The sequence below is a fragment of the Falco biarmicus genome, chromosome 1 (genome assembly GCF_023638135.1).
Source record: "Falco biarmicus isolate bFalBia1 chromosome 1, bFalBia1.pri, whole genome shotgun sequence".
Lineage (NCBI taxonomy): Eukaryota > Metazoa > Chordata > Aves > Falconiformes > Falconidae > Falco > Falco biarmicus.
In genome coordinates, this window is record NC_079288.1 from 74578096 (window position 1) to 74722274 (window position 144179).

At 39.1% G+C, this 144179-nt stretch overlaps 2 protein-coding genes across 7 annotated transcripts; one reads left to right on the forward strand and one right to left on the reverse strand.

Moving 5' to 3' along the window:
- Positions 1–21274: 21274 nt before the first annotated feature.
- On the forward strand, positions 21275–85306 carry CLNK (cytokine dependent hematopoietic cell linker). 3 transcript variants are annotated; one of them, XM_056336983.1, is made up of 19 exons: positions 21275–21414; positions 26036–26084; positions 48801–48872; positions 49883–49932; positions 53804–53841; positions 56265–56427; positions 58165–58244; positions 58548–58593; positions 61390–61418; positions 61752–61771; positions 63494–63622; positions 66754–66781; positions 70254–70272; positions 71359–71434; positions 72612–72652; positions 77257–77390; positions 77797–77874; positions 77999–78154; positions 84197–85306. In XM_056336983.1, exons 2-19 carry the CDS (start codon positions 26074–26076, stop codon positions 84341–84343), a joined length of 1317 nt encoding a protein of 438 aa, XP_056192958.1. In that variant the 5' UTR covers positions 21275–21414; positions 26036–26073; the 3' UTR covers positions 84344–85306. The 3 variants fall into 3 exon arrangements, with proteins under 3 accessions (XP_056192958.1, XP_056192947.1, XP_056192969.1); XM_056336972.1 differs by lacking the exons at positions 21275–21414; positions 26036–26084; positions 48801–48872; positions 49883–49932 and having other exon boundaries at positions 50446–53841; positions 84197–85304; XM_056336994.1 differs by lacking the exons at positions 21275–21414; positions 26036–26084; positions 48801–48872; positions 49883–49932; positions 63494–63622 and having other exon boundaries at positions 50446–53841; positions 84197–85304.
- A 1222-nt stretch (positions 85307–86528) lies between these two features.
- ZNF518B (zinc finger protein 518B) lies at positions 86529–98414 on the reverse strand. Of its 4 annotated transcripts, XM_056336950.1 has the most exons (3): positions 98244–98414; positions 94242–94445; positions 86529–91466 (listed from the first exon to the last, which is right to left on the reverse strand). In XM_056336950.1, the coding sequence occupies exon 3, from the start codon at positions 91261–91263 to the stop codon at positions 88042–88044; it is 3222 nt and encodes a 1073-aa protein (XP_056192925.1). In that variant the 5' UTR covers positions 91264–91466; positions 94242–94445; positions 98244–98414; the 3' UTR covers positions 86529–88041. The 4 variants fall into 4 exon arrangements, with proteins under 4 accessions (XP_056192925.1, XP_056192906.1, XP_056192915.1 ...); XM_056336931.1 differs by lacking the exon at positions 94242–94445; XM_056336940.1 differs by lacking the exons at positions 94242–94445; positions 98244–98414 and adding an exon at positions 97560–97847.
- Positions 98415–144179: the final 45765 nt, after the last annotated feature.

Genomic DNA, 144179 nt, shown 5'->3' on the forward strand with positions numbered 1-144179 from the left:
GGGCCTGAGCTGGTTTGTCAAATGACACTGTGCTGCATTTCCACCTCATGCTCACTTAGTCTGGACTAGATTTAATCAGGACTGCTTTCATACTGTGGGATGGCAGGGTGCGGGGGGACCACTGTGGGACAGGCCAGGCTTGGGTCACTGCTGAGTGCCACAGCCTGGAGCCTGTGAGCAGGGGTGGCCACGGGGGGCACAGTTTGAACGGGGTGGCCATTGGCAGGGCAGGGTGCCAGGCCGCTGCCTGTGGTCAGTTCTGGCAGTGTGTGCAGCAGCTCAGGACTGAGCTGGACAGGGCTTGGAGCAACCCGATCGGTCTAGCCCTGTCTGAGCAGGGGGGTGGATTAAGATGGCCTCTGGGGGTCCTTTTCTACCCAAATTATGATTCTGTAACATTACTGAGTGCTGAGAATCTGTGGTGCCGCTCAGCCATAAGGAAGAAAAAGTTGAGCTACAGTGTTAGCATGATCCTTAGACACTAGTGCAGGCAAAGCTTGTGGCGGTGATGGCTAGCTATGCATTCAATACCCGTTATCTTATTGTTGTCAACATGAATTGATTCTCTTCTTCTGGTGAAGTTAGGTTAGTCGTATATCTGTAACTTTATATTAATGACTGTGTCCTTGAGGGAGAACTACAAGCCTGAGAATGTGAACATCCTACCTCAGGAGGTGCCAACAGCCGGTTAATTGCGACAAAAACAAGAAGTCAGCAGAATGAGACTGTAACTAGGGGAAAGATGAAGGCAGCAGTGGGAGATCGCAACCACCAATTGAATTCAGGATTAAGAGATTCACACACACACACACACACCCCGCCTCCCTCAGACATGCATAGTAAATTAAAAATACACTAACTTTAAGAAGTAAGAGATATACAGACCAATAGAAAACTACTATGCATAATTAATTACCAATAGTATATTTTAGGAAGAGTTTGGGAAATACATATGTGTAACTAGACTGTATAAATATTATTCTTGTTCTGAGTTTTGAGTTTGCTTTGTGGAATACCACCTAGCCCCCAGCTTTGTATTGTAATGTAGTGTAATGAAAAAATACCTTGACTCTGTGTGTCCATTGGCTCTTACACACTGGGCACCCAATTCCACTTTTTGGACAACAGCAGGGCGTGATGAGGTGGGATGGAGCATAATAATATACACTTGATAAATGTTAGTAATTAGGTGCAAGTCTAAGGGAGCCTAATGTTAAGATGCTTAGGAAAGTCTCCTTAAGCTTATACCTGAATGTGGGTCACTACAGAGACTAAGTAGGCTAGAGCCACTACCTTTACATTTAAAATTCTTGTCAGTACTTGGTGACACTTCTACATGGGCAAGGAATTAGACAAGAAAGGTAAACGAGAAGCAGTGTGAATGGGAAAGGCAAAGGACAGATAAAAGACGAAAGTATTTGATACTTTAAAGAAAAATTCAATGCTTTATAATAATTTTTAATATCTTCAAACATAAACCTGTTAATTTGATAATCCGTGGAACTTCTGTAAATATGGTCATTACTTCACTAGATAAGATTTGAAAGACATTTCTTTGAGTTTAAATGACTGTATTTTTTATTGTTGAGAATTTGCCAAAGATAGTAGAAATAAATGGTCTTTGGAATAAGGTGCCTGCCTTTCACTGTATGCAGGGTTCTGCTAGAACCTCTCAGAATGGTCATCACGTTCCTGCTAGCTAGCTCACATTGGGGACTACCTAGCATGTGTATGAACAGAGAGCTGCAAGGCCTTTCATACCACACATTTTTCTAACCGAACCCTGCAAACTAGGTCAGGCCCCAGGTGCTTTCACAGGAAGCTGTCAGATACACATATGTGAGGTGCATGAGAGGGCAGAGAAGATCTTTGACTTCCTGTGGGCTGCTTCAGCAGTTAAAAAATGTTAATACTGGTGTTTTGGGTTAACATCTTCCCCATAATTCTGGTAAACGCTGCGCTAACAGTCTCACTAGCTCATGCCCACTGTTTTCTTTCTTTTTTCCTTATAGAAACAGCACAACTGCCTATAAGTTTTATAGTATTATGGCTGGTTCTACAGTGGTTTTTATCTAGAAACCACCCTTTCAGGGGCTCAGCTGACATCAGTGATGAAGCAGGTGCACTACATGAGCAAATATGCTTTGGCAGGATAAAGTGCCATTTCAGCTAAAGTTGTGATTCTGCAACAAAATCAGCAATGTTAATTCCAGTTTCAGGGGAGGAAATCAACAAGGTTTGTCAAACCAATGATAATATTCAGTCCTCTTTAATGAGTGTTGCAGATGAGAAAAATACCTTACTTCAGTCTGTACTCTGGTTTTATTTAACCAGTGGAATGCCAGTCTTCCTCATAATGGATTTTAGGACTAAAAAGGCCTTAAAACTTTGACCTGAAAACATTGCTCTATTGTATCATTTTTTTACGAATTTTGTGCATTACAGCTACCAAAGAACTGGCTTCACCTTCTAGTTTGGTAAGTTCTTAACAAAAGAAAAAGGGTAATTCTGTCATTCAAAATCTTTTATGTGTAACTCCTAAAACAGAATGTTTTGATCACAAAAGAGACTTGGCAATGATAGCTACACAACCTAGTGAATGGGTCTTTGTTTTGCCCTGACCTCAGAATGGAAGAGTTTTACTTGTTCCTTCAGTCCTGCTTGTCAACAATTGACACAAATTTCACAGGTTTCTGTTAGCACTAATTAGAATTCATTTGCTTTGTAGTACATGACAGTTTTTGTAACCCCTTTACATTTTCCAGAATTTTACAAAGTTGTCAGATTGAAAAATTTGAAACTATGTGACCTTAAAAGTTCAACAATTATTTGATGCCAGCAAATGTCTATTCTACATGTCATCTATTTGCCTTTGAAATTAAAATGGAAGTATCTCTTCCAAGAATATTTTTTTATTTACATTTGCCATTCCATCCTGGCATAAAAGTCTAAAGACAAACTATTATAACACAGAAGTCAATCAGATGACATTTAGATGTGCCTGTACTTTCATAACTAATAATTAAATCTGAAAATTTTGCGTGATTCCCATTGCTGTATTAACTCAACTTTGTGTCACTAGAAATGGATTGAATTAGATTAAATCAATAGTCTGCCTTTCATTTTGATGTATTGCAGAGACAAAACACCAAACAATGAGCTTACAGTGATTCCATTAAAAAAGTAGTTCTGTTCTGATGGGTTTGCAATAACAATTGACTCAAAGTCTTTCAAATATGCTCAAATCTCCTACCGGTGGAAATGAAGAGTAGAGTGCTCTTGCATGGCTAAAAGGCAATTTTAAGTATTATAAAAATGGAAGATATGAATGAATGAATACTCAATTGGGACAGCATTTAAATATCCAAGTGCTCCTGACATGCATTAAAAGCCTGGGTCTTCACAGTCCATTACTTGATTCAACTAAATTACCTATAAAATGTTTTAATTAATTTTCAAAGGGGTTTCCAATGCTATTCCTTATACCCTGGACAAATACTCATCTATTCTGAAATTATTATTATTCTAAAGTAGCTGAATAGATAGAAATACCTTTAATCCTGCATGAATAGCTGAATTTCAGATTCTCTTTTCTGAAGAATGATTGAACACAATGAAATCCTACTGCTAATTAAAATCAGCATACAATTAAAAATAGGAATAAATTAATATACATTTTAGAAAGTGGTGACGTTGCCTCCATAGACATACTTGTCCCAGAATCTATCCATATGGCTGTTCAAGGAACTTCTTGAATAGAATTATCCAGTGCAAAGACCGCAGGTAAGTGAGGACCCTTTGGTAAATAATGAAGATGATTTTAAAGTTATTTGTAGCACCATGATGAATCAGCAACATAACAGAAGTAAGTAATGGAGAAGGAAGAGAACGAAATGAGAGATTTTGAGATGCCAGGCAGTAACTAAAGCCAGAATATCAAACGTATCAGGTGACAGAGCTCAAATATTTTATTGTCCTTTGCTTGTCAGAAAACCATCCTTAGAACTGAACTTTTCATGTGATAGCATCAGAATTTTTAATTCAGTTTTTCTTATTAAAATATAGCTTTCAATTTTCCAGTTTGTTCTATTGTACCCTCTTCAGTAAAAAAATTTATCTTCTAAGACTTCCTTTTGCCATTCTAAAACAGTTGTAATGTTGATATAGCACATTTATATGACTATAATGTAGTTAAATCATAGAATCATAGGATCATTCAGGTTAGAAAAGACCCTTAGGATCATCAAGTCCAGCTGTAAACCCAACACTGCTAAGTCCATTGCTAAACCATGTTCCAGAGCACCACACTTGTGCATTTTTTAAACAATTCTAGGGATGATGATTCAACTGCTTCCCTGGGCAGCCTGTTCCAATGCTTCAGAACAGATTGAGATTTACTGTGTAACTCCAGGGCACATTGCTTTAGCGTTTAGCATACTATAAGCACAGTTATTATGTATATACTTCTGTTCATACCTGTGCATAATTTCAAACTCCCACAAGCATACTGTAAGCGGGAAGAAGTGGTCCCTCTTTCCCTCACCTCCCACCTCTGATTGCCTTGATAAACAGGTTGATTTAATTCACTGTTAATTCAGGTCTATTATTGATACACAGCTCTTACTAAATATGTTTCCTACATCACATTTTTCGTTTTTGCAGTTTCACCACAAGCTGTGGTGGGAACATGCTGTCACTTATTTGAAGAGGCTTGGTATTTTTGTTTTGAAAAATGATCATGCTTTTTTTGATTATTAAATTCAACTATGAGATGAACCAATCTCCTATCAAGCATTAATAGCTAGGACAGAATAATTTATGAACTACATGGTCAAATATGGCATTGAACATTGGATTGCTACAAACCTTGTCAAAAAATACTGTCAGTCATTTTGTTGGATTCTTGGAAAAATTCCTTTCTGATCAATCTCCAAAGGTGAGGCATTTTAGAAGGGGTTATAACAGATCGACTGGTGTTTTCCATATGAATCCTTCAGCACTTTTAAATGTTTACCAGCAGTGAATTTGAGATACGGATTTTTCAGAGAGAGAGTTAAAATTCTGCCCAAAAACCCCACTATCCAATGCCATATGATAACCTAATCTTGGGATTATGCAGCCCCTGTTATCCCTCTAACATAGGTCTAGCCTATATCTGCACCTGGATCAAGATCAGTTTATTTTTATCAATCATTAAAACTGGTATTTCCAGTATTTTTATAGTTCTGTTTACTGTGCCAGTGTTTGTTTTCCACTAATACCTGCTTTCTAATGGAAATAATTTAAGCTTTAAGCTTTTTGCCAGTCTGCTGTTAAGCACATGAAAGCACTGCCAATTGTCAGTTTTCTTAACACAGATTTTAAAATAGAAAATAGCAATACCAGTGCAATATTTCCTTGTAAATAATGGGGAGGTTACATCTAAGTCTGCCTTGCTTCCTTTGCAAATCCAATCCATCAGTTTTAGCAAAGATCACTCAAAGTAACGCAGCAGGATCAAAGTGTCCTACACAGGTGGAGCCAGGGATGTGCACTTCAAGAAACCACTCTTCTAACACTAAAGTCAGTGATTAAGTAGCAAATATAGTTTCTGGTAAACGGGAATCAATAATATAAGGTAAGTTTTCTGAAGAAAAGTGGTGGTAGGAAGGAATGTCCTCACAAGAACATTGTGTCACCTGGGTGTAAAGAGCATAAAAATCCTTTTCTTCCCAGATATGAAAGCCAAAGTAAAACAACAACCTTCAGGAATTTTATGATCTCCTAATTGCTCAGAATAAGAGAAGGCTTTCTTCCTTCTGGATTTACAGTTTCTAGTTGTTTCAAGATTATAATGCCAGCCTAACTTCTAGTTTGACATCAGAAGGGAAAAAAGGGAAGAAAGGGACCAAACCTGTTTGTTGGAAATATTATTAAAATAAATTATTATTTTAAAATGCCACACAGATCTCCCTGCAAAAGTAACCTCTCCCAAAGCACTGATATTTCATACTCACAGATTAGACCCTGAGCAAATCACTCAGCTGTTTTATGTCTCCATTTACCCAGATACAATGCTTAGGAAGGATAAGAGGTTTTCCAACCTCACACTCTTTCTGTTACAGACTGTGTAATTCTTTAATTTGTTTATTCACAGTTACTACAAGTTTACATGATTTTGGTCCTTTACGTAGTTATAGGTGGGCAGGAGGTAGAAAAGCTGCTTCATCTTCTTTGGCCCAGCATGTACACTCTGAGTCGAGGAAACCTGGAAAATGTGAAAGGTTACTTCTTCCTTGAGGACAACTGAGGTGAAGCCAGTGGGAAGAAAGTGATACTCAGCACTCTGGTGTTATCAGATCCAAGAGAGCTTTCTTGAAAGAAAAGCACCCCGAGCAATTCATCAATATCTAAACAAGCTGGGCATAAGCTAAAACTTTTTTAAAAAAATAGATTTGGATAAATAAACAATTTTTTTATTATTATTTAATCCAATATTACCCTTTTTTACTTGAATAACTAGTTTGGATTCTGACAACAGTAAATGAATTCAGGATCTTTGGTACAATCCTGTTTTATTACTATACCTTTCAGAGATAAAGAAATAGACATGGGTTTGTGTCTTACAGCTACAAGGCACTTTTAGTCAGTTCTCTGCCACAAACTCTCTCCAGGCTTGTGTCTTTGTAGTTGTAGCAAGTTTTGGCATCTTCAGTTTTTCCCTCTGTGCTCTGTTTTGCTTCTGCCTCTCTCCAAATACCTCTCTGGAGTAAATACACCAAATGAAAAACATCCCACCTAAATAGCTCTAATATTTAAGTGATTATACATGTGCCTTTTTTTCCAATTTGGAAAATTTTATCTCATAAGTTTCTGCAGTTATAAATTCACAGCAGTGCTATATCCACACTCAGCTAAGCTTTTCTAAGCTTTATTAGGTTTATACTAATCATGAATTTATTTCCCGTACTTTAAAATAGGCTATTCTCACTTTGAGTTTCCCATTAAGATACTGGATTTTTGACACCTTTTTTACCTCAGCATCTTTACTGTCTTGGTAAAACTTACATATTTCAAAATTACTTAGTATTACAAAAACAAAAATGGTATTTATCAGAGGTATTTATTGGCATTGAGAGATATTTATTGTATTGCCAACAAAACCCTCATATACTTTAATTCCTCTGCTGTTAAGCAGACCTTAGGGAAGTTTAGAGAGTAAGAAAATTGTAAAGGCTGGTGGCCTCTCTCCTATGAAATGCAATATATGGCATTGCCTCTTCTGCACTAGAGGATGGATTTGGGTCTGCCACCTCTGTGTATCCCCAGCTCCTAGGTACGTCATAGCACTACACTGGGGGGTTTTCCCCCTCTAAAGCAGCTAACTGATTCTTGTGAAACACCATTCTTTCTTCATCTTAAAAGACAGCTTCTCCCTCTGGCTGGTCTCTCCTTTGAAAAAGTTACACAAATTCTTTTCATTGATTGAGGTTACCTTCTAACTTTAGTCCAATATATATACTCATACACACTTGTTCCTGTGACAGTTTTGTTTAGTTTAAATAACTCTTCCCTCCCTGTTGCTTTCCCTTCTAATACAGAGAATCTCTTCCCAGACTTTGTTATACAAGCTGTTCCTGTTTATTTTCATCATATGCATCTTGTATACTTGGTATATCTTTGGTATATCTTCTCCTTACATGCTGTGTTTCAATTTCTTATTTCCAGGTAAGATGCTAAGAATCATTCTTTTTCCCCACCAACCTACAATATTCACTTAAGGGTCCGTGTTTGGAAACGATTTCATGAGAAAGCAGAAGTTGAGCACTGTAATTCTCTTCTTCTTTTTAATTCCCAAGGAAACCCAGACTTGAAATTACTCAAAAAGCAAGTGTCTAATGGCAACACAAACACACCCAAATCCTTCCTGGGCCAAACTTTAGCAAAGTACTATCAATGATCAGGAAGAGTTATGAAAAGTTAAATCCTGTGGACATTCTGATAAAAAAATCACAGTGAAAGTGAGGGTTCTTTAGAATAAGAAAGTAACTAACCTCTGTTTTCCATAGGAAGGTGAGATTTTTTTTTAAATCCTCTAACCATAACCATGTTATCTGTTGTAGAGAAACTCTCCAGATTTTTATTCCAAATGAAGACAAACAGACGTCTCCTACCAGACCTTTTTATGCCCAGTTTCACATCTGTCTTCCTGTTTCACAAGCAACAAGTTATCTGCTTCACATTAGCAGTTAAACAGGTAGTTAACTTTGCTGCTGAATGAGTAGCTGTCAGAAAAAAAATAAATTATTACAATATAGCCCACAGTCTGGAGGATAAAATAATATGCTTAAATTTTTTCAGTCATGGTACAGCATTGGGACTCAAAGCCAATGAAATTTCATGCAAGCACAAAGAAGTGTCTTTGTTAGAGTGATCGGAGACTAGGACCACAAACTGCAGGACTCTGAATCTATTATAGAATGATGTTCAGAAGTTAATTTTTCCTGTGATGTACACATAGGCTGAATGTTCAAATAAACCTTACTCAGTGTAAGCCCCATTCACATATGACTAACAAGAATGTTAAAGCTGAATGTCTTGTTTCTATGTATTCCTCCTAGATGCTTCCCACTTTCCTGATTGTAGTATATGGGTTATTTCTACCCCTACTGTTCACTTCATATAAATTTGAGTAATATGGCAGCTTTTTGGGTGAAGGTATATCATGGTATTTAAGACATTAGCTGTTTCGATTTGTAGCTCTATGAATTTGTTTTCTATCCATTCTTCAATTAGTTGTCCTCCTAAAGTCAGCTTCCCAACAAGTTATGATTCCAGGGAGAATTTAGTACAGAAGTTTCAACCACAGGAATGCAAGACTACTTCTTGTAGCTGGCTCAACAGAACCTTATTATTTTCTGACAACTCCTTAGGTACACTTGAAAACACTGTGAAATAGGTTTCATTTAAATATATAAAAGCAACAAAATGTCAAGGCTGGCTAATTTTAGTAGAGGTAAAACAACATCTTATCTTCCCAATGCCAGTTTTTCAGCTTCCAGCTCAGCCTAGATCCATTCTTCATCCTCTTTTTCCCTCTCCAAACCTTTACTCCTGATTATCCCTACCCTTTTATTTAAAAAACACTGACAGAAAACCCACACCAACCTCAGCTTCTCAGCTTTAGCACTGAAATCAACCACCCACACCTTGCCTCACTTTCTTGACAAACATGAAGCCCAGTAAGGGAGTATGCAGTACATGACTCTAGATAGCCTCACTGATCTTCATACTTGGACATCTAAAGCAATGTTGCTAAATGAGGCCATTCAAGAACTGAAGCATTTGGAAGATTGATTTTGGATGGAGAGAAAAAAAATCACTGAATGTTCAAGGTTGCTGGAGTAGTTTGTAATTCACTTAGAGAAAATAGTTTGCTGAGGGTTTTTAAACAGATTTTTAATTCATGCCTCTCTGAGATAGTACACCATCCCTTTAACAACCAGTAGCCTGATTCTCTGCTCTACCCATCTGCATACAGCATTTTACTACCCTTTTGCACAGCTGGAAATTATTTAAGAGAAATAAAGTAGCAGAAAATCAAGCTACATATCCCAGATTTCTTCACCTATCTAGACTAAGAAAACCTTAAAGATTAAGTTGAAAGAGTATTATTTCTGCTGTGAGTTTATTTTCCAGATTTCTCTGTAGTTAGGCAAATCAATCTTTTCCATTTTTTTCCCCACTTTTAGGTTCTCTCTGTTTCTAGCCTCATGACTTTAATTATGTCTAAACAACACTAAAACTGTATTCCATTGCCTTTAAAATAATAATAATAAAAAAAATCTATCTTTTCTTTATTTAAAACCCTTCATTATTTATTTTGGGGAGTGTTTGTGGTTTTTTTAATAGTATAGGCTTTATATAGTCAAGCTTTCCTCTGAGGGTTAGAAACATAATTCCCTTTTAAAGGAAAGCTGAACCTCACATAACCACTTGACTTTGGGGCTATGACCTGTTAGAGAAAAATAATGTGTATTGCGAGACTCGTACATGAGAATTGGCAGCAGTGAGTGCAATGCTGATCTTACAATCATCATAACAGAATTTTTGGAATCAAATCTATAAAATCAGAATAAAATGTGATAAATATTTCTATCAGTTTAGTTCTATAAAAGTCTGTTTATATGCAGTGTACAAGCCAAATTCAAGTTGGCATAGTCCCTGTAAACCAGAACGAGGAAAAAAGTTGTAGACAAATAGGAATAATACTTGCTTAAGCACAAGCTTCTCTGAATCTCAATAAAAGTAATTCTGTTGGGGACAAGATAAATAATATTTCTTTTTTTATTTTCCTCATGTCATCTATCTCTGGTGATTATTTAGTAAGCTGTAGAAATGGATTTTTAAAGACAGCAGCATTAGCATGTTAAAACAAATAAGAAATGTGAGGCTTTGCTATGCTTCTTTTCATAATATAAAACATTGTCACACCACAAAATAATAATTGTAAGCCATAACTTTGAAGAAATTGAGCCACACTGTATCTATATGTCAATAAGATGATGATGTTTTTCTTACAGCACTTAACACTATGATGCCTTATTGTGGCACACATCTAAGGAGTTTACTTTTCAGTGATTTCAGTGTGCTTTGAACTAGGTTATACTTGAGAATCTCAATAAAATATATTACTTTATCTGAAACAGATGTATCTGTTGTTTCAGGAATTCCAGACACTTATGAAAGTGATCGTTTGAGTGCCCAGCAACAATAAACATTGTTTAGGAAAAATATACTGGAAAAATTGGTATTATCCAAACCAGTCTCCTGCATACATGCAGCAGTAGTGGAATGAAATATTTACCGGAAGTCAGCTTCCTCCGGTGATGCTGATTGCTTTAAATCAGTTCTCCTGCTGCAAACTATTTCAGAGAAGTCTTCATAGAGTCATCTACTTAAAACACCTGCCCTTTTCTATCACTATTTCATTCCATGCACTTTTAAAAATCATTCCTTGGGCTATTTGAAGTAACCATATGCATTTACACTATATATGTAGTGGCAAAGTACACTACTGTTCATTGTTGTGCATTCCTGACACGCATATACATAAAAACACTGACCAATTAACTAGTTGACACAATCATTCAATTCAAAGCATCAGACATCAAAGTCCTAGAAAACATTTTCAATAATTTTGACTTCTCAGCAGCCTTGTGAGGTTCAGAAATTGCTTGGTTTTTGGGAAGGCTTCACTTTCGGTGGAGGATACTGCTGAATTTCACACAGGCAGCAGGATTGACCATGTATACACTGAGCAGCATGTGCCAAGATGAAAACAGCTGTAGTAACTGCATAGAAGCAGTCTTATGTGATTAGTAGTGATAAGCAGTCCTTCAGTGTCTTGAATGACTAAACTTATAAAACAACAAAATATAAAGCTGAAACCACATACGTGACATGAGCACAAGATGACATCGACACACTCAGTATTCTGGTTTATACTGAAGAGCTCATTCTCCTATGGATTGCTAAATGCTTTTGTTCTCATTTAGTATGATAGTAGGCATTTTTAGCTTTTGTACTACCATGTTAGAAAAATGACCTTTCCTGTAGTATACAGGATGAAATGATATACTGGAGATTAAAATAATTTACAGATTCATTTTAACATATTAAATATGTAAAGTTTTTATGTAAATATTCATATGCAAAGCAATAATAAATACATAAAGCTAACCTGTAGCTTTGCTTGCAAAATAGTGAATACATTCTATATAGCTAGACCCCTAGAATGGTATTTCCTCTATATTTTAAAAGAGGAATATTATAGAAAAAGTTAACTTGGAAATTATTGTAGGTGACAACACTAAGCACATAAGAGACTCTGTCGACAGTGACAGGCTAATTAGAGGCACTGTCAACAAGCAGTTATGGACTAACAGTCAGTGTTAGTAAGACCACTGCTAGCAATGTTGTACCTTCTCGGCTGTCCGCAAGTGAAGGATATGAAAATTCAAAGGCAGTTCAAAGGATGGTGAAAATAATGAACTAAGTGATAGGAAAAATAAGCCCCATGATATGAGACTTAAAGAGCTCAACTTATAAAATAAGTGCTTGATCATCAATACATGAAATAGCTTCTTGATAGTGGGAGGTCTTTGAACCTTGCTGACAATGACATAACAAGATCCAATGACTGGAAATGGAAATTAGTCAACTTGATTTCAAAGTAGCTGAAATTTCACAAAAGATGAAATTTCAGAGAAATGACAGCAATTGAATACTTCAACAACTTAGCTTTACTAACACCTTTAGCCTGTAAAGTGAGATTAGATGTATTTCTCCCAAACAGAATTAATTTCTCCTTTGGAAAAAATTCCTTGGCTTGTGATCACGGTAAGAAAGGAATAGTAAGGCTGGAGAATCTGGGTCTGAACTCTTCGAACTGAATTAATATCAGTCATGTCTTTTATTTCAAGCCCCAGGGAGGCCAAGACTTGCATGCGCATACCCCATATGCTCTGTAGTTCTGCATTGATAAGGATTACAGATTTTGTGCTTTGGGATTTGTGAAAATGCCTGTAAAGAATTGAAAATAACAGGTTTTCCTCGGCACCTTGTCTAGTGCCAAAGGGGCAAGGGTTCTTACCCCCTTCAGAAGCAACAAGAGTTTAGCTATGGGCAAGGATAAGACATGAAGAAGTATGAAGCTCTGAGCCTATACAGTATACTTTATAATTAAATAAACAAAAATATTTGAATCTGATGTAGGGAAATAAATATCCTCTCCAGTGAGAATGGCAGAAACATTCATTTTTCACAATTTCTGACTTAAAAGGAGTAACTCTACTCTCTTCATGTCCTTATCACTGCAGAAAACTCACTATATTGTTAGATGTGGTAAACTTATTTTCCAAGTAATGAAATACATGGTCTTACCTGATGATCTGTAATATCAACAAGATCAAAAAAGATGTCATAGACTACTGGTCTTTGACCTCATTAATTAATTTAAAGTAAATTAATTAAAAGTAATTTTAAAATTTAGAAAACACATTTACCATCTGGCCAGTGTAAACAAAGGTGAGATTTATATATAAAATATCTACATAAATATATACTTATGCAAAGATTATTAATATGCCTAAATTAAGCAATTTTACTAACATAGCCTTCATTTTCCTTGTGCTATTAAAATATGATCAGATTTCCGTATGTACTATTATTAATCCATTTCTTATCAATTTTTATGTTCCTACTGTATCTAGAAACTCAGAACCCAAACCAAGAAAAACATTTTTGTAATTTCCTGCCTTGGTCCAAATTACTCAGTTATTTCTAAGATGTATTCTAATGATTATTATAATAATTTACCCATGTAAAAATGCCTTTAAATATAATTTAGCTGTGTAAAACCAGTTTTCACCACTTTACGTACAACTCTAGTATTCCAGCACCCAGTCTTTAAAGAAAGTCTGGGACACAGAAATAATATTTGTGTACAGAATTTTTTTTCTACTGTGAAAAAACACCTATACTTCAAAATTTTGTGCCATCTAAGTAGTCCCAGAAATCTATAGTTGCTTAGATAAACTGAGATGCAAGTTTTCTGAGTGACTTGTAGGGGCACCTTGCCTGCTGTGACTGTGAGAAATCCCCTCCTTGCAGACTACTCTACAGTCCTCCAAAGTCCCAACTTCACAGCAAAGAATCACAGAGAAATGTGACTTGGACTGAGTTTCTCAGTGTTCCCAGGCTCACGTTTGTGAAGGTGAGAACTGAGTTGTGTGGCTAGAGCCTGAGATCCTCAGTCAGAGAAGCTCTGTTTAAATGGTACTGCCTAAGGTTGTGGCCTCTGGAGTCACATTAGCCAGATTGCCCGAGAGCTGGGTCACCAGAGTTCCCAGGCTGCCTGCTTCTGAGATCTCTTTCAGGCAGAATGGACCAGTGTTTCCAGAATGCAGTGTTTCCCTTGGAAAATTAGGTACCCAAGGATTTCAGATTCAGAGCTGCCAGTTTTCTTGTGTCAGAGCATCCAGTGTGGGTCTCTCCCACAGCGGCAGAACCACTGTGTAATCCATTGTAATTGCAGTGGAGATTTTGTCTACCTTCTGTTGTATTCACTGATATTTTCTCAAAAGTGAGAGGTTTCAAATGAAACCTTTACCTTAGGGTAACAGGGTTTTTTGATTAAAAAAAAAAAACTAAAAAATTAAAATGTGACTGTTAGTTAACTGAATTCAGAGAGACCAGTGCTTTGGATAAACAGAACGCTATAGAAGGATAAGCACTCTGAAAAATTAGATTTTTGTCACCTTAGAGTGGACTCCCAAAATTAATGGAAGCTTTTTACCTGAATCCATCAGTTGCTCATCACTCATGTTTAGATAATATCATGCCATCACCTCCCAAGGGTGCTGTGAAGATTTATTAGTTAATGTTTATGAAGTACTCAGATACCACAGTGATGATGCCATAAGAAAGTCTGTCAAGACTGCAAAGAAAGTAATTACTTTGTCTTCAAAGCAGGTTTCCAACAACATACAGTAAAACAGTGAAAAAAGAATAAACTGTTTCTGAGCAGATCCCACTAACTAAATGTATTTAGCAAGGCACCTTGATGCTTTTCTTCAATATAAACAAGAAATTACACTGGGAAAAAGGAAATCAGAATAGGTTTGCCTACACAGAAATTACAGCATTACTTAAATTCTGAGGGCTGCCTATTCAGCCTCCACAAAGATCTTGTAGTGCTGAACCCTTGTATAATCTCTCAGAGATTAAAGCACATTGTTAGATGTGTTTTACTATATATATTTATTCAATGTATCACACATCCAGTCATGTGTTTTAATCTCTGTTTACCTAAATGAGAATCTCGCTGCTGTGCTCTACATCAAATGCTCATTCAGCAAGTAGTTTTATAATAACTGAGAGCTTAGTTCTAATAACCTGTTCCAGGATACATGACCAACCACAAAAAATGTAAACTGAAAGAAAAGTACCTATGAAAATCATGAACATATGCAGAGGTCTTCAAGGTTTTTTAACTACAGTGTGAATTTTTACCGAGTTCTGTCTTTCTAAAATTGGTCAACTCCCATTCTGACTGCTTAAATTTATCACCAGTAAAATTTTTAAGTACTTGGTCTTGGGTCAGACTCAAGCACAAGATATGTAAATTTTGTTTAAAATACTCTGCAATTATATTGCAATCATATATCACAGAAGCAGTGCTCAGAATTCAGTTTCAGCCAGACTTATCCTTGCTGAGCAGAACATCAGCTAAGAGTTACTTCTGGTGGAAAACACCTGAACTGGGAATGTGTGCAGGAACCCAACAAGAGGTACTGAATTCTCATAAGACAGGCCAGCTCAGTCCATCAAGCCTTATATTTCACAAAGGAAAAGATAAGTGATCACCTGGTCAATGTTATCCTGTTCTTGGTTCCTGGCTTGTGCTTCCTGCTGAGCTTTGAGCTTAGCATCAACAGAAAATCTGTTACACTGAGGGAGGACACTGCCTTTTGGACAGGCAGCAAGTCCTGCGTAATTCTTTTTTCTCAACTGCATACCAGGCCAGAAGCCCGTGCTCCTCAGGGTGGCAAAAAGTCATTAGCCAGCTACTGTCAGTTCATCCTCTGAGCTGCACAGGTATAATGCCTAATGAGAGCTGTATGTCTATGCTGGACAACATTAAATCCGTGCTATATTGGTGGAAAGTTGTATTTATGTCTTCAGTATTTGCTACTGAGGTACACAATGTACTGGTGTGCTGATTTTAACTGCTTGAAAACCCTTCATATGAAACCATTTCAGAGCTTGAATAGAAAGTACAAATTTTTAAAAAGAAGGGGGGGGGGGTAGAAACCATGCTTCTCATCTCTAAAATTTGGAGTCTAGGTCGACTTTGTTTTAGAAAAAAATGAAAAGACAGAATATGACATGTTACTTTAATGCCTGGGGAGTGTGATAGTGACACTGAAACATAGATGAGTGAAAAGATACAGAACAGCAACTGCCCCAATTGCTCAGTTACTCCTTCATGCCCGAATTAGACATAAGGCACTGAATAAGTTATCTTGTCATATCAGCTGAACTGGAAGAGACAGAAATAAAGTAGGGTTGTTTTTTTTAACAGCAGATAAATCAGTAATGCTTTGCTGATCCTTCTGGCAGTCCCACATTAACACCAGGCAGCCATGTGACAGGGTGCATCCTGCTCCCAAAAGCATGTTTACATTGATAGGGAATTTCAAAATATTTCACAAAGGTATCTCTGGGTTTACTTGAAATTTAAAATTAAACCCCTTTTCCCCAAACTCAGGTTTGACCAGAGAGAGATTTATTGTGATGTACATGGACTAACCCAAACACCCTTCTTTCCACAAAGGAATTGATTTCAGCAACTTTTACCCAAGCCCACATTTGACAGCTGTGTTATATAAAAGACACATATATTAGTATATTCTAGAGGTAGCTGAATTAGAATAAAATATGAATGGAGACTATTTTCATTGTTCAGCAGGCCTGATAAATTTTTATTTCTTAAGCAGTGTTAAAACTTCCATGTGATCTAAGTCAGGCTTCCTGGCGGCACAGTGTGCAGATATTAAATACTGTCTCTCTGGAAAAACAAAACAAAACAAAACCCACACAAATGAGTTAATCAGCTTAATATCAAGGAAAACTTAATTTATTACCACTCAAATCTTTTATTGCTTGTTTCAGTAAATTTTTGTACCTGACAGACATTTTTGCTATATGCAAATACCACACTTCTAGTCATCTTGGAGGAAAGTGGATGACTGTAATGAAAAGGAGACCAAAAATATTCATAAATTTGATGAAAGTATGATGTCCTGGTCCAAAAATGGCAAAATTTATTTTGCCATTAAAAAAAAAAATGTACACAATAAAGTGAAACATTTCAGCACTCTAGGGGGATGAGTAGGAAGGATTCATATAGACCTACACTGGAAATTCACATTCTCTCCAGGTTCCCTATACAGAGAATGGAAATCGAGCACTTCAGAGGGCATAAAAAGATGCTGCTCTGAATCATTAAGAAAATCTCAGTTTCTTTGCATTGACCATAGAGCGAGCAGTTGCCTACTTTGATCATCAAGCTTGGGATCTAAAGCTTAGACTGCACAAATGAAAAAGGTTCAACAGAGTTATCAACTGAAACAAATCTAACACTTCTTTGTACACCAAAATTTCAGCTTTTTCACTTTTCCAGAAATAAGTTACATTTTGACCTGAACCGATGCAAGATTTGTCCTGTTTATTTCCAGTTATCATTCAATCCACCAAAGCAAAACCCAGTGGTTTTCCATGTCTATTGACATAAATTCCTTAACAAACTATATGAAACTACAGTAGCAGTAGTGTACTGCATCCTCACCTGATCAGTAATTAAGCAAAGGTTTCCATAAGCTTTTCCTGGCATTGTGATCTTTTAATTTAGCTTGGAAGAAGAATAAATTTAGATTATAAAGATATGTTCTTTCCTCATTTATATTGGCAGAGTTGATCTATTACTGCAGACTTTGTGACCTTGATAACACATAAGCATTTTAATATAGAGATGGCCTCCATTCAAAAAGTAGCAAAGGCACACTGTACACAGAGCTTCCCAGCCAGATAGGCCAGCCTTATTTATATTAGCATAAAATAAAGGATTTACTGCTGTTTAGTTTGGCCTTGTAAGTGACACTGAGAAATAGATAAGGAAAAAAACCCCAGGAAGTCAGCAAAATGCATTGTAAATAGAGGGAAGTACTTTACTTTTCAAAGTGGTATTATGAGAAACACCGGGGGAAAAAAATCTATAAGTGAATGAAAAATAACCTTCCTAGAAAGGTTTAAATAGAATTCTGTCATGCTACAGGCAACTTATTATCAATTCAGGGAAGTGAGCCACAATATACACATTCTACATATACTAGAAATTCCATTATTATGAATAGAATTTATCCTTTAAAATATCCATCATCACAACATAAACTAGGAAAAAAAGGGATGGGTAAATGTTGTGGGAGGCTTTTTAAGACATAGACAATGTCTGCCCTACAGGATCTCCCCTGTAGCCTGCAAACAAACTATGTATAAATAATAGATCTTGCCCTACCATTTACTCTTTCCAGCTTCCCTCAGTGCAGGGTTTGGATGTACCCAGGTAAGATGGAAGATTCCTCCTAAGCATCCCTACTCTTCAACGCTTTTTTTAGCCCTTTCACTGACACAGCAAAGGCAACAAGTTTTTATCCCATGTAACTCAAAGCTGAGTTTATTCTCAATTCTAATTTCTCTAGATCCCTCTAAATTTTGTCATAAAAGTTGTCTATTTGTGTTTACTTTCCCATCACAATTCATCAGCACTCACACACAAAAATAATTATGTTGTTAGAAACTGAGTTTGGCAATTCTGGCATTTCACATGTTGATGGCTACCTGTAGCATTTCACAATGTGAGGAATGTCCCCATGTTGTCATGACTAACAAAATTATTGGTTAAAAAGGAAAATAAATGGTGCAGAAATGAAAGGTAAGTAAAATGCATATCCAAATGTAGGGCTTTTAGTTGTACATCCAAGAACTACAGGGAATGAACAGAAAAGATATTGTCCTGCAAAACAGAAAAGGCAATGTCCTCCAAAACAGGAAAGGTAACAACATACAATCTATTCTTCTCTACCTTGTTGAGAAAAATGCTCCATAGTTCAGTAGAGGGCACTTCTACTGGCCCTGTTAAGTCTCAGCTCTTCAGTACTGTAGACCTGCAAAAGCAGCTTTACATGGGACAGGAGAGCATCCTCCACAATCCACGAGAACTTGCAGGTCCAAGGAAGCCCAGCATGTGTGTGTGCATTAAGCCTACCCTGCAGGCAGTCTACCGGCTGTGTACCAAGGCAGCCATGCAGATGGAAAGCTTGTGGGGGATGAATCATGCTGTGTTTACATCTGTCCTGGGATGTTGCTTTTTCACAGGCATGATACTGCCATTGAGTCCCTCCACTGTAAATGAGACATTTTCTTACAGTGAACAGCTTGGACATTAAAGTAGTAATGTACCATTTACTAAAGGCAAAGTAATATTGATGTCAATAATAATGTTAAAAGAACTTTTTCTGAAGAAGAGAGGTTTTGAGGGAACTTAGCAGCTAACCACTTTAAGATGCTGAGAAATTTTCTGAGGAAGTGAGATTTTTCAACTTCCCCTGATTGAAATAGGAGCTCAGTCCTTACAGATTTAAGCTTTTGTCAATGTCCGTTGCTCTGGGATGACACTTACACAAAGAAATTTTGAGACTTTTCACTCCATGGCAGTAACATGTACCTTGCTGTTCAGCCTTAAAAAAGATATACATTTGTCAGAAATACTTTTGTGTGATCCACAAAGTCATAAAGGAAGGTTTGTTTCCTTGGAATGAAATGGTGCTTTTTAAAATGGTACCTATGTGAACTATAGTTTGAAAAAGACAAATGTTTACTTTCAGAAATATCAAAATAAACTATTTTAAATGGCACTTTTTTTTTTTTTCACTTTTTCTTTAGCTGAACTATTCATGGGACCCAGTGGTATACTGAGTCTGGAAGCAGACATGACTGAAATTATTTTTATCAGTGACTAAAAGAAATAAATCTAGGCAAAGAAAATGCTCTTGTCATAGAGTCATAAGCACAGCACAAGACACAGTCCCACCAGAAACTGCCTCACAGCTCCAGAACTTTCTGTTCCATAAAACATGAGCAAGGACAGACTACTGGAACAAAACCAAAAGTCATGTTAGCATTGCTTCCATTAATTAAACCCTGCTCTGAACAGAAAGCAAGAAGAAAGGATGAGCAGCTGTGGAGGCACTCCTGCAATATGCAGCCAGAAAGGTGTGTCCTGCAATGGACAGTACTAGTGCCATCACACCATTGTTCTTCCTCCACTAAATCTCTTCCAAGGAATTCCTGTAGTCTCTCCCCCACAGCAGGATACCTAGGACTGCCTGTAGCACAGTAAGAAAGAAGAAAACTGAACGTGCAGGTTGTTTTAGAAAGCAATCCATAGGATTCATCTTCGTTCTCTAAAAGAACAATGAAAGAGATCAGTAGGACTCCTGTTGACTCTACTTGATGCTAAATAAAGACAGTGTAGTTTTGCAACATATAATTTTAAATTTGTCCATCTGCCATAATGATGGTTCCATACAACACATGGAATTTTTTTATACACACAGTGTCATAAATGCTATGGCTTCAAATGTTTGCATTAAAAATCCCAAATAAAAACATAACATGCTTTCCAAATACAGCCAAAATACATATTGGGTTTGAGGCCATATGCTGAACTAATTGAGAATTGGGACTACTTCATTTTTAACTGACTTCTTGCATGAAGAGCAGATTTTCAGAAAAAATACTGTTTTTTCCTGAGAAATACAACAAGCCTGTAGCAAGCTATTGTAGGGGGAGTCAGCTTACAACAGAAGACTTTGTTTTGGAAATCCCATTACAAAGATTTATTGGGGCTCTACTGTGAGTGCCCCACGCATGTGAATTTCTAAACTCTCTGAAATGGTGCCATGCTCTTATGCTGGACACCATTCCTCATTGTATACTATGGACAGATGTTTTCAGGATGTACAGCTTTCTCCCATAGCAACTTTTTTTTTATATAAAATTTTATTTTTAATAGAAAAAATCATATTTGGGAATGTATATCTTTTCAGAAATCACATACATATTTTGGTTTTGCATACAGGTCTTCTGTTTTAAGACAAGGAAAAACATTCTTCATGTTCTACACAGTAGTCCTATACATAGGTACAAAAATCTACTGAAATCCCTTGAAACCATAGTGTAAGAATAAGCACATTGTTCCAGAAATATTAATTTCTTTTGAGAAAGAGATAATGAAAATAGTTAAACATAACTTAAAATAATTTATAAGCTCTTGGAAAAGCTTGAGAAGATGAGAAAATTTAAAATCAGGAGTAGTAATTATTTTCCTCCATCAAAATTAAGCAGCAGCCTAACAAAAGAAATTAATTTTCTCTATGCCAACATTTGAAACACCTATTTCTACAGAGACAAGAGTCATTGAATATGGGTTAAGGTACACAAGAGTGAGTATGTTCTCTATCTTATCTTGCTTTGAGGCAGATTCATAGAGAGGAAACGCTGGGTATCCACTGGTCAGGGCTAATAGTGCTGATTGGTGCCTGGGCACGTGGTAGCTGTCCACAGGAAACCATCAAAAACCTGCAGAATATTCTTCCACTTGCCCTGTTTCAACTTATCTGACCATCTGACTACCACTGACCTGATAGCTTCGCACAGAATTTAGCAAAAGCACACAAAAATTGCTTTACAGAGGAAACCAACTTGGCGTTGTGCTAGTGCTGAACCCACATGCCCTGAAGGAAAGCATCTGTGAGTTGCCCTTGTTTCTTCCTGTGCTTTTCTGCTTTTAAAAGGTTTCTGCTGAAGAAAAGAGTTTTAACCAAGGGGTTATTTTGTGTTCCACAGTCTGCTTTAATTCCAGCAGGTATCTACTATGACTTGAAATGCGGATTGGTGGGAGGCAGGTCTGAGAAATACCCTGTCCCCCCGGGCAGTCTCATGGCATACAGCAAAAGCTCGTGTCTGCCTTTTTAAACCATTTACTTCCCTTCTCCTTTAAGCAAATCAATAGACCCTCTACCAAGCAACTGGCCTTTTTTGCCCAATTCCACTGTATGTGTTTTCTGCATTACTAATTCAAGTTTCCAGGTAGAAGTAATGTATTAGAACTGCATTGTAAAGTTACGCTTAATAAACCAATGCAAATCATTTCCTAAATAACTGCCTTTACAGAAAACTTTGGCAGCTCCTATTAGAGATATATTTTGTTATTATGAAGCTTTTGGTTGCATTACTGGCAAGAGATGGAATCAAATTAGTGTGCTATTAAAATAAATTGAGCAACATGCTAATTATTGCCAGAAACAAATTAGTGAAACCAGATTGTATTCATTTCAATCAGATAAATAAGTGCTTCCTCCTACATGTGACTATTTGCTGTTGTTGTGAAGACAGACTTTGAAAATAATCTTGACAGTGCCATTTGACAACTGCTTTATACTTGCTGGTAAAATAATTGTTTCAGTTTCTACCACTGTTCCCTCTTGTACTAAATAAAATTGGCCTGGTACTACAAAGCACTTCAAAAGGAGATAGAGCAAGACACTGGCAGCATAAAAATTAAGCTGCCCAACTTAAGCAACCTGCAGCTTAACTGTAGTCTTACAACTGATTTTCTGAACCAGGAATGTAGTCGTGTCTGCAGCAACTTTTATCCATTTCCATTAAACTTTATTGTGAGAATACAGACGGCCAAATGAGCAAGGATAATTAGTGTGAAGTTTACACCATGCCTCTGTAGTGTTGCAGTCTCTGCATGAAGATCTGACTTTCGGTAGACATTTTTAGCTATTTATAGGAATTGATATGAGAGACAGATTAATTATTTACAGAACTGAAACCCAAATTCTTCAGTTCTTCCTCCAGTGGTGCCTGACAAGGAAACTGGCTATGCTGTTGGCTGGATTTTCATATCCGGTTTTCAAAGGTGTCTAAATGATTTAGAAGCTTATCTCCTATTTTCAGAAGCACTTAAGTGCTTGATAACTCACTTTTGATTAGGGAAAAAAGTCATTTTTTTCCGCACTAATGCCATGTAGGTTTTGTTTTGGTTTTCTGTTGGGTTTGGGTTTTGGGGCTTTTTTAGAAAAAATTAAATGCCCTGCAGAACCTGTAGCTTTTCTTCTTACTCAAATAATAATGGCATAAAACCTTAAAGTACTAACTAGAACATGTTGTCTAGCAAGTTCTTCATAGAACAAACTAGCACTAACTATCCACATGAACAGACAGTGACAACAGTGACCTTCTCAGTTCTAAAATGAAACATCTCTGCTCAGCATTTTAAGACACCGGGTCACCCCAAGGATACTGCAGGTTGCTGTGGTTTGCTCCATTGTAAGGTTTGGACAAACAACTCATGAAATTTCCTGCAGAGGCCTGGAATCTGTTTGCATTGCACATCCTTCTTCTGAAAGTAAAAGCCCCAGGAAATGTGCTGCATTTTGTGCAACACAGCTAAAACAAAAGCAAGGATACACGTATTCAAATTCTTTTCCCCTTTCATCTTGAAATTCCATGCAAGTAGCAATATTTGAAAGTTTTTTGTTCTCAGCAAATAGTACTTGGCTGGCTTTTTAACTGTGCTTCATATGTTGAACGTAGTTATTTTTTTCAGACAGTACATAAAAGCTAATTCTCGATTTCTCATTATGCTTAGTTATGCTTTTTGCAAACTGTTGGTGGCTGGGGTCTTTTATTTTCCTTGCTTCTTTTTAAATGGAATGGAAGTACCTCATCAGAGCTTAGCTTCTAGGAGAGTAGATTTTTTTTGTTTATTTTGAGTAAGATGGTGGTCTTAGGACAAGGACGTGACTGGCAAATGCCTCTAAATCAGTTTGCCTGGCAAGGGTCCTCTGCACTGCAGGGTTTTAGCCAAAAGAAACAGATGCTCTCCTTGACTCCTGCACAATGTGCTTCATGTCTCTGTGTCCCTGTGTTTGATGGACAAAGGGAGAAAGGCACTGTAAAACACATTGTTTTGTAAAACGTAAAAACCAAAGCATTTTGGTTGCCTGCAAACCACTTTTGTGGTCCTGCTGAAAGGCAGACACACGGCTACAGTTTGTTGATTGTCTCTTTTAATCCATGGAACTTCTACATTTATGATTTGGGCCAAATTACTAGTCTAAATCATAGCAAAACTTTCTCAATCAATAGCTGACATGTCTGGTAGCTTGACTAACTGCATTTATTACAAGAATTTTATTTCCAAAGGCCACCACATCCACAATAAAGGCAGCCACCCAAATTCAGTAGGTGTAGACTGCTAAAAAAGTGGTTTATCACTACAGTTGTATAGCGGAACTTTGTGTAGTCTTATTTCTGTGCTGTGAGTGATTTCCAGCTAGGTTTAGGTACAAGTAATAAAGAGTTATTTTTGTGAATTGGCTGAATAGGATTTGGATGATACATCAGCCAAGTTCTACTTGGTGCTCCCTAGCATATTTCTCAGTTGAATTTGCTAATTGTTTGGAGCTCTCGCCCTACTTCATCTTACATTCCCTCTACTTACAACTTCAATGTCAATACTCTCCAAGCAAGCCTTGGAAAAATTGTATGGTTTGATTTTTGTTGATGTGAGTTTTCTCTTTTTTCCTCCAATGTAGACCTTATACTTTTGAGCTCCATTCTACACCAAAATGCTTGGAAATGTTCAAAAAGAGAGGTTATTACATAATTCTATGTAATTTTTAAATTCCTAATAATCCCCTCATTTGTAATAGTGCAAGTTACTGGTAATCATTGAAATGATTATAAATCTACAGTTTAGATCATGTTATCTTTGAATATTTTGAAACAAGTTTAACAAGTGCAAATGCCCTGACAGAGAAAATGCGGGCCAAACTTTTTCATAAATGATCTTTTGATCCTATATCTCACATTCAATAGCCAATTTTCAGGTTGCTTTCTTCAGAATATCAAGCTCTTTTCAGGTATCTGAAGCATAACATCCAATATTTAAGGCAGGAAAAACAGTTTTTATTCTCTTGTTCCGTGGTAAAAGAAGTCAACACCTTCTGATGAGCTTTTTAAAAAGCAGTCATTCAGACAAAAGCACGGTTTCTTGTGCATCTTTCAGAATTTTAATCCTGTCTTAATTTTAAAAAGTAATTAAGGAACCCATTTTCTCAGTCAGATGTCCATCTGTTTCTGCTGTGACCATTTACTGTAAACCACAAGCCATCGTTGGCTATTTCTGCTGTCACAAACACACTATTGTGATTTCAGATAGAGAGCAATCTGCCATAGAAATCTACCAAGAATTCCACAAACACTGTATAAATATAATCAGTACACAAAAAAAGCAGGAGAAAATTAACTGTAGAGAAACAAAACATTTTGGTTCACAACCAATATCACTCAGCTATAGCTAAAATTGGGTTAAGACATTTTAAACTGAACTAAATGTGCACACTCCCCTGTAAATAGAAAGCATAAGAAATTTTTTTCTGTGAATTTAAGGCCAATTTAAAATGAAAATGTGAAATAGGGTGAGGATAGTAGAAAGCTCAGAAACAATTGGTATACACACAGTTGCAAGGCCCTGCCATTTAACAAGTACCTGTACTTTAGAAGACAAGAAGGCTATTTTTCACTCTCACCATGGCTGTTAAGCTGAAAGCAATGGCAGTGGACAGTGATACAGAGTAAATGCAAAAGTTATAAATTCCATTTTTATGTCCAAATTATGCAACTGCTGCGGCTTCTATTAGGAAATATCAGGCAGAGACAAGCAGACAATTGGAAAATTGATGGAATAACCAGCTTAAAAGCCTTGGCAATACAATAGCTGACAACTCAGAAACAGCTTTTAGAATTTTAGATTTCTCCAACTGCAAAACTGAAGTTTTAACAAGTGTGTGTGTGTGTATATATATATATACATACATCTATCTTAATTCCCGCATTTGTGACCAAGGAGTTTCACAGACCCATATTGTTTAGATTTTTCAGAGATCCTTTCCAAAAATTTAAGCTTGTTTGTAAAACTTAAATCTCACTTCACAAATTCTTACATAAATACAAGTCTATATGTACAAATTCCATTACTGACTGCACAGATTGTAATGGTAGAACAATGTATGCATAAATGAAAATTTGTTCATGTACAAATGGAGATATCATTAAGGCCACCTTTAAAAACATGACTATGGTATACACTTTCTGGTGCTGGTCATAGTCATTGTCACATCTTCAGACTGAATAACTCCTGTCAAAATTGAAGCATTTTCTCCTCAGAATAGATACCTCAAATTAAGTTCTTTTCTATTTCGCAAAAAGTACTCAGAAAATAATAAAGGGACTACAAAGGCATACATCTAGATTTTTAAGACTCTAAATAAACAATATATTTACTTTTTCATCACAGACTCTTTTGAAGATTTGCATTTTCATGAGTCAGGAATCATGAACAAGGAGTAAGTATTGTATCTGCATGTTTGCCAACCTCTCTTTGGCATGCTATACTCTGCTGTATACTCTGCATTTGATTATTGATGCTAATATTATGCCACACTTGTGCTAAAGGTTACATGGCAGTCTCACAACCTTTCCACATCTTTGGTAATCTGTTATTGCCTTCTACTTTTTTCCTTTCTGAAACCACCTCTCCTGCTTCTCCTAGTTCTCAAATCACTCCTCCAGGATGGTTTCTGAAAGGTGTCCTTAATTCCACTACACTTACCTCTAGTATTCAGTATATAAACCTCATCTGTCTTTCTATCAGAGCATTTCAGATATTTTAAAGAAGACTAAAGACCCATCATCCTGATGCTAGCCATACAATGCTACTGCCAGGGTTGATGGGATGCAGGGAGGCAGTGAAGGCATGAAAAAATTACACATATGCAACCTCGAGAAGACCTCAAGAGAAAATGAAACCTAAGGATCTCTGATATTTGGGAAAAACAGCTGCAGCACTCTGGATTTAGCTTGTAGGAGCCTTTAGTAGTAACATTGTGGATAAGCAACAATGTCTAGGCTTGATTTTGAAGCCAGCTAAAATACACTCAATGCATGGCAAGATCATATAGAGATTTAGTAGCACATCCTTGCAAGGAATGCAAGCTTTCTGAATCTCGTTCTGATGTCCTTCACTGAGAAACACTGCCTCCTGTGTTTTGTTTCAACAGAGATATTTGAAGATAAGTTTTTTCAAAGCAGCTCCAGAGTCATATATTAGTGGCTAGTTCTAATATGTTTTAAATAAACTGGAGCCTACGGGTTCTTCCATGGGTAATAAACAGACTTTAAACAGACTTTAAAGTTATTATTGTGCCATAAATTATCCCTAAAAATATTTATCTTGTGTAAGCATCCAAAGTGAACAACTCGTCTGGGAGATGAAGTCAATAACTCTTCACTTTTTTATGCGGGTTTTTTTTTTCCCTTGCTTACTTTTCCGAATGTTTTTCTGCCTGTTGCAAAAAATATTAAGACAGAACTGAGAGGCAAAGACTGAAAGGAGCTTCTGTGTTTGTTGAGATATTTTCCCCATAGGAAATCTAGTTCTCTAATAAGGAGACCCATCTTTCTTCTACTATGAGACATCTTGCCTCTTACCCATAGTGAGTATCTGAACTTCTGCTCAGGTTACCTCACTTAAAACACTTACACTGATGTTGCAGCATTGTACCACTGCAATCTATCTTCATTTTAGGGTGACTTTGCTTCTGGGTAGCATCACAAAATCACTGTCCGTTTACTACTCTTACCAATCCCACCGTCTTCTCTTCTGTAGCGAACACCTAACAGCATACAGGCTTCCTGGAAGTGCTATGTGCTGCATCAGGATCCACAGCACACAGAAAGGAAATACTTAGCACTGAAAATTAACTGAGAAACAAAACATTTTGGTTCACAACTAAATTTAACTCAATTTATTCCCTTTGTTGCAGACCAATTAAGTTATAAGGAACGGAGCAACTCAAATGCTGCCAGGAATGTATTTTTTATTTCAAAACATGCCTTAAGGCAATTGAGAGTAATTACTAAAATTGTCAGTGTGAAACATCTCCCCAAACTAGTCTTTAGTTTTAGATCTTTGTGTTTCAGACTTTTCATAGTTTTACCTTCCTTCTCCTGTACATTTCTCCTGCTCTACCCTTTGTCTCTCTTCCCACATTGCCTCTTCTCCATTGGTTTTTCCATGTTTCCTACAGTGTTCCCAAATGATGGAGGCCACCATATAGGGCCTTCCTTTAAAGACAATTCCATTCCTTTAACAGATCCTCTCATTACTAACATGAAAATGTATTTTCAACAGTTGGAAAGCTTTAATTTGCTGCAATATATAAGTGGACAAATCACAGAATGGTTGAGGCTGGAAGGAACCTCTGGAGATCAACTAGTCCAACCCCCGGGCTCAAGCAGGATCAGCTAGAACAGGTAGCTCAGGGCTGTGTCCTGTTGAGTTCTGAATATCTCCAAGGACAGAGACCCCACATCTCTGGGAAAACTGTGTCAGTGTTTGACCACACTCAGAGTAAAGAAGTTTCTTCTTGTATTTAAATGGAATTTCCTGTATTTTGGTGTGTACTTTTTTCCTGTCTGCATACACTGAGAAGAGCCTGGCTTCCTCTTTACTCTCTCCCATCAGGTATGCATAAACATGTACAAGACACACCCCCAAGCCTTGTGTTTTCTGGACTGAGCAGTCCCAAATCTCTCAGGCTGTCCTGTATAAAAGATGCTTCAGTCCCTTCATCATTTTCATGCCCCTTTACTGAATTCACTCCAACAAGTCCATGTCTGTCTTTTACTAGTAAGCCTGAAGTTCCCTACTCAAGGTGTGGCCTCACCTGTGGTGAGGAGTCACCTTCCTTAATCTTTCTGGCAACACTCCTCCTAAAGCAGCTCAGGATGCAGTTGGCCTTTGTTGCGAGGGCATACTGCTGGCTCATGTTCAACTTGATGTCCACCAGGGCACCCAAGCCTTTCTCTGTCAAGCTGCTTTCCAGCTCCAGAACAGACTGGTGCATGGAGTTGTTCCTCCCCAGGTGCAAGACTCTGCATTTCCCTTTCTTGAGCTTCGTCAGGTTCCTCTCTGCCCATTTCTCCAACCTATTGAAGTCACTCTGAATGGCAGCACACCCAGCTGCTGTAATCAGCCACTCCTCCCAGGCCTGTACCTTCTGAGAATTTGCTGAGGCTGTACTCTACTACATTGTGTGGATCATTAATGAAGATATTAAACAGTATTGGCCCCAATATCGGCCCCTGGGGTATACCACTAATGAATGGCCTCCAGCTGGAGTTTGTGCCACTGATCACAACCCTCTTGGCCTGGCTATTCAGCCTGCTTTCAGTCTTCTTCACTGTCTGCTTATCTAATCCAGATACAGCTCCTCTATGAGGATGAATCATACACACATATGCAAATCCTATTATGCTGCAGCTCTTTTTTCCTATTGTTTTCCCACTCTTTTAACAGCATATTAGAAGGGATGTCATCACACCCCATACATACTTTAACCCCTGCTATTCCCAGAGTTGGGCTGGGTGGGTATGTGTGGATGGCGGAATCCACCCTGTGACTAGTGTAGGAGCTGTGCAGTTCAGAGGGCAGTAATAGTTGAGTGTCTAATTTTGCTTCAGGTTTTGAGTTTTGCTAATCAGTAGTTTTCTCCCAGGGACACAACCACATTTTACTTTTTTCATCTGTTGGCAGGGTAGAACTGAAATTCACAGGGAACATAAGAAAGGCCATGCATTTTCTTAGTTACAGGCTCTAGTTTTGCATGTCACAGAGGCTGCAACAGAAGCCATATTTCAGAAGACATTTTCAGCAGCAGCAAGAGGTTATGGTTTGAAAGGGGCAGCAGATGGGGGGTGTGTGTGTGGATTTTTTATTAAGCCATGGCACTCCTTTGTTCAGGCTTAGATCCATCAGTCAGAATCACCTCCCAATGTTTGCACAAAGAGCAGGGGGCCTGCAGCTTCTGCTTACCACCTCAGTAGAAATCATAAGCATCTATGAAAAAGTATTTTCTCTCCATAGAAAATTTCAGTGTCTACTTCATTTTCTGTTGTGGTTATTTTTAGGTACTCCAGCCACCAGAAAAGAGTTACTGCAGAAACATCCTGTGGCTATTAGATCTTGTAAAGAAATAGCTAACTTAGCTTAAACTAGTTAGCTCACTGCTGATAGTAACATACTGATAGCAGCTCACTGCTCAATAAAACGAACTACCGGAGTATTTACCCCCATGTGCAGGCAAGGCTTGCAGCTCTTAGTTTAAAACTAGCTTTAGTAGATTCACCTTGGCTGGAATACCTCTAGTAACTAAATTAAAGATATGCAGTTAGGTTTTACGCATGGGGTATGGGGTTGAATTTGTGGGTGTGTAGGAGCACTAACATAATAACCTAGCACAAATTCATGTTCTGGCAGGTAACTCTGGTCAACTTTACAGTAAAAGAAAAGTTGTATGTATAATAGTTAGTATCAGGTCATCCTGTCTGAAGAATGATACCTGTGTTCCACTTCCAGAATTTGTTCTTATTCAGATGGGGAAAGGGAGACTTCTTCAATTATCAGTGCTCAAGCTTAGCTTAATGAGAAGACATCATAAATATCTATTTTCTGAGCTATCACAAAACACACAATGCATGTTTTAAGGGGGTTAGACTTTCATGAAGCACTGGACCTAGGAGCAAGAAAGGGTAAATTTGATTTAAAAAATTAAGAATAGTTCCTGAGGTCTTCCCAGGTTTATCAGATATATACTTCGCTATAGCTTTTAAAAATGTCAAGTACATAGCTAATCAGCTCTCCATCCTAGCTTAACTACCTTTTTGAGACTGACTGATTAGTGGCAGGAATCATCCAATGTGGGTCTATCATTCTGAAGGTGTTTAAAAAAGCAAAAATTCAAAAATTATGATAATGTATGAATTTGGAACATGACGCACAGCATTCTGTACATACAGAAATTCAGTAATCACTGAATGAACTACTGCAGTCCCTAGATCTGCTGGCACTAAAGCACATGTCTGTGGACCTGACCAGTATATTTGTGGAAAAACCCCATGTGTATAAAGACACTTAGCACTTGTTTTATCAGAGTTATAGTCAGTAAAACTATATAAAACACATGAGATGCACATGCTTTTCTTTCTTATCATAAGGAAAACAATGCCATTTATTCTAACTTAGAAATCAATGTGAAATAAACACCTGCAAATCCATGAGCTTAAAATGTGTTAAAGTCAACAGTTTCTTTCATCCTTAAACAAAGGCATTCCCTAAATCTCTCAAAACCTTGCCACAGTCAGTCCGCTAGCCCAAAAAGCAAAGGCATAACCCAGTATTCCTGATAATTTTAACTAAGACCATGGAGGAGAATAATGTCTGATATGGTACTGTCTTTGTACATCATAAAATAACATCAAAGAAACAACCTTTGTGGTTCACCCTTTGACATACTGTCACCCAGCAAGTGCAGTATAGAAATCGGGTTAACACAGAGTTTGTGGAACAGTGCACTCATCTTCTTTTCTGTTTATTTCATTTTCTTACAAAGCTGACCAGAGGGAAAGAACTATTAAGTACTACTATTATCCTCTTCAAGGTCTTATAACAGCCGTGCAATGTATCTCTTTAAAAAAAGTATTTTTTAAATGAACAAGTTGCCCTCGAGGATGAAGACTTGTGAAAACTCCTGTGCTAGACAAAACTACCACTTTCGGTTTCAGCTATGTCCCCTGCTGCGACTGCTCTTTTGAAGTGCTCGCAGGTAGGGGCAGCTCAGCAGGGAAAGTCCTGCTGTTTTAAACCAAGAAGCCTGAACCTGGAGAGCTTACTTTCTGTTTGTTCTGGAAAAATTCATGCTGAGCTGCAGGCAAAGTCAGTCAAATAGGAGCGTGACAGGTACATTAGAAATATTGCAGTTGATTAAATGACATTTTGCATAGGAAAAAGGTTCACATTTTTGCATCTAGCCGTAACATAGCTATAAACTGAATTTTAACCTGTTTTAAGGCCAATGGCTTACCTTTGCTATGAGAGTGGGTTCCTAACCACACCTGAGACTGCAGATGCTGTAGTATCACCTCTGAAGCAGATACAGAGATGCGTCTCTATGTTGAGAAGCAAGTCTTTAAGTCAAGTTCCAACTAAGCTATAGCAAATTTAAAACCAGTGTTTTAAGACAGTGCGTTTCTTTGTCTGCAGAGAGGAGCTTCAACCCCAGCTGTGAGGGCTTCAAAGGCATAGAGCCACAGCTCAAACTAGAGCTAGAAATAAGATGCTAGCTTCAACACCCACTAGGTTTTATGATTCAAAGTTTTCCAGCACTGGTTTTATGAATGTACACATTTTAATAAATTAGAAGTCATCAGTAACACTAATATGCAATTTTAAGTATAGCTACACTCTAAAGTATTATTTAGATGAAGTAGATGTTTTAGCACTTGTGAATTATTTACATTTGTCAGAGGCTTTCCTTTCCAAAGGACTACAAATATACCTCCTGTAGTTTTGTAAGGTGCTGAAAGTAGCATTTGCCTTTATTAGCATGTCAGGTAGAACTGTTCCTGTGATCAATCAAGGCCTCTGAGATATTTATACAATATACTGAGGAATGACTTCACAACCTAGCCAAGTACAGTGTTCATTGCAAAAAAGGCCAGTGCTACTATATGGAGAGACAGCATTATTCCCCAGATGTTGTTCAGAAATAAGCAAAACACTTTAAGCACACAGCTTGGCATTTGAAGGGAGAACTTAGAGCAAGACTGAAGCTTTTGCTACTCTTTAAAGGTGGCAAGGTGGATGAGAACAAGCTCCTAACAACAGAGACACTGCATCCAGGGGAAGCTCGGTTCATGCTGGGAAAAAGCATAGATTTTACAATATTGGTTTTTTCTTAAAAAAAGATCTCTATGATATATTTTTAAATAGTATGCCCTAGATTAATCCACAAACCCACCTATCTTATCCCTGATCCACAGATATGCAGTTCTGCCATTCTTTCTCTCCTGAGTTTGGAGTCTAAAGAGAGGATCTAGATGTGGGCAAGAGACACAAAAGGAAAACTACCTGCTGGTCCATTGTCTACAGGGGGTATTGAGCCAGTAGGAGGAATCGAAAAGTATCTTAAGAACAGGCTTCTTGGGGGCTGTCAGTTCCACGTTTTAGGCATGGGGTTTATTTCCTCTGAAATGAAACTCTACATTTAAGAGTTTGCCCTTTTATTTTTAATGAAAAAGCTAAGTGAAAAATTTACAGCCTTACTGACAGAAAAAGTCTTAAAAAACCTCTTAAGATTTTCTTAGTGAAGTAACTTTACTTTGTCTTAGTTATTTGACGAACAAAGCATTATAATTTATTTGGTTTTATTTATATGTTTCCTCTCCTTCAGAAATAAAACTGAAAAAGGACAAAAATGTAGAGAATGGGGTGAAATCAGGATGAAAAACTAAATCAAACTTGAGACAGCTCGATGTTTCCTGAGAGTCCTTTGTATGTACTTATTACACCTCCCATTTCCTTCCTTCCTCCTCTGGGCTTGAAGCAATACTGCATTTCACCAGCCTGGATGAGAAGCAATACAATGTTTGCTATCTGGCCAGTCTGGAATTACTGTGAATTAAGCTGCTCTGTGCAAGAGACATTAAAGAGCCTCTCTTGTTCCATGCTGGGGTTTACATTTTGTCTACAGCTATGAAGCTTTTTCAGTCATTTTAACAAGGGCAGTACAATGTCTTTGGAGGGGTTTTATGCTTACCCTTAACTTACTGCAACTTAAAGCATAATAGAGAGCTATGGAGTAAATATAATGCTGTAATTAACTGGAGTGGCTCTGCTGATGTTATTAACCATAAGCGTGTAACTCAAGTGGCTTCTGAATAGCCACAAAGCCCCAGGAGTGAAATACAGCTCTGTATTCACTTCATAGCCATCTGTTATTATTAAAATATGTTGGATTTTCCAGTTAGTGTTGAAATTTTTAAAGTAAGGCATCGCTATGAGATGTTGGAAAATGCTCTTCTAGATGGTACATGATTGGGAGAGCCAGCAAAAAATGTAATACATTGGTACTAAACATTAGTTTTGTTTTATTTTGTCACAGCAAAGACATGCTTGTTACCCATTTTTTCCCAATGCAATATTCTTTTCCATTGTAAATCTTCATTCTGAGCATTTTATGTACATCTAACACAACTATAGCCTGCATTAGGGAGGAGTGGAAAACACAGTTCGAAGCCATTTTGGCTCTCCCTGCTCTGTGGTACAGAGCCCAGCTTGTGAGAGTTGTTGTAGCTTTATTAAGGTCAATGTTCCAGCAACTGGTAGAGCATCTCATGCTCCTGTGGTTTTGAACTGAACACACTCATGATTTCCCTCTCATCTGCTTTCCCTTGCATACTAAACATATTTCAAAAATTGTATGCTTAAAATTTCACCTTTCAATTCACATGGAAGCACTTAAAAGTTTTTATTTTTAAGGTGCTTATACCATCTCTGGCCCCTGGGAAAGTAAAACAGGAACCCTGGCTGGGAGAGCAAAGCTTTAGCAAGATTCAATCCTTATGCTTTTAGCACAGAATTGGAATTTCCTGTTTTGTTTTTTTTTTATTCTGCTTTCCTTATTTCATGCAATATAACTCTAGTTCCATTTTTAGAAATTGAAGCTATTTCAGGACAAATTATTAAAAACATGGAATTAGTCACAACAGGGACCTAATCACTCCAAGGAATCCAATAAACTGGGCAAGGTGGACCTCACCGTTTTCCTTTGCAGTTCCTCTGGACAAATGTCTCAAATAGAGCCAAGTATCCACAAGTCTCTGTCAAGCCACTGTAGCTGCGTGGAAAGAACTGGGTGATGAGATGAAAACAGTCAGTAGAAGTGTGAATCCTGTTGCTGATGGGTTGGGGGTGGAGATGGGATTGTGGAGCTTTGTTTAAATTTGGGACACAATCAGATCTAGGACTGGGGTTTGAGACTAAAGCAGCCAGAGCTTATTATGGGACTCTGCAAGGCATTTGGGGTTAGATGAAGGCTGCTGCTGCTGTTACTGAAAAAGAGCTGATGTTTGTTTGAGGCTATATTAAAATTAGTACTAGAACTAGTTAGTGTAAAGTTCTCAGAGAGTAAGAACTGAAAAGATGGTCATGTTGCTAAATGCCAGTAAGACCCACAGGGCCAGCAAAAGCATATTATTGAAGGTGACAGATGGATATAGTTTGTTGAGGTACAGTAACATCTGGGGCAAAGATGAGGGAATTAGATGAGCATGACCTGAATTTAACATGCCTGTGGATTTGACCGGACTAGAGGAGTTAGGACAAGAACTGCCCCAAGGGGTGCAAAGCTAGGAGCTAAGGGGGATGATAGAACCATTGGGGCAGGGGATCCATCACACCACCCCAATGGGACAAGCAGGGCACACACAGGGATGGTAGCCAGGTTCAGCCAAGGGTCCAGATCAGACAAGTTCATGGCAGTGAGGCAAGGCCAAGACAAAGCTGGGAAGTCATTTAGTTAGCTGGTCAGGATTATGATCATGCCTGATTAGGGTAATCAGGTTCAGACACAGCCCAGTCATTGCTGGACAGGTTCAAAGTCGAGCTGGGAAGTTCTTTTGTGTGTTGAGGTCTGAATCAACAGGGTCCACGGCCAGACATAACCATGGCTATGGCTGAGCTGGGGTCTAAAACTTCTATGATATTGTTCATTGGGTAGGGTCTGACGGTCCCCAGCTGAGCTGAAATGGGGCTCCTGGGCCATGGGCAGGATGGGGAGAGGCCACAGGTGAGGCCTATTAGTGCCATTAAAGCCTATTAGTGCCCTCAAGGCCCTACCGTAGGTGATGACGGGTAAGTTAACAGGAGTCCCTGAGCTACCTTTAAGGTTGAGAATTGGGACTGAGGCTCAAGACCTAGACTGGGGAGACAGCTTTAAACTGTGTCAGACAAACTTCACAGAATTAGGATATGGGTCTGACAGCAGTAGCATGGTTAGGTCTATGGAAGCTTTCACTCAAGTGTAGTTAAGGCTAAGTTCCACTCATGGGATAGGTAAGTGGTATAGTAAAAGGCACGGTTTACTGCTGGATCGGTCAAGACTAGGATAAGAGCTGTGGCTGGCTGAGTGAATGAGTTGTGTTTGGTTTCAGGATAAGAATAGATTGTTTTGCAGTGACTCTTTATGGGGCTGACACATTTTTTTGCCAACTTGGAATGAAAATCCAGGTATTGGTTGAGCTTACTGAGACACCTGTCCTGTTTTTGGCTGGGATAGAGTTAACTTTCTTCTGGGTAACTGGCATGGTACTGTGTTTTGAATTTAGGATGAGTATAATAATAATGTTTTAGTGTAAACACTGCTTAGCAACAAGTCAAGGACTTAGCTTCTTATGCTGCCCTGCCAGCAAGAGGGCTTGGGGTGTACAAGAAGCTGGGAGGGGACACAGTCAGGGCAGCTGACCCAAACTGACCAAAGGGATACCCCATACCATGGGATGTCATGCTGAACAATAAAACTGGCAGGAGTTGGCCAGGGGGTGGCAGCCAGCTGCTCAGGGACTGGCTGGATGTCAGCAGGTGGTGAGCAATTGCATTGTACGTCACTTGTTTTGTATATCCTTTATAATTTATTTTTCCTTCCTGTTCTGTCCTATTATACATAAATGTCTTTATGTCAACCCACAAGTTTTACCTTTATTCTGATTCTTTCCCACATCCCACTGCAGGGTGTGGAGTGAGCAAGCTGCTGTGTGCTGTTTAACTGCCTGCTGGGTTAAACCATAGCAATGGCAAAAAAATCCTGAAAATGGTTTTTGGTGGGTTTTTTTCTGAGTGTGAACAGGAATAACTTGCAGATAACTGAAAACATGGATGACAGTCTTGGCTAAATTTATTCCTTCAGAAAAACAAACGATTTTGTGTGTATGTCAGTTGTTAATTTACCATGGACAAATACTGAATGTGGATCCCTCTTCTGAAGAGGTTTTTGTTGTAATTGAAATTGTTGAATTTTAGGTCTTACTAATAGTATGTTTGAATCTGAAACGAAAGCATCTGAGTTTTAACAGTTCTAGTGATCTGTTGACCTAGATGGAAAATTGGCCAGTCTTTTGCAGGACTTTTCTTAGGTCCACCACTTTGGGCACACCATCATAGTAAAGCTGCCTGGGCACAGCTACTAACCTTATCCTTGAAAGTAATTTTACTGGTAACATTTTGAAAGTCAGCAAGGGCAAGCAGCAAAGCCTGCACTAATACTGTGGCAGTGGGTTAACTGAAAGTATGAGAGCCCTATATAGCCAGTGAAGAACCTTTGAGTCTTCTGTCACAACAAGAAAAATTGATCAAATTATGCAAAGCCTTCCATTTTTAAAAAACATGGTTTAAAGCAAATAATGTACTGTCCAGTAGGGAAGGAAGGAGTAGCTCCTCAGACTAATCTAGCTTTCCTATGGGGGCATCATGAAAATCCAATTTGTTCATTTTTTACTGTAATAGATATTATAGAAACAGGACAACTGTATTACAGGACTGTTACAGGATTAATAGTGCAAAAATGCATTATTATAAACTGGGGTTCAGTATGTTAATTCATGTTAATAAAATAATCTCTCCTTCTTCCAGCACATGCTCACATTTGACAGCCTTTAAGCTGCCAAATCATTCCTTCTCCTTTCAGTAGCATCCCGATGCTGCTACTGGTGACATCCACAGAAAAAAAGTATAAGACTTCTGCAGCCCTCTGTCTCCAACATCAAATTTCTATTGCTGTCAAAAAAAGAATATCTCTGTGGCTATCACTGACACCTTGACAGCAAGAAGGAAAAAAAAAAATATTGATGCACATGAATACAAATGCAAAATCAAACAACCTGAGAATAGATGTTTTTATTAACAGAAAGTAATTCCTTTGAAAAAGTGTGTTGTGCATACTGAGCAAGGTACGGAGTTTGTAGAACAATTTTGCAGTGATGGCCAAGACAGACTAGGATAAATGTTGCTTTCCTTTTGATTCTCCTGGACCTCTTTCTCTAGGTTCTGTTCCATATTCTAACGGAGGTATGAATACCAAAAATGGTCATTTTGGATGTATATATGTTATTGAATGAAACTTTAATTTATGGTAAATGGATTAAGCTTTACTTTAAAACCTAGCATAACTCTTTTCAGCTTTCACTAAAGATACTGCTGAAGTATCCTTTTCCCTGCAGTGGAGCCTACCATTTCTCATTTGACTGCCTTTCCCAGCATAAGATTTATTTGCAGATATGATTCCTTGACCTTTAAACTTGTTTTGTTTAATTTGGGCATGGAGGTCAGTTTGGTTTCAGTAGGCACAGTATCTGAACATTAGACACTTTGGATAGCGTTGTTTTAAGTGTCACGTTATGGCTGTATGGTGAATCTCCAGTTCCTTTTGCTATATTCCTTCATTTAGCCAGAATGTATGTATATCTATGCAATAGCATGTGCATACAACAATATTCTGCAGTATGCAAGAATAAAGGCAAGCAGTAATGGTACCACTATTGAAAATGGAAAAGTTGGAAAAGCAGTATATTTACAATCCTGGTTTTTGACAGACCTGTATTGCAAAGAAAGGCATTGTAGGAATCTGATCAAGACCTTTTTGAAATCAATGGGAATTTTCCCATAAGCTTATTTGACTCTAGGTCATTCATTAGATTATGAATGAGCTTGCTGATGAAATTATGTAATATCAATGATTCTGCCATTAACTGCAGAAATAGTAGAGGTTAAGAAGGTGTTTTGAAAGGTTATGCCATTGTTAGCACTATTGATTTTTAGCAAGTAGCCTAACCGCTGTCCTCTTCCCAGATATGAAAACACTATGTTTAGTCTCTGCTCCTCTAAGTAAATGACAACAACTAAAGTTGTTACATGCCAGAAATAAACACAGAAATAAAATAAACAATTGAGCATAACTGGAAGACATTAACTAGCCCAGTGTGGAGCCAAGCCCCATACCTGGTCTGATTCCAAGACCACTTCATGCACCAAGGATGGAAAACTTGGGGATTGTTGACGTTTTATCACCTTCAAATCCCCATGCAACACAAAGTTGACCTAACAAGTTTGTGCTAATGCATTATGAAAATCCAGAGTGCCCAGTTATTCACAGAATAGTTTGTTTACTTGTGGTAACTGGACTTGGCTTCTGTTTAACAGCCTTCAAGAAGAGAACTAGGACAAGGATTAAATATGAGGCTCACTTGAAAATGGTGATTTAAGAAATCTTTTCTAAAAGGAACATTGTGCTGCTTGTGAAATGTGTCTGATTTTCATCTTTGCCAGCTACCAGAATCAGGCACTTATTCACAAAGGCATCAACAGCCAGGTCTACTCTGCCCCAGTTCCTCTCCCTTAGTAAGCTTTTCATGTAGACATCCACCAGCATTTCACCTATGTACATGTCTGTAGCTGTCAGGCAGTGTGAACTGAAATCCCAGGAAGCCCTAGGATTGGGTAGCTGGCAGTGCTGAGCTAATAGCCAGCCATGACTTCTGTAGAGCTTATACCCTCCAGAGCTGGGTACAACTGTAGAAGAGTGGTCAAAAGCAAGAAAAGGGTTAATCTGGGATTAGTCAGTCTCAGACCAGATGGCAATCTAGGACTGTCAAGAACATGAGTTTTTGCATCAGGTTGGGTAAGTGAAAGGGAGAGAGAAAAAGAGGGAAAAAAAATATCTCTTAAGTGGAGGGGTTTTTTAATTCTTAGGGGCACTTAGCTACAGCCAGAGAAAAGCCAGTCTTTTCAAACATGAATACCTACACTGAGTCAACAGCAGATTAATTCAAACATGTAATTTATACTTCAGGACCCCAATCGGAGTAATAGAAATGTTTAAATAAGCAAATGTAACCTACTCAGCAAAGCCCCTTCTCTTTCTCCCATATTGTAGCATTTCTTACATTAGATTTTTCAGTGTGAGTTCTACAGATTGCTAAATCAAAACACCAAAATATTCTGTGAAATTTTCAGGTAATTAATAGATACTGTTTTCTAGTCAGATCCCTGCAGACACCACTGGTTTACTACTTGCTATCCTCCATGAAGAACTTTGTGTTTGGGAAATGTTGAGATGGTTTTCTAACAAAACACAAATAGGTAATTAAAAAAAAATAACTCATCACAATAATTATTTTTGTTTGTTATTTGCTGATGATTCAAAACCTCAAACACTATGCACACAAATATGAAGGTACTTGCTTGCTTTCATTTTTACTTGGAAGAATGGCTACTGTGCTTACCTCTAATACAGCATGGAAATCACTCCTGTGAGAATACTTGGAGCAATCATTTTCATCCATCTATAAACTGGATTTCATTGGCAACCTGTAACTACAGGGTAATGCTGTTGGGTTCACAGATAAGGATATAGGTTTACACTGCAGCAGCTGTAAACTGGAGTGCTTCAGTGTACACTGTTCTCTAGGTGCATAATTTCTCAGCTACCTTGGGCAGGGTAATTTTATTCTCCCTGGATACTAAGAGCTATATTTCAGGTTAGACTCTATGTCAGTGAGGGAGGGATCTAGCACTTACATTATTATATTTATATGCAGATTACTCCACCTTGACTAGACTGAGTGAAATTCAATTAAAAGCTGCTTACCTGTTAGCTCCTTCCTGACAGCAAATAGCAAGGAAGGACAGAAATGGCATTTTCTTCGAGTTCTGTCTTGTTACTTGCCTGTCATGTGCAATAGGTCTGCTCAAGTTGTTTTATGATTTGCTGTTGTAGAGAAGCAGCAAACCATCAGCATAACAGGAATAAGGAGGGAATTTTGATTCAGGCACTTAAGTCTGAATTAAATGTCTGCTGAAACAGCAGGCTTGCCTAGGGATATGGGGAAGATTGCCAGACTCTGGTATATGCTAGGAAGACCTATATGCATAATGACAACACCCTGGGCAGTGCTGGGTCACACAGCACCTTCCCAGATTCTCTGGCAAGTAGCTGTAGCCAGCACCACATCCTCCGAGACAAGATACCATCTGCCTGGCTTCTTGTCTGCTCCCAGGATATTGCTCATCTGTGGAGGAGAAGGTAGATAATAAACCTTCAGCTCCTCTGGCCATTGAGACTGGGATACCTAGGCATTTGGTAGGCAAGCGGAAAGCTAGAAGTCTTTAGCTTCCTTTTTCACACCAAGCAGTCCCCAAAAGGTCTGACAGATGGCAACCCCAAGATTTCAAGCACTAGTCAGAGAATCAAGAACTTAATTTTTTTTCCTCACTGACTTCCCCAGGTGAATAAGGATTTGCACTCTTCATTACAAGATGCAAGGGCAGAGATAAGCAACGTATCCTGATGTATAGAATTAAATTGCCAGTAAAAATCACTTGGTAGGTAACAACACAGAACAAGTCTGAAAACTGTACTGCTTTTAAGAGAGAGGCAGAGGAGAGAATAACTTAAAATATGTATATATGAACATTCTGAAAGACAGATATTGCAGGCAGAATTATCTTTAGATGGAACGTTTTCAAATTTTGCATGTCCTCTGAGAGTGTCTGTGTTACCAGGGTTTTCATGAAAAAGTAAACCACATTCATTTTGCATTCGCATCTTTGCTTTTTATTCCAGTAGAAACTCTCTACCATTTTAGATGTAAAAAAACCCAAGGGCTTGCACAGAAGCTAAGAAATGTAAAAATTAAAATTGTCACGGTGATGCAGCCCTAAACCTCTACAAAGTGTTACTCTCATCCCAGGACCAAATTCAGATGAGGTGTTGTAATTGAATGACTCCCATTTCTACGCTTACAAACCACAGTGCTTCAAGAGCATCTTTTTTTTATTATTATGTTACTATAAACCATTTTACATGCATTAAAGACTTCCCTCAGTCATGCCCACTCACTTTAGTATTTAGCTGCTTGGACTGAAAAATGTAAAAAGCCTATCCACGTGACAGACTTGGTTCATTCCTGGTTTTTCTCATCTTCTCATAAAATATACGATTTCAGGTGAGTTTAGCAAAACTTATGGAGAGACCATTTTTATTTGCACTTAATAAGCATTTCTATTTCAACCCACTGTTTGCCTGATCTTCCCCCTCTATACTGTGCCATGGCAGAGCTGCTGTTGTAGACAAGAAAGTTCTTGGCATAAACATGCCCAGTAATACAAACAGTAACCATGGGTACCAAAGCCTCCCACTAGCATTCTTCTAAAAGTCAAATGCCTGTGGTTACCTTTCAGGTACTCACAGACTCTGTCTCTCGTGATAGTATCTCTTCAGCCAGCGAGTCACTGCCTGACAATTTATTAGTAGTTCAAAGTACACAAACATGACTAAATGCATGCTGGTCTCAAGTGTGTGGACTGAGGTGGCAGATGCTACACTTATATAAGTACATATTATTAATGAAGCTGCGTTGTACTGTCTTGTGCAATGTATCCCATTAAGGGGATATACAAGAAAGGTAACGCAAGGACTAGGCAGGCTCAAGGTTCATGCTATTTGATTCAGGGGCAAAATTTTTATGCCGCACCTCCCCGAGGAATCTTTGCAATGTGGTTCAGGTTATATTGCAGCATTTGGCTTGAAGTGTCCCAAACCACTCTCTTGCTGTGTGAATATGTTTTCTCTGATTCCATACAAGAGTTATGGGAAGAAAACCATGCCAAACACCAAATCTTTTCCAGGCATTTCTCTGTACAGCATAGCGTCACACGCAACAACAAAAACTAAATCTCAGTTTTGCAACAGTAATGGCTTAAAAGGGCTGGTTTCTGTGAGTATTTGCTGTTCAGGTTGAGTAAAATTTTTTTTTTCTCCTGCAAGATCACATTTGACTTGAAAGATGCCTTCATGTAGGGCCATCCTTTTCTTCAACTACAATGGTTTATCATTTTATCTCCTCTTAATCTGTCCCATCCAGTGCCAAGTCACCTGGCTTGGATTCATTACAACAATTCCTAAGGAGATAAGGCTGTAATACAAATAACAGTGCATTCTGTATATCCTAATTGTCAGCCTGGATACCTGTATTAACCAGTACTAGAGAAGTGGAATTCATAACACATTTGCCAGGGGGCCTGTTTTCCTGAAAAAGCTAATTTTAATATCTTCTAATAATTTGTATGTGGACTTGCAAAAAGCTGGCATTTTGCAGCTTGTTAATGCAGTTTAGCACTAAGAAAATGTCTCTATTTGACATTTCTAAAACCTGCATTTAACCAGTACAATAATTAGTTAACATTCATTGTATTTGTGTTTCTGTGGGGTTATTTGAACTGATACTATGTAGAATGGTTGGTGTGTTTATACATATCGTTTTAAAGGTTGCCAGGGAAACCTAGAACATTCTTTTTTGAAGAAAATAATTCAAATTAATTGTGCCAGCCATAATTTTAAACAGTTTTTTCAAGTTTTCTTATTTATGCTAAGAGAATATAGCCTTTAATATTTATTATTATGTTCCTAACATTTACTTTAGGTAAAAAAAACCAAGAGCAAGTCCCCTTCTACATGATGCACTTGAAGGACCACAGCTCTAGTAGTTTGAATATGTTAATCATTTGAGCATCTGTTTTATAGAGGTTTCTTGTAATGTCATGACACCAAGTACTAAACTGATTTTAGTCAGTTAGACTTTAGTTAAGTACTGAACTGACCTCTGATCACTAGATTACTCGATAGAAAAGATGATGGATAGCTATCCTTCACTTTTCCTTGGGAAGAGTCTGCCCTACGCTCCCAGCTGCATACTACAAGTACAGGGATGCACATCCCCTGCAGTTCAGTCATAAACTGACCTTCAAAAATTAAAAGGAAAAAAAAAAAAAAAGCTCTGTTTTAGGGCAGTATCTGGAACATTTCAGAAAAGTGGTTAGGCCTTTGCCTCAGACCTGGACAATGTTTATATGCCCCCATCAAAACTGTGATTCTGAAACCTCTGTGACAGCTGAAAGGTCAAATGACTCTTCCTTGCCTTGCCTTCCCTCCAGCTCTGCCTGCCTGTGTGCACATGGTGGGCAGGCCCTGGCCAGCAGCAAAGCCTCGTGGAGCCACTCGCTCCCTCCAACCCATGGGACAGGGAAAGATGTGAGAGCAAAAACAAGAAAAATTGTGGGTTGAGGTAAAGGCAGTTTAGTAAACAAAGGAAAGAGAAAGAAAAAATTTAAACCAAACAAGTGGTCCGAAGGCAATCACTGCGCAGTAGCTGCCTCCAAAAAAACACTCCCTTGGTTTTTATTGCTGAGCAATGTCATATGGTGCAGGATATCCCTTTGGTCAGCTGGTGTCAGCTGTCAAGCTGTGTCCCCTGCCAACCCCTCACCCAACCCTAGCCTGCTCACTGGGAGGAAAGAACAGGAAAAAGAGAAACCCTTGATGCTGTGCAAGCACTGCTCAGCAACAGCCAGAACTGGTGCATTGTCAACGCTGTTCTGCTCACAGATCCAAAGCACAATGCCATATGGGCTGCTCTAAAGAAAATTAACTCTACCCCAGCCAGAGCCCGTACAGCATCCTGCAAATTATCTCACATACACAGAAAGGCAACTCTGTGCCAGTCCAAAACTACCTCAAAAGGGCTTAAAAGCTGAGCAGGTACCACAGGCAAGTCGGGGTGTGGAGGCTCCATCTCAGCCTGTTAAAGGTCCGGAACAGGCTTGCTCAAACGCGTACTCCCCAAGCAGACCTCCCATCCACCAGCAGGATCAGTCCCAAAGTCACCTCTCATTGCTGCCCCATAGGAGGAATGGGGAGAGTAGCGAAACTCTCCCACTGCCCTTCTGCATGTAGTTATGGTATTCAGGAAAAGGAAGATTTGGGCTCACATTTTGGGGGAATCCACGCCCGCTTTTTGGAAAGCACCCACAGAACAAGAACTGCAGGACTGCGAAACACCATGCAGAAAACCCACCCTTCCTCCATCACATGCAGCAGAGGAGGCTGTGAGTGAAGATCAAGAGGTGCACATGCTCAGCTGAGGCACGGGAGCCGGGTTCCTGAACCTCTGTTTTCTCTTCAGTGGAGAACAAATATAAGCAGAACACAGCAATCATCGAGATACTAAGCTACATACCTCCTCTGATCACTAGATTATTCAATAGGAAAGGTGATGGATAGCTATCCTTCACTTTTCCTTGGGAAGAGTCTGCTCTACGCTCCCAGCTGCATACTACAAGCACAGGGACGCACATCCCCTGCAGCCTGAGCAGTCACTGGAGCTATGATTTCAGGCAACTGCTCTAGCTCACAGCAGTTCCCCATTCAGCAAGCTTGAGATTTTGGACTCTGCTATCAGATGTCTAACTCTACAGGCACCAGCCAAAGAAGTTCAGTCCATGATCTGCAAGAGACCTAGATCCCTCCTGAGCAGCACCTGGATGCCAGGCAGGATATACCCAGGCACCCACAATGGCATGGCACACCTGTGTTCAGGCAACCAGGAAATCTGAGCTGAACTTCAGTAGTGATATAGCCCAATCGATCCAAGATTGTGATCTCTCTTACTTGCCTGTATCACTTCCAAAACTGAACTCTCTTCTGTGCATTCCCTTAGGGTTTTTGGACAATGATGTTATCTGTTGTTAGATTTAAACTATTTTAAAATTATTTCTGCTCTACCGACTTGAGTTTTGCTTAATCAGGGCCACAGCGGATCTGGCTAAGCCTTCCCCCAACCCAAACCCTGCTATTTATAATGGTATCTACAGACAGACGTTACCAGAAAACAAAATGAACAGTACAATGCACTTGCAAACCACCTGTAAGAGAATGACCTTGTGATTACAAAGGCCCCTGGAATCCAGTCACACTGCCATATGCACTGCACATACCTTTAGCCACCATTTCAGGAAACAAGCTGGTTTCTGAAAGAGAGCATCCCTTAATAATCACCTTGGTAACCATTTATTCAAAAAATAGCTTTAAGCCATGGATTGGGATAATCAGGATGATAAAAAGTAGGATCCTTTCATTGTATTAAGTAGCCCATAAAATATGATACTGACCTCTTTCAAGAGCAGTAATGATATAAAGGTGGATTTTTCTCTCCACAGGCCTGAAAGGTGTCTGGACTTTCAAACTAGTGAATGACTGACCCCCTTCAGATGTCTACAGTCAGCACAGAGTTGCATGCTCCCAGTTTTCTTCCTTTCCTTCTAGCAAAACTTTTTTTTTACATTCAGTTGCTGTTCTACCCCCTGTTTGTTAGTTGTATCCACCTGTTTTCTCTCATTCATGCATCCTTTGGACTGGGACCAACTTTACAATTGTGAATCATGAATGAGGACGTCTTCTATGGTAGGAGCTCTCAAACATATCTGCAAAACCAAATAACTACACAAATAATGACAAAAATAAGTAACTACAAAACCAGATAACTGCAATAATGTTTAACTAATAAGGAATTGCTTCTGAATATTTTGAGCCAAATGATGCCACTTACAGTTTCTCATGAAGAGTAATGTGATACATGAGTATGGCAGGGCCTTTGGAATGTAGTAATTGATTAAACAAAATGTCAGGCAATATTTAACTGGTTCATGTAAAGTACTGCAGTCAGAGGAGAGCTATTTAATATAATAGCTATTTATGTCCTTATTGTTGTTTCACTCTTGAAACAGAAGAAAAGAGAGAGAATAAAGATCAGATGAAATTACTTTTCTGTTTTTAACCATCTGTACTTCAGCTATTGACTTAGCCACCTTTTATTCCTGGCAAGTAAAATTTACCCTAGCAATAATCCCCTTAAATGCTGTGAAGTAAACAAACTTTCAAATGGAGTGTCTTACAATTTACCTAATAATTTCATAACTCTTGGAAATTTCAAGACTTTTGAAACAGAAACTTTCAGACATCCAATTCATCATAAATTAATAATAATTTATTGCAACAGAACCCATCAAGATTAATTCAGTTGACATTAATGTAAATGTCATCCATATTTCTGTAGGTGCTCCATTACAATTTGTCTGCAGTTAAATATCAGTAAATCATCACTTAAAATGAATCCTACCCTCGATTTTTCTCCCCAGTATATCTTCTGGCCATACATAATGTAACTTGAATCTTAAGCTGAATGGGTACCACTGCTCTGTCTGTGCCACTAAACTGCACTATCACAGACACAATTAAGGGTCTTGTATCTGGTTGGTCTGGAATAAATATCATAAATGGAAAAAGTTACAGAGCATAGCAAGATAAATGAAATTCCACATTCTCCTTAATTTAAAAGAGGTGAAAGTGTCCTAAATTGCATAGAAAAAAACCCACCTTTTTGCAGAAGAGCAATGTTGCTGTAGCATTGACCAGAGAATGAAGAAAATCCTGTGAAGGAAAAAAGCTTTGGCCCTATAATTAGACACAGGGATTTAAAAAACGGCATAGCTGTATTTTAAAGCAAAAATGATGAAAAAGGCTTTGTGTAATCTTTTTGGGCAAGGGGGAGATTTTATTAACATAAATCACCCAAAAGGTGCCAACTGTCCTCAGAGTCTGAACCCACGGTAAGTTTCAGACAAATCTTGTACTTCTGAGTGTTTTATGCCACTAGTTACAAGTAACACGTGTGTAGTTCTGAAGGACGCATGGAGACAGCCAGCAAAAGAGGTGTGCAATCTCAGTGCTGCATCTTACACAGACCAGAACCAGACTAAAGAGACTGAACTAGTTCCCTGCTACAGGCAAGGAAGAACTTGTAGAAGGTCACTTTTCAGGTGCATGTTGGGAAATTTGTCACCAGAAGGGTCAGGAAGGAATGCAGTAAATTCAGACACACAAAATATGCATTCACTGTATGTATAATATTCATATGCAATAAACTTTTGTATTTGTAATACATACTGCCTTAGGGGGAGTTGGGGAAATAGTTTTGAAAAGAATGAAATTGTTCTTTTAAAGGACAAAAAGATTATACATGAATGATAAAGACCATAGAGACTGTAGAGGAATGAAGGCAGGTTAATTAACATTGATAATATAGAGCTGTGGGCTGGCTTCAGGGGCGGTGGGTTGGCTGATGTGGATAAAGTGCAGCTGTGGCTGGTTCTGTTAAGAGGTTGAGCAGCCAAGGAAGAAACAGAGAGAAGAGAGAGCGAGTGTGCTCTGGATGAGGAGAGACTAGGAGAAGACAGCAGAGGGACTGGCATGAAGAGTATGTTGGTATGCAATGGTAAAAGATGTTGCTGCAGCTTGATATTTTGAGAGTGCTGTGACAAGAGATGACAGAAATCAGTTACCTGTTTATATCCTGGTGCTCCAGAGAGATAATTCAGCAGTATATATTTAACCATTTAACCAAAATTCTCTATAGTTATAGTAACTACCTTCTCATTCTCCTAAAATTTGCATCTTTGCATTTGTGCCCTTTATTTCCAGTATTTCCACACTGACAGAAAAATCAATTATCGCTGTGGACATTCAACTATTTATTAGTGATCTTTGGTTTTGTTTTTTTTTTTTTTAAATAATATTTGGGGCTGTGTTTGTAAAGAAAAATTAAAACTTGATTGTAGGATCTATGAATTTAAAGGAATTTGGGCAGGACTAGGTTGATTAAGAGAACGTGACCATCTTTAAAATTTGTAGGAATTATTTGGTGAGATAATCCTAACTCTTGCTGCAAACACTGGAGTCTCTAGTGGTCAAAGGGTAAAAGTTAAAATCATCTCAGTGTTTGTTTCCAGGATTTACAGATCAGTACTATTTTCCATGAGTAAAATAAGATCTGTTTCTAAGTGGGGCTCAAGCAACCAGAGGTAGAGAGGCCAAGAGAACTGATCTCTATAGCTTTGATAGCTACATACATCACTGGTGTTTAGCAAGTATTTTACTAGCAACAGAGATCTTGGTTAGGTGTCTTTGGGTTTTAATTCCTATTGAGCTGTATAAAAATTTAATAAGTACCATACTCCAAAGAAACCAAAACACTGGATGCAGGAATTCAGTTTCCAGCTTTATATTTTCTCAGCAAGAAGCCATCGTTCTTTTTTCCAAACAGTTGAAACAAGAAAATCAGCAAAATATTCAGAGAATGGAAATATTTGAGGTAGAGAAGAAGGAAATAATTTACATATATGCGTTTCCCAGATCTGAAAACTTTTTTCTTTCTCAATTCTGCTCACATTCACATTTCTTCCCCACTTACTAACTGTAAACTTTGTTCAATTCTGTCAGAGCTAACAGGAAAATGATAGTACATCGCCCAGCAGATCCAAACAGCAGGAAGACAACTTTGCCAAAAAATAAGTAAATAAATAAATTACTTTTTAAAGCACTGACAAGTAACATCAATAGAAGTTTTATTATTGATGTGTCCATGCTCTAAACAGCAGACAGCGAAAGACCAGATGACTAGCCTGCTCAGTAAATAGGAAACCACTCAGCTTCACTCTTTGTTCAAAAGCTGCTGCTAACCTGAATTAATTTGTAATTCTAATAGTGGGACAGTTGAAACTCAAAAATTTGTGTTGGCATTTCAAACTCTGGGCTATTCCAAGGGTGGATGCTTAGATAAATGCACACAAAATAAGTGTGCATTTATGCAGTCCTACTGCGATCCCTGGCCACATCTTCATTGCAAAATATTTCTTGTTGTGGTTTCTGAATACTAAGTGCTACTACTGCAACGATCCATAAATGTTGCTGGACAGGATGATACAGATCTAAGGTCCAGTGGATAAAGAGGGTGATGGCATCCAGGATGCCCATCATCCAGGACACCAGAGTACAGTCAAGATCCATTTATTATCTGTTTCTTCCACATAATATATCTCATGTATTCCACATGGGAGAGTAATAGCAGGATGGAAGAACATCACATCAGGACTATGGGGAATTGTTATACTTATTCTGCTGTCTGGCAGAATGGGATGGGAGCCATGTGCAGTGGCACAGCTGCATGCTAAAAGACAGGTTTAGCTCCTATTTCCCTAAGCAAATTCATCCCTTTGAACAATATACTGAATATGCTAAAGCATCAATAAGGCCGTTACAGTATTTGTTTCAAATGAATGTTTGCAAAGTAGAGCTCTCTGTAACTACACCAAACTTGGAGGTGTAAGTGAACAAAAATGTAGGGTTTGACCCAAGACTGTTGAATTTCCAAATCTGCCAAACTGTTTTTCAAATTTAATTATTATTCTTGCAGCTTTTGCTCTTTCTGTTAAGCTACACTTTTTGAAAAGTTTCATAGAACAATAGCAATTTCTAATATTAAACTAAGTGGATTGTTTTTTTTTCTTTTTTTATGTCTTTAGATCTTGTCCAAACATATGTGCAGCAATGAATCTGGATATACAACCAAAAGGTAAAATTCTTTCAGTACTGAAAAAGGAAGTACTATAGCATGTCTTTTTACCATACTTATTACTCAGTGATAGTTTGTAACATGCAAAGTGTGACAGATCAGAACACTGTAAGATCCTAAAAGTTAAAATGAATTGTAAGAAAAAAGGAAAAGAAATTGATATCCACTAAGTGGAAAATGTAAACCCACTATTGAAGAAAGCAAAAAGGTGTTTACTTACAGACTTCCCAAAAAAATGTTGGCTTCCTGATGTTATACACTGCAAAAAGCCATCAATAAAAGCCATCTTCTTGTTGGGGACTGAAAACATTATGTTGGCTGATGACTTCCAGAAAGCAACTGAGGCAAGCTTCCTTTTACCTTTGCTACCAGTCATGAAGGACTCTCCTCTTTTTGCTGTTTGCTGTTCCAAAACAATGGGACAACGACACAGGATTTCTAAATCTGATTCCATGACAGATTATGGTCAGTAGTAAGCATGTGTTTCAATCACATTGACTTCAAAAGTAAAACACTTCTACTTAGACAGTGGAAAATGATACCATATTTCACAACTGTAGCTGAGCTAAGAGTCATTTAACGCAAAGCATACAAAATTATCTATCTAAATAGGGACACAACTAGACAAATTTATTTGGGATACCATATGTTTATTATGTTATGTGAAATTTGCTTAAGTGCATGCAATATCCATATAATATAGAAGATTTAGATTTAGGGCTAGAAAAAGCCGTTCTGGAAAAATAACACCCAGCAGTCTATCATCTGATTGCAAATCTTTTATTCTCTGTGGATAGCTGGCCATATCACAAAAGCTCACCATAACTGGCATTTATTCACATGCCTTTTTCACAGTCTCTGAAGCAAAGCCTGCCTAGCATTTTGCTTTGTCCTGGAATTAAACTATGCAATTAAGACAAGTAGAAGCTTCCTGAACCCCTCTAGAGGCCAGGCAAAGATGCCCATCTCCTTAACAGGGCAAGGTTTTACACTGTACATTTGGACCAGACAGAGAAAGTGACTCTGAAACCTCCCATACAGGCTCTTCCTTGAAGCTTTTCCAGCCTTATTTTCTTCTGCTGAAGTGATTAGGAGACACTCTGTCAGGATCACAAGGTTTATTAAAATACAACCCACAAGACTATTGCTTTTTGTCACTGGCTGAAACACCACAAACAGTGACTAAAAAACCACTGTGTGTTCACAGACTCACAGAAGTCAATGAGAACAGATTTAACTTCTGCTTTCTCATTTAAAGAAGGGCTATGTTTCTGACATTGGGTTTTCACATACAAATTGCTAACCTGTCATGCTTTTGAACAGACTTTTTTTTTAGGTCACTATGAAAAGCAGGCAAGGTTGCTGCAAAATGCACACCATTTTATTCTCTTGCAAATTAAAGAGAAATTAATTTCTTCCCTTTTCTCCTTTGACATCAGACATTCTCTGTCAAGTGGCAGAAACACACCCACGCATATGCCATAGAAATATAACACTTGACTATTGTTATAATTTATATACTCCATTTATTAATTTCATAAAGGATGTAGCAAAGCAACAAAAAATTTCAGACTGAATAAAACATGATCGGTCCCTATAGCTTGAGGAGACTCTGACTCCTGCCAGCTCTAAGTCTTTAGCCTGCAGGGAAAAAATATTGATGCCAGAAGGTCCAGCTGATTGCAACTACCTGGCACAAAGATCCTGTCCTCTTCCATCCCTGTACAACAGCCAGTGTACCAGAAGCCAGGAAATTTGAAGATGTCCCTGCTCATTGCAGGGGCATTGGACTAGATGACCTTTAAAGGTCCCTTCCAACCCAAACTGTTCTATGATTCTGTAATAAACTGGATGTTTCAGGGTGATATATATAGTAAACAGCAGAAATAACCTCCCCCCAAGTGCTGAGCCTCTTCAATAGCCTTCCACCACCCAGATGGCACGCAGCACATCTCATTCTGAAGGCCTGATATGTACCATGGAACTGACAAGTGAAATATTCATCTTCGCTACCAAAATGTCATCTTTAAATAACAGGAGGAGTGGTTTCTAGCTGGTTCACACTCCTCAGCTAACACAGAGCAAATATTTGGGCATTCACCTTATGTAAAAGGAATGCCTGCAGGAGAGCAGCACCCATGTCTCTCCCTTCATCCCACTGTGCAAAGGAGGTGTTAGAAGAAAAGGAGGGGGAGGGCTGCAGTTCCTCCGAATTCTGGTGAATCCTGTGTAACAGAATATGTTCTAAACCAACCTGGACATCAAACTATAAATGAATGTTGGATAGCAATAAATCACCCCAAAGGCTTGTGTCAAATGGTCCCCTTTTAGCATTAAGCCATGAAATGCCTGGCTAATAGCTTAGGTGTTTACCACTGTTATTCATTTCTTACTGTTGAGGATAGAACAACCATTTATTTATTAACAGAAGTTGCAATTTAAGACACTGGCTGCCTTGTATCATTATTATATTGGTACCACCTAGTTATCCTCACCTGTATCAGTTTTCCTTGGTAATGTCATTGATTTAACTGGGTTCACTTCTGATTTGCACTGGCCTAACTGAACAGAATATCAGACAACTAGTTTGCATGAATAATTCTCCCTCCTCACCGCTGGCAAATGACCCTCTGAGCAGACATAAAAGTACTATGTATATTGAATAAATGAACACTCAATGCCATCTGCTGGGGTATACAAAACTCTGCATATCAGGCTCATGCAGTATTCAGACCTTAAAAGAACAATGGTGACAACTATAAAGAGGCTGTTTAGGTAAAGACTGGGGTTTTTTCAAAACACAGCTGGAAGGCAGGGCTCTGGGATGCTACCCATCCTTCACACACTTCAACACGGGGTACAACACCTCGGCAAGACGTGGGTCTAGTTTTAAGTCTCTCTCCTTGGCATAAAACAGTTTCAGTCCACAGTTCTTCCTTCCTCCTAAGCATTAGAGCATGCTGCAATTGTATATTATAGGTTAAACTTAATAGAAACACCTTCATGCTCTGCTTTTGAAATCAGGTTATTATGTAGCCACAGATGCAAGCTCTGTGAGGCTGCAGGCAGCCTAAGCAAGGATTGCTTCAGCAGTCCTTCCACCACTCCTTCAGCAAGGACACATACTGGACAAGGACATACCACGGTGGTTTTACATTAAGCAGTCACTGCATTAAATGTGTAAATCAGATTAAGGGCAGAACTTCTCAAGTGAACTCACTCTCCTATTCCCCAGCTCTTTGGCCCTGTAGCTCATGCTGTCCGGGCTATACCATGAGCCAACTTCCATAGCCAGGCAGCTACTACCTAGAGCAGTTTATAGCCCAATAGCTGGAGCATTCTCAGTTTGGGAGAGAAGAATTTGGAGCTTCTTAAGCCGAAACCAGGATACCAATTGCCTGGGTAAGTGCTGTGCTACTACTACATAACATAAATCAGCACAACTCATTTTCCAGTTCAGTCGTGAAAGCAGGAGGTCAGATTTTCTTCTGTCACTAAAAGAACAAGATGTTTCTATTCAGAAGAGAGGTTTCCAGACCAGGATCCCAAAGCTCTCCAGGGTGAGCCCTTACAGTTCTGCACCAAGCAGCAAAACTCAGAAGAGAGAGAGGAGTTCAAGCACATCCCTCTCTGGGTATTTTCTGTGGGAGGGCTTAGACTTGCTAGTGGTTGTGAATCCCATTTCCACACAGCTACTTCCTCATGCATTGCACAGGTCAACAAATTCATGGGTGGATTTGCTTCATCTCCGTTGTTTTAGTATCTGTAAAATACTGTGTAGTTGGCAGATTTTTATTCCTTTATATAAGATATTATTGCATCATTTTCTACAGAATGACACCTGCTGACATTTTTTCTTCATTTCATACAGAAAACAGAAGAATTGTTCTCACTAATACCTACCGTTTTGTAAGTATCACACTGTTCCTCTTAAAATTTTACTTTTCTTTCACTTCCTGAGATCTGTTAATATCATCTTGGCTATAACACTGGTAACAGAAAATGCAATCCTCACTGGTTTTTAGTGCAAAATAAAGCATGAGAATTCTGAATTATATATGAGAACTTTTAATTTATTTTAGTGGGAGGTTAGAGAAGTGACTCGCTCGCTAATCAATTCTCCATTTATGGTCTGAATCTAAAATACACCTTTATCACAAGATTATGTGTAAATAACAGAAGTCAAGCTGAACAAGTATATGAGTCATAAACTTCAAGGTTTCATATGTAATGATGAAAAAAAAAGATGAAAAGCTACAGTACACATTTCAATGTCTTCCCATTTGTATCTGAAAGCTGGGTTTAAATTTCAGCTCAGGTGTGTAAGAAAAGACTGCAAATACCTTACAAGCCAGAGAAAGATGAAAAGAAAGCACAGGTCTATTGCCTAATAAGCAAGTGGAACAAGTAAAGAAGGACTAAAGAAGGTTGATGCAATCAATACTTTGGCTGCTTCAGGTTTCATAGAAAGGTTAATTACAATCAGATGCAATATGGGATTAATACCAAGTAGAAGGCAGTAATAGTGCAGAGCGGAACAGGGAAAGAACAGCCAGGAGAATATTTACTTATGATAAAGCACTTAAGGAAGTATTTGAAGTAATTTCTGAGACATTAATTGATTATCTTTGTGGACTTTCCAAGGAGTCCTGAGTTTCTATAGCAATGGAAAAGAACAGTGGTAACCTAAATTTCTTACAAGAAAGCAAGCAAATCCTTGACCAAAGGGTTCATATTACATAGCCAGAGACACCATTAAACAAAGTCAGTCTGAAAGCATCTTTTGGAAATAATAAGTCTGATTATGTAAAAAATTGCTAATGTGAACATGAACGTCTCATCAAGTCCTCAACCCAAAGCAATTTCCTTCTCAGAAGAAATACAACTGTAGCAGGGAGAAATAAAACATTATATGTGACATGCCTTGATTTTTGTTAGGTCTTTGACATTTCACAGAAGATGGTCTCACAAGTAGAAATCTGGAAACCTGGTCTAGATGAAAACGTGTGAAGTGTTTGCACAAGTGATTGAAAAAATACCCACCCTCAGCCTAGCTGACAACAATCTGCTACTGAACTGGAGAGCATTAGGAGGCAGAAGAGCCTTCAAACGCATGTATTATGTAGGGGTCTGTCTACGGTGTGGTGGGTTTTCTTATGTACTTTTATAAAAAGGCAAACCTCACCCTGAAATGTACTATCAAGAACACCTGAAGGTCTGCTTGATGTTGTAATACAGACATGTACAACCTGGAGAGAGTTCACAGGAAAGTAACAGTGGGGATACAAGGTTCAAAATCTTCTAAGTTGGTTGACAATTCAGGAAAGCTTTAAAGAATTGTACCTGTTTAGTGAGAAGGTTAAAATGAAATATAATTATAGGCATTAAGCATAATAAAGGTTGAAATAAAGTGGGTCATAATCAATTTTTTTTAGTGTCCTTGGAGGGTAAAACAAATTGATTTAATTTGTAGCACTCAAAAAGCACAAACTGAAAGGACAGTTAACTAGTGGAAGATGACATCTCTGGAAGCTATTGATTCACCATTACTTGTGAGTTCAAGAAGAGATTAAAACAAACATCAGGGAAGATGCAAGTGCGTGGATGCATCTGTACTGTCTCTGGTAGCAAAATACAACTTACAAAGACACTGGGTACCCCCAGTTGAGTTCACTCAGCACTAATCTCAGCTCTGCACTATTTGTACAAGTCTCCTCCTGAAGGAAGCCAGCAGTTAGGTTCTAGCATGTGGGGTTGAGCAAGACTCCAGAAAATAATCTTGAACAAGCCTAGCACAAGTGTATAGATACATCCAGAGACATCCTGAGTCACTCTCAGCACCACATTTCTGTGGACTCCGCTATTCAATACATACTTGTTATTGTGTTCACTTGGACTGCACATTTGCTAGCACAAATTCCCAAAAACAGTGCATGTTCTTATTTTAAAGCATAACATTTGTGATGAGCTAGTTAATATGTTCTTGCAAGTAACATATGCAAACAGTCAGTACAATACAAACACCACATGGAAAATACTATAATGCAAGGCACTATTTCAAATGTCTGCAATGATCATAAAAGTAAACACTCATCATATTTTCAAGAGTGGTGACAGGCCAAATTCAGAGATAACTAAACTGGCTCTCAAATGGCTATTTTATGAATCTAAATAAAAAATTTAATCCCCAAAACTTCTGTTCAACTACTTTCCAACCCTTCGATTTCCATCAGAAAATTTCCTATGCACCAAATGTCTGGTTCTGGTAATCAAGTATTAATCTTGAACTTAAAATTTATTTGTATTATTTGTGTATCTCCTCTTCTATCCAGAACAAAGATCTGACAATGAAGGGCAAGAGTGACTTACAATCTTCCTCCAAGGTATCTGAGGAGGAAGAAGGTGACTATGAGACTGTGAGTTCTTCCACTCTGGAGGCCATCCATGCTTTGAGAATCCTTCCAGCCAAACCTCAACAAGAATCCGAATATGCAGGTAACTCTTGCTGTCTGCAGAAAGAAAGTGAGCAAACCTAGAGGTAAACAGGAACAGTACAGACAGGGTTTTCAGTCTGGATATTTTTTAAAATGAAATGGTTTGACTAAAAAATAAAATAGTAGGCAGGAACAAGAGAAGAGCTTTGTCTGCACCTTCATATTCAACAGTTACCCTTATTTCCATTAGATTACATTATTATTAATAATTACATGCTGCTTTTGTAATTTCAACATTACCTTCATGGGAGAAATTCTATGACCCTATTCCACCTGGAATGTGCAAAAAACTGACTGCTCAAATCCACAACAGTTTCAGAAAAGCCTAGTGCTATTTAAGGCTAGAAATCTTTAAGCTGGAAAACTTACTAAAGAACACATGAAACTTTCCTCCAGATGATAATTGCAGATCAAGAAAGGTAGTACTGTTTTTAAAGGCATTCTCTGCCAGTTTCAATAGCTGTAACAAGCTTTGAGCTTATTTCTCAGGCATTCTTAACCTTGCAAGATAGCTGCATTAATCAAGTTTTGGTTTACTAAAGCCATTCTAAGTCACATTTAATGCCCAAACATACATAGCCAATTAATATCCCATTTACAGAAGTGAAATATCATTCTAGCTATCCATTGCCCTAAGCCATTATAAACACTCTATGGAGGTTTTAAATCATTTAAAAACTGGGGGGAAATCCTAAACAAGGAAGAAAGGAAACCAGAAACCAAAAATGTCAGAAAATACAGGATCAATACAGGTATGAAAGCTTGCTCCAGTTCACAGAGGCGGCACAGATTTTTCTACTGATTTTTGTGCGAGTTAGTTTGATGTCTAAATAGATGGCTTTTAATGTGACTAAACTTAGCAGTGTGTGAGCAGATCACAATCAGTCTGAACGTCCAGATATTCTACATTATGTTCCAAAGACTCATTTGTGCATTTTATTTGGAAACCTGAAGTAAATTCCAAAGACTTGTTTGATCTTGGTAAAGACTTCCAGTTAGCAGTCAGAATTTTTGGTTGTTTATGTAAGACTGTCCTGAAATAGCAAAAAGACACCATTTTGTGTGTGTGATTTCAGAGAAAAAAAAAACATTAAACAAAAAGCTGCTTTTTGCCTGTGTGTTATGCCCGGTAACTATAATGTGGCAGGATACAAGATTGAAGAAAGTTCTGAACATTTATTTCAGAAAGGCAAAACAATGCTAACATCCAATTTTGTCATCTTTCATAGACAAATAACAATGTCCTTGAGACATAAAATTAATGACTCGAAAACACATGCTAGTGTACAAGCTGTGCATTTGTTTTAGATGGCCATGGGTGCAGCATTTATTAGAAGCTGAAGTAAAATTAAAAAGCTCTCTAGAGACTAAGCCACCACACCCCTTGCCAAACCAGACCACCACAACAGCAAGGGAAGAACAAAGGTTCAAACGAAAAATTCAGTAATCTATTCACAGTTTAGGTCAAATTTCTTCCTTAACTCTGTACCAGCTTATGAAGGCTTTTCTTTTTTAACCACAGTGAGGAAGTTAACCATAAAGCTATTACCAGGGTCATGCTTATGCCCTCAATACAGCTACTAAAATAATGGTTGAGTTCTGAAAAGGAAAAAATTAAAATGCTACAAAAAATGGCAAGATCTGACCTGAAAAGCATATTTTGAACATTAAACCCACTTCTCCTTAAAACACAGCATTGCTGAATTACTCAGGCTTGATTTTTCTTCCTCTTTTACAGATAAACATTGTTTAAGGCCTTTAGGCACCGCTTCCCCAACGAATAGCCAGGACACATCTCAGCCCCCTCAATACTTGGCTGTAAGTAAAGATCTAAAACCTTATACACAAACAGGTTTCTCCTTTTCTGTAATATCATTTAAAGTTAAGTGCAGTCTATTTAAAGTCCTAGCCACACAACATTTGACTGTATGAGGTCACACAAGGTCCTGTGAGCTGTTCCTGTTTCACTTTCCACCAGTGTTCTTGCCACTTGCTTTCACTTATTGACTGCTCAGATCTACCAAGAATTAGAGGAATCCCAGTCAGGAGCAGCACCATTTCTACTACACATAATTTCAAGGATGATGACTAAAACACATCTTTATTTTGTTTTATTAACAGAAACACACGCCTGTTCTGGAGGGGAGGAGCATGTCAAGTGTTAGAGGTATAATAAAAATAAGACGACCTGTTTCTGCAATCAGAAATAGAAATTGTTGCTTCCATATTTAGCTTTTGTAAGCCAAGATTGCAGATGATAGACTAGACATGGTTTTCAGAACAGCAGCTGCCTTCCAAAATAATCATACTGCAAATTTTGCAATACTGTTTCAATTCTCTAACATCAAAGTAATTATTTACAAAAGGAAACATATTTTATCTCATGAGGTCTCTGTTCCTCAAGGGGCAGAAAAAAAAGCCATTCAGTTTAAAAACAGGGTTTTCCTTTTCCCTACAATTATAAGGAGGGGGATGGGGAAGCCTGTGTCTCCTGAATTGTTCCACCAATAGGCTGCAAGATCCCTGCTATGCTTTGCTTCTCCTTCTCAGAATCTTGTGCTTTTTGGCTCCTTAACCTTCTCAGGCATTTTTTATTAATATATTGTAAAGCATAGTCTAATAACTATTTTTAAATAGTAATAACAATTTTAGCAATTCCTATTAAGGATTTACATCCCAGGGTAACTGTTTACAAAAGCTACCTGACAATGTTCTCCTACCAAAATATTATAATTCTGTGGTATATCACCTAGCATATATTTTTCCTCCATTGTTTTACCTTTCACTGTAAATTTGCTTCAAAATCCAGTAATTTTGAGTCACAAGTGTACCTTTAACTTTTGGGTTTTTTCAGTTTCATTTCTTGTGGTGAAATCAGAAACAGAATATCTTATTCTTCAAGAATCGAATGAGGTGTCCAACTGTTAAATCCTCCAATTGATGGTTACTCAATCATAAGATTATTTTAAAAGTATATAGAAAACTACTTTTAAAATAATCGATATACTTTACATGTAGCAGTATCTCATGAAGTCAACTACTGAAGGGATAAGTATCTGATTAACCTTGAAAAAGAATGATATTTTTTCTCTTAGCATTTTCAAATCTTTGAACTATATGCTGACTATGGTCAAAAAGAATGCAATTGCCAAGCCAGGAAAATATGATCCTTTCTATGTTTGCTCTAACAGCTGATTTTCAGAGAGTACGTATTATATTTGATCAGAAAATATTTGCCGGAAAAATAATGCAGAGATTTCCATGTAAAACAATTTATTTTTTCCTTTTAGTTCATATTACAATACAAAACATAGAGCCAAATAATTCCTACAGACTGTGAGAAAGTAAGGACTATAAAGCCTGCAAAATGAAAGGTTAGAATGAGATTGACTCTTGTGAGCAAAACCTGATGTAGTTTGTAAAAAAGCTGAATTGAGTGAGAATCAAGTGAACCAGCTTCAAAAGCTGCAGAAATCATTAGGTAAGGTCCCACTGACAGTTTGCCAGTTTATATAAAGCTTCAAATTCCACCAGGATTTAGCAGGTTAGATTTACGTGTTTGTCTGCCTCCATGAGATGTGTGCTGACATTAAGATGAACCAAAGATAGTACAGGCAGGTAAACTAAACTCTGCAGTTTGAGAATGCAACTTATACATATTTTTAGTACCTCCTTAGCTAACACTGCATATAACTACACTTTTACTAACTGTCTCTTAACATTTATGCTTATGCCCAGTGCTATTAAGTGGGTTTGCCACAAGATGGCATGAACAGCACAGAAGAATTTTTATCAACAGTTATTTTCTAGAATTTTTAAATATTTAAGGTACCATGATTTTATTCAGAGTAATTTGTTATGGTTTACGTTAAGAAGAACTTAAGATATATTGCATCTCTTTTTGCATTTGGTAGGACTTCAGTATGTAGAACTTACGAAAATATTTTCAAAATCAAAATCTAATGCAAAAAGAGTAAGATAGGGTGTTTTATTAATAACATGTCCTATGTTCATTTACATAATCAGTCATATTTTCGTAAATTTGAAAGCAAAAAAATAGGTTTACTTTCATTGTTTGTCAAGATTTTTAGAAATTTCTATATAAAAATCAAAACAGTCAAAAAATGCATCCCAAATAACTTGATAAGCATATATGTAGTCTCTGAATTATATTTAAATTTACAATACCTGAATAAATATCACTGTCAAATGTTTCATTCTGAAATCCAGAGGTAAAACGAAAGATCACTCTGTTTTATCAAGTATCATGATGATTTTACTCCTTTATTGTAGAATTTAAGCTGAAAAAATCAAACATGTTTTTTCCTGCTTTAACTGATTCTGGGTTATGTCTCTTATGAAATGAATGTCAGTGATATTAAAAAGATTTATTGGCTACAGCACAGGAAGATTCTCAACACTTCTATGATTGCCATAATTATCTAAGTATATTTAGTCTGGTTTATATGGAGAGAAGCACAAATGGTTGAGAATAAGTTGCACCTGCATCCATCAGTGAATCCATCCATAACAAAGGCTAAATAAAGTACAGGTCAAACAAAATCCTCTCCACTTCCAGTATGCCTTGTTGGAAGCCCATTGGCCTCATGCACAGAACAGCTAACAGAGAAAATACGCGCTTCAGTGACCTCTCTTGGGTCTAGACTGTGACTTGCCGTCACTCCCACACAGAACAAACTCCCACTGAACTTCCAAAGCTTCCAGCTTCTTCTAGGTTCACATAAATTAACGCTCCCCATTCAGTAACAGGAAAAGTTACAAAGATACAGAGATACAACATGACCTTGGAGCAAAAGGTTCTGGAAGCAGAGCTGGTAGGGGTTGGGGGAAGCGGCTGCAATACTAATAAAAATACTAACAACAATACCAGCGTAAAGCTATACATTTATTTATGAATTATATGGATAGCACTGTATTAAAGATCATTAATCATTATTTTTAGGAGAAAGAATGAAAATACATGGACCCCAGGTAAGTAGACAGTCATCATTTAAAATTTTTACAGGTAGTTTTGCCATTTAATATAGTTTTAAAGGCAGGCTACAATCTTGCTAGCAATACCTGAAGGGTAAGAGCACTCACATCTGCAGTCCAAAATTATCTCACTTACTTGCATTTATGGTTTACGTAGATGTCCTTTACCACTCAGTGATTTTAAAATGGCATATTGAACTATGACATATGCTGTAGAGCACATGAACCCTTTGTTGACACAGGCATGTCTGCTTGATTTAAACTCTTTACATTTCTTTTAGTAATACAAATCAAAAACTGACACAGATATTTGTTTCCTCTGTTTTCCAGGACCCTATACCTCCCCCACGGTAAGATTACTTATGAGATTACTCCCCTGCTGTCCTTGGGGAACTCAATGCTAACGAACACTCACATCCATCTGTACCACCCATGGCAACGAGATGGCTGGAAATGAGCTGGCATCCTCTTGCCACCTGGCTCTGTTTGGACTATTTTAGGTTCTGATATGAAATTAGAGAACAAAATGAGCCCTGAGCATTCACAGCAGCAGCTCAGTGTTGCAGCACTAACAAACTAGTAGGTTGCAACAAGGCTTTTGCCGTTGGTCAGATTCTACTGTCCGTGCTGTTTCTCCTTCCTCCAGAGGTCAGAACACACTACTCCTCCATCCAACCCCTTCCCCCACAATCCTCAATGCTATTTAACTACTTACCAGGAACGAGCTACAGCTGCACATCATCCATGTCAGCCAACCCACTGCCTTCGAGGCAAGGCCACAGCTGCATGTTATCAATGCTAATCAGCCCACTGCCTTCATTCCTCTACAGCTCAGGGCTGCATCTTCAGAATCAGCTTGGCTGAGCCTACCACCAAGCTGAGAGTCTAGAAATGTTGAATCCTGTTCAACACAGATACAAATCGTTGGGGGGGGAAAAACCTTCCATCAATTTGTATTGGTGCCTTAGGCTCTGTTTACCGTGATAATAGTGACTTCATTGCCTCTTAAATCTTTCTGCCAGTTTTCTTTGCTACAAACCATGGTCCATATAAATTAACTGGAATATTGCCATTTACTCCCACAGAAGGTGGACCAAGCTCTGTTCCATGAATATATGTTTCTATGATATGCCCACAAACAAAAAATTAATTGTTTCTTCATTTTTTCAACCCCAAACACTAACTGCTACAATTAAGACATCCTTCCAAAAGGTCATCCAGGCCTGACAAGCTTATGCTTCTGTGCCTGCAATGACTGCTGTAAAAGCTATAAAGAAGTTTAAAATATGATTGGTATTATAGACATATTCAGATTATTTAAGATTTTAACTTAAGGAATAAGAGTATAAAAGGATAGTGTAGCTTCACAAATTCAAAATTGTAAAAGCACAGAAATCTCATTCCATTCCACAAAATTTCACTATTTGTTTCTGTTCATATTACAGTGGCCAGGATGGTTCTTAATCCTCTCACCTGACTTAATTTTGGTCTGTACCACACAAACATGCTGCAGGAGCCCGCTGCAGAAGGGCAGGTCTGCAGGCTAGCATGGAGGCACCTCCAGTGTTACTGACCCAAGCTCCCCATGCTGCAGCTTCCCGCTGGAGCTGGGCTGACTGGCTGGTCTCAGAGCACAGGCAGAGCGTGCCCATGTCTGCCAGAAAACACTGGGCACGTGTTACCAGTGGGTGTTCTGGGATAAAGAGCATTTTTTCCTGTGCGTCTAAACTGCAGTGTGTTCCCTGGCTGGGCCTTATACACAGCCATATCCACCCAGAAATATCAACAGCCAAGAGCTGTACTTGGCACATACCGGTGAAGCGCATGAAAGCAGCGTTAAATGGCATGTAACACAGTACAGTAATGTCTTGCAAATGTAGAATATTATCCAAAATTACTGTTGCTATTGAAGGGCCCCAAGAAGCTCCTGGACCTGAGCTAAGCTCAGCACAAATACACTGAAATACCCTTGGAAAATTCCAGTGGTTTACTCCTTGAGCTTGCACTTATAGCAGTCCCTGCACTTCTTTTACTCCTTAACAGTTCTTAACATTCCCCTTTGACTTCCCTAGACCTCTGAAGACACTGCCAAAGCAGTATCAGCCACTTCCTCCAGAGCCAGAGATAAGCAGACAGTTCTTCTACATGCGGAACACGCTCAGCCAAACTCACACCTTTTCAATATCGGCAAAAGTAACAAGGTATGGGTGCATTCCTCATCCTCGTTCCCTGAGAACCAAAACACTCCCTCCGGTCAAACCACAAGTCTTCACTGCCATCACACCTCTGCTTTTACTTAAGAAAACAAAAGTTATTCTTTAGACAGCTGTGAATAATTGAGAGAAGTGGTATTTAGCGTAATGTGACACAGGCATTTTTTTAAAGAAAAAACTGCCAAAATAATGGTAAAGGAGTAACAAAGTAGGCAGAACTTCCACGAACGCTTTGTTTAAGGTTTCTCCTACTTTTCTGTAGTAACATTTAGAGGTTTTGCAACCCCTTCTAAGTAGAAACAATAGCGCTTGCTCAGCACAGTTGGTAAATCAAGTGACAGGGAAATACAGTGACTGCAGCAGAGATACAGAAAGGCACTCCATATCCCGGGGACAGTCCATTCAGCAAAAGAAATTACTAATCTTTAGCCAGAAGTCTTGCTCCAGCCCATGAGACCATGAATCCAGACCACGAGTTGCTTCTTACTCTTTCCATCTTGCCGTCCTCCCTCATACCACACCCATGTTCATTCAGCATCCTGACACAGCAGTGTGGATGAGCACCAAGTCCTGAAGCACAAACCTCTTGTGTCCAGCTGCACGACCAAGCATATGCATATGTCAGGTTATGAGTTTGATTGCTTTTTTCACACAACACTCTTACCCAGTTAGACGAGCACGTATGTGCGCTGCTGCTGCTCACTGCCATGTAACCAGATGCAAATGCGCTCTTGCTGTGTGACCAAAATGCACATTCATCATGGGGGTGGTGGTGGGCACATGCTGGGAAGAGGAACGACACACACCCAGGGGCCACAGGGTATAACGCTCAAAAGCCTCTCAACGAAAACCTATTGCAGCCAGAAGTCTGAGCACAACTGAGCAGTGTCAATCCTGTCCAACCCTCTTTAAATGGTTTCAATTTCAGTTCATCAGGATGGAATTTTGCTTCATTTTACAAAGGTCGCTACAAATCCCGGGGGGAGGGGGGGGTGGGGGAGTGGAGCTTACAAATCAGTGAAATAATCTTCTGCTTAAACTTAAATATATACTTAAGGAGTGAGCTTAAGTATGGATTGTGGGGGGTTTTTTTCCTGAATGGTGCTTAAATTCTTTCATGGATTAGGTTCCAAAAGCTGCTGGCTGCTAAGACATTTTACTAACATGAAGTAGCTTCATAGTCAGATGTGTGACCTGACCTATAGCTGCAAAGTTCCAAGTCCCATGACTGATTCCCTCCCTTGGTAGGACAGTACATACATTGAAAGCTCTGTGAGAACTGTTATAAACCATGTTTGCCAGCCAGACATCAGTATACAGAGCCCTTGGATTTGAAAGGTCCTATTGTAAAGCAAATTTCTTTAATATAAATACTTACCATTTCTTATTCTAGAAGTAAAAGGCAGCAGCAAAAATCATAACCACAAAGCTCCACTTCTCATTATAGTTATAGGTATCAAAATAATTCTAATAGTTTGTTGGGGTATTTTGATTGTACTAGGCTTTTTAATCACATAAGTAAGAGAGGAGTGGCACACACTAAGACCACATGTGATCTGGAAAGACACTTCCCAAATTTCCCACACAAGCACTTCACTCAAAATATTTCTCACCCATCTTCAGTCCAGTCACAGCTTTTTAAGGAGAAAGCATATGTATGAACTGCATTGTGGAGGAGTACGGCGCTATGACCGTTACCTGCAAGACTCCAAGCAAAGCTGTCAAACCACAGATGTGATTTAGAAGCGTGAGTCCTGTTTTCCAACAAGATTTGGAAGACTTACAAAATTAAACACATCATTATTTATACAGTCTATAAATAGCCTCATAAAAAACAGGCATGTGCAGGATCCTGGAATGTATTTTAGAAGCTTTGGTGTGATTTCAACTTCTACATGCCTGTGGTAAGCAGGCCATGTGAGTAGCAAGTCATCTCATGGTGGAGGCCAGCCCTGCCAGCACACCTTTATTACTGCTTCTTTGCCATGTATCCAATGTCCTGAATATAGGCTTTCACACAAGAAATAATGACCTCTGAGACCAAGCTAACAAATTGCAGAAGCTAACACAAAAGCAACTATCCAAACTCAAAACAGTTCCTCTCCTTCCTCCCAGCCTTCCTGAAACTTTCCCCTAACAGACAATTCCCAAATTTCTTGCCTCTTTAAGCCTCCATGCTGATGTTTTCAGCACAGGTACAAGCAAAAGACCCCTTCTCACTGAAAATGTGTTGAAAAATAGCTCCCAGGGTTTTCTATGATGTATTGTCCTTTTGCATTCTCTCTGATTTAGCAAAATAACCTGGTGTCTTATTTTCTCTGTCCAGGAGGTAAGCTAAGCAGGGACTACATCCTGGAGCCTTCAAAAAACTGCTAGATATCCACACCTTATATTGCTAAATAACTTCTAAAATCTGGTCCTCTATCTCTTTTATGATGAGATACATGCTGCTAAAAAGCATGAGTGTTCATCATATCCAGGATATCTAACAAAAGATGTCAGACTCAATACATTGTCCCTCTTTGAGGGCAGAATATTTTCTGACAAACCTTCTCAGGAAAGAAAGATATCCCTGTTGATCAGACATATCAGGAGAAGGCAGAAAAATAACTCAAATAACATACTTGAATCAGGACCATGAGGAGCATGTCCATTCCTCTTCTTGGTTCACACCTCCTTTCCTTTGCCCTTTCCATTCTGCCTCTGTGCATGTTTCTTTTGAAACTCTTCAGTCTTCAATGAACTTACCTCTATTTATAGCTAACTTTAAAGTTCATAATAAGACTTTTTGGTATGAGATGAAAAGTGTTTAAGAGAGCCGATAATCATTCATCTCTCTTTTCCCCTCCTCCCAAAATAAATCCTTAACAAAGACTTTTCTCATTTACCATAATGAATTCAGTGGATGCTATTTTTTTAATGGAAGTCTATAACCTTCTCCTGCAAATAATTTATGTAAAAACATAACCAGCCTCTGAACTTCTATAGCAGTAATAAAATCCTTCCCCTGCTAAGGGCTGTTAATTTTCAGTGATGATGTAATCAAAGTGTTTAAGTACTCAAAGTGATTTCTATTTTATGATAATGAAATGTTTTGCATATAATTCTTTCTTTTCCAGACATCTATCTGTTAAGGAACTAAATGAAGTAAGTAATCATCTTTGTATATATCAGGACCATAAAAAACATACTCATTCCATGGCTGCATAGCCTCTCCTGTAACAGTATTTTAGCTTACTAGGTAAAAATACTGTAAGAATCATATTAGCTTTGGGTCATAAATGCATCTATCTTTAATGTGTGTAGCATTTTCACTACTGCTACTTTCTGAATAGCAGGTACGTTCCTGAAGTTGCTTGCAGAAACAAAAACATACATACAGCACAAAGCTACCTTTCCAAGCATCCACATAAAAGCGCATCTTACAACTGACAGATGCTATGTCTAGGGTGCCTATGAACAGTGAGCAGTGGGACAGACACTCTCATTCAGAGAAGCAGAGATTCCACACATTTTTAAAAGCAGAAAACTGAAATTATAAGGTCAACAGAGGAGTATAATAGTATTACTGTGATGTAAATACAAGGCTACCTCAAAAATAGGATGACCCTTTTCAGTAAGGGGAATAAAAATCAACAAATTTTATATCCAGAATGAACCTCACCTGTTATCCCCCAGCTCCCTTCACCCTCTCCTCCCCCCACTCCTTCCCTAGGGCCTCCACAAGCCCTGCAAAATCCATCACCCCAGACAAATAGCAGCTTTGCCTGCAAAATAGCCCCAGCAGCAACTGAGGGGGCCACACACTGCTGCTTAGGTGCCTGCGTGGTCCCATGGCTTCCTCCAGCAGAACTCCTCACTGCTGTCCCAGGTAGGGACCACAGCCACAGTGATGCATGGCCCTCACCACCCGCCGAGCGCCCCACAGCACAGCCCACCTGCCTGAGCTCACACTCCCCTATGTCCCCAAACCTCCTGGGCCACAGGCAGCCCTGTAAGCCTCAGTACATCCACCAAGGGCAGCTCTAGGCTCTGCTCCAGGCACCGCTGACACATGCTCTCTCAATGCCAGCAATGCTGAAGCTGAAGCTCTGGGTTCCCCTGTCCGACAGGTTACAAGGGCGCTTCCCTCCCTCCCCACTCCTCCAAGCTGACCAGTTCTCCTCCCAGCATGGCCACCTCCAGCCCCACTGAGAGAGGTGATGCTGGAAATGCACCTATAGACATATGTAAAGCAGTAACTTTTACACAGACACCGGTAACAGCAAGTGATATTATTTTTTTTCCAATCCCAGTTTCTATAAAAATTTTGTAATGAGTTCCTTCACTTTCTGCTCAGCCCAATGAAGTCAAGCAGAGGAAATGGGTTTAGCAATAAAGGGGTTTAATTATGACAAGTGGTTTCCTATAAGATGCATTAAGAGATACAGTCCCAACAACAATGCAGTGTTAAAGGATGTTTGTAAAATTCAGAGACAGGTTATAATTTATGACATTTTGTGTTTCTTACTGAATGTTCTATTTAATGTTTAATTTAAAGATAAACATATTAGTTTCTGTTGTGCTGGGTTTTAATCTCATTGCAAGGAAAGAAAGGAATCTCTATACTAGTGAAGCCCAGCCATTCCCCCCCACAGTGGGCTGTAGCACAAATCTATAGACTGGTCTAGCTCTAACTTTCAAGTCCTTTGAGTTTTTCTTCCCCACAGTTCTGACTGGAAGGCTGTCCCAAACCTCACTCTTTCCACAGCTAGAAACTCTTTCAGTTTGAAAGATCAGTACGAAACATGGTTTGATTGCAATATTGTAATTAATGTTTAATGCTAAAAAGATTACATATTGGCAAGATAATACTTTAACACAAAAAAGCTTTGTCTTGGCCTAGATACTGACCCATTACAAACCAAATATGAACACCACCATCACCAACCCAAGAACAATATCTTACATCTGTAATTAATATTTCTGGCTGGGCACTGTACAGCTGCACAAATACTGCAGCTCCTAACAGCCTCTTAGTTTGGCAACATCTTAAGGAGAAATATTGTATATCTCATAACATGGAAAAGATAAAATTTAATTTGGATCATTTCCCATTCATATAGATCTGAAGACACAAGTAGTTTGAGCGTGACGTGGAGAAGGAGACAAGAGTTTGGTGTCTGAAACAAGACAAATTTCAGACACCAAACAGCTGGTCTAAGAGGTCTGAGAGCAGGACTGCCCTTCACCAGGTCCCAGACAAGCTGTAGAAAGGGTCAAGACAAGCCTCCTGAAGTTGGAAAGGACAAATGCAAAATCCTGCCGCAGGACAGACTAACCCCCTTGGCAGCAAGGACTTGGGAACCATAGGCTGAGCACAAGCCACTGGCATGCCTTTGGTGGCCGTAAAGACTAACTGCATCAAGCTGTCTTGACAGAAGTGTAGCCAGATGAAGGAAACAGACTTTTACTCATCACTCATTAGACAAAACCTGAAGTACTGCACAAGGCTGCAGTTGACAGAGTGGGCAGCAGAGGGTCACCAGTACAGTCAGGGTGTGCCACACCTGCCCTGGGAAATGAGGCTGATGAGGCTGGGCTCCCTTAGCCTGGAGGGGGGGTGGCTCTGGGAGAACCCAACAGCAGCTGCCAATGCATAAGAGATCATTATCAAGAAGGCAGAGCATGGCAATTTAGAGAGTGCAGAGTGGAAGTACAAGAAGCAATGATCTTGAAGTGAGAGGTTTCAACCAGAAATAAGGACAAAAAAAATTAAGCGAGGGTATTTATGGGGATGTTGGAACAGGTTGCCCAGAGAGGCTGCAAAATCTATGTTCTGGAGGTTTGCAAGACCCAGCTGGTCAAAGCTCTGAGCCTAGGTCTCAGAATTCCCCTTGCTTTAAGCAGGAGCTTGGACTAGAGACCTGCCTATGTCCCTTCTGACCTGAATGAGACTATGAATTTCTAAGTAATGGCCAAACATTATTGGGGAAGTAACTTCAAAGGCATACTCAAACTGCAACATGTACAACACAAGTCTTCTCTTAAATATTTATTTTAGTCTTGAATCACAGTAACAAACAATTACTATTCCAATGTGAATCAAAATAATACAGAAATATGGTGAAAGTTTGAGTCAAACTCTGGTCTTTAGACGCCTATCATTCAGTTCTTTATAATGCAATATGCTGAATTAAGACTCTCCACACAGTGATTTTGAATGATGTATCTGCCATGACAGTAAAAATAGCCATACCGTCAGGTAAGGAGCCTGAAAAGAACTGACCGATTTTAACCTATGGATAGTGTATCTCCAGTCAATCAAAATCAATCTCTTGATTTAATACAAGATCAATGAAGGAAAACCATATTATAAATTAATCTGATGCACGACAGTCATCATGAAATGGTGATCATTGCAGTAAACTGTATATTTACTTATACCCCTAAAACTGAGTTGTCGTTGTTGCCAGTGGACAGAGATAAGGATTCAGCCTGAGTTTCTGACAAAGTGATAAGGTACTAATGATTGAATGTCTATAAATTGGTTTAGAATTAAAAGATAGTTGGGCCTGTTGGGGTAAATTCAAGTTGGTAATAAAAAAAAAAATATTTACTATGTTATCATTTTATATAGGCACGTGGAGAAGAACAAGGTTAGTATTTAATATTAATATATCTTTCCTTCATATTCCAAGAACAAAATATTCTATCATTAAAATTCCAGCTGAAGTAATCAGTATAGGAACCTGACATCTATCCTGCTATGTAGCATCAGGCCATCTGGCTCTATATTTAAATGACTAAGAGACATGGGTACGCATCTGCTGAGAATAAAGAGATTCAGAGTGACCTCAACAGTCGTGGAAGACACAGTGGAAAAAAGGAATTTCACTTAGCATTAACTACAGCAATGTGGGGAACCAGGGTATCACATTTGTTCTAAGTAAATCCAAGGTTCCATGGAAAATACAAGTGAAGGGAAGGATATCCTGAAGAGAAAAAACTGGATTAATCTGATCTACACAGAGAACATCACCCTTCTCTCCATCTTTCTCCTCTTCCATAATTTGAGGGTAAGAATTCTGAAAGAAAGATTTTTTTAAAGTTTTAGGATTTAAAGTTACAAAACCCAAGTTTTCTTCAAAAAAAGTTTTAAAAACACTAATTCTTTAGATGTGCATACAGCTTTGAAAAAACAGCTTAAGCCACTTGCTGTGTCTGCATGCATGAATGTCCATGAAAAAATGTTACACTTAAATATTTTGAAGATAGATACAGGATACAGGATTTTTATGCTGTTTACAACTTTGTGTTAATGAGTTCATAATTTCCTTTGGCATTTCCTTTTGTGGATTAAGGCACAGTTTTTCCTGATTTTCATCTAGAAACAGTATTAACTCCATTAATACATTCAATGCCTATCTATCCTGTCCTATAAAAAGGATTTATGAACCCTCCATATATTTCTAGTACAGCATTCTACATTACTTACCATTATGTTAAACCATACTTGGCATCAGCAAAACCTGTAATGTTCATCATGTAACATTCAGTACTAGTATAAATGTTTCCCACTGAAACCATTAGCTGACTTTAAAGCCAGGCTGACTGCAGCCTATTAGGTTTTTCTACTGAACTGCCTCCCCCTCATTATGGAATTTAGTTAATTCACTTCACGGTAGTTGCTAGATACTGTCAAATTACACACAAAAGGAAATAAGTTCTGTTTTTATTTATAGTTACAAAGTTTGGGAAAAAACCTGAAACATCTTTTCAAGCACAGCAGTATAAACTAAAGGATCATCCTGAACCCAGGTATGAATATAAGAATTTCATGAGTTTGTACTAAATGCTTCAAGAACTAAACATTCTGCCCTAGAAAATTATACTTCCCTATGCAATAAAAGCAAAATGATAACATTCTCTGATGCCATGTAGTGATATACTATGTTTTGTCCTTATGCATGACAAGAACCATTTCTGGAACTGCTTTCAAGCTATTGTAATTGCACATTCCATTTTTATCTTTAATAGCATACTACTGTATTATATTTTTGCCTCACTTTCCATGATAAGATGTTCAATATCCTGTATAAAGAAGCTCTGCCATCTCTGGCCTCAGCATTTCCTCTCCCCCTTATTTTCTATTTTTATATACAAAGAATACACTCTAGGTCTTTCAAAGACCGATTATTCTTCCAGAGAAATCTGCCACAGTTGCTCCTATTCTTCTTTTCTAACCTACACAAATCTTTCTTTTCTAAGTATGCTTTTAAATCTATAGTCTCCTAAAGTACTCAACAAAACCCAAAAGTATAAAGTATAGAAAGTACATGAATGATTTAACACCTTTCCCAGACAAATACTGAATTTCTCATCTAGCCTTGTTTACAATGATGGTATTTCTCCAAGATAAAAATGATTGTCTGCAGTAAATGTGACAGTATTTGTGACCCCTAGTATTTTGTTTCTTGTGTGGTACCAGTGGGTCTGTTATGTGAAGTTATCTGGTCGGTGCTCTTCCCAGTGTAACTGTTCTAATTAATAGCATGACAAAATACCAGCTGGGTACTCAGCAGCAGTCTAGAAAATCAGAAAGGGCAGGGAACAACTGCTCCCTGGGTCTTCCTATAGGAGGACTGGGAACATCAGGTGAAATTTGCAGGGAACAGGCTTAAAACAAACAAACGCAAATTGTGCTTCACTACACATGCAAATAAAATGTGAAACTCTCGCCACATATTCTTGTGGAGAGTAAAAATTTACATAACTTCAAAAAGTGGCTAGTGAAATTAATGAAAGAAAATTCTGTAAAAAAAAAAAAAATGCTGAATACCAAATTGTCATCCAAAACCCAGGAAGGCTCAAAGCTGCACACAGTAGAGGAAGGAGTATTCTGGGGAAGCACAGACATGCATTGCTCTCTTTCTTAAATACTGCCAATAACAGAAATAGTTTTCTGACATTACTTTCATTTATTGCTTTTTCCTAGCCTTCAATGTATGCAGACCTCTAAAAATGTCTGGAGCTCAGGTAAGAACTGCAGATTGCTTTGAAAACTAAACTGGGCATCTATAAATAAGAATAAAAAATGGATCCATGTTTCTATGTATGTCTGCATTAGGGATTTTCAATGCACAGAGTTAGTGCAAAGGGATCGTTAAAGAAAGCAACAGAAAACAAGTTAAGCAATGGCACAGTCAATAGTAGTGAAGAAACAAGCAGAGTTACTTGCTCAGTTATACCCCATGCTTGGCTCAAGTTAAGAAACGCCCAGCCTAGAATGCAAGTGTGAAATCATTGCACACCCCCACACCCAGAAAAGGACAGATTTGGACAAGCTACTGAAGGACAGTGGAGAGGAAGAGAAGGCAAATTGCTTGGTCATAAAGAGATGCCCATAGAGAAAGAGCATGCTGTGAGCACAATGGCCTCCTGCTTTTCCAGGCAGAGATGCGATCAGCTGGGCTAAATGGAAACTACAGATATTCAGGACATGATAGAGAAGATACTATGGGTTTAATGCCTTTGTGTAAACAAATAAACTAATCTTTGAATAAATTGCTTTAGATTTATCCCAGGTTCCTAGAGGGAAGGATTTGTAGGTGCCATTATCAAACAGGTCTCTCAAAAAATGATGGTTGGAAATAGGGCTTCCCCTGGACTATGTGGTTTTACCTAAGGGAAAGTACTAGAAGCCAACATTAACACTGCTGGGGTGCCCTGCCAAGAAACAGTCTGGGGAATGGCTTTCTGAGGAACCATGGCAATATCCTTCTGTTGATTTTCCCTGGATTTAAGATTGCCAGAACCGAATCCAACACACAGGAGTAATTTAACTAGATTCATATGCACAGCCTCTATTCTCAAAGACAATACCTCTACAAACACTATTAAATGTTGTTAGCTTTTTGCTGTCATACTATATTGTATCTGTCGTCCACCAACCCCTCTACCTATTTTCCTTTAGAAAAATATGGCTTCATTAGTATTTAACCTGAAGTTACTAGGTGGCTCATCCCTACCTTTCAAAATACTTACACCTGCTTTAAAAAGTATTTCCATAAACACACCAGACAGAAAAACATGCCAGCATGTACTTACAGACTTCTGAAAAGCAAAATACGTTTATTAGCCAAACTTCGTAAGAATTATGTAAGCAAAAGAAAATACTTATCATTCTGTTGTTGCAAATATGATTTCTTTTTGCAGAACTGCATACTAAAAATGTAAGATGCTAGAAAGGAAACTCTTTGATATATTTGTCTTTCCTAAACAAATTGATTGGTAGAGGTGTATCTATACCTTAGATGGAATACATATAAATAACGACCTTGGTCTTTCTGGTTTTTTGAATGTCATTAGAACGCACCAGCCAAGTTGGCTCATACTGTGTCTTCATTCCTCAAAAAGAAGACAGTTCATGTCTGGGGAGATCCAGAGGCTTTGAGTACTGAGGGTTATAAGAAAAATCCACACCAGTAATTTCCCACTGTCCTTGACTACAGTTACCATAACTTTTTCTCCCTTAACTGCCTCTGCAAATGCCCTTTAGTATCAAAAAAACCCAACCTCTGCGCTGTGACAAGAACCTATGAGTTGCAGAACGTGAATTTACAGCAAAAGCAAATACCACCACCAGGAAGAACATATGGACTCTATTATTTGTTCAGATACAAGCAGGATTCACCTTAACTTTGATCATTGCCAGGCTAAACGAGCCCATCTCCCCCAGCTTTGTTTCCCAGTCTCTAGCTTCCCGGTTCTGGTGGTGACCCTCCACTGAGCCACTTCCAGTTACTAACATCCTTCTTGTGCTGGGGGTGCAATTCCATACACCCTCCTCTGCATACCTTCTAATAATCTTTATTCACAGAATCCACAAAGCTCACTTAGGTCTCTGTGTTTAACCCCAGCTGGCAACTAATCACCATGCAGCTGCTCACTCACTCCCCCCTCTCCCCTGGTGGAATGGGGAGGAGAATGGGGAAAAAGGTAAAACTTGGGGGTTGAGATAAGAAAATAATAATAATTTAAATAAAATGAAATGTAACAACAATTGTAATGAAAAGGAGAGAGAGGGAAAGAGGAATAAAACCCAAAAGAGAAAAAAAAAAAGTGATGGACAACTGCTCACTACCCGATGACCGATGCCCAGCCAGTCTGAGCAGCAATAGCCTGCCCAACCGACCCCACCCCACCGTTTATATACTCAGCTTGACACTCCATGGTATGGAGTATCCCTCTGGCTAGTTCGGGTCAGCTGTTCTGGCCGTGTCCCCTCCCACCTTCTTGTGCCACTCCAGCCTTGTCACTGGCAGGGCCTGAGAAACTGATAGGTCCTTGAGTTAGTATAAGTGTCACTTAGCAACAACTAATTAAAATATTAGCATGTTATCAACATTACTCTCATACTAAACCCAAAATACAACATTGTACCAGCTACTGAGAGTAAAATTAACTCTATCCCGGCTGAAACCAGGACACTGCTGCTGTTCTCAGGAGCCTCTCAGACTTATTCCTAAGTGCTCCATACCCATCTCCACTTCAGACACTTCCTACCATACCCAACACTGCTCTCGGTCATTCAGGCCCTCTGGTATAGCATAATCTCCTTTTCCCTCCAAATTCCTTGCCTCCCTGAACAACAGGAAGATAACAAAGAAGAGGCCTTTCCCCCTGCTACCCTGGAATTGTCTTTAAAGTCCCGATTTAGATTTTAAAATATTTTAAGCAGTAATATTAACTTTATTAGATTTATACAAATATCTTTTTCTTATCCTATATAAGAACATGAGTGTCAGGTTTATGGTTGTGCTTGATCTTAAAGGTCTTTTCCAACTTAAATGATTCTCTGTATTTCTCTCTGGTAGTTTTACCTTTTATTCCTGATAACAAATGATTTTGTGTAGAAATCTAAAACACTCAAAGTTCTTCAATTTCTCAGCAAGCTTTTGTTAAGTCCATCCCTGCCAGACCCAATACCTGAGCATCTCAAGAGGATTTTCTGCTTCTTGTCCCACAGCTTAAGACATACCAGAGGAAAATTCCACAGAACATACACGGTACCAGTCACAAAGCCAACCTGGTCCTAGCTGTGGGGTCTCTTTTATAAAATAAAGTATCTAGGCATAGTCACCAAAAATGTAATGTGAACACAAATGCCAAAATCAGGACCCGATAAGCTGAGCAGTGACATATTTTCATTTTGACAACTCAAACTGATAGTAGAAACAAAACATAGATGTCTAGCCCCAGAGCCTTTGAACAGTGATTTCATTTCTGAACAGACTGCCTGCCTGCTGAAGATCATGGCTGTCTCTCTACTGAGATCAACGGGCATTGTTTACTGTCTTAAAAAAAAAATGTAATGCTATTATAAATCAGAACAAAGTACATGTATGCATGAAACAGTGAAAATTATTCTTCTTCTGTAAAAGACTGTCTTCCAAGTTACATTTCTTTAATATTCTGTCATATGCTATGTATAGACAGAAAAATAATAAACTGATAAAGCATGAACAGATAAAATATAATGAAATGCCACTCTGGCAAACAGTGCTGTCTCTTGTGACAGTAACCAGAAGAAAAAGATGGAAGCCATTGATAATAACATTTTTCTTGTTTATTCTTACAGTACAGTAGGTTATTTCTCCCACCAGCATTGCATGAAACAAAAATGCTTTCTGTTGTAGAGCAGGATATGATGGTAGTTATTAACCATTTTTTACCCACGTAATGTACCTGCAAACTGCATTTGACCTGGATGTTGAAAGCAAGCCCTTACTTTTCTCAGGCTGTTTCTGCTGCATCCTAATCTGCCTCAGCCTAAGCCTCACACACTACCCCATGCTTCATGTTCCTGCCCCAGCCCCTGCACTCGCACAGCTCCCCAGTGATATGGTGAGCCAAGTCCAGCTGGTAAATGGCAGTCCTAAATCTAAAGACACTAAATCACATTTGCATTGGGAGGATGGTTTTCAGCTACATAAGGTCCCTTGGCCAGCTGCCTTCTGAGCAGTGCAGCATGGTGCAGGAACATGCTGCCAGGGACCACCACCTTCACCTTTTCCTTAACGCAAGGGCAACCACACTTCTTGGTCCTAATTTTGTTAATTGAAACAAATCACACAGCAGACCGAAATTCAATCCTTTAAGGGTTCAAAAGCTTGGTAGAAACAATGCTAGCTGGCAATGGGATAATAAGGGGCTTTAATATGATCCAACGTAACAGCAGCTCTGATCCAACACAAATAAACGGGGCTCAAAAAGTGAAAGCAGAACAGAATGAACCATTACACTTGTCCCATATTTCTTATTTTATTTAGCACTTGCTATATTATCAATAGTTTAATGTTCTACTATACGTGCAAGAACCTGGCAGTGTGATGTCAATTAAAAAACATCAGGAAACTAATGTGTTAAATCTCTTAGCGCATGAATCTGAAATCACCCGTGCTTCATTAGCCCAAGACCACTCATAACTGACAGCTCCAACTTTTAAAGGTTAATATCACAATACTGTATTTCTAAACTGTAAATGCTGTTCTCAGAGTAAGTAAAACTGATAGGGCAAAATGAAATTGCAATTTGTTTAAAAAAATACAATTTTTTTTCTTCTGAATTTACTTTTACAGGGTCCACGTTAAACACAGAAAATTTCTCAGTGAAGAGGTCACCATCTCCTACACCACATGCAGCATGCAAAAATAAATCAAAACATTCACTTGTAAAACAGGAAATGCAATCTCTTACCCCATCCACTGAAAAGGTAAAGAACGCTTCACTTCATAGAGAGACAGCTTTTTAGATAACAGAATTATCCCTGTAAGGCACATACACACACACACACCTTAAGAACTGCTGTTTACTGAAAACATTCCCCCAAGAAGTTAAATAGTTTGAAAGCTGTGAGTATTCAGCACCCTTGAAAACAGTCCAATATGAGCTCTTAAAATCACAGAGAAGGATTTAGATGTCTAATTTGATTCAGACTTCCTAACAGCACTTCCTGATACAGATACATTACAACTACTTTCACTAGATACGTTACTACTTTTATAGACTGTGCTAAACTTCCTTTAAATGCAGATCAGATATAATCTGTTTTCACTGGCTTTTGCTTCTGCCAACTGTGGTTAATTTCTATACACTGATTATGCTGTCTTAAAATTAAGGATTTAAACAAATATGAATGGTACCTTGGAGAATATGATCGCCATGAAGCAGAGAAGGCACTGTTACAGGAAAACACTGTAAGTACAATTTATCTCAAAACCTGGGACGTAAATTCTTGGACAACATGTCTATAAACTGTCTGTGATTGCTTACAAGTTTTGTTGTAAACTAACCAATCTGTAACAAATCTGTGTCATACAGGATGAGACATTTTTGGTTAGAGATTGTTCAAAGAAATCAAATGCTGAACCATACGTTTTGGTTGTCTATTATGGAAGAAGAGTATACAATATTAAAATACGTTTTCTGGAAGAGAGTCAACAATATGCACTGGGAACAGGCCTCAGAGGAGATGTAGTAAGTAAAACCCCACCTAACAGTCTATTGCTTTTATGTTACACTTCACAAGTTCTTAACACTAAGGATTAGTTACAAACTCTCCCACATAAACTGGCTGTTTCATTGAAGTTTCTTTTACAATACTCTCGTTTCAAGTATATCTCAAAGTTTCAAGCAACTTCAAGATGGTAATTTAAAACTGAATGTCATATACCATGCTCACGTTCAGATTTAAATCAATGTGAAAATTTCCTAAGTACTTGTAATGCTTCTACCTACTCTAAGCAGCACCTGCAAAGCAAACGGGAAAGAAAAGTCCTCCCCTTCCAGGTACACATATTATTTTAGCATATTTTTTAACTTGCTATAATATAAGCAGATATTTTAAAATATATAGAACTCCACATATCTGACAGCATGGCCTGTTGCTGTTACTGCTACGTAATATCTTTTACTGTGTGTCTCACGCAGCAAAAGGCAAATTAAGATTTTTTTTTAAAAAAAAAAGAGGAAATAGGACAAAAGTTGTAATGGATATTCAGAAGCAATCAAATCATGTGAGTCACCACCAATCAGTCTTCCAGATATGGTACATTCCAGTTAGAAAATTCCTTTAGATTAACAATGCTTTTTTACATAATTAAATTCAATTATATTAGTAAGAGTCTAACTATTTTTCTACCTATATAGTTAAATAACGAGTACTGTATCTGCAGGTCTTTCACAAAAGGGAAAAAAAAAGATAAAACTGAATAATCTCTACAAAGATGTGATAAAAAAAGAATTTAAAAGAACGCTCAGCTGTACAGCAAAAAAGCAAAGCAACACCCTACTATGAGTGTTATTAGCTATGCAGCTAAGGTGAAGCGTCAAAGCCTCTGTAGCTGAATCTTCAATTATGTCCTTTTCATTCATGTCAATACTCTCAAAACTTATCTTTTCTATATGTAGACTAAAAAAAAAAAAAACCCTGAAATCAAAACTGATCCAAGATGACTTCAGAAATTTGGCAGGTCCAAGATTTATGTTTGGATTTTTATTAAAAAAACCATGGATGTCACGGTTTAACCCCGGCTGGTAATTAAGCCCCACGCAGCCATTCGCTCACTCCCCCCTCACCCAGAGGGATGGGGAGGAGAGTTGGAAAGGAACGTAAAACTCGAGGGTTAAGATAAGAACAATTTAATAATTGAAACAGAATGAAAATGAAAGACCACTAACAATGATGACAATACCAGTTATAACGAAAAGGGGAAGGGAAAGAATAACATCCAGAGGGGAGGGAAAGGAAGAAAGGAACACGTGGTGCACAACACAACTGCTCACCATGCGCTGACCGGTGCCCAGCCAGCCCCCGAGCAACGACCTGCCCACCCCAGCCAGACCCCAGCTATATATACTGGGCATGCCGTCCCATGGTATGGAATATCCCCTTGGCTAGTTCGGGTCACCTGTCCTGGCTGTGTCCCCTCTCAGCTCCTTGTGCCCTCCAGCCTTTTCACTAGCAAGGCCTGAGGAACTGAAAAGTCTCTACACCAAAGCCAAAACACAGCACCGCACTACCTCCTAAGAATTGAGTCCATCCCAGCTGAAAACTGGACAATGGAATAGGATCCACGAGCTTTCAGAGATAGGGAGCAAGGTTTACTGGCAAGTTGTTCTTCAAGAACATTGGTTTAACAATGAGGGGGGGAAATATCCTCCATTGTTCGAGCATACTGAAACAGTTTGGGAAGCAAAACGGTATAACAAATCAAGAACTGTACTGCAGCTACCATCATCCAAGGGTATAACAAATCAAGAACTGTACTGCAGGTACCATCATCCCGGCACTGCTGTAGTGAACCATCAGTCTTCCATAAAGCATTGGCTGCATTTCTGAACTGAACCTCCCAGATAACTTACTTTCTCCTAAACTCCAGGAGATTTAGTTTCCCATGGTTCCTATAACAGCCCTCAAAAAAAAAAAAAAATGCTCGTATCAGAAATAGTGAGTCACTAAAAGAATGGAACTGAAATATGGTACACTACAGGATAATGTACATGTTTAGTGGTCTACAGAATAAAGACATAAAACTGTATTGTCATAATTTTAACAGATTTAACAATTAAGGCAACTAGAAAATTACCTGAATACATGAACAACTTTTACTGAACTAAAAGGAAGGAAAACACAATCCCTCCCTTCTCAGGAAACACCAAAATACATGACTTGTACACAGAAAGCATGCATCTTAAACAGTGCGTCTGGATTTGCAACAGTCAAATTGGAAAGTTACAATTCCGGAATAAAGATTTCAAGCGTCTAATTAACAACCAACAGTATGTCTAAGGCTTGGCTCTACCAGGCCAAATTTGTCACCACAACATGCTACCTTAAGCCTTATGTTTATTATATTTTTTTCTCTTTAACGCAGAAATCCTCCCATAAATCAACTACAACCAAAAACTTTTAAGATTTGTCTTGCTCGTCAGTTATGTGTAGTACCAGAGAGCCACAGAGGCAGCAGCCTCCTACTTCTGTGCATTATTGTCAGCAGCAAACATGAACATAGAATTAACTAGGCACAAAGCACATATGCAATAATGAAAAATCAGCGGCATCAGCCTTGTTCAGAAGAGCTACTTCCATCTCAGGCAGTCTCAAAGGATTCCCCAAAATGCCCTTTCTTGAAAACTGTCACCTCAACTTCTGCACCTCACTTAAGGTTCTTATCTCAGAAGGGTGAAAACTATTTGTAAGGCTGTGAATTACAGCAAAATTGCTGCCTATAATTTTCCAATGCCTGTTAGAATGCTTTAGAGTACTCTGCATCGTTCCTCCACAGGGAAACCCTTTGTTACACTAAATCTTGCGGTGTGCAGTGCAGACAGACCAGCTGCTTTATCTAAATTAGCTGAATACTCCCTCTTCATCTGCAAAAGAGAAAGAAACCTGGACAACAAGTGCAGACCTATTACATTTCTCAGTTAGTGATTTTATTCAAAGGTTCAGTCTTACAGATTTTATGCAGTAGGTTTTCACTTTTGGATTAGTCTTTGCATCCATTAAAAACATGATTTTCCTTACACATAATTTTTCCAAGTTTTCTCCATACTATTCCACCTTTTGATTTTTCATATACCATTTATGAGTTCTTAACACTTTGTATCAAAGAAGATTTTCAATTAACATTTTTTTTAATTATATAATTCAAATTTTATGAGTGCTTCCATCATTAGCTCTCATGTAGCCCTGTAAGGCCATAAGGTGGGGGTGGGAAGTGTTGATCATCAGACTTTTGTTTATGTTAGAAGTAACTGAAATTCCATGCAGCTAGATTAGTACCAAGCTGGGATATAATGAATACATGTATAGAAAAAAAACCAACACCATTCTGTTAGTGGAGCTCTATCTTTTGCTAGCAATTTAGCCACAGATGTTCACACCTACATACATATTTAATAAATTAAACCGAGCTCACTAAAGGCCAAAACACATACAGCTACAAAAGAAAGACTAGATCCCCAAATGGGACGTATATGGAATTTAGGCATTTACATTCAAAACTGCTCTCCTGAGCACCCTTTACTTGGCTGTTGCCTTCCTCTGTTCCAGTTAGCTTCAATATTAAGGATCCAGAGATACCTGTAACGCTGCTGCTTTTCATGTACATTGTTCTTTTGAAGACAAAGAAATCAAAACCTTGCTCGCATTTAAACCTGCTCATGACAAAACGTAAATTTTTTTTTATCTCCTTTGCAAAACTGCCATTGCAGCATCAGGCTCAACTCACAATGCAGTAACTAAAAATTAAAGCCAGAAGTAGGATTCTCTCATTGCCTGTTTTACACACAAGCTTAAGAGCACAGGCCGAAGTGTATCTCTGGATTTCACTGCTGTGGCCACAGGTGTTTCCTCCATTCTCACCACTCCCTATCACCATTTGCAACTAACTTTCATTTTCAAACCACCAGTCATTCAAAGTCACATCATTTCAACTCAGTTCATCTCAATGTGAGTCAAATGGATACGCTCCACCTACCCTCATCAGCTGTTAAACTGGCCTGACTCATCACAGTAGATAAGGAAACACTTCTACAATGCCTTCCACTGAAAGTGTTGTCAGAAGTTACCACCAGGAAAATGGGCACAGTGAACATCTGTCAGGGGATTCTAATACTTTTAACCAAGACAGATGTTTTACCTTTTAAACATCTTGTCCACAGCTGAAACGATAGTTCAAGGATGAACTGCTCTCATTCAGGAAGCGTGACCTACAGTCCAGAGTCCTACCACCACCCCAACACAATTCAAAACTAAACCTTTCGCAAGCAATCCTTGAGACCCTAATTGCTATCTTCCCAGACCAGTTTGGAGACCAGCAGATAAGACATTCCTGTGACAGCAGAGATCACTTTGAGACCCTTCAGACAGTGAAGGGAAATGAACACATCTGAAGTACTGAATTTTCTTCAGCTTTATGTCTTCAGGTGTTTTTACATCTAGCAAAGCGTGGGGTAGCATTAAAAGAGCTGAAGACATAACATTCTGGACCATCAGTGCTCATCATTATGATGTCCAAGTCAACTTCATGTTCTAGCAGCCCTGAAGAGATTCAGAGCTCAGTATTTCAAATCTCACTAAAAATAAAAGAGTACAGGATGAAATAAAACAGGAAAAATATCTAAGTAACATCTGAGCCATTTTTCCCTCATTACCAGTTACACCTTGAAGGTACAGTGATGAATAATGGGATGTTAGCCAAGTGAAGCCAAGTTAAATTTCTGAAGCAAATAAATAATTACAGTAAGACTTCTAAACTTTCCAAACAACAAAAAAATATTAGAAAACAGGAAAAGAACTGATAAGGAGTAACTTTAGAATAAAAAAAAAAAGTTACCATTACTTTGGTATGGCATGAAATGCAAACCACAGTTTTGCCTAGCTTTCTGGCAGCAACAGGGGCCTTGAACATAAGGCAAAGAAATTACAGCAAAGCAGAGCAAATGCATACGAGTAAAAGTCATCAAAACAACACTTTTAAAAAATTAGCACACTGGTTTTGAAATAAAGTAACTTTCATCTTAAAATAATACAGGAACAGTTTCACTGAATCACAGATTTCATCAGATTCTCTTGTTATAAACTAGGTGTGGATCAAGAGATGAGAGGCTACCTGAGGCATGAGATCCCATCACATACACAATGAATGACCATGCTTACTGTAAATGTGAAGTAATGTAGATACAGGCTATGTATAAATGTCACAGTAAGCCTGCATTACTGCGTACAGTTCTTAATACCAGTGAGTCCAAAGAACAGCTCAAGAGGAGAAACAGCGGTGCAATGACAACTTAGTAGTGTGATGAGAGCTTGGAAGTTACACACAAGGAAGAACTATTTAAACTGAAGGACTGCTAACCATTGGAATAGTACAATTGAGACTCCCAGCAGGACAGATGAGGATAAATATCCTGGATAGCTTTCCATTGCTGTTTGACCAAACCCGGGAATCTTGAACCACACCTTTATCATTTTAGGAATGGAGGATGTAATTGTTCTGTGTACCAGAGAACAAGACTAAAACCCTGCTGAGACCCTTCTTGTTCTACACATTAAAGGGATTTTATAGCAACTTTCTCAGTAAACTGAATGGGAAAATAAAAGCTACAAAGGAACTTGCAGTGTAAAATTTCATGTACTGCTAAGTAAGTGTAGCTTTTGACAGGGTAAAGGTAGTAATGATTTATAGTTGCTTCACCTTTTCAAAATCTATCATCATATCTGGCATCACAAACTCTTACAGGTGATAGTGCACTCTCAGGGCTTAGATACGCTCCCCTTTTGCCCTAAGCTACCACTTACTTTGTCCTACACAAGACAGAGACACACAAAGGAAGGAAGAGGATTAAAATCTGGTGCTTTTCCTTTTATGGTTGCTTCCATCTACTCAGATCATAATTCTATGCAAAACATTAGATATTTCTAACACTGCTATTTGCAAGTCAATGTTATAGATAAAACCATCTAGCAATTTTGTTTTCAGTCACTGATTATAATTTTTCTTTTTCCCCCAGAAATTTAATTCTGTGAAAGAGATCATTGACTTCTACAAATATGTTCCTATTACACTCATCGACGGAAAGGATAAGTCAGGAATCCAGAGAGAACGGTGCTACCTCACATATCCATTCAAATCTCACAGAAGATGTTTTCTGCCTTAATGTCACTGATTCGTTTGTATAGATGTAAACAGAACAATTGACATGTCTCAAAAATCTGATTAGCCATTGATTGAGAAGCTCCCCATATTACAAAGCATTCTAAATGCTCCACCAAACTTGACTCCAACTGAGAATACAGATCTACTCCATTTTTTGATTCTTCTAATCTCTTTCTAACTTTGAGGATACCGGTACAGTATATGCCTAAAGTAATTCACAGAAAAGTATTAAGAGAGGACTGACCCCTGGTATCTTGACAATGACTGAATTATCTTGTACCCTACCTTCTAACATGAGACAAAAAACAGACTCCATCTTCCTTACCGAAATGTCACTGAAGCTCAGTTAGTAGCAAAACCTAATAAAGCGTACTACACTCATATAAGAAAAAACATTCTTGCTTTTAAAAACACATTTGAAATGCTATTTATCTAAGTACTCACTGTTTTAAGAATTTCATTCATTGTGTCTGTTTGCAGAGTAACAAGCTGTGCTCAGCAGCTACTGAGGTCAGTGGGTATCAACTGATGTTCACAGGTATTGCAGCAGATTATAAAGCTAGCTTTAATGATGTGAATTCTATTACTTAACTGACACTTACTCTTCAACTTAAGTAGCAGATAGTTGTATTCCGTATCTGAGCCTTCAAACACCTACTAGGACTATTACGCAAACAGTCCCTTTGAATTCATACCATGTGCAAACACAGAGATAAAAATCTTTATTAAGAACAACAGATGTGCTTCAAACTCAGCAAGAAACCATGTTCCAGTGTGTACCAAAGACAACAAGGTAGTATTGTTCCAGCAAAAAACTATGGTATTATTTAGTCATATAATTTGAGTTTTGGAAGGCTTAACTAAATTAAGATATGAAAGGCAAACCAGTATTTTTCAGCAAAGCGTCCATAATCTTCCTTTCTAAGCACACCCAGAAGTCTGACTAGGTAACTGGAATATACCCAGAAAACAACCTCAGTTACTTTATCCTTACAGAATAGAACAAGACTAATAAAAACACTGAAGCCCAAAACGTGACATTCCAACCCAATTTATGATGGATGTAGTGTGTAGTGGCACAAACTAGCTCTAAAAAAATTCAGCAGTTCATTGTTATTCCTCATAACCTTTTATTTCTTAATGCTGCATCAAAATGCAAGAGAACATTCGTTATAATTATTTCTTTCAAACCACTAAGACTATTAAACTTGAAGGGAATTATTCTGACATGACATATCTAATAAGAATGAAAATCAACAAAACAGAAGCTGCTAAGTAGTTTGGCAAAGCTCATAGAGGCATGACAATATGCTTTAAGAGTTTTGTAACCATCATACAATTCAACTTGCAAATGGTTTTCATGTTAAAACAAAAAAAATATTTTCTAAATTAAACACATGAAAAACCCCCACAGCTTAACAATTCAGCTAGATTAAGGCAGTGACATACAAAGCATTGCAGATGTTTACTGAAACAGCAAACTTGCTTACAGAAGACAAGCATTACTAGTACACTTAAACCACCTAGATTTCATAAAGCTGAGCAGCAACACTTCCCCTGCCCTGCCCAGTATAGCTTTCATGAGGAATGTTCTAGTTTTGCCAGTGACAACTCTTAAGAAGCAAATTCAAAACTATTTATTTAGTAGCTTCTACAGAAACAAAATTGACTCAAACCATAATCTGAATTGAAGGAGTTAAAACAAAGGAGGAATTTTAACCATATTTTCTTACATTAACAATCTCAACATTTATATGTGATATGGATGCTATTTTCACCATCAAAAATGCAAGTGGTACTGTTAGGTTTGGCATTGAAGTATACGAAGTGAAAAAAAACCCTCTAGTGCACCCATCTAAAAAAATATAATTCCATTTGAATATAAAATGAGAACTGTCATTTCATTATTATTGACAAAACAGACAAAAGGAAGGTTATTTTGTGGAACAGGTTAGTCTGATACAAATGATACAAAAATTTTCTATGTGTATATGATGAAAAAGATCTGACTTAAAGCACCAGCTGTCTGAAGGACTTTAACACTGTATTGCAAAAAGGTGGGAAAGCTATGTTTTAACTGGCTTTGAAAATAAGCCTCAATCAGATGCAGTTTTAAAATATTTACATTTCAATGCAAATACATACTTTATCAAAACAATGTATAATCTGCTGGAGTATATAAAAAAATATTCCTAGCTTAAACTGTTTACAAAAATGCACCAACAGTGAAAAGAATTAGGGACTACCAGTTTTTCTAGAGTAGTCCAAGTTCAAACATGGAACAAACATCCAGCATTAGTCAGTATTTTCTTAATCTGTAAAAATGCGAAGTGATTTGAATTATAAATATGTGCTTCAATATAGTTCATTCCATATGATTTTAAAATTACTTAAAATTACATAAAATTGACACAATGAAGAAAAACATTTGTTCACGTACAGAAACATTAGACTTCAGTCTCATCCATCCCTCCTCTTTACTAAAAACCTGAAATTTGGCCCTGACTTAGGAAAGTGTTTTAGCAACTGAGCAACGTTCACACTGCACTGAAGTCAGTAGATACAAATCAGACATAGGTATGTAACTAGGCACATGCTTGTATGAATTGAGGCCTACAAAAAGTGTATTTTAACATCTAAATTCTTGACATTAAGGAGGACGAAAGACTGCACTGAGAATCTGGTTCAACACTGTCAATGTAAAAGCTGTGCAACATGTTTTTTCCATTTTGAAAGTTCTTCATCTTCAGCAAGTTCCCCCTGTAAATAAGTATTACCTCACAGACTAGAGTTCTAACCAAATGCCTAATTCTGCAAACGTGTTTCTATCAAGCTACACACACGGTGATAAAGGGTTTATGTTTTGCTATTACTTCCTTACATTTCAGAACAGCCTTGAGATGATCTAGAGAAAAGCTTCTCTTCTGTCGGTCCAAGCCTGATGGTATCTCCGAATCTGCCTGTTCAGAACAAAGACGGTACAGAAAGCTGACAGTGTGCTGCTCTCACATCTACTCAATACAGGCTAGCTAAAGACTTCAAAACTTCAAGTACTAAATCAAAGTAAAAACTTTTTAGTGCTATCTGACCTAGTGAGAGTAACCGATCCCACAGATTCTTCATTTACACCCTTTTGTCTCCTCTGAGGTCAGCAGAAGTACTTGAAACACACCACTTAAAAATGTAAGTTTTACTTTTTGTGTGTGGTGCTTAATTTGCCACTAAAACCTATGATACACACTTGCTGCCCAGAGAGGATCAAAGGTGCTTTTCAGTACACATACACTTGATCTCTGAAACACTACACTGTAATAAAGCAAACTAAACCCTGTTAAATTTACAAAGATCTCATTGTCTAAGATTTTAATTCATACAGATTGAGCACAAACTAGTTACAGCACAGTATACTAGCACAGAAAATGGTAACCAGAAAGAAGTTTGCATAGCAAATCTTTTACAAATTTCTCCTACAAAACAGATGAAGTTGACCTCAAATACAAATTTCACACACAGGAGTGCAAAGTAGTGCTTAATCCTCACTATCAGCTTTTCTGTATCTCTATAACTCTGCTCTCTTGTTGCACTTTGCTAACAGTGGAGACCTTTTGGCAAAATAAAGCAGTTATTTCAGTCTTCCTTTCCAAGTAACTTAGTGGCACTCATTAAACATAAGAGGGGAAACCACCCCTAGTCTCTCACTTAGTGCTTTTTTGCTGAAAGAGAAAGAACATCCCAGCCTTTCGTTGCCTCTATCAAGTGCCTCTGCCCATGACTTATCCATTCTTCTTGGTCCATATATACTCTTCCACAAAACCAACACTTAAACAGACACTGAAGTGTTTCAGCTGGTGAATTTTCCACCACTTGGTAGTTGTTTTTATGGGTCTTTTTTAGTTTCATTTTTAGCATACTCTGTTTTTTCACTTGGTTTCCTATCTCAACATTCTGAAGAGTAAGACGCTTTCGGTAACGTTTGACACCCAGACAACTACTTGTCCTTTCTGACAGAACTACTTTCAGGACTTGACCTTTATACTTGTTGATAGTCTTCATGACGTTAATTATCTCTGGTGAGTCAACATCAGGATGGTTTAGTACCACAACTGGCTGGTTACGACGAGGGCATTTTATCAACTGATTCATTCTCAGAGGGACAAGCCGAAGACGTCTTGCTGTCAACAGATAAGACATGTCAGAACTGGTCTCCGACTGAGTTCTTGTTTTCCTCTTAGAAAGTTCCCTGAAGCTTGATTGTTTTGCCTTATTTTTGGGACCTAGTTGACTTTTTGAGTAGGGTCTGCTTTGCTTATTCAAATCACTGCTTTTCTGAAATGGTACACCAGTTTGTTTGCTATGATTTTTAACACCTGCCTCTCGCCTTGGTCTTTGCCTGAGTGATATACTTCGGGACTCAGCATTCCATTCACTCTGATTAGGCAAACATGGCAAATTACTAACTGTCTCAGAAACACTGACAGGAACTGGGCGAGGCAGAAACATTTCATTGCAATACACAGAAGCTGATGCTTCACTCCTGTTTTCTATTCCATTTGAGTTTTGACTGCTAGTAGCATTCAGCACTCTCAGCATTGTCCCTTTGGGAATAAACACTGGAGTAGCAACATGGGAATTTTTAGTTACCCTGCTTTTAGATGTTCTTGCAAATGTAAGGAACTGATCTTTACTGTGTTCTTCACTGTTAATGACACTGTTTCCACCATGCCCTGGAGGCAAAGATGCAGGCTGTTCCACTTCAGCAGCAGAAACTCTCTCACAGCCTGATGAATTTTCTTGATGGAAAAGCACCTTTCTACTAGAAGCTTGACATCTCATAGGCATAGATTTCATGTTAGATTCAGCAGCAGACATAAGCTGAGCAATCTTTCTACACAGTAATGTTGCTGACTTCTTACTGCATGTTGTGTCATCCCATCTGACACCCTCTGGAACATTTTCAGCTCCAGAGCTAAGAGAAAACACAGACGAAATAACAGGTCCTTCAAGAGGATTGCCTTTATTTTCCATCTTCTGTAGTTCTAATGATTCCACAAGATGACTGTTCTTTTGACTTACTGTTTCAGCTCTCTTTGCTTTGCTGAAGTCGAAAGTCAGGTCCTTGCAAGGTGGAATTTTAGTAACATTCAGGTTTTTTCTTGCTTCAGAAGGTGTAACACTTTTTTTATCAAAACCGTTACCAGCTAAATGTGTCTCTGTAGAGCTGACTGGCAGACTCCTACACTCTTTGTCATCACTTTTTAGAGGCAATGGATCCTTTTGTTCAAGGACTACAGAAGATTTTTTGCCCTCCTGAGCAGCCTCTACTGAAGTGTTCTCATAACTTTTATCTTCAGAAATAGCAGCATATTTTGGACAGGGTATATCCACACCTTCTTCATAACAATACAAGTCATAATGTAAATTATTTTTCCCATCTACTTCCCACCGTGAGGATTTGAGATTATTTTTTTTTTCGGTACTATTAATCACCAGAGACTGAGAACAAAGTTCTATAACACCTGAATGGACATCAATACCTTTCACTAAATGAAAGCACAATTTTGACGCCTCTTCCCTATGTACAGATACAGAGTTATAGTCTGAGATTTGAGAATCAGAAGAACAAAGACATTCAGAATTCTTGTCATAGGTACTATCCAAATTAAGCTGGCTACTAACGCTGGAGAGTTTGTCAACATTCACTTCCATGGTTAGTAACTCATTCTGAGACACAGAAGATGTTTTTCGTCCTTCTGCAGATCGTTCCATACCTTGATTCTCAAGTTCCTCTTCAGGATTGTTCACAGGTTTATAAGTCGCTTCTTTCATAGGAATTAGTTTAAGAACCAGCTGTTGTGCTCCATTCACTATTTTAATCTCTACTATCTGGGCTAAGCAGTTAGAAGGAACTACAAGTTCAGATGGTGCAATTACTGTTAAAGGCATCCCAGGTTCTAAAGGCTCTGTTTTTGGAGAATAAACCTCAACTTCCACACTTTGATTCTCACATACGCTTATTTCAGATGGCTCCAATACTGTTTTATCCTGGACTGGTGCCATGTTTACACTACATTCTACATCACGAGACAAACAGACTGTTTTAGTTGCTTTACCTGGAACCTCACAAACCATATTTGAAGACGAATTTGGAAGTTCATTCTGAAAAGGAATTTTATCATATTTCTGCTTTTCAAATAAAATGCTTTGACTCTGCTTCTTTTGCTTGTGGTTTATGATATTTTTTGACAGCCGTTTTGTGGGTGTTTCATGTACTCTTCTTGTATGCTTTACTATATAGTCATGTCTAACAGCACCATATTCACAGTATTCACACTGATATGGAAAAACCCCAGTGTGTTTTACCAAATGCCTCTGGAATTCTCCTTTGGTGTAGGATACGTAACTACAGTGGAAACAGATAAATTTAATTTCTTCATGTTGACCTACATGCTTCTTATACTGTAAAGGATCCTTTGTTGAAAACCTGCATTTATCACAGTAGTATTTACCTGGCAGAAAGTTTTTAACTTTAAACGTTCTCTGGGCTTTACTTGGGGATTTCTTTTCATGTTTTTCAACAGCATTGGCACCCTCAGGAACAAAATGGAAAACTGGTGGTGTAATATGACTGCACTTCTTGCAGATGAAATTTTTGTCTTCAGTCCACCCAAGCTTCTTATGCTTCTCTGTATCTTGCATTGAAATTCTCTGAACACTTCTGCATTTTATACAGCTTATCAGTGACAACTGATTGTTCTCAGCCTCAGTCCCTTGGTAGCAACAGTTTTGGTCATCATCCCCTTTTGATGGATTTGTTTTATCCTCAGGAGATTGCTTTGGGGATGTAGTTAAAGAATTATTTTTATCATTGACTTGGCCAGGGTACAATCTTGGTAAAATTTCCCTCATTTTTTTCAACTGCATTTCAGAAGACGTGACTCTGCACCAGTTTTGTCAAACAGAGCATCAACAGATTGAATGTTTTCTTGATATTAGCCTTGTGTATGCTGCTCATTAATCAATCATTCAGGCCACCAATCTGCAGAATATAGACCTTGGAAGAAACGGTGCTCAAGCAACTGCATCCGTATTATATTCCATGTTCTTAATTTTATCAGCTTCTAGCACTGAAGAATAAAAAGCAGAAAAATAAGTCAGTTAATGATTCACCAATTGCTGAAATACAATGAACTAGTAACTATTAGTGGACTACAGTTGAATTATGGAGTGCAAGTCTACTGTTGATATACCACTGACTGTATTCTACACATACCACCATTAACTCTAAGCAAAACATACCCAATCAAATAATCCTTCAACATTTGCTTTTCTTCAAAATGTTCATAAATTCATAAAATTATTTGCTATGCATCAAAACCTAGAGAGTTCATGCTACTTCTTCCAAATCATAAAATATTTTACATTGAAGACATGTATTTATAAACCTAACAGGAAAGACACCTGGTAACAGAACTGAGCAGCAGAATAGGATTTCAGTTCATATACAGCCCTTAACTCGGGGAAAAGATATGAAACACTGCAAGTGCCACTCATTTGTGAATCTCAGCAGGAAAAGGGAGAGTGGCTAACAATAGTTACTAGAAACAGGCAACTGTGAGTTTGTTTTTAAATACAAGGAATTTTAAGTTAGCATGGAAATTCCTGAAGTACAGAAGGAAGTTCTTTTCTAATCAGTGCCCATGTTTCAGACTCGAACAGTCTTGAACACTAATTCATAACAAGATGTGATTTATACTTCACATGTGTTCAAAGTAATGAAGTCAAAACTTTTGCAGCTGCAAAATTAATTACTTTCACTTTATAAATATCACAGTGCAATCACTTCTATGTATGTGGACAAGTATATAAATAATTCATTCCATCCTGGCAATACAGAATGTGTCAATCAAGCAAAATAAACAACGCAACAGAAGGCAGAGGGAGAACAGTAATACCAGTGTATCAGTGTAAAACCACATTAACTGGTGCAGTAGATTTGGCCCCACAGGTTCCAGCACTCTAACTGTCTCTCTTCTATATTTAACATGAACAAGATCTCAGCCTTTAAGCTTTTGCCAAGACTATGAGGCCACTGTTATTTGGAAAATGAACAACTATAGTAGTCAGACACACACAAAACAAAACAAAGTCCAAAGCTAACAGCAACAACTAAAATTACCTCTTCCTTATTCAAACATTCTTACTTACAGACATACTGTTGCACACATCTGCATTCATGTAGTGACCCTATTTCATGAGGTTATTTCCAGGTTCCTTTAGATAACAATATATCCTAGAGAAGGCTTCTACTTCTGAAATCCAGTTCCTCTACAAATCTGTTCTACAGAAATCAGGACCCGATTTGGGCTCCACAAGCACAGCACTGCGATCACTTAAGCAGCAACCTATTACAATAATCCTACATGAATGAGGAAAGCTTTACACTATGGTACATCTCCACAATGGCTTGACAGGAGTAAGCACCTGATCCAGGAAGTTTTTCCTGCATCTCCCTGTGCTCATCTGCCAAAAATCCCTAACTGCTATAGGAATGCTGCCCTAAAGGTAAGGCTCTGCTAAGAGCAAGTATACTGATGTAATCCCAAACAACAGTAAAAATAAAGTTACAAAACTGGTTAGGGACAACATAATGGGCTTTTCATTCTTTAGCAGATGGATGGCAGCCAGCACCCCTGCAAAACTCCTCAGCAGGTAGTTCTTAAGAGCGTAGCAACTTCATTTCATTGCAACGCAGACAGCTGTATACCCCTATGTAAAAAAACCTTTATATCCCCATGTGAAAAACAAATCAATGGCAGGCTCCCAAGAAGGAAGCAAGTATACATGACTATTACATCATGGTCTGAAAACTTGTCTTAAGCAAGTCTAATGTTCTAGTGTAACATTTTAGAATCTGGATAATAGAGGACATAGAGGAAAGAAGACATACATTTCTGGTAGACTCAGGTGGACTATTCTTCCCCTACTAACATCACTTCTTAAGACTTAAGATGAACCTTGTTGACACACAAGTGTGACGGTAAGCCTATGTTCAGGAGATTCACTGTTTTATTTTGGGACAAAGATAAGAGATCTTGATAAGCTCAAGATCCAAACCAAAGAGTCTTTGAAGAGTTCTATACAGCTTTAAGAACAAACTGAAATTGCATTTGAAAGTTTGATCAATATTTGGCCTTTTTTTTTTTCTGTTAACAGCTATCCATTGATACTGAAAAGGCCTTCCATACGAACTGATAAGCATAGAGCATTTTATGCCATCAACAACCCTGACCACAAAAAAACAATATTAAAACCCTTTTTCTTGTATTTTTTAATTACTATTTCTTCTATTTTTATATGACTATAAACATCACATTATGGGACAATATGAAGAAGGATCCACCACCTTTAAAGAGCAAGAAAGTTCAAGAAATGCTGTCAAACATTTTAAGAATGTTCCAATTTACCAGACAGATCTGAGCTGCTGCTCAGCCCAAGAGGACACTAAAAAGCGTAACAGAGATAATTCAAACAACAGGATAGTAATCCTTCTAAACTTTTTTAACTCAAACAGCTTTATATATGAAAGTAGAAGCAAACAGGTTTGTCATGTTTTAACCCCAAAACCAAGCTTTCATTCACACCTGTGACAAATACAATATTGCTAGAACCCAGGTTTTGAATGTTGCTGGAGTTACTGTAACTGTGTTTCAGATGTGTGGTGGGTTGATCCTAGCCAGCAGCCAAGCAGCCACACAACTGCTCGCTGGCTCTCCACCCCTCCCTGAGTAGGAAGGGCAGTGAACTGGAGAAAAGCATCAAGAAAGCTTATGGGTCAGAACAAAGGCACTTTAACAGGTCAAGGAAAGAGGCAGGGAGGTGATGCGAAGGAAATCACTCACCATGTTCCACAAGCAGACCAATGCCCCAGTCTCTGAGCAACAGCCACCTTGGAAGACAAGCTCACTCTCCCCATCTTCCTCTACTTCCAGTTTTCGTTGCCGAGCATAATATTGTATGGTATGGAATATATCCCCTTGACCAATTCTGGTCAGCTGTCCCAGCAGCATGACCTCCCAAACTCTTGTCCACTGCATGCCTACTCCCTGCAGTTGAGGCAGAGATGGGGGGGGAAAAAAAACCTTGATGCTGTAAAACTGCTGTTCAGCAACAATCAAAACACTGGTATAAGCACTGTTTCAGCCACAGATCCAAAACACAGTACGGTAAAAACAGCTATGAAGAAATTTCACCCCACCCCAGCCAGACCTAGCACAAAACAAAAAAGAACTGAATAACCAGTTGATGCTGAAGTGAAATCACTGTTGTCGCCCTACACAGTTATTCACCAATCCTTCCTGAACATTGAATAGTTAGTAAGAAAAGTTTTGATGCAAACAGGTCCACTGTATCATTATTTTGGATAAAACAAGCCCAACCAGTACACTGTAATGTCACTCTTATTTTAAAAAGTTATTTGCTTTTTCTGGTGACTTCAGAAAAATGAGGTCATCAATGTAGACAGAGGGGTGGTAAAATCCAGCACCCATTTGCTCCATATGGGGGGGGGGGGGGGGGGGGGCAGGGCCTGGCCAGAGGGATTCCCCTGAAAATTTGTTTTGGTATTTAAAGGGTTAACAAAGACATGCTTCAGAATATTTAATTAAAAGACACAGGCGATATTTTCCAGTTACAATCAAATGCAGAGCACACAGACCAATCCAAAGATATCATTAAAGCAAGACCTAGAAGTCTGTATGAAGTCCAAATGGCAAAGAGGAACAGGATGAATGAAGAATGGAGTAAGAGACACTAGTAGTGTTAAAATTAATTCCAGTCACTGGCTTTATAGGAATGGATTCAGAAAAAAACTGGTGGTACCTGAATTTGGAGACATGAAAAAAAATTAGAGCCCTAGTTGGGGGAGGGGGGGGGGGTTGAAGCAGCAAAGATTTAGAGGCACATGGAAAAAGGACAACAAAAGGAAGGTAAACCAACCTTGCTCAAACACCTGCCATTCAACATTAAAAAGTCAGGCATTTAATAAAAGGAAATAATCCTGCCTTTCACACAACACTAGTGTATTTTGAAACTTGCTGCTCAACACACAGAGAACAACAGATCTGCAGGAGTCAAAATGCATTTCAAACAGTGGATATAAAGTACATACAGGTTAGAAAACAAAGATCAATTAAAACCAAGAAAAACAGGAAGAAACATCCTCTGCAGCCTGATGATGCCAACTTCAAGGTTTTTTACGAGGTTTTTTGCACTGCAGTAGATTACAGAACACTGATGTGGCCACTGTCAAGACAAGAACTGCCAGTGCCTTCCCATTATTCTATATGCCTGAAATTTCCATTTACCTGAAATACATTAATATTTTGTTCATCATTTCAAAGAAAAATATTTTCCAGTGTTTTAGTTCCTTTCTTATCTCAAATTATATGCTGCTATCAATGAGATGGCTGTGAAAAGCAGTATGCATTTATCATATGGGATCAAATAAGTAAGACCTTACTTTGGCAAAGCAAATACCTCACACAGACTGCACCCAGCTATGAACACCTGCTTTGTACTGAAAAGCACACATAAGTCATTCCCTAAGATAGCAGTTGAAACAGACCTGGAAGACACTGTGCATCACTGTATCAGGAAGATGCAGTGTGTTAAATCTGAGTCTATGAAAAGCTTATAACTGTGTAAGCTTAAAATCATCATGCCTGTAATTTACAATTATATATATGCAACATACTACACATTGAACATCAACTGACAACCTCTGATAAGCAGAGTTAACTGTTCCACTGACCCAACTGCAGCTGTCGATTATTAGTCACTAATTTTAGGCCCAGTGACTGGGAGAGATCTTAAGTGCTTCACTCAAGTATAATATATTGTACTAATTAAAATTATTGGGTTTGTATGAAAAACAAAGTCAGTCAAATACACCAAGGAAATTTTATCTACAATTATTTCTTCTTAAAAAGACATTGTTTCACAATAACAGCTAACATAACACTTTTTGTATTTGAAATTCACACAAAGTTTTTCCATGAAAATGAATGAGGAATCTCAATGCAGAGAATTAAAAAGAGCAAAGACCATTCATTAGGTTTTTAGAGCTTATTTTTATTATAAAATATACAGCTATTTCACTCTACAGAAAAAAATAATTACATTCAACATTTTTACTACTTAAAGTTATGCAAAATGCTGATTAAATCACTATTTTTCAAATGCATAGGTGAACAAATGTCCAGCCATTAACATTTATTGGCATTGTATGAAGGCAGGTACACGTATGCACTATACAGTACTCTACTGAAAAGGAGGTCTGCTTCTCTGTGGCTCTAGGACTGAGGCCTAGCTTTATTTGTATCTAAAAGATACACATTTCTAACATAGCACTCAATTGCTTGGTGTCTTCTTGCAATAAGCTAAGCAAGGCATTCTCAAATAACTACTGTATCAAAAGTAGTATTTGAGAGCGCTCAGAGATGTTTATACAGTTATCATTACATGTATAAACCATTTTTTAAATTTATTCTGCACATTTCATCGTATCACACAATTTACAACCATTCTCAAAATCTTTCTGTATATCCAAAACATACTAATATTAAGCATTACTTTACTCTATGCTTTAAGGCGCATAAGCAAGAAAGCAAGGAAGTATGGCACTGAAGAAAATGGGAGAGAGTCCCATTAAAAGTACATATCCCTCCATGTCCAGTCCTTAAAACACTTATGTAGATGCTGAAATTCATGTCTAGAGATTTAATTCCTGCTAAGATGAGCCACATACAATCTGCATGTGCAAGAAAATGGCCTCGACTATAACCATTTACTGTAGCAACAATGCAGAAGAGAATGCTAGCAAAATCCTGCAAAATGCCATTAGTTGCCTTAATAATGAAACTGACTTTTTTCATTAAACGTACATTTTGGGACACTTCGGCTACATCTATGATAAGACTGGATCATTCATTTAGAAAAAAAATCTAAGTCATATTACAGGTCTACATTATTTTAAGTGTCTAATGTAATACTTTATGACCGATTCTCTTGCAACAAAATTTAATTTAGTATTAATTAAGTGTATCCTATGCCTAACTATTCAATTCAAACACAAAATACAGGATGCCCTACCTTGCTCAGTAACACAGTCACTAACCCATAAGCTTCTTTCCTTCAGGAAGAAGACCAAGATGACAAACCTGGACAACGGCTTCACAGTCCAGACGAGTCTGAAGCAGCTTGATGGCGTCCACAAGACAGCAGCAGACAGCAGCGCCCGCCCAACAGCACCAAAAATTCCCCTTTCCTTGGGCATCCAGCCCACCCACGCAGAACTGGCTGCCGCCTCCCCAGGGATGAGAGTCCTCCCGCGCTTAGGGCCCGTCGCCGGAGGCCGAGCCCCGCCTCTGCCCAAGCAGAGGCTGCCGGGCGTCTGGCGGACCCTCCGCAGGCCACGCTGACCTCGGCCCGCCGCCGCCGCCGCCGGGAAGGCGGCTCCGCCCGCGCCGCCGCGCAGTGCCGCCGCCGGCCCGCAGGGGGCAGCACCGCGCGGCCCGCCAAGCCGCAGCCCGCGCTCGCCGCTCGGACCCCTCGGCCCGCCGCGCGGGCGGGCAGGCAGGGCGGCTCCGGGCAGCCGACGTCCGCGGCGCTGGCCTGGCCGGCACAGGCGAGGTGTGTGAGCCTTACCTGGCTCGGAGAAGGACCAGCTGAGAAAAGGGCGAGCGCGCTGGCTGGGTGGGTGGGTGGGTGGGTGGCTGCCTCAGCGGCAGACCCCGCCAGCCGCCATCGCTCCCCTCGTCTCCAGCCGCACGAGAAACGCAGCGCCGGTCCTCATCCTCCCGGCACACAGCTCCCGCCCCCCCGCTCCATCCTGAGGTACTCACCGCAGCGTCAGCGAGCGAGAGCGGGCCGCCGCCTCAGCACGACCCACCGCCCACCGCGGCGACGGAACTGACCTCAGCGGCCGCTGCGCTGCCGCGCCACCCCATTGGCCTGCGCCGCACCGCCGCTCCCGCCAGGCGCCGTGTAGAGCTCTACTGAGGCGCCCCGGGCGCGGCGGCGGCGGCGGCGCATGCGCGCTGCGCACAGCGGCCCGGCCCGGCCTTGGGGGGGCCCCGCTGGGGAGGCCCCGGCGCTGGGGGTGACACGTTGAGGAGACCCGGGGAGCGCAGTCCGCACCCGCGTGGGGACCTGTCACCCCCGTGGGAGCCAGCAGCGCGCGGGGAGCGCAGGGCGAGCCATGGTGGGAGAAGCTGGTTGGTGTTGAAACACGACAGGATGGCAGACGAGGGTGTATAAGACGCGCTGTTGTGTTGATGCCTGCTAGCTCGGGACAACAGGCCGCAGGAAGAGCTGCTGTTCCCAATAATCTCTCCGCATTACCCCTGATACCACCACGTTTCATGAGCATGTGGCGCGGGCAAACACAGCAAACATACCACAGGGGTTCCTCAGTTAAGTACTGCAGTGATGTAGTAATAGCACATTTTCATATGCTTCCTATAAAATCCAAATTTCTCTTTAAATAAACTGTTATTAGTAAAATTTGAAGGGAGAAAGTACGATTTTAACTGCCAGCATCTTGCCCTCTAAAAGTACCTTTAACATCACTGCAATATCTAACCACTCTGCTTCAAAAGGAAACCGTATTTTACACAGGGCCCAGAGTCTTCCCAGATGGCATCTTTAAAATGAAGCTATTTTTGTATGTGGCTTAGACGTAAAACCATGTTTTGCTGATTGTTCTCATGGTTTCTGTGTGATAAGAGGAACCACTAGTAACTTACATCTTCTGATTGATTCTGTACTGGAATGATTAGAAACCAGGCTTGACCTATTCGTACCATTGTCTAGACATGAACACAGATCTTCAAGGATCTCAGATTTTGGGATAGGCCCTTCGGGTCACAAAAAAAAGGGAAAGCTAAATCTATCAGAGGGGGAACTTTGGGGAAAAAGAGGCCTCTCGGCTATGAATTTTTTTGTTCCAAAATGAAATGTTGCCCTCGATGTTACATCATTTGATCAGCAGTGTAAGAAAACAATGTTAACGGTGGACTTTGGAACATTGAATTTATTGAACATTTTTTACATTTCTGAAGAATGTCATCTTGCTGATAGAGCCCATTTGGATTTTTAGAATGCTTTTGGCAAAGACTGTCAAGGAAACTAAGCAGTAATTACATAAGACCAAACATCTTGGAATGAATAATTGGTTAAAGATGGTGCACAGGGGATGAGAGTGAGCATGCAGTACTTGTAAGCATGTCAAAGGTGCACTGCTGTAGTGCATACTCATAAGTGACTTGGAAAAGAAGCTGGACACTCAAGTGACAACCTTCTGATGATACCAAGCTATTCAGGGACTTAAGGACAAAAGCCCACTGAAGATCTGCAGAACGACTTTATCAGAATGAATAATTAGGTAGTAAAATGGCAGATTACATTTTGGATAGGTAGAAGTGATGCACAGTGGGGAAGAACATCCTAACATCAAATATAAAATAATGAGCTCCAAGCTGATGTACTGTGCAGGAGCAAAATCTTGGAATTACAATATATTTCTGTGAAATTTTCACTTTAATGGTTAATGGAGTTCAGAAACACAAGCTGTATGCTGAGATTTGAAAAGGAGCAGAGAATAAAGCATCCTTATGCTGCTGTGTAAATATATGATTTGACCACATCGTGAAATCTGTTTGTGGTTTCAAGTTCCCTGAGCTCAGGAAAGAATAGTAGTGGAAAAGGTTCAATGAAAGGTAAAAATGGTGATCAAAGGTACTTTACTCACCTTTCATATAAATAAGCTTCTGTCTGAGAAAAGCTGACTATTGATATAACAAAGGGCTAAAAATCATGAGTGTATATTGTAATGTAAACACTTAGAGGTGGGAATTGTGTGTGTGAACCCCATGAAAGCCACCAGGGACAATTTGCACTTACTGGCTTGTGTCAGCTACTCTGCAAAGGTGATTATGTGGTGTTAGAAAATTTGACTTCCCTAACTATTATATCACTCAGTCTGTATAACATGAAAGTGTATTCACTTTGTTAATATGTATTAGTTCACATTATACATTGCAATGTAATAAGGTAGCAGAATTTACTGAGACATGCTCAACTAAAACAAACTAAAGGATAACCCAGCCCTGGAGAAAAGGACTTTGCTTCTTGGAAACAGAGCTGTCCAGGAAGGATAAAGGATACCCATAGACAACCCAGATAAAGCCAGGATCCTAGCGCAAATAATATGTCTTTGAAACCCTCCCAGTTGTCATCTGGCATCATAGATAAGTAACTGTAGCACGATTGACTCCAGGGACATCTGGATTAATAGATAAAGCAGCAAGAATGCTGCAGAAATACAGTTGCTTTACAAAGTTTTACTAGGATTAGTAATTGGTATAGTGTGGGTCTTAGTAATTAGTCAAATTTTGTTGTACCTGAATGGTTGAAGGGTGTAAGAACCCTGTATGAAACCACCATCAAGGTGACCCAGTTTGGCTGGGACACCTCATGCAGATAAATATTTACCCATGTAATTCTATACTTTGTTTCCTAGCTTGGTCAGCACGGGGCAGTTGCAAATTTTTGGAACAGTGAGCTTCACTTCGCAGATAATTTTCTTAAAAACCTGAAAAATTTGAGACATTCCTAAAATTAAAGAATTATATTCTCTAACACAAGTGATAACTGAAGAAACAGTTTGCTAGTCAAACTGTTACTTTTCAGCTCGTCTAGCTTTATCTGCAACAGTCCAGAGAGCAATAAATATACTGCATATCAGTAAAATGGAATCAGTTATCTGATACACAACATTAAGGACTTTTACCACTCTTTAGTAGATACGTGTAGCTAGCCTGTTCTGAACTTAGAAAGGTAATTGCCTGTAACAAATTCGAATAGGTTATTCAGTATTTAAATAAGGCCAGACTAAACATCATCCAGAAGAGGCTTTGTTATGGAAAGCTTGAGAGTCAATTTGCATCTTCCTCAGTGTTTTCCAGCTACATAAACTCAGTCCTTTCCCTGCATTTTCTAATCTTGCATTCAAAGCTATTCCTTTCCCTATCATGCGAGTGTTGTCTTAGCAGAGATGAGTCAGACCAGATCATAGCTCCTCTTAGTCTCCAGCCCTGAACCTATTTAGACTATCAGAAAGGGAGTAATTCTGCTGCAGTTACCACCATATCACTCCCCTTTCCTTTGCCATTTGCTAGTCTTTTTTTATGACCTCTGATTTCCCACTTCTCTTGAAGCCTTTTGTTCCTTCTCAATTTGTCCTGTGACTCACCCACCCCACAACCCTAGTTAGGGACTTGTGAGGGTCCCTGCTGAGGGCCCTAAAGGGAGGGTCATCACTTAGTAATGGTAATACTTGTCACCTAAGTAGGAGATGCTGGTGGTAATGCTACTAATTGGCAAATAGAAGCAGCATTCAAGCAAGTAGCCTATTTTACTTTGCAGCGGGTCCTAGTTTCTACAGGAAAGGCACAATGCCCTTCCTGTATCTTTTGCTATCCCTTGTAAGACTGGTCCTGTCATCTGCTGTGGGACACCAACATACTAGGAATTCAGCATGACTCCTCTGCTGCTACTGCTTGTCCTGCTGTCAGCCTGCATTTCTTTCCACCCTCTAACAAGATTATCTGACATGAAATGCTGATTGTGGATTGTAGAGCCATGAGACCCACAAGTAGACAGTTGCTGCTGTAGAGCTTCAGCTTTGCAGTTCAATTGCAAAACTGTGAAACTGCTGTGTTTGGAGAAGACTCGGGAGGAAAGAGAATAAAGAGGGTGAGTAAACAGGCTATAAGATTAATCAGGTGCTCTAGGAGCTTTTCTTGGAACAGTTTTGCTTTGCATGTTACTAAATTCATAAGCCCTCCCCAAAAACAAAGCAAGCAACGTACTGGAAAAACCTGTGAAAACCAGCATTGATAACTCAAGTTGAAAATTAAAAAGGGTGCTTTTTGGAGACATGCAGAATTTCTCTCTGAGCCACTGCAGTACCTTCACATAACAGCTTCTCCTATCCCCCTTCAGGACACTAGCATTAACTATAGTCGCATGGATGTCATTTTTCACTCTCTAGGCTGCAATAATGCAATAGCACAGTATTGAACTCTGGGAGCACAGAGGAAAGAGCTGCTTTTGGGTATGTACGCTGTGAATGCACTTGGTAGATCTGAATTACGTCACATGGAATACTTTGGCTTCCAGGGTGAAAATACATTACTTTGTAAGTATTCAGAGCACTTAGAAAAGAAAAACACCATCTTTTGTTTTCCAAAATGTGCAAGTGTCATCTCAAAAGTGAGTTAGTTACCCAGTGTGCAGAACTGAAGAAAAAGTCTAAGAAGACGAGATACTGCCTTTAATACAAAGTTGTGCAAATTTGGGTGCTAGGTGAACTAGCACAGCTTGGTAGTTTCCACAATCAGATTTATATACAATTACATGAATATTAACTTGTAAACTTCCAACCCTCTAACACTGACTGGATGGTAATTTACATAATGGTTACGCAATCTTACTGGTTAACTATGCATGATCATTGAGGAAGGGTCTCGCTGTGGGTCGGGGTACCTGGTGTATGTAGGGGGTGTGATTTTTAGTATTATAATGAAGGTAGCTTGCATAAGGACCCATCTTTGGCTGTCTAACAAGTATCAGATACATCTTAATTGCCAGAGTCTTTGCCAGCTTTCCAGGATGTAATTGTTCTTCAAAGTTGCCTTGTCCTAAGCAGCAATTACTTCAGTTAATCATCCTTGATAGTTCTTTGCATGGGACATCCTGAGTTGAAATAACGCATGCATTCTGTTTCTTCAAGAATACGTGCAGATTGTTAAACAAAACCATATGTCCATATAGTATTTGTTAGTTAGCTCATACATTCCAGTTACAAAATTTGGTAACACAAGCACAAACTGCATACAATTACAATACTCAGGATTTAAAATAGCAGGAAAAGAACTTTCACTGCTGAAAGTTTCCCAGCCCCTCATAACGCAGGCTTGGACTCTGAAACTGAAGGAACTAGCTTAGTTGTTGTATTTGCATTTCTGCAGCTGATCTTAATGCTGTACAATACATTTCCGCTTCAAGTGGCTAAGCAGAGTGCATATGTTATATCATGCGTTCTAGAGGTTTCTTTACATACAGATTGCTGCTAATTGCCATAGTGCTCCCTCCTGCTATTTCGTTTGATTGGAGGGCATTAGGACTATTAAGAAGTGTCAAGAGGGTAATTTTACATTATTATGTTAATTTCTGCATCTGTATTTTTAAAAGCGTCACATGGCTATAGAGGGCTCAGGTTTTCTGTACCAAACATACAACTACTGATTATCTATTGCTCTCTAGTGGCCAATACATAACCCTGCTGCTATACTCTGTAAAGATTGCCTTCATGTTTTGTTATCAGAATATATATATATATTACTGTAACACTATAAACTTCATCTACAGACATTCACCTTCAGTTTAGGGAAACTTGCACTTCAAGCCTTGGGGAGGAAAAAATGCAAGTCTGGCATTTTTCTATCTTCTCTTGCCCCAACGTTTCTAATATTTCCATTCATGTCCCTATTTGTTGGTGACCTCACTGACTCACAGTATCTCCTTTTCTCCACCCCTAAACGTACACTGATAAAGCCTCACTCCCCTGATCCTGAGCTACACTGCAGCTAAGCCAATGATATAGTACATTTTCAGTGGGATAAATACTCTGCTAGGTATTTGTTTCATTTCCAAATATATATACATGCAGTAACACAATCCATTACTACTGTATATGGTATAATCTGGTAAAAACAAACCTTGCAGCAATCCTGATACAACATCTCATGAACACCCAGTGCTTTCCTTGGAACCACTGCCATACACACTGGCTCCTCAGGCTTAATTCATCCATTTCAGATTCTCTAGGGGAACGTTCATACAAGGAAAAGTATACCTGTCTAGGAGAAATAGGAGAGGCTTACCTAACAGCAATGAGCAAACCTGTGGTAAAATCAGCGTGGGTGTTTTCTACCTGTATTAGCACTAGCTGTTGTGAGATAACAAAACCATATGTCTTTTTATTTAGAAATTGACTGGATTCATACTTCTATGAAAGCAGATTTGCCCTACTGCAGTAGGAACTTCCTTCCCCAACTTACCAAAATTTAAAAGGTGCCTTAGACTTTGCTTTTATGTACTGTAACTATTACAAGAGTGTTTTCAGATAATTAGCCATCCTGTGAAGCTTATATTTTGTCATCTATGAGGAAATTAAAGACAGGTAGAAGATCATCCTTGTTAAAGCTATATATATTTAAACCCTGTTAAAGCTATAGCGGTCTTATATGACATTCCTTTATTTAAAAGAATTTTACATTGTGACTTTTTATAAAAGGATCCTAGTTTCATATTAGAGAAAATATTCAAGAGTAATGTAAATCCAGAAGAAGGCTACTCAGTGTGTGCCTTTTTCTTTAAAATAAATGAAGAAGGGCAAAATAAGAGTTTGGGGCCATCTTTGTTTTCCTCCAGAAATTCAGGTCATCATTATTGCTTGTGTTTTACTTTTGTATTTATGGGGTCTAATTCTTGAAGAAGTAAGGGGGATGAACTATTAGAAGGAAATGTTTTTAGTCGTTCTCAGGGTTCTAGAATTAGTAAATACATGTTTCTGTCAAGTCTGAGAACTTAATTTCCTTTCTCCAGCTTAACACCCCAAACCACTGGAGCTGCTCTATCAGCACAGAGCACTGAGAATGGCTTGAGACAGGGCTGTGCTTTAGGAAATATGAGCCCTTCAATACAACCCTGAGACACAATATGGTATTAAAACTGCCTCATTCTGGATCAAAATCACATTTAAGAGGCATCTTTTAATTTCTTAGAAAGGGATGAAAATATTAGAAGTTTATACGTTTCTGGCTTAAATTTTTCTTGAACCTGTAGATTGCTGGAAAGTGTCTCAGACATCTGATAGTTAGGGTGCCAACGCTGCACCTATGCAATTTAAGAGAGAAGAGTGTAGGGGTTTTTAGGACAGTCTTCCAGCAAGCCTACTACTGTAGAACTTATTCCCAGTTTATCATTTGATGCAAAAGAGCCTGAATTTTAGAAAACATTGCAGAATCATGGGTTTTTCCATACTTGAGACCCATGGGGGTTTAAAGTTTCCTGCTGCTATGGCAACTTGAGCAGTAAATGCATTTTGAATACGCCTTTGATGAGTCACAAGTGTCTAGTAAACTCTCTTTGTGATGAACTACCATTTCCATTCAAAGAGTCTCATTGCTCTTTTATAGTAAGCATTACCTCTCTCCTATCTAATATTAAGGAACGAAAAAAGTAATGTTTCAGATTTGTACAGTCACAAAAGAAATCTTACCAAATTCCTTGATCTCCAGACATAGTCCCAAGTGTGGTGAGAGGAAACATTGCATCACATTACCAAACAGCTCCAAAATACAGCCTCAAAAATCTTGGATATTCACAAATCTGAAAAGCAGTTTGTTAACCATCAAATAAGACATACTGAATATTATAAATTCCAGGTTATTGTCTTTACTGTTTATCGGAAATTAGATCTGCTAAATATTATCACGCTTGCTCCCTATACACTACAACTATAGATATTTTTATTGTAAATGTGTCTGGAAGAGAAAGGTGGTAAAAAAATAAATTGCTTTAGGTAAGACTGAAAAATGAGCTTTTTAAGTATAACCAGTTTCAGCCCCACATACTTTCTCCCCTTTGGAGCTTTAAAGCTCCTTAGTTCTATAGACAAACTCAAAAGGCCAAACATAGTTGGTGTTGTGCAAGAGATTGGATGAGTAATTGAGGGAGTTTCTTAGGCCTCAACATTTAGCTGCCTAAGTCTAGTTTGATGGCATCAGTCTGGACAGTTCAGAGAACAACTGAAACTGGGAGGATTGAGGACTGAAATACTTCATTTCTTTTGTGGCATCTACAAGCTCTGTTGGAAGGAAATAGATTTGAGCAGCTTATGATGGGGAGAGACCTAGATATAAACGTATTCTGAAATTTTCTTACTTTTTTACATATGTTTAGTCCCTTAATTATCACTGAAAAAAGTGTGCACAGTTGTAGAAAGGATTTCTGGTCTTAAGTAAGTCAGTTAATTGACTTTGAACAGATAATGGATGCAGCTAGTCTTTTGAATACACCTAATGAGCTTACTTGGCTTTTTGAAGTAAATTTGATGTCTCAACAGGCATTCTTAGTGATATTTTTAGTTGCAGTAAGTAATTTCATAAAATAATGAGGTTTGCAACAGGGAAATCTTTTGTCAAATTAGAATTTCAAGACTAAAATACATTTCCTAGCAGCTTCAAATGGGTAGTTTTTGCAAGAAAAGTATAGTGGTCCATCTCCATTCCTGGAAACTGTTCCACATAAAGGGAACTAACACTAATAAGATTCCAATGGAGACACTCTTCATGCTGTTACTTTACCATAGTGAATTTTATTCTGCAATGATATTGCTAAAACATGACTGAGTTAAAACTGATTAAATTCATTCAGTCCTTAAAGTGAACTATTCTTCTGCATAAGGTCTTGAGTTTAGACTTGTAAATTTTTTACAGTTACAAGTTTTACTCTAGAAGCAAAGCACTAGTCTGGTTTCATGTTATTACTGATGGTTTCTGGGTGTTCTGCCTAAAAAAAAGAACCCACTAAAACTCTAGAGCAGTATTCAACAACCATGGATTCATTTAAATTATCACTAGTTTTGGCTATTAAGAGTTCCAAAAATGGTTTATTTAAATCTTTCCGTGCTTAAATATCTGAATGGCCCCAAGACCCCATCTACCTCTTTAGTTACCAACATAACTTCAAAGACTTTAGCTAGCATACATCACTGACTTATTTAAAAACACAAAATGCTATGTTGTTACTAGTTTAACTATATTTTTTCAGAACTAAAATTAAGACGTGCAAACAGCTCCCCCTTTGACATTCTGCATCATCCAATTTTACCACTACTAAATTTATTTCATTTATATTCCTGTTTTCTTTATAAAAAATGTCTATCAAGACACTCATAACACAATTAGAAACATCATGAGGTCTGTATTCAATTCAGTATTTAAAAGCCAGTCAATAAATTATCAAAAAAAACCATAGAAGTATGATCTGTTCTTTTTAAGCTCAGAAATAGATGGCTTCCTTGCTGTCATCTTTATTCCAAGCCCCAAAGGCAGGATTCAAAATCCACTAAAGCTGATGGAAGTATTTCCATTGATTTTTCGTGGGCTTTGGTCAAGCTCCAGATGACCTAGATAATTATGTCAATGAACAAGCTGAAACTTATTGAATACACTTGTTTACAGAAGCAATGAAGCAGGTCAAAATTCTCATTTAATCTCTTTATACTGGATAGACCACTGATGAAACAGCACACTAGTAAAAGGCAGATTTTAAAGAGACAGACATGAAACAATGTGCTGTACAACTGTCGTTTAATTACCTTAGTTTTCTGATCTTAATTTCTCTTGATTCAAACTGAACATGTCAGAATTAACTTAAGAGTGCTACTTCTGTTCCTTGTATTTTTTTTTTTCAATTATTTTTGATGGTGGCAAAATTAACGTGTGCACATGATGCTGTAGAGTGCAGTGCGACTGTCTGTAAGCTTGAAGGGAGTTTTGCCCCATTGGTACCCTAGGGGCATGGTTTAGTAGTGGACTTGGCAGTGCTAAGTTAACAGCTGGGCTTCAGCATCTTAAAGGTCTTTTCCAACCTAAACAATTCTATCATTCTATGAATATTCTAAGTGGCCTGAAAGCCTGCAAACTGTTAAATGGGAAAATATACTGGATTGATACTGCTGTACACCTTCACTGGAGTACTACAAGTAGAGAAATGAGATATGGTCATAAAGAAATTTAAAACCTTTCAAAAATATTTTTGCTACCTTTTTTTCTTGAGCATATAATTGCACATACAATATGAATTGGGTATAACGTTGTTTCAGTGTTGTCATAGTTTAACCCCTGCCGGCAGATAAGTACCAGGCAGCTGCTCATTCCCCCCTGGCCCCTGCAGTGGGATGGGGAGGAAAAATGGAAAAAAAGCTAAAACCCGTGGGTTGAGATAAGAGCAGTTTAATAATTAAAATAAAGTAAATAATAACAATAACAGTAATGAAAAGGGAGGTAACAAAAAGAGAGAGAGGAATAAAACACAAGAAAAGCAAGTGATGCACAATACAATTGCTCACCACCCCACTGACTGATGACCAGCTAGCCCCCAGGCAGCAATCAGCTGGCCCCAGCCAATTCCCCCCAGTTTATATATTCATCATGACGGTATGGAATATCCTTTTAGCTAGTTCAGGTCATCTGTCCTGGTTCTGGCCCCAGCCAATTCCCCCCGGTTTATACATTCATCATGACGGTATGGAATATCCCTTTAGCTAGTTCAGGTCACCTGTCCTGGTTCTGCTCCCTCCCAACTTCGTGTGCACCTGCTCACTGGCAGAGCATGGGAAACTTGACATGTCCTTGACTTACAGTAAGCACAACTTAACAACCAAAACATCAGTGTGTTATCAACATTATTCTCATACTATTCCAAAACACAGCATTGTACCAGCTACTAGGAAGATTAACTCTATCCCAGTGGAAACCAGGACAAGCGCACTGACTTCTATCCACCACCCCAACAACAAAAAGTATTTCCTTTTTTCTTCTCTTCTCCCTATCCAAACATCACATGTTGTGCCTTCAAAACTGCCGATAGCCTTTTCCCCCAGAGAGGATTCTTTAATGACTATTTAGTATGATCAGCAAGCAGTTAATGACAAATTTTGGTCAGAACAGAAAGTATTTGTCAGAAGAAGACAGGATAAACAGGGAAAATACATTTGCTGCAGTTTCCGCCTCTGTGACACCGACAGTGCACAACAGAAGAGCACCTCTAAAGGGATTAAATGCACAAGATAGGTAGGACAGAAGAATTAGTGACAATATAGAATGTTGTACAGGTCTGTGAACTCTGAATTGCTTCACAGATGCCTGAATCTTAAAAAAAACATTGCAGCATGACCAAGTGCAGTTTGTCAGATTTTAACATAAATTTTGTAAAAAATAGGAATTCACAAATTCAGGAAATTTCACACCTAGTTATTTCCACATGGACTATACATGCCACTGAAGGAAAAGTGGATAGTTATGAAGGACTTCCAAGGAATAAGAAAAGTAAATTGGGATCAGAATAAGGGATGATAGATCTAATCTAATGGCAAAAAAAACCCCAAACTGATGAAAATTTCTTTGTGAGGAAAAAGTATAAGGGCGTTTTATTTTTAAAAAAGTACTGCATATGATCTAAGGTAGAAATCTTAGCCTGCTCTGTGTGATGAAAAACTTGGTGAATTAAAATAAGTCTCTGAATAAAAAGAGGGGATATTAACCTTTTCTATTCAAATTGGGCATGGCTTTGAAGTAGAATTTAAATTGAGTAATAGCCTAGAAGCTTTGATTTACGTCAAATAATTGGATATGTACTTCCAACATGCAAAATAGGCAGCAGCTGAAAATAATCTGAAGCAAAACAAGATTATTGAAATCATCACTGAATTATTGGTAACAAAGGCCAGGAGTATTGGGAACAAAACCAAGAGTGAGAAAAGTATTAAAGATCAGACAATTCACACAGGAAAACTTTATATATAAAATAATCGCTGCTCTTACTGCTACTACCATTCAGGGAAAAGATCTCTTCATTGGAATTGCGAATTTTAATAAAATGTCACCTAAATGCTCAAGTGCTTGGTTCAGACAAAGAAATCCAGTACTGAAAAGGACAAAGGAAGAGAGAACAGGATAGGGAACATTATATTTTTCTCTGTATAAAACCCCTGTGCCTGCACCTTGGGTACTCTGAGATGTTACGACTTTCCCATCCCAGGGACTAGAATGGGTTCAGAGAAGGGCAACAGAGATGATCAGGGTCTGGACCAGCTCTGTGAAGAACAAGTGCTAGCATGAGAGAGGAACTGCTGAGGAGGGAATACAATATAGAGGCCTCTGCAGCCATTAGCAACACACAGAACAGACAGAGGACAATTGGGTTTTACAATCCAAAAATTTATTGATTTATTGATTTATTGATTTATTGATTTATTGATTTATTATTCTCAAATAAAGCAAGCAGGCATCAGATGCAGAACAAACAGGAGGTGATTTTCCATACAGTGAGAAAATAAACTACAAAAATTCTAGTGGTAGTGTTGCTCATTGTAAAAGTGTATATGCATTCGGTAAGTGATTGGGCAAATGCAAGAAGAAATATCCATGGGCAGCTAAGTAGAGGGACATTGCTCTCTGAAAATATCACTACATGATTCCTGGGTTTTGTATTGTGCACTAGGCATCTGCTGTTGGTTGCTACGGGTGGCTGGGTTAGAAGGACCTTTGGCCTAACCTGTCATTTTTGTACTCTTGGGCTGCTGGCAGTTGTGTGCTTGTGTCTTAAATAAATTTATTTTGTACTGTGCATCAGGTTGATACACAGTACAAATAATCTTCCACCCTGTTAAAAAGAAAGCATGGGAGCAACAGAGAGCTGTTGCTAGAGATCAGTAAACTATAATTAAATAATAAGCTATTGTGGTGATTTTACAATCAAAAACAGCAATAAGCATTTCCTGCCTAACACATTTGTTACAACACAAGCAGAAGAATTAAGTTTAATAGTGATACAGTAAGATTGTAACTTAGAAGTTCAGAGGCATTTGGGGTTCTTTATCATGCGGGAATTTAAGTTACCCATTGATATTTGTCTAAGATTTCAGAAAATAGCATAATTACTTTATAATTTTTTTATAATATGAATACCTTCCATATCTTTTTTTTTATATTATTCCTCCATAAAACAATTTTATAATCCACAAGAACTTGAGACACTTTCATTGTGGACTTCGAATATTAAAAAGGTGGAAGCTTAGAGTCAGAGACAAGAAGTTCATTAAGGATAAGGAATGAACACCAGTGGTGCAAGTACTCTTTTGGAAAGTAACCGTGTGATATGGAGAAATAGTGTGAAATGGGGACAATGGACACCGACTGTGATTGTATATGTCTGCCCAGGAATGTGGGTATGGTGACTAGTCATGGGTGGATGTCTGGTCACACAGGCACACAGCCTTGAGGAGACTCCTACAGTTTTGAGGAGACGCCTGCCCTTCTTCCTCTAACAAAGGGGCTATTTAAAAAAGAAAGAGAAAAGGATGAGAGATATTCCAATGCTATCTAGAGGGAGGGAGTGCTAAGTCTCCTTGCTGGAGAAGATCCGATGGTCACAAGGACATGAATCACCTACAAACCTGCAAGACCACCACATTCCAGGCAAAGGACTGATAAGCTAATTAACATACGAAGCTAGAGTAAGCGGGTTTAGGTAACGAATATGTATAGGCGTTAATTGAATATTCATTTATTTTATTGTATAAATGTGAGATGGTTCGTCACTTCGGGCATGCACGCTTGTGGAGGAGCGATCCCCCATGCATCTGCGCGCAATAAACATACCTACTTTATAACTTTCGAGTTATAGAGTCTAATTCCGTACGTCAATGAATAAAGTGAGAAAAGCTCAGTGAGAAGGTCCATCCAAAAAATCTTTTCAAATGTAGCAGTAGAATGACTGATAAGTGAGAACAGTTAAGAAAAACTTCTTAAGACAAAGGTTCTCCAAGAAAGACTTATGAAGACTGTAGGGATGCTATAAAATTACCAGATAGAAAACCTCTGATTTTACTGGGATTAAAGTATGTCCTTCAAATGTTATTGTTCCTGTCTGTATTTTCAGTAACTGAATTTAGTTTCTTGGCTGAACGAGTTTATGGGAGGATTTATTGTTCATATTGCCTGTCAGCGCTGCACTGTAGTACCATAGTAATTGCTCCTCAGGACAATTACACTTCCTTAGCAGGGCTGTGGTGGAGGCAGTAGGTGGGGGATGATGGATGATGGGCAGTATATTCAAAGGCTGATATAACCTGCTGAAACTGAGCATCTTGGGCTCCTTGTAGCACCAACAGTCAAAGCTGAGGTCCTTCAGAAACAGCTTCATAAGGGAGAGAAACTCCAGTTTCACCACTTTGAATTTCTCCCTGGAGAGCTTATTTCTCTATGCTGACTGTGCAGGGAGCTTGGGCAATGGGGCTTATTATGCTAATACTGAGCTTTGGGATGCTGCTTCCCTTTGAAGATGTGGCACTGTGTGCCATAAGCCTGTTGGATTTCACAGTAGCATCGCAAAGGCCCGCCAAGAGTGCAGGCAGACGACAACGGCAGAGGCCAGGATCCACATTGGGGTGTAAATGCAAACCACAGAAGGTCAATACCTCATCAATGCAGGAATGCAGCCTTGGGAGCTGGGCAGAGCCGCTGCTGGTGCATCACAAAGAGGACAGAGATGTATCTAATGTATGTAAAACATCCCATATCTAGTGCAAACACAAAGAAGATAACAGGGAAGTGTGAACAGTCACAGTGCCTACTAGGGGACAAAGGAAGAGCAGAAACAAAGGAATTGCTTCAGCATCCTCTTTTCCAGTTACAGAGGAGTAATGTCACAGCTCTGCCACAGCTGCCAAGTCCCTCACCTTTAGCAGAGTGGGAACACTTTCTGATTTGCCACTCCCTGTATTTTGCTCCTGTCATCTAGCAGTTATATATAAAGAGTTTTCTTCTATCAGGTTAAGTAAATAAGTATGTTGAAGAGAGACATAAATATGTTGTGTCTCTCTCTTTCCTGCTCCAACCTGAACAGTGAACGCTGTACCACTTATGTAAAGGATGACGCACCTATGTTTAGTTAAAAGTCGGGAAATGTCCAAGGACCCTTATTGCCACATGACAGATGTACAGACTGATAAGTCCTTGGGTTGGTTCTATTTAGAAGGGACATTTTTTCTGTGATAAACGTGGTCATTATTCATGTCAAAAATAGAATGTACTGTGATAAGTGTAATTGTTGTACCCTGTGTAAACCTGGGACCTGCATCGCAGTTTTGGTGAGTGGGCACGTGTGGTTCTCCTTTACAACAATGTGATGGCTTCCCCTTCCCCTGAGGCAATCCCTGCTTGGAAAAGCCCGGCCAAGGGAGATAAGAAAAGCGAAACCAAGCCAGAGAAGGCCGCCAAAGGAGACAAAGACCTTGAGATTTGAAAAAGCGCGCCAAAGGAGAGCCAGTAGGAGGAGAAGGTGTACCCTAACGACCCAATGGGGAAAGAGCAGGACGAACATCCTGCGGGAAGAGATTGGTCAAGATCCGGGGATAAAAGATGCTGCTTTTAGGACTCGGGTGTGCATGTGGTGGAACTAATTGAGTTCTCCGTGCACCCAGCGCTGTTTTTGCTTATTGTTTCTCAACCTAAATTGATTGAACCCAAAATAAAATTGTTTTAATTGTTATCGTTCATAACATCTCTTAGATTCCTGTTGTACATGCAACGTGGCAAAGATGAAGACTTTAAACACGGCCGCTAAGGAATAGAGTCTGTGAAGAGACAGCTCCTCAAGGAGACTGTGCAGGCACAAGATATGTAAATGAATTCTCAGAATTGTCATGAACATGTAAACAATTTCTTGGAAAACTAATGAATAGGTATGAGTAGCTTGTATAAAGAGGGGACCGAAAAGTCCCCTTGGTGTGCATGACTTTGGTGGAGCGATCCCCCATGCACCCAGCGCTGCCAAATAAAGATAACCTCTGCTCGCCTGTATATTGCTGACCGATTCTTCAAATCAAACTTTCCCACAGGACAGTGCAACAGATTACTGCAGTGATTTATTACCAAACCTGTGTAAAACAGGGAACAACAGTCATGATGGTGTGCATGCACTGGAAATGTTTAACAGTCTCACACTGACATTAAAATTATGAGACAACAAAGTGAACTGTGAAAATATCTGTTGGAGGAGAGAGGCAAAGATGAACCAATGACTTAATAAATCTTACTAGCGTTCTCATAGCATTTAAAAAACTGACACTTGGACACACACAAAAAATCATTTCCAGGGCACGTAACTGGATTCTACCTAGCTAATGTATAACAGTCACCAATGAATGACTGCTGAGCTGTGAAACTGCCACTGTATTCCTTCATAGATGAAATACACCATGGATAGTGCATCCCATTGCTGAGTGGACTGGCTTTTATTGCCTGCTTAAAAGGCTTCATATGTATCATGGAAAAGTCTTCCAGATGAAGTAAAGTAAACCTTATTTCCTCCTATATGACTATTGTGACAGTAAAGCAAAATACTCACACTTTTTGACCCATGATTCTCTTTGAGAACTTTAGTAGCTAAGATCCTGGAAATTTCCTGCACACCATCCTTTGCAGCACCCATCATCATTTCCCTAGTTATTTTCTTAAGGTTGTTTCTGGCACTGTGCCTGATGTACACCTAGAAGCTTGCTTCATTTGAAATTGTACTATTATTACTGCACCTTTCAAAGATAGGATCTGGAGTTCAATCGCCACAATGCTAATATCACCCTGAAGTAGATGACTCCCATACTGTCTATTCTCAGCTAAGAGCCAGCATGGATTTCATGTTTGTATTAAGGGTGCTTGTCGAATACTTGTCAAAAGTTTATAGCTCATCAGGTACACACACTATGCACTCGAGTACAAGTTAGAGAAAGTTTACTTCTGTGTTAAGAATCAACATAATAAAACAATGAAGTGCAGGATATATCTGCCAAAATGACCTCTGTTTGCTGAAAGAGATGAGACAGTCCTTAGTTTAGGGAGGGAGGGTCAGAGCAATCTCCAAGTATGTTAGAGATTATTAAGGACAAGTTCAAGAAGACCAATAAATGAGACTTGTTCTGATAAATGTAACCTTTGACATAACACCTGGATGAAGAGAGACGTTCCTGACTCTGTGAGCCAGCAAAGTACCTACAATAGGTTGGCCAATTGCTGGCAGGCTTTAGATTTATTTTTTGTATAAAAAAAATAAAAGTGCCATTTTCTTTCATCTTTTTCACTGGTGCCTTTTACAAACACTTGTAACTGTGTAGCTATCCTGGCTGGTTGAAATGTAAATAAATACTTTCTACTCCACTTAACCTAAATCAAGTGAAATGGGATGTCAGCCTTTGGATAATATTACACAACTTAAGACCTTCAGTGGTTATATTCCTTAAAAGGAGGAAACTGGAATTTTCAATGAGGACATTATTTCCCAACAGACTGTTCTGGGATATTCAACTGGTAATAGAATGTTGTTTCACAAAAGCTGTTCAGACCAGTTTGAGATCTAGGATCTTATGGGTCAAGAAAGACATTTCTTCTGATGATTAGCTGAAGCTCTCTGGGCTACCGTAATACACTGAGGACTGTGGCTGACACCCAGCAGTCCCTAGGGTATATTTAGCAATTGTCGATTCTTCATACAGCTTGGCATGCTTTAATTCTGTGCTATTAATTTCTCACACTAATTGTAAGAAAGCATTAAGAATTCTCTTCCTTTCTATACAGTAATCATTATTATACTCATTACTGAATTCATTGCAATAAGTAGTCATGACTTTAATACTTGTCACCTCTAAAATGAGTAAATATAAGCATTAAACAATACAGCTACTTAGTAACAGCTTTGAAAGTGGAATTCAGATATCTAATGAAATCATACTACTCTCTAAGTTTGCAATGTTATAATGCAACACAAAGCGGAATAGGTATTTGGAACGTAAGCAAAAAACTTGTTCCATTTAAATTAAGGGACAGTTCTTATAGCTTGAGTTAGATTACAAACATACAAAAATTTAAACCAGGGTAAAACTTCCCATTGCTTCTTATTTTAGGTGGAACTACAACCTGAACTTAGCATATAAGCCAAAGAACAGAGCATGTGCCTCAACCAGGGCTATATAAAAGAGACTGGACAGAAGAAAAGAGCCAGCATGTTAAATTGCAATGACAGTTGTCTCATAGTTCTCCTAGTGAACGAACTAGCTCAGAACAGAAACAAATTCTAAGAAACATCACTATTCAAATACTTTCATCATGTTCATAAACTGTGTGCTAATCAATAGAAGAAAAATATTTGAAAATATAAAGTTCACATCCAATCAATACATAGCCAAATCCTGGTTTCACATTATATGTTGAATAATGTAAATACAATTTTACAAATGAGTCCCAGCTTATACCCTGTTGAAAAAAGGCAGGACAAATGGTACAGTGTGGTGGTGAGCCTCAAGGACGATTTGTGCCTGCACCTCTGCCACTGTGCTGCTGTGTCCTGCTTCCACTGCAGGCTGTTTGGAGGACAGTAGGAGTATGAGCCCATGCTTTGTCTTCTGTCTTTGCATCTTTTTTCTGATTTTACTGCAGTGCTGCTGCTCTGATGGATGCTGCTCAGCCCTGCTATCTCAACAGTGCAAAGGAGTTCCCAGCAGCACAGGGCCTAACAAATTTGTAAGATGAATTGCAGTGCGCTGAGTTTTCAGAGAATCACTAAACTATTTTGTTGTGACTCTAACTAGGATCTTTGCTAAAAGCTTCCTGCCAGTGATAGACTGAGATAGTGAAAGCTTCAAATATACTACAACTGCCAGCCAACTGTCAATAACAACCAGTTGCATTCAATGAGTCAGCCCAATGCAAGGACAAAGCTTGAATAATCTATTTTTGTTTGGAATAGAACAAACCTTAAGCATAATTCTGTCCAAATGATTAAACTGAAGCTGCAGTGTATTTGAAAAAGAAATTAGGATTGCTATTAAATGAAGATTGAATATTGAAAACTTTTATGAGGACAAAATGTCAAATAAATATACATCTGCAATCAGGACATAGCTGTGGAAAGCTGTCAGAATTTAAGTCACTGTTGGAGATGTGGGAAGTAAAACAGAGAATTCAATTACCTCCCCAAAGAGGAGGCTGGAATGAGAAGTCAGTCCATCAGAAGTATTTTGTTTAGTCCCCAACAATACCAAACAAAAAATCATAGCTTGAGCGTGAGGCAAAATCTGCAGTAAATGACTGATGATTGAAAAAGTGAAAACCAGATCTAAACCTAATGTAAAATAAAGCAGAAACAGAGACTACACTATTTGGGAAGATGGTCAAGAAGACACAAGTTAGCATCACAATGATTAACTGAAGGGGCAGCTGTAGCAGCAGTCAGTTGATCTGCAGAGGCCAGGGATGTAATACTGAAGGGAGATTGTTCTGTTGCACAGAGAGTTGCAGATACAGACTTCTTATTGATAGAGTTCCTGACAAAGCAATAGAGCTTTTAAAAGACACCAAATGATATTTATAGTAATTAGAAAATGTAAATTATAGATCCTGATGTTAGATTATTCCACTAGATGTCAGATGATTTATAGCATGCCTGAGCTACTTCTGAAACTCTGGGGCTCCTGGCAGGAAAAGGGCTTGCCCTGGTGGCAGGATGCGATGTGTTACCAGCCGTACTGGAGCCTGCTAAAACAGCAGCAAAGATTTTCAGATGGAATAGCTGACCTTCAGTTACTCTTGTAATGCTCTTTTAAAATGCCAGCTGGAAATATCAACCATCCCCTCTACTGCCAAATCTTTACCAGCTTCAATGAACACAGCAAGAACTTGAATGGGCATTTTTGGTTCATGTGTGTATCCAAATATCAATTTCTGCTACCAAAGTCAAGGTAGAAGTTAGAGTGACATGGCCTTCACATTTTACAGTTCCGCTCCCCCATGAATGTGTCTACATTATAGTTTATTTTTGTCACTTGGTAAATGCTGAAATTCTTCTATTGTAGGCAGGTTTGAACTTCAGTGAAATGGAGATTTTTGTGTAGAAAGAAGTAGGTAACCTGGCAGAGGTACCATTTTAACCTTAGTGGAAAACAGAAAGTTAAAAGAGGCCATTTTTTTCTGAGCTTTGATAAGAAAGTAAAAATATTTGATTTTCCTTTCTTTAAAGCCTGTTTGGAGAAGTGCCATCAGAACCAATATTTCTACATCATTCTTTACCAATAAGTAAACATTTGCAGCATTTAATGCAGTTAACAAACAAGACTAGGTTTCTCCAAACTGGAATACAAAATGCCTTTTATTTTCCCAGACCTCCTACCCCAGCCTATCTGGAACCCATCCTGGCTTTGTGTTATGGTACATATAATACACCTATTAATTAGCCATTTCTCAAAACAGCACCATTTACAAGGCAGTAATAAGTGTTCCTTTCACATAAAGTTAGACATTTGCATGAACTAATTTTTCAGAGTTATGCAGAATGGATTTTCCTTCTTCTTTTCTTGGGTTTGGTTGTCACCTTCATTATTATTTTTTTTTATAATGCCCCAATTCTTCTTCTGGAATCAACAGTGCACAAGAGGGTTTGTTACACTGCAACACTCAGCTGAAATGCTGTAAAACTGTCCAGGAATTCAGTTTATTTAAGGACAGTATTGTAGTTCACAATTGTATCTTTGAATATGACATTAACAATACATCAAATGGTGAGATTTACTTGCTTCTTGATAGGGAAAGATAATCTCTATCTGTCCTAAATAATATCAGAATAGTAGAAGTTATTACTATGACTTGAGTCCTTTTACATGACTTACAGGTTGTTTTCAAGTTCAGACTAGGCAGGGTTTCTCTATAACCTCTGAAATCTAGTCCCTTTCTTGTCATAGGGCTGTAGGTGGATTTCACTAGAAAACTTCTCGATGATAGATTTGTTGTAGTGTAATTTCATTCTGAAAACACATCATTTTCTGTCTAGTATTCCTCCTCTTGTGGATCCCCTTTTGATGACCAGGATTTTCAAACTACTATTAGCCTTGCCAAAAATATACTTTATTCAAATATTTTATCAGTTAAAGGAAATTTTGTTCAGACAATGTGAGCTATGTGAAATCTAGATCCCTTGTTAGACTCCTTTTAAAATAATTTCCTTGCAAGTTTCAGGGCAACAAACCAGTATCTCCTGGATGTCACTTTCCTTTCTATTTCCAGCACAGCAATAAAATACAGGATTGAATGTATTAGTACAAAAAAGAATCATAAATGCTGAAGTTGTGGGAAACTAAAATACCAAATTTGAGATCCACTAGCTGTTTATTCCACAGAATGACAATGCAGTCTAGTCCAGAGCTATTTTCTAAAAGCCCAGCCTGCCATTCCTATAAATGAAAATAACTTACACGCTGCACTTTAGCAGGTTTCTTGTAAATGGTCTGAATAATAATCACTCTTGGGACCATATCTCTGCTTAAATTATCCTTGTGTGCCATGGGTTGTTTTCTCAGCATCACAATTCATGTGGTTGTTTACTTACTTTCTGTCTAGCAGAAAGGGAACAAGCAGATGCTGTGGCCTCAATATAACACAGACAGAGCATGTTTCAAAAAACCCATGCATAATCTTTGTGGAGAACTCACACTGCTATGAGGCACAGAAAGCTGGTTTCTTGCTAAATGTCATTATCTTGTCCCACAGGGCAAAAAACAGAGGCAGGAGAAAGGAAGAGAGCTACAAGCAGCTGAAGCCTTCTACATCCTTCTTCATTATTTTGCCGTGCCAGAGGCAGGTAGCTGACCCACCTTAGGTAGGTGACCCAAGCCTAGGAAGAATAAATGGCAAGATGACTTTCACAGACCTTGACTATGCAGATGATGCAGTAAACTGGAAGAACATCTGAAATACCTGAATATTTGAAAGCAGACCACTCTGGTGAGGTGATCTCATCTCCTCATCACATCTCCTGGGATGAAACCAATTACATGCAGGTGCAATGCTGATCCTCCAAAGCCTGCAATCCTGCACTCCCCCTCAGCTACAACAACTGTCTCTGCATCAAGACTGGGCCCAGTCAATACCTCTCCTATGGCTTTATCACATATAGCTGTGGCTTGGATGGTAAACTGATCAAGGGATGTGGCTGTCTTCTGAGAGCATTTAGCAACTGCTGAAAAACCATCTTACTGCATGTTGTGCCTATATTCAAAATGGCAATTGTATTAGTGTCAGCACTGCATGAAGGATGTGGTTCAGAGCAGAATTCAAAGCTTCCCAAAAATGTGGAGTAAAAAAAGTACAAGGAACAATGCACTGTCAACTTACTCAAGCTTTTTGAGAGAATAATTGTAATTTTTGTTGATCCTCTGTCCTTGTGAGACCCCTGAACACTGACCACAATTTCTTACAATTATGTGTCTGTCCTTTAACAGCCTTTTGAAACTTCACCAATGTCTGTCAGTCCTTTGAACTTCAGAGCATCAGGACTCAGCATTTAAGAAGCACTGCTGGGCAAATTCCCCTTTTGTGCTTGGAGAACACAGAGGAAAATTTCCACCAGATGTGCTGCAACACTGACAATAAGCAGCTCAGAGCAGTGCAGGTAGCTCACATACATCGATGGCAACACTGCAAGCAGTGTCTGAAAAATGGGCTGAGGTCCCTGCCCTGCAGTAGGTCTTCAACCTAGTCCAGTGGGGTCTGGGCCCAGTGGTTGCTGCTGCTTGGTACAGTAGTGACCAGCCTTGAAACAGGACTTATGTATGTATGGGGCTATTATTCACTTTCTGTTCAAGGAAACCTAGGGCTAAGACAGCTTAAGACAACATTTAACGTAGACAGCTGTAAGCCTGCATTTTAGCATGTTTTTCAAAATTATAACATTCCTTTACCATTACACTGGCAACCACTTCAATTACTCAGGGCGAACTCCATCAGCATCTTTAGTGTGAGAGTTGTTAATTTCACAGAACAATCCCTTAACTCACAGGAGCTCAAGTATAAACACATAATACTGGATCTACAAAAGCTACCTCAAAATCTGTGCTAACACCAGTGCCAATTGTTCTTGAAAACAGAATTGGCTTGATTCAGTTTAAAATGCTGTCTAATAGTAATGCATAGAAATTTAAAGCAGTCTGTGCAATCTAGTCATTGGGACTCTATGCACAGGAATGCTGGGGACGTTTTTCCTCTCTCTTATGGGCTTCTTGGTTAACTTGAGCAAATCACCTCACTGCTGGTCCTGTCACCCACAAGAATGCCTGAAATACCAAGTCAGATACTGCCAGAAAAAGGATCAGTGTGTAAGAAGGTTACAGCTATCTTAATGCAGAAGACACTTGAATAAAAAAACCATATATCCTTCTAAAAATGACAAATGTACCTGGTTAGAGTTCCTCAGCTCCTCAAAGAGCCAGCTAATCCTGTGCATCAATACATATCCCTAAATCTCAAGGTGAAATTTTAAAAAAAAAACTCATGTAAGTAATGATTATTCTGCATATGGTGGAGATCTGACAAACAAAAACAATACAGTGGACAAAATCCCATTAAAACAAAGAAAATGCTGCGGAGCAAAACTTCTCTTGTACTACTCAGAAAAATATTGTACCACCAAATGTCAAATGGGGATAAAAAGACTGAACTCCTCCAAATTTCTTTAGGCTATCTTTCAGAAATTAAACATGAATGGAATTTTGTACTTTCTGATTACACCCCAATACATGCATGAATTAAGATCTTCCCAATCTACCCATGAAATTCAACAACAATTTTTTACATATCAAGATGCGACTCATGGAAAGAAACAGTAAATATATGCTTAGAAACTAATTATAGCTACTTGTTGTTTTGACTGGCAATGAAACCATTTTTCAGTCATCTACTGTTCCTATTCAAGCAGGCAAGAATAACATTTTGGACAAACTTATTTCAAGACTCCCTGTAGTCTTAAGAAACAGAAATAAACAAGTAAATGGGGAAGAATACTGAATCAATTGCCTGAAGAGATCAAAATACTCAATGGATATCATAGATATATGATATGCAGATATATTGATATATGGAGAGGGAAATGTATGTATGCATATACATGTATTTCAATAAACTACCATGCCAAATGGCTCACTCTTTAAAATACATAAAATTACAAAGAAATCAGTGTTCTTAAAAAACTCTGATAGGAAACTAAGAATATGAGATAAGACAAATTAACATAAGTGATAAAAATGTTTCTTGGGCCAAATAGCTTTATGAAGAAAGCTTATAGCATGACATAAAAAGCTAAAAATAGCAATTGGGGGTGGGGTATGGTTTTTATATCTCTTTGAGAAATGACAGTAACCTAATGCTTGCACCAAATTCAGTGTTAAGAGTGACAGCTATAACGCTAATCATTAAAAAGAAAAAAAAAAAGCTTCTGATTTGTGTATTTGAAGACTGATAAATACCATGAAGACTGATAAATACCAAGATCTAATGTGGGATTTTTATTTAGACACAGAGATTCAGAAGAATAAAGTGACAGTCTGAAAAAAGAATCAAATCAAACCTCTTTAACAAATACAGAATTCATATATAATCACATATATAATCTCAACTATAACCCATACAAATATAGCCAATAGATTTGATTGTGGAGAGTAAGATACTCTGCTGCTTATTCATTATTTAAACAGGGAATTCATAAAATGGAGCATGACATAGTGCCAGAAACTGTCACAATAATGGCAAACCTACAGTTAGACCGTCATCCAGCCTGCTTGAGCCAGGCTTCAAGACACACACACACGTATGAGCCCCCTCTAGTCTTCTAGTTCGTGGTTGCTCTAGTGTTAACAGTTAACCATAAAGATAAAAGATTAACCTCTTCTGAGAAACATACCTAATCCTGGATGTGACATAGCCCTGCTTCTGTGGCACCTTACTAATTCAACTTGCTCCTCAGTTTAGATTTTTAATGAGGAGCAACACTTCTTGGAACTTGTGCTCCCTAAAATATCATTCTTATTTTGCTGAGCTCATGAAATGCAGGCTACCCAAGAAATCAGACAGGTGATGTGTAGTATTGCTCTATAAATCAGCAGTTTTGTTTCTCAATTATCTGACAGGGGTCTGCAAAGGATAATAAAGAAAATTAAATACATTTTCAGGCTTAAATCCTTCAAATATCTCTCCAGGGCTGGAAGAAAATATTTACAGGCTTGCAAATTGAAAATGGTACAGATACTACAAGGAGAATTCACCATGAGACCTATCTTTGAAAGACTGAGAGAAATGAGGAAGGAGGGCTTGCAGTGTTTTAAATACTCCTGGAGACACTACACTAATTTGATGCTAAAGTTGTCTTGGACTACACAACAGGGTACCATATCTCCAAAACAGGCCATAGGTTATTCATGTATGCCATCTGTAATTGTCCCAAATACAGCCAGTGACTCCAGTAACCAGTTAGCAATTGTAACTATGAGAATAATGATTGCGGCAGCTATGACCACATTTCTCTTCCAGTTAATGGTATACTATGACAGGAAAGATGAACCTTTTACACGCTATAATGGTTAATGTGAGGGAAGTTTGGGAGTCCAAATATGTATGCTTTGAATTCTGGCATCTTTGGACCAGAGGCTACTAGCTAAAATGCATCAAGCTCCACACTGCTCCTGGATAATAATATGACTTAGGATTCCTGACTACTCATTAGGGTAAAAGTAGGCTACATTTAAAGTAATGAAGACATGACTTGTATTACTCTCTATTGTTTGCTTAGAAATCTTTGTATTTTTCCACGTATGCAGTGAGGGCTACTTAGCAAGACATGCTCCCTAGAAGTGCTGTTGTAGCATCATCTCTTTCTGCTCATCTGTTATGACACCAGCTATCTTCATGATTTTTCATTCTCACATGCTCATGACTTGCAAGCCAGTATCTTATTCTGTCTCTTAAACTTAGGGATTTTACACACCCAAAGACTGTAAGCTACAGCCACACTGTATTGTTCCAACCAAGAGTGCATGAACAGGGAGTGCCTAGAATGGTCTTCAATACTTCATTTTGTATCTTGCACCTATCATCTGTGTGCCACCACAAATTGACATTTTGTTAGCTTATATTGGGAAGGAAAAGCATTGGGGACAACCCAAATGGCCATGCTGGCTGGATGAGTTCCCTTCTATTTTTTGCATGGGTGATACCTGGCATCTCCAAAGATTAAAAACTCCAAAGTGAAAAAGGACAGTTAGAAACTCTGCACTTTTTGAAGAATACCTGTCTTCAGTGAATTAATGTCTTGCCTTTCCAAAGTTGCATTTGAAACATGAAACATGGGTCATGAGCTGTGACAACAGAACTCCTGGAATCTTACATATCTTCATCACATGTTCATCACTGATTTTCACTACGGGAGTTATGCAAACATTTCTTTACTCCTGCCTTGCTAGTTTCTTTTACTTTCCCAGCAATACAGGGTATCAAAAAAACCCAGATAATTAATTATTTTTTTATCAAGACAATACATATTAAGTATAACGCATCAATTACCCAAACCAGCAACCAGTACAGAGACAGCCAGTACTACACTAATACAGGTTTATCCTCTAAGCATTGTTTATGAGTAGTTTGTCCATTTTTACAATATTTCAATGGATTTCAATATAGGTAGCTTTCTCTAAAAGCATTCAGAATATTTATATTCATCACAATGGCACATCTGTGAAAATGCAATACTTCAAAAAGAAGTAAAAAAGAGAAGTGAAATTATTAGCAAAGTACCAGCTTAATGTATTTTATACAGGAATAGGACTATAGTAATTTTGAGTGAGGTACTATTAAATGTACCACAAGTGACTATGGTTGTTAACACATTTCCATACTATAAGATGCAGCAAGGACAAGAGATGGAGTCCAAAGGATATTTCCTCAACTATTTTTCGTATCAAGCTTGCAATACATAATATTATCCTTTACTTCAATGTGTTGGACATGTTTCAGGCAATCTATGAAAGAAAGCAGCCATGGCTTATATATTTCAGTTACTGAATAGTCTCCAGTGAAACTATGCACACCACTCTTGTGCAGTTTTTCCTCAGAATTATCAACCCTAATATAGTTAATGCCCAAAGCTCTAATTATATCTGTCGTTCCTATTTTGTATGGCAATGCAAATTCCCTCTCCCAGCTGTTCAGGATACCGGATTCTTACCTGAGCATCAAAATTTCATCCCCCATGAAGCAGGGTGGAATTGAGATATGAGGTTTGTCATGGTTTAACCCCAGCCGGCAGCCAAGTATCATGCAGCTGCTTGCTTACTCGCCCTCCTCGACCCCAGCAGGATGGGAAGGAGAATCAGAGAAAGGCAAAACTCATGGGTTGAGATAAGAACAATTAAATAATTGAAACAAATTTTAATAAAAATAATAATAATAACAATTGTAATGAAAAGGAGAGAGAGAGAGAGAATAAAACCCAAGGGGAGGGGGGAAACCAAACAAAAACAAAAACCAAGTGATGCACAATACAGTTGTTCACCACTCACTGGCCAATACCCAGCCAGTCCCCAAGAACCGATCAGCTGGCCCCAGCCAACATCCCCGAGTTTACATGCTCAGCATGAGGATCTATGGTATGGAATATCCCCTTGGCTAGTTCAGGTCGGCTGTCCTGGCTCTGTTCCCTCCCAACTTCTTGTGCACCTGCTCACTGGCAGAGCATGGGAAACTTGAAATGTCCTTGTTTTAGAGCAAGCAGTACTTAGCAACAATTAAAACATCAGTGTGTTATCAACTTTATTCTCATACTAAATCCAAAACACAGCATTATACCAGCTGCTAGGAAGAAAATGAACTCTATACCAACCAAAACCAGGACAGGTTTCTGATTGTCAGTGGAGTGCTGCTGCTTTTCAGAAGGTAATAGGACCCTCAGGGGCTGTGTCTGACTTTGTGAAATACCCGGAAATTGTCACTGTAATCCACTGACTTGCAGGTTTTCAGGCCTTTCTGTTGTCAGTCACAAGTCTGCTATAGCAATGGTTGGTCTCTCTAGGTCTGATTTCCCTCCAACATCCCCACCTGAGGTGCAACAAGCACACTGGTATTTTGTGAGAGCTGAAAACAGGCTAGCTGACACTGCTGGGTGAGACCAAAGTGAACTTTAAGGCACCAAGGAGAGTGTTGAGAATTGATGCCAAAACAGCACAGAGTAACTGCTGAGAGACCAATTTTGTCTTTAAGCAGCAAAGGTATTTATTTCCTGCAATGTTGGGGAGCTAGCCGATTCACACCGGACAAACTAGCTCCAGAGTTTTCAGTGAAAAGTTAGGTATTTTATACAGTTTTCATGAGAAGTTACACAACATCTTTACATACATACTCATTTGATTTTGACACCTAATCATTCCATTCACAATAGGTGGATCTAGGTGGAGCAGACCTTTCAATTTTCTTTGTTCAATGATTTCCTGACTTGATAGTCTCCTTATCTCCTTCAGGTGCCCACCTTATCTTTTCTAATTATTCAGAGTACATTCAGTGGAATCTTTTCTAATTATTCTGAGTACATTCCTTTCTCAACACCGAGCATCATCCAGAGTATTGTACCAAACTCATCCTGACTAATCTTTTTTTTTAAGACCTTGTTCTGTTTCAGAATAAAGGAAAAGAGAAAAGGTGGATAGATAAAAACACAGCCAGAAAACTGAGAGACCCCTGAGGGCACTAACAGGCTTTAATTGCCCAGACTAGCATGACCAGGGACCCCAATCCATACACCCAGGATCCCAAATTAAGCTCAGACCTGGGCACCCTATCCTTGCCCAAGATTCCTTGCTAGGTGTGCCTGTCTCTGGTCCCATCTCCTTTTGCTGCTCACCAGACACTCAGGCTGGACCCTGGCCCTGGTTTGTTGCTTGCTGTTTCTGAGCCTGCCGATGGACCCTGTTACCCATCCCTAGCTCTGTCCCCTCCATTCAGCCCCCAGCTGGTGAGGGCACAGCCTCCACAGGTCTGCGGAAACGCAGCGCACATCTGTAGAGAAGAAGCATCACTAGGAACACTATAAGCTGGTAGAAGAGATATATAATAGGAAAGGAGTGATGGCAAAGTGAGATATATCATAATAATGATATTTCTTGGTTTTCTAGGTTTATTTCTTGCAAACTAGTCCATTTCCTTTGTTATTTTTAAGAAAAAAATGTATAATGAAGAAAGAACCTAATGAAGTTGTGGTCATTATTGGGCCTACCATTCCTTATTTTATTTTAAAATTTTAGATTTTTCTTGACCCAGACAGGAAGAGAAGGCACTTATAATTAATTCTTGAGGTTAGCAGACAAGGGTATAAGAAGTTCCAGTAAATGGAATTCAAAAATTGATATTTTTATTCCAAGTAATACAGGGTTTCAGAAATGTAATTACTGTACAACAGAAGGCAGGTTTGTTTTTTCTACAGAGCAAAGACATCTCTGCCAGAGGTATTTCTATCAAGTGATCGCAGAGTGCCATTGTTTCAATGTAAGCCCATCTGCAAATACTGTGACTAATAAACTAAGGCAATTGCAATTATGTTTGAGGAAAGCTCTATCACCTTACAATTTTGTGGATAGTTTTTTCCACCTCTCCACTATTTGTATCCACCCATAAGCAAGATGCAAATTATAGTTTCAAAGCCACAAAGATAGACTATTTTGAATTTCAAAAAAAGTATCAGTTTATATAGTCTGGCAAATCTTCAATGTCAATAAAGAAAAATGTTCAGGAAGGGAAGACTCTGTCTTCCTTGCTTAGTTCTGGAAAGGTTTGGCAGTGGGAGGCCATTTGTCCATTCTTTTCACAAAAAGTACCATTTTTCTTCTTCCAAGTTCAGTGAACTTGTAATTTAACTGGTAAAAAAAGACAATAACCTGCTGCAAGAATGAAGGTACGTCCGAAGGTGTGGTACCATACAATTCAGGCATTTTGTTCCATTCATTCTTGTAGAACTAGCTGAAAAAACATATTTTTAATGCTCTTGGTATTACCTTAAGGAGAGAAATAATTACAACTACAAGTCCAGTGATCAAAAATAGCAGTCACATCTCTAAAAGAAATTATATTATTGTGATTGGAGATCTATATTCAATACAAGGTTTTTTTTTCTTGTCTATCCAGCTGTCTTTCTATTACTGATAGTATTTTCAAAAAACAGAATTATTTTAAGACACTTCAAAAATCTAACGGTTAAATCTTCTTAGCCACCCTAACTGATTAAATCTTCTTAGACACCCAGCTAAAGGGGCTGGGGTGATAGAAGCATTTCTTCAAAAGCCACTGTTTTCTCTGGGTAGACTCTCCCAGCTGAAGCATCCTGTCAGACAGCTGAGAACCTGCTTCCTTGGGGTGCTCTTGCAAGCAAGTTGTAGAGGGACCCAGCACAGAAGCTGAAGAGACTGTATATCTCTGCTTTTGTGCCAGCTTTATTACCTTAAACAGCTCCTCTCTTCACCGGTAAAATTTCTACAAGATACATTCGTAAGCAGAAGAGAGATCTCCTTTAAGCCTTCCCTTCCCCAGCTATCTCAGTAGTCTCTCTCTTTTCCAGTCCTTTGGAACACCAGTGATCCTGCCAGTACAGCCTTCCAGGAGTCTCAGCAGGCCCTCTCACACTGCCATTCATACCAGCACTGCTGGAAATGCTTTTCCTGGTACATTCTGGAATTACATTCATCCTTTTCATGGCAACATAAATGAGTGATACCTATCCAGTGATCAGCTCATGTATCCAGCTCCTCCTTCTTCTCAGGTCCTTCTTTGTCTTTGCTTTCTAATGGAGGACTGAGCTTCTAGAAGGAATTGTATCTGTCAGGCCCTGAGTACAAGACCTTGCATTTTCATGTTGTGCTCTGAATTTCATGCCAGCTTTAACTCTACAGTAGCAAAGGTTGCTTAGTTCTTCCTTTATGAAATTCTGGCCCTCTTCTGTTTTGACAATGCGTGCAAGGTCCAATGCAATCAGAAATCTTAATTTTTAAGTGATTACTGAGTCACAGTCATCAGAGACTACTTCAAACAAGAGCAGTCCTAAGACTGATGCTCAAGGAGCTATCTTGGTCACTTCTCTGTGACCTGACACATTCCTTTGCAGCACAGCCCACTTGCCTCCTTTTTCATCAATTCCCTATCCATTCTCGTACTAATTCCCAACTTCTATACTTTAGTTAGCACTTCCCCATGTAGTATTTTCAGACTATAGAAAGGCTCCTAGGAGAGTTCTTGATTAATAAACTTTGACAGCACCCATCCATCTAAAATTTAAGAACTTGAACAGAAATGTCAAGCATATTTCACAAAAGAAATGAGTCAATAACACAGTGTTTACAGAAAGCCATGAGACCCATATAATTGCCTTTCTCGAGAAAAACAGAAAGAGCTATCAAGACAGCCTGATACCATCTATCCTGGTATATCTATACTGCATTTTACCCTGCTTTCCATATAGCTTCATGTCTTTAATTATTCTTTCCTTTAAAATCTGTACAAAAGATTTACATGCTCCACGTGCTTCAAAATTTATGCGCTTACTCTTGTTGCTGTAATTGTCCTAACTCATGTGTTTTGTCAGGGTCCAAAGTAAGGATGGTTTTCTGAATTTGGAGACTTTAAAGTGTTTCAAGAAAAATCCCCTTGACACAAGTAGAGCAGGCAAACAAAAATTATCAGCTATATTCTGTTTTATTTGTGTTTTAGCATGCTTCAGGTGAATTAAAGAATAAATTGATTAGTCTTGAAAAAATTTATTTTGATCTACATTCATTGTGGTTAGTGTACACCACCCACCAGTTCTAAGGGAAAGCGATACTGAATTTGACATGAAAAAAATTGAAGAACTTACATTGTATGGATAACAGTATTAGCAGGCAGTAAGGCAGGCATTTGAGTATCTTTGTCCCTTTGACCATGTCCAAACTTGCCTCTTTGCTTCCCAAAATGGGAGACAGACCCAAAGATGATTCCTGGCTGTGGGGCTCAGACCTGACACTCTGTTCCTCACAGCAGGATCCAGTCAGGGCCATATTTCAGGAAGGGCTCTAATATTTTCTCCTGACATCATGCAAGACCCTCCTCATTCTGTGCCCAAAAGGAAATCCAAATTTAAATCTAAAAGACACCACAAGCACGGAGTAACAGAGTATGGGGTCTGCATGGGATGGATTCAGTTTTCTTCAGAGCAGCCTGCCTGTATGGGGCTCTGTTTTGGATCTCTGACCAGAACAACGCACCAATGTTTTAGCTGTTGCTGCGTGTGCCTAAACACTGCTGAAAACCTTCTTTGTTTCTCACTCTGTCCCGCAAGTGAGGAGGCTGGGGTTGGGCAACAGGCTAGGAGTAGGCACAGCCTGGACAGCTGACCCTGACTGACCAAAAAGATATTCCATACCATATAACATCACATGCAGCAATAAAAAAACCTGGGGGGTGGTGGGGGTGTTTTTGAGGGGGCTGTTGCTCAGGAGTTGGCTGGGCATCAGTTGTTTGGTAAGAAGTGATTGCTTTTGCGTCACTTGGATTTTTTGGGTTTGGTTTTCCTTTTTTGTTGTTGTTGTTTTGTTATCCCTTTACTTATTAAACTGTATTTTGTCTCAGCCCATGACTTTTCTCACTTCTGCCCTTCCAGTCATCTTCCACATCTGGCTGAGGGCAGGGAGCAAGGAGCTGTGTGGGGCTGAGCTGCCATGCAGGGTGAGCCCACCACAGACCTTTCTGGCACACAACATGGGTTTTGGCACACAATATGGGGCACAAAGTGTTCAAGATATGATAGATTTGATTGGAATGTGCTAAAGGGAATACCTGTGTAGCAGTTTCTGGCTGCAATGTTGACTTATTTGTTCTTAAGACTGGCTTGTTTGTTGCCTTACCTGCTCCATGCATGCTCCATCTCTTGCTGTACATCAAATCTGAGAGTTTGTTAAAGGCTGGTTTTGGCTTTTTGCAGTTTGCTGTGCTGTGTAGCACTTGGTTGTGTTTTGCCTGGGAGAACTATGTTGCAAGTTAACTGGCCTTGAGCCTAATCTGGCATTTGGGCCCTGTACCTCAGGAGCCATCTTGTAACAGTGCCTGAGCAGGCCAACATAATGGCACACAGGGCTGGTGTGATAAGCTTAATACAGATATATTCTGTCATACACACAGAGTTCAAATCTTTTCGGTTTGTTTGATTTTCAACAGCAGTGATAGTGTACAAGTACCTTATGCTTTCTGCATTTTTATATTGAGAAATACAAAGTTTAAAAAACTCCAGAACTAGAGAAAAGTGAAGATATGAAATACGTCCAGATCCACAAAATTGTTTCAAATTGAAACTGTGCACTCTTTTAACTGAGAGGAAGCTCCATATTTTATGTACTGTAAAGGACAGACCTATTGTTCACAGTTACTGACTGGCCTCTAGCAAACAGCACATACTGCTCTAGGAATGGAACTGACCAGGCTGGGAAAGCCAGGATTTTATAATTAAATTACAGCAGCTAATGAATATTTCATTGATTATTTACTGCTTTAAAAGACATGACACTAATATATTATTAGAAACCTCTCTATATAATCAATGTTATATGTGTGTTTGTGTGTGTGTATATATATATCTACAGACACGCACTGGATTCAGATTCTTCCTATCCATAGCTGTGTGCCTTTCATGGCTGTTGCTAAAATTCCTATTTGTTTCTAAACAAAACATATAAATAAAATACTTTTCATTCAGCTTAATTTTCATTTAATGTGGATTTACTAGGTACATTACAAGTACAAGCATAGTAACATGGGAACGTTGCAGTTAAATCAGCATGTTTTATTTCAGTTTGTGATGGTGAAATAACCATATGCAAGTCTGTCTGAGCATAATAAGAACAGCAACAAACATTCAGTCCATGTTTTGCTTGAGATTGTCAGCATTTTAATATTATGTGGCCGGCAAAATGCTACAATGGAAGTGAGAACAGATGAGGAAAACATTAATGCTTTGCTTTCCTAGACTGGAGAACACAATTGGACATTGTGCTACAATTGTCACTAGGCTCTACCATGTGCATATCATCTCACATTCAACTAATAGGCAAAGTGATGAAAACTAATATTTTAATAAGTTAAAATACTGGCATTCATGCTGCAAATGGGCAGCATCATCTTCCTTAATGCACAGGTATCACCAGCTATGAGATGCATGTACAATGGATTCTATGGGGAAGAAATATCCAAGTACTTCACCCAAATTTAAAGGTATTCTACATACAGGGGAGAAAGAGATTGCCCAGTGCCTTTTCTGGAACACTTACAGAAAAAAAAGCCCTGGGATTAAAAGATATTGCCAAAGCAACAACTGGGCGGTAAGACATTTATTCTGAAATTCATTCCTGATGTCTGCACCTGCATTCCCAATTGCCATCTCAACACACCAAGATCTGTCACCCAATACTATGAAAAAGCCTGCTTGTATATGCGATATAATAAAAAAATACAGCTTGTATCTTAAAATTTATAGCAGTATGTTACCAGATTTCTCACAAAGTTACTTGCAAGGCATGGCAGTTAAGCACATAAAAGAGACAACAGTAAGAGCCAGCCCTTGTCTGAAAAGCCTGCAGTGCTACAAGACAGACATAGGTTAAGAGAGGGAGATGCCAATCAGAGATTCAAGCCTTTATACTAGCACCTTGTTAAAGAACTAGTAGTGTGTGAAGTTTTATACAGTGTCTGTCAGCTTCCCAGAAATACTTTATGAAATTATAATACTCTTTATGACAGCTTTGAGCCCCTGACAGCAGATCTAGCTCTAAAAATACAACATGGAAGAAGTCCTGCAGAGAGGAATAAAAGGAAGAAAACAGCCCAGAGAAAAGACTGGAGCCATTACTGGAGCAAGGTAAGACAAAAGATCAGACTGCTGAATGAGATGGAGCTATGAGGGCCTTCAAGACAAAGAAGAAACATTTAAATCAGCTACTGGAAATGAGTAAAAATAAGGAACAGTGGCAGGTGTAGCAGCGTGTTGTGTTTTGAGTGATGAGTGGAAAGAGACAGTTCCCAGTGAGGCTGCGAGGAAAGAAGTTACAGTGAGGGAGGAAAGATTCCTGAAGGACAACAGGTGTGGTTAACCCGTATTTTATTGAGTGGAGGGAAGGAGCAGAAAGACATTCATAGCCAAGTCAGGATATAGAGGAGTCCTTACTTCATGTTCTGAGCCTGAGTGACAGGATGAAGCTGCTGTCAGCAGCGATGGAGAAAGGCAGCAGCGAGAAGATTAAGGGCAAGAAATCAGAAGCTTGGTATTACCAGTGTTAAGCCTGAGCTGTCAGGGAGTCATGCCAGGGATGGTCTGCAGCGCAGCGCTGGACACACGATGCAAGGACAGGCATGTATTCGTGATTCACCAGTGAAAAACTTGTAACTAAAATATTTGAAGAAGTTGTTCAGAGTTAACACATAAAAAGATGAGTTGAGCATCATACCAGAAACTTCTTTCTTTCCTCCAGAACATTTTCTCTCTTTGGCCCAAGCTGTGGACTGGCTCTGTGGACTGCCTGGATCCTTCCCAGATACCTTCATATTTCCGCTGCCTTTTGCAAGCATCCTTTTCTACAGGGTAAAACAGTTTCTGCAGTTTATATTTAAAGCACATACGTGTCTTCAAGGTCTTCACTGCTGACCAGCAAGATGGTGCTTGCTTCACATTACATTCATGTACCTCAGCTTTTTGAGTATTTAAAGACTTGTCAATTCTTAGAGCTCTGGTATTTTTGATCTGCCGTTTTCTTCTCTTACATTTGTTTATTTTGCAAAATTAGCAGGAATCTTTTCACCTTAAGCCTTTACTTCTCTGATCTGAGATTTTTGTATTCCTAGAATTTCAGTCTAAAAACCCGGAAAATCTTATATATGAAATCTTATATATGAAATAATAAGAAAGTGTTAGTTACAAGAAAATTCACAAACAGTAAAAAAGTTGGAGTGCATGTATGTATAGTAGGAAACTGTATTTTAGGATGTTCCTATAAGGCAGATTTTATTAGCTAATAACTATTGCTGTCTAATTGTTTAAGATAAAAATAAATTGTAAAAAAATCATAGAAGAACAGAAGCAAATACTTAGAAAAAGAATTAAGCAAACTTGTTTCTCATTCAGTGAAATACGACTAGTAACACTTCGATGTCTTAATCTGCCTTCTGGAGGGGTGCTTTTAAGACATACAGTATATTACTATGCATTAGTGAATATAATTCTGACATTTCTCCCTACAATAAAACTTAAAAGACACCACTGTCCCATTCTTTTCAGGATAACTTGGAAACCTGAATTAATTTAGAATTAACAAGTAAAATTACATAGGGGAATACATTTGACAAAGCTGTCATTACTCTCTTCACTATGGACCAAGGCTAAGCAGACACATCTCCTTTTCAACTATCCAAATAATGCCACCCAGAAGTTTATGGCTGGCAGCAACAGCTGTAGCACAGTTTAGGGGAGAAATCTCATACCTACCTGCAAACAGGAGCCAAGACAAGAGTTCTCATAACCTTCTGATTGCAGTAGGAATGAAAAAATTTATGTCACAGGATCACACAATGGTGAGGGTTGGAAGGGACCTCTGGAGATCTTCTAGTCCAGGGGTCCTCAAACTTTTTAAACAGGGGGCCAGCGTGCGGATGAAGTGGCAGGCAGTCATCTGCGGCTGCTTGGTTTCCCCCCAACCCCCGGTCAGGGGCGGGGGGGGCGGGCAGGGGGGTTCTGTAAATACAAGGGGACGGATTGAGGACCCTGGGGGGCTGTATCCACTCCGCAGACCATAGTTTGAGGACCCCTGATCTAGCCCAACCCCCTGCCAAAGCAAGTGCACCTACAGGAGGTGGCACAAACACATCCAGGCAGGTTTTGAATGTCTCCAGAGAAGGAGACTTCAGGACCTCTCTGGGCAGCTTGTTCCAGTGCTCTGCCACCCTCAAAGTAAAGAAAATTTTCCTCATATTCAGATGGAACTTTCTGCATTGCACTCTGTGCACATTGCCCCTTGTCCTGTCGCTGGGCACTACTGCAAAGAGTCTGGCCCCATCCTCCTGAAATTTTCCTTTAAGATATTTGATTACATTGATAAGATCCCCTCTCAGTCGTCTCTTCTCCAGGCTAAATAAGACCATCTCTCTCAGCCTTTCCGCATTACAGAGATCTCCAGTCCCCTATTCATCTTTGTAGCCTTCCACTGGACCCTTTCCAGTAGTTCCCTGTCTCTCTTGAAGTGGGGAGCCCAGAAGTGGACACAGCACTCCAGAAGCAGCCTCATCAGGGCAGAGTAGAAAGGGAGTATAACCTCCTGAATGGCAGCACAACATTCTGGTGTATCATCCACCCATCACAGTTTTGCATCATCAGCAAACTTGATTTGGGTACACTCTGTCCCTTCATCCAGGTCACTGGTTAATAAACTGAATGTGACTGGACCCAGTACTCACTGCTGGGGAACACCACTAGCTACTGGCCTCCAGCTGGACTCTGTACCGCTGATCACAACCCTCTGAGCTCTGCCATTCATCCAGTTCTCAATCCACCTCTCTGTCCACTCCTCTAACCCACACTACCTGAGCTTACCTGTGAGGATGCTATGGGCGACAGTGCCAAAAGCATTGCTGAGGTAAAGTAGACAACACCCACTTCTGTTCCCTCGTCTACCCAGCCAGTCATTCCATCATAGAAGGCTATCAGATTGGTCAACCATGATTTCCCCCTGGTGAATCCATGTTGATGACTCCTGATAACCTCCTTTTCCTCCATATGCTTAGAGATGACAGCCAGGATGAGCTGTTCCATCACCTTTCCAGGGGTGGAGATGAGGCTGACCAGCTTCTAGTTTCCTGTGTCCTCCTTCTTGCCCTTTTTAAAGACTAGAGTGACATTGGCTTCCCTCCAGTGCTCAGGCACCTCTCCTGTCCTCCATGACCTTCAGAGATGACAGAGAGTGGCTTGGCAATAACATCTGCCAGCTCCCTCAGCACTCAGAGGTGCATCCCATTGGGGACCATGGATCTGTGAGTGTCAAGTTGCTTAAGCGATCTGTAATGTGATCCTCCTCAGCCAGGGGAAAATCTTCCTTTCTGCAGACTTCCTCTCTTGCCTCCAGGATCTAGGATGCCTGAGGACTGGCCTTTGCAGTAAAGACTGAAGCAAAGAAGGCATTCAGTCACTCCACCTTCTGTGTCCTTCATCACCAGGGCATCCACCTCACTCAGCAGTGGCGCCACATTTTCCCAAGTCATCCTTTTCCTTTTGATGCACTTGAAGCCGTTCTTTTTGTCATTGATAGGCCTCACCAGATTAAATTCAAAAGGAACCTTAGCCTTCCATGTCACCTTCCTGCATGTCATGACAATGTTCCTACATTCTTCCCAAATGGCCTGTCTCTTTTTCCACTTTCTTCTTCTGTTTGTTTTGCCAGAAGCTCCTTGCTCACCCATACAGGTCTCTTGCCCCCTTTGCTTGATTTCTTACTCATAGGGATGCTCATACATTCCAGTTGCTCCCTTACATAAAAGGGAACTCCACCACCTTTCCTTGCTGGTCTGTCTTTCCTAAAAAGTACACAGCCATCCATGACAGCATCCCAGTCATGTGAGCTGTCCCACCATGTCTCTGTAATTGCAATGAGATCATGGCCCTGTGATGGCACGCAGATCTCTAATTCTTCCTGGTTATTCCACATGCTCTGTGTGTTGGCGTACAGGCATTTCAGAGAGATAATCGAGCATGCAGGTTTCCCAGGAGTGCAAGTGGATCTACCATAGCCACACACCCCCTTGAGGTGGCTGGCCTTGTGGTACTCATCTTGGGAGGCAGCTAAGGATCACATATCACTGCTTTGGTTGGCCTGATTTATTCCCCAGCTGGACCCAACGGTGTGAGCGTTGCCACTTTGGACCCCTACCCCCGAGTCCTTCAGTTTAAAGCCCATCCCACCAAGCTGGCCAGCCTGGTGCCAAAGATTCCCTTGTCTCTTCTAGACAGATGGATCCCATTCCTCCCTAACAAGCTATAGTCAAAGAACATCCCATTGTCATAGCACCCAAAATTCTTACACCAACACCAGACACAAAGCCAGAATTTTATGTCCATTATACATCTGTTTCTGGCTGTACCCTTTCCTCTTACTGGTAAAACAGGAGAAATAATAACTTGGGCTCCAAAATTTTCACATGCATCCCCAGGGTTTTAAAATCTCCCTTGCTTCTGCCCAGGTTCTGGCTTGCGGTGTCATTAGTGCCCATGTGAAGGTGTAGCAGTGGAGAGCAGCCTGTGCTCTTTGCAAGCTGTGGCACCATCTCAGCAGCAGCTTGGCCCGTAGCTCCCGGCAGGCAGCGTCCCTCTCGTGACTCTCTGCCAGGCCGGCAGGCAAGTGGTGCCTCAGGGCCCCTCAACGGAGAGTCACCCACTACAAGCACTCAACGTTTCTTTCTGCAGTGACTATGCCGTGCTGCTGGTGTAGTTTCTCCATGCAGACCTTGCTCGTGGGAGTCTATGGCTGTTAAAGCTTTGTATCTGTTCCTGTTTGTGATGCTGGAGGATGGAGACTGAAGCAGAGTCCTTTTTTGTGGGTCACTAGGGTCTAAGCTGCCTCATTCTCTGTGGTGCCCACTACAGGATCATGGGTCTGTAACCACCTCTTTATCTCCATCTTGACCCCTCTAATACTGCACAGCCTTTTAGCTGTTCCCTGCAATGCGGCCACCTGAGGTAACAGACCATCAGCCTGCGCACACCTGAGGCGGGCACTTACCTTCTCTCCAGGAGAAGGCTCTGGGCACCCATTGCAACCTGCTGCCTGGACTGAAATCTTCTTCCTTACCAGTTCCTTGTGGGTGGATGCATCAAACATCTCAGGGGTTTTCTCTGTAAAAACACTGGTTTTAACTCTGAGATGAGTGCCCACCACCCTGGCAGAGGCCTAGAGCACTTCCCTGGGCTGTGGGCCTACAAGCAGGGTGCCGGGTCCTCCCTGCACGCCCTGCCGCACCAACTGCCACCCCACGCCATGGCTGCCAGCGCTCCCCAGGGCTGTGTAAATCTGCCGTGGCTGCTGCTGGCCAGGCCCAAGCTGTGTCAGCCTTGCTTGCAAGATCTGCTGGCTCCTGGCAGGGATCTCACCTCTAGTTCAGGTTTCCCTGACTCCAGGAACCCCCTGTCCACCTTGATCTAGTGCTCAGCCACAGGGCTTACCATTGCTGCGGCTGTGTGCCTTGCCAACTGAGTGCTGCCTGAGCACTGTCCCCTACCCACATGGAGCAGGCAGCCTCACACCCTGCATTTAGATTAGCAGCTGCAACAAAAACCTCTCCAAGCAAACCTGAAACTGCCATTTCCATAAAGGGTGCACAAAGCCCACTAACCAATAACAGAATGTAATGCCGGTCTAATAATAGAATTTAAAGGATACAGTCAGCTTAGTAGAGAAGGCTAACTACTTACAGGCATGGCAAAAATTGTTTGCATTGTTGTTATGGCCTGTAAGGAATAACAGTTAACAGGAGTTATTGAGCAATTGCTTCAGAGAGAAAATCTCTGTTACTTCTTGCCTCCAGGAAGCCTGGTGTACACTCCTGGGGGTACCAGGAATACCCCCTGGGAATGAACTCACCAGTTTTGTATGGTAAGGGCAGAAATTCCTAAAACCCAGCCTAAGATCCAAGGAGACAAAATGAGCAGGGATGAAACTGGCAAGTGAATGAGCACCAGTTCAAAAAACATCAAACCTACTGGAATATCTGCACGTCTTAGTAAAAAGGGATGCAGATAGACTATAAATATTTTATATGTAATTGGCTCTATATTTAAGAGTGATTGCTGTGGGTAAGAGTAAACTCTGAATCTTATAATTCTGAACAAGGACTCTCCCTGCAGACAGGCATTGATTAATGATACCATTCTCTGAAATCTGAGCCACAGGGTCCTTAAGACTTCAAGAACATTTAAAACTGAATTTATGCGTCCTTCCTAGTTCACTGAACTCACTGTTTTGTTGTGTCACTCTAGACCATAACTGGCTGATATTTTTCATGTTTTCTCATTGCACGTTGACAAAACTTTTGTAAAAAATTATATGTTTGAGCAGGAAATTTTATAAGGCAGCTGTGGTCACTCTGTATATTAAGAAAAATCCATGCATGTTGGAGAATTCTATGCCTTTGCCATTGCTGTTCACACTTCTAAGCTATTTTCAGTTCACTTTTTTGACCTGTTCTCATCATCTGTGTATCAAAGTGGTACTCTACTAATGACACCTAAGTGTATTCTCATCCAGGAGATAAGCCAGCCTTTGACTTCTTTTAGAGAGAGATTCTCACAGCTGGAGCATCTTCATAGAGGAGCATTCATAAGTGGCTGAAGAATTGGATGGTTGGACTTGATCTTAAAGGTCTTTTTCTACCTAAATAATTCTATGATTCTGTGATTCTAATTCCTTCCACATCTGCAGTTACTTAACCAGATCCAAAGTGCAGATGATGGTGAGTCTTGGAATCCTGATCATTGCAAAAAGCCTTCAAGGTCATTGCTAGGGATGAGCTTTGGAAATCAGGGCCTCTGGCAAAGAGCCCCAGGTAATGCTCAAGCTGATGTCCAAGCTTACACAGCCTTTAAATCTGTGACAAGTAGATATAAGCAGGAGAACAATGACCTCAGTTGTCTAACTGCTGGTTTTACTTTTTGAATTAAGTTTTTCATTTTTACTCTGTTTAGGCATAATCCCTAAAAAGTAAAACTCCCAGGAAATCCACATACTTTTATGTCACTGGATCAAGACAATCTGTCTGGACTGTCTGCCCATCTCCAGGACAGGAGGAAGAAGAGGGGTGATACTGCAAGCGGAAAATCTTGTGCCAGAGACATTTCTTCCCGGGGTGTTCAAGTTCATAGAATCATATAATCCCACAGAAAACACTACGTTTCTGCTGAGCACACAGTAAAAAGACTTTATTGTTAAGGTATGTGTCAAGTTATTTTTATATACATATACATAATAAAAATTAATATATTTATACATGTACACATTTTTATATTTATATATTTATATATTTATTTAGTTTTGTCTCCCTAGCTTGTGGGAGTTGACTGGGAAGAAAAGAAGCCTAAATAAAATAGGTTTCCTGCAGAACTACCCAGCAGAGATCCTGGTTTGAAACCTCCTGTGTGAGCTCTCGACACTAGATGTCGCTGCCACCGCGTCTCCCGGGGGGACAGCTGGCTCCCGCTGCAGGGCTGCTGTGGTGCCCGGCTGGCAGAGGCCTGTCATTTGCAGTATTTAGGAATATAAGCCTTTTGTTCTCGTTGCTGTAAATACACTGCCCTTTTGCTCAGCCTGTTTTTAGTACTATAATTTCAGATGCAGACTGATGCCTGTACAGAGAGGGTCAGTCAGGAAGAGAGGCTATGGAGAAGCCTCAATTCCTTGGGGAAGTCCCCAACACCCAGCAGGGACATCACAGGCCTACAATTCTGCTCCTGCATTATGTCTGTATATGTAAAAATATATATCAATAGATATCTCCGTCTGTGCACATTGATGGCAGGAAGGCTGGAAGGGCCTCCCATTGTCCCAGTTTCACACGTGCTGTTGCTGGGGAGCCACCGGGCAGCATCCTCTTCACACTCCACATGCCTCACATTTTTCTGTGAGAGTAAGGAAGGACCTTCTTCAGTCATACCAGCATTTCATTGGTCCCTGCTTCGCTCACACGTGGGTTAAAGATTTATTATCCTTCAGTATGGTGCAAAGAAAATTCCTCTTTTCTCTCTCATACTGACCCAGATGTAGCCAGAGGATTGGAAATAGTTATTAAGGTTGCACTATTAAAATGCTAGTCAATTAAAAATAGGAAACAATCCTACACAGCTAGGAGGTGGAGTACCATGTCTGGGACAGGAAAAAAATCTGTATTAAATTAGTGGAGCATCCAACTAGCCAGTTTTTTCTAAGAAGGTAGAAAATAGTGATGCTCTTGATGATTAGAGAATTACTGAACTCCAGGAAATACTTCCATTGAATCCTCAGGAATTAGAGGTTGAAGTTTGCTCCAATACAGAGAATGTATATCTTTAGAAACTCTGGTCTTAGAAACCATAAACCTTTCTTGAGGTATTGAATGATTCTTAAAAACAAGTAACTTCAAGATCTGATTAACTAGATTTTTGTACCCTGCAAAGCACTGAAACTTACGGTTTCATACTGCAGTTCTCACCTACCTTCTGAAGATTACTTCAGTAGAAGGAATTTCTTTAACTGAAAATGGTGCGTTTCTAAATCCAAAGAACGTGAAAGAGATTTTATTGTGTCCAATTTTGGGTCATCTACTACCAGATAGATAGATGAGGCATCCCAAATGAGGGTCACGAAGGAGGTCTGGGGCTGTAGCACCTGCCCTAAGACGAAGGGCTGAGGGAGTTGGGCTTGTCAGTCTGACGGAAAGATGGCTTCAAGGGGAGCCTAACAGCAGCTTTCAAATTCACAAGCTGCATTGAGATTCAGCTCCATGTTAGTGCAGCTACCTCAGCTTCTGGATAGCCTGGCACACAAGAGGGAGCAAGCTTGCTTCTGTCAGCACAGAAAGAGTGCCACAACTCCTTAATTCCCCTGTGCTTTTATTCATCTCTCTGTGAAACAGGAATACCACAACTCCTTTTTTCGCCTTTGTCTCTGTCTATCTGAGCTGCAAATTCTTTGCCTCTCACTATCAGTGTATATGGTATCTAAAGCAGCTGATCTCATTAGTTAGGGCTTCTTATCACAGTGATGACACAGATAGATAGTCAAAATCATTGAAATTTCCCAGTTACATTTCCACCAGTGTTTTCAGAGGTTTTTCTGCAGTTTTCAGCTATGTTTTCAGGGATTAGGATTTTCATAAATAAGATGTCACCAGAGGATAATTGTTCTCAGAGACTGCTGCAGCCCTTGTAAGAAAAGTTCCATTATTTATCATCTGCATAGCAGGCATTACCTGTCACACATCTCGATTTTCAAAGAAAGTGTATTGAGATATAAAGCAGGCATTCTCCAGCTGTACCAGTGGACTTCTGAAGTTTGCCTTTGGATAGTTTTCCCTAAAACTGTGATAATCCCATTATGCTCTTGTTAATTTTTCAGATGGAGTCTTTCTTTTATTAATTTATTAATGCTCTTTGTTCTGCAGGCAGCACTAGCAGAAAAGCATTTTGGCAGCATCACAAACTGTATCTTTAGTTTTGTGATGCTTATTTTTGTTCTTATTCTCAAAATAATTCTTATGCCATAGTGTATGTTTTGGTGTAACATTAAATGGTTCCTAAAATGTTTTTCCTCTTCTATGCTGCTGCTGTGTTTGATGTTGATCCATATAAGAATGCAGTACATTAATTTTGCCAGATCTGAAGTACTGGCAGACTTCTCCAGTCATTTCTGCAGCTAAGGGAAGGCATTTAGTAAACATCTCTGCTCTAGCTGTGCACCCTCAACTGTTTCCAGAAAGATACAAGAGAAGTCATCATAGGGACTTCTTTCTTTGCAGGAATGAGTCAGCTTAACCAACAGGATTTGTTTCGATAAACTCTGTCTGATTTTCTATAGAGATTCTGGTTTGCCAGAACAAAATGTCATGGTAACACAGTTAAGCAAACACTTGTACTTCCCTCATCCCTAAACAAGAACCAGTGGCTGTCATTGCGAAGCTTTCTTGTGCTTCATTCAGAGAGGCCAAAGAATGCATCTTCAATGCAACCCAAAAGGCTGTGGGTTTTTTATGTGGTTCCTGAGGGTGTAACATGTCAGCCCACGCAATGCTGCAGTATGACTGTAGGGAACCTGACTGATGACTTTAAAACACAGAAGAAATCCCATGTTTTCAGCCTACGGTGCTTTGCTGCCAGCGGAACACCTGCAAGACAGTTACATGCTTAATCAGGAGTGTCTACAGAAACTGTGGTTCCTGCAGAAAAGCCTTAGCCCAGTACACAGAGAGGAAACCAGTTCCCTCAGATTTACACTGACTTTGTGGCACAGCTGCAGCTTCCCAAGCATGTACACTCAGCTCTGTGTTCTTGGCACCTGTCTGAATCAGACACACTTCACATTCTTGCATCACCTGCATTTCTCAGTCCCCTCACTCACATACAGACAGTTCCACTAGGCTGAAGTTAATATTGCATGACTGCTTTCTGAAGAAAAAAGAAAGAAAAAAAAAGAAAAAAGAGAAATGCCTTTAATTTTTAGACTATGGCACAATTTCAGATGACCCTGGACTCATTTCTACATTGACTGACACTTGCCATTAATCTCATAGATCTGTAAAGAAAACAGTTCTAAAAAATAATTACAAAAAAATCCTTTACCTCTGGTAGAAAGGCCCTGAGAGTAAGCTGAAAGCAAGTCAGAAGCAAGAACTGTTTCTCCCTGGTGCTTGCTTGCGCATCAGCATCGCCTTTGCCCACTCCCCCAGAGTATTCAGGCTTTCTGGAATGTGGGAGGCATATCAGATAGTGTCTGTCTACATCAAAGACCAAAAAATGCTGTTACACAAAATGTAGAGGTGTTGTGTTTTGGTCCTCTTCAATAATTTTTCCTAGAAAATATATCTGCACAGTCACAATACACCTTTTATAAATGTTCCTTTAATAATGGCTTGTCTCTCTTTGGGAAACCATAACCACCCTACTGTTTTCCTTCACTTAGGAAATTAAACATCTAAATAGAGGTTGTGTATGCTATAGAAATCTTCCAGAGTGCTAAGGCAGTGCTGCAACATATCCAGGTTTCAATATAATTCACTGGGTACAGACCAGCTCTATAATTTGAAAGTATTATAATCTGTAGGCTAAGTATCACTGTTAGAAGACAATATATCATGCTGGATCTAACAGCCCCAGAGAGGCAAGGCTGCGGCAGTTGCGTATGTCCAGGTCCAGCCAGTAGTGAGGCTGAAGATGTATTCCTAGTAGGCACATGCACACAGAGCACATGTATATGAGATACAGACATACACATA

Coding starts and splice junctions, on each gene's coding strand:
- CLNK (XM_056336972.1), top strand. CDS start 53,635: ATGCATTGCACAGGTCAACAAATTCATGGGTGGATTTGCTTCATCTCC. Junction 61,419..61,751: donor TGAAAATACATGGACCCCAG/GTAAGTAGACAG, acceptor TCTGTTTTCCAG/GACCCTATACCTCCCCCACG. Junction 61,772..63,493: donor GACCCTATACCTCCCCCACG/GTAAGATTACTT, acceptor TGACTTCCCTAG/ACCTCTGAAGACACTGCCAA.
- ZNF518B (XM_056336931.1), bottom strand. CDS start 91,263: ATGCAGTTGAAAAAAATGAGGGAAATTTTACCAAGATTGTACCCTGGC.